Source organism: Xiphias gladius, chromosome 13 (assembly GCF_016859285.1).
Source record: "Xiphias gladius isolate SHS-SW01 ecotype Sanya breed wild chromosome 13, ASM1685928v1, whole genome shotgun sequence".
Taxonomy (NCBI): Eukaryota; Metazoa; Chordata; class Actinopteri; order Istiophoriformes; family Xiphiidae; genus Xiphias; species Xiphias gladius.
The window spans coordinates 3141095-3285273 of record NC_053412.1 but is presented as its reverse complement, the minus strand read 5'-3'; the positions used below and the strand labels follow the sequence as shown (position 1 = coordinate 3285273).

At 41.1% G+C, this 144179-nt stretch overlaps 5 protein-coding genes across 9 annotated transcripts in view; 3 read left to right on the top strand and 2 right to left on the bottom strand.

Moving 5' to 3' along the window:
• Window positions 1–25155: 25155 nt before the first annotated feature.
• Window positions 25156–34375, bottom strand: LOC120797971 (sodium/hydrogen exchanger 2-like). Its single transcript, XM_040141826.1, has 13 exons — window positions 34087–34375; window positions 33567–33892; window positions 32690–32827; window positions 31194–31444; window positions 28908–29125; window positions 28575–28774; window positions 28333–28422; window positions 28155–28225; window positions 27760–27927; window positions 26938–27043; window positions 25943–26059; window positions 25762–25855; window positions 25156–25613 (listed from the first exon to the last, which is right to left on the bottom strand). Exons 1-13 carry the CDS (start codon window positions 34373–34375, stop codon window positions 25156–25158), a joined length of 2526 nt encoding a protein of 841 aa, XP_039997760.1.
• Window positions 34376–35935: 1560 nt separating this feature from the next.
• On the top strand, window positions 35936–92675 carry LOC120797970 (inositol polyphosphate-4-phosphatase type I A-like). 5 transcript variants are annotated; one of them, XM_040141821.1, is made up of 27 exons: window positions 35936–36084; window positions 48718–48808; window positions 60844–61081; window positions 62427–62471; window positions 63048–63166; window positions 64513–64629; window positions 65032–65111; window positions 65294–65405; window positions 66116–66206; window positions 67597–67744; window positions 68089–68219; window positions 68367–68471; window positions 68629–68737; window positions 69070–69087; window positions 69879–70065; window positions 70368–70583; window positions 71275–71416; window positions 72063–72236; window positions 73531–73563; window positions 74480–74652; window positions 76681–76804; window positions 77310–77377; window positions 77993–78192; window positions 78321–78418; window positions 79067–79179; window positions 79843–79997; window positions 91559–92675. In XM_040141821.1, the coding sequence occupies exons 3-27, from the start codon at window positions 60976–60978 to the stop codon at window positions 91689–91691; spliced, it is 2997 nt and encodes a 998-aa protein (XP_039997755.1). In that variant the 5' UTR covers window positions 35936–36084; window positions 48718–48808; window positions 60844–60975; the 3' UTR covers window positions 91692–92675. The 5 variants fall into 5 exon arrangements, with proteins under 5 accessions (XP_039997755.1, XP_039997758.1, XP_039997759.1 ...); XM_040141823.1 differs by lacking the exon at window positions 35936–36084 and adding an exon at window positions 36207–36518; XM_040141822.1 differs by lacking the exon at window positions 35936–36084 and adding an exon at window positions 37104–37214.
• Window positions 92676–98428: 5753 nt separating this feature from the next.
• On the bottom strand, window positions 98429–103195 carry LOC120798366 (neuronal acetylcholine receptor subunit alpha-2-like). The gene is made up of 6 exons (XM_040142616.1): window positions 103151–103195; window positions 102757–102866; window positions 101227–101446; window positions 99550–100052; window positions 98639–99101; window positions 98429–98554 (listed from the first exon to the last, which is right to left on the bottom strand). The coding sequence occupies exons 1-6, from the start codon at window positions 103178–103180 to the stop codon at window positions 98429–98431; spliced, it is 1452 nt and encodes a 483-aa protein (XP_039998550.1). The 5' UTR covers window positions 103181–103195.
• A 7022-nt stretch (window positions 103196–110217) lies between these two features.
• Window positions 110218–139141, top strand: als2b (alsin Rho guanine nucleotide exchange factor ALS2 b). Its single transcript, XM_040141827.1, has 35 exons — window positions 110218–110335; window positions 110758–110852; window positions 111796–111941; window positions 112144–112669; window positions 112722–113181; window positions 114244–114577; window positions 118141–118315; window positions 118864–118960; window positions 119865–119942; window positions 120049–120285; window positions 120486–120657; window positions 120809–120998; window positions 121141–121206; window positions 121405–121567; window positions 122639–122770; window positions 122872–123000; window positions 126188–126258; window positions 127027–127093; window positions 127217–127419; window positions 127514–127579; window positions 127758–127856; window positions 128456–128620; window positions 128852–128963; window positions 129534–129611; window positions 129943–130076; window positions 130164–130328; window positions 131489–131606; window positions 131678–131835; window positions 132799–132915; window positions 133008–133184; window positions 133274–133331; window positions 134070–134131; window positions 134528–134677; window positions 135584–135680; window positions 136124–139141. The coding sequence occupies exons 2-35, from the start codon at window positions 110833–110835 to the stop codon at window positions 136160–136162; spliced, it is 5061 nt and encodes a 1686-aa protein (XP_039997761.1). The 5' UTR covers window positions 110218–110335; window positions 110758–110832; the 3' UTR covers window positions 136163–139141.
• A 3382-nt stretch (window positions 139142–142523) lies between these two features.
• mpp4b (membrane palmitoylated protein 4b) overlaps window positions 142524–144179 on the top strand; it is a 15038-nt gene continuing 13382 nt past the window's right edge. The window contains exons 1-4 of the mRNA XM_040141828.1: window positions 142524–142710; window positions 142809–142930; window positions 143952–144029; window positions 144142–144179. The exon at window positions 144142–144179 is cut by the window's right edge and continues 46 nt beyond it. Coding sequence (XP_039997762.1) covers window positions 142653–142710; window positions 142809–142930; window positions 143952–144029; window positions 144142–144179 — 296 coding nt within the window. The 5' untranslated portion in view covers window positions 142524–142652. The remainder of the gene's footprint in view (window positions 142711–142808; window positions 142931–143951; window positions 144030–144141) is intronic.

Sequence of the window (144179 nt, the reverse complement as noted above, 5' to 3'; positions counted from 1 at the left end):
AGTTACGCTGTGACCGCGTGGGGCACTTTGGGGCACTCTCAGCTCCGATGATGTGACTCTACCATTCCTGCAGTATCACTTCAGGGACTAAGAGCCCTCCTGCGATATCTAGTATTAGAATATCCCTCCCAAATAAATTATAGGATTATAGCTCCGCCTGTCATCGGACCGAGGCTTCATCTGAAATCCCCTCAGAGGAGAATGAAGCCAGACAATCAGGCAGATCAGCAGCCGCCCCGGCCTTTCATGCTGCCAAGTGGCTGAGTGCAAACTGATAGGTGTCACAGAGAGGGCCCCGAAGACACAAAACCCCCACCCGCACGGAAAACACACGCAGACACGCACAGGCACACAAACACTGTGCATCCGCCATCCCGTCTAAAAAATAATGACCATAACAGGAGGGAGGGAAATGAAAGCTGAGGAAGAAGAGGAATAAAAAGCAAATGAAGACGGAGGAGTAGACGCTTAAAGACGAACCGGCCTGCGGATATGTGTGTGGGTGTTGTGTTTATGTCTACACTCATGAGGACCAAATGCTCTCTCAAGGACTGGAAAGCGACAAAACCCTGTTTCTCGCTTCCGTATCTGGCTCATGACAACGACCCACCCTAAGCCCCTCCCCTTAGCTACCGTCGCCAGGCCTGTCAGTCCTCCGCCTTCTGGACCGACTGCATTGATGCAGTCTATGACGATGACGGTGGCAAATTCACCTGCTTGAAATCCGCAGGAATTTTTTTATGTCGGAGAATGGCGGTTCCCCGATTTTAAACAGCGGCAGACAAAGGCCGACTTTTCACTTTGACGGTTGACGCCACATAGGTGACATCGTGCTGAGGCAAAACTACATGTCCCGGGCAAACAAACAGAAAAAAACAAAAGTTAGCATCCTCACATTGTTGATTCGTGTAGAGGAGGTGGACATAAAGGACAGCGTTGCTTTCGTGGGCCGTTGCGGGGCAGAGCATTACAAAGCAGTAGCAGAAGGAAGAAATGCATTATTTTACGTAACCTAAAACCCCTGAAATGGTCCTTGGCCTTGGGAGGCTCAGTGCTTGGGTGAGGTTACTACCGTAGCTCTTATATGCCTTTGGAAAGGCTGAAGAAAAAAAGAAAAAAAAGAAAAATACAGCATCCTCCAAACTCTGGGGAATCTCTCGTACTACAGACCCGTGCACGGCACTTCAACACGTGGAGAAACCCAAAGCTCGACAGGCCCGCTGTGCCGAGTTACAGATGCCAACCAATGATTGTACAACCACTGTAAGGGTCAAGATAAGGGCCGGGGTCGGGTTTACCTTTATGTTAGCTTAACACAAGCGGCACGGAGACTGAAAGCTTTGTTCTACAGCCAAAAAGCCAGTTGTGACAAAGCAATTTTATCCCCCCAGCGCGCCGCCCGATGATTGATTAGGTTGTCGGCTGATATTTATGTCGCATCTCCGCTCTGATTCACTAGCTCCCCCCTCTTCCCTGAAAGTGTGCGACATTATTACATGTGTCAGCTGCATACAGCAGGCAGGCTGTGCCAGAGACCTGTGTTGTGACCGGATAGGCTCTGGTCGGTAACAGAGGTTGGCGTGAGCCCGAGATTAATTCATGCTTCTTTAATGTTAGAATTAAGAGTATTAGGAGTAGTATTGCATTATGGGAAATGTATCCAGTGTTTTTGTAGCTTGATCCATTTTAGGGATTAAGAGTTTTGATATCAAGCTCTCTCCGGCACCAATTTTGAGCATCCTTCTATTTTAAAATCTGTCTCTGGAAAGTCACCAAACTTTATGGAAGTGCAGTTCTAAGATGCTATGATTCACCCTTACGAGGTGTATGTTACTGTTACAATGGTAACAAAGATCTTTCTCTGCTATTCCAGAAACTAATCCGGACTCACAGTTGTACCTAATTTCTTGAGATATGAAATACTTAAAATTTCTGTCAAGACTTTGAGGTGCACAAATTAAAACGTGCTGCCTCTTCTCCGCCCAAAAAGAGGTGAGAAATCAAAATGAAGCTGCACCTAAAGAAAACTGGTCTCGCACGCATCTCTTGTCTGCTGCGTCTCGTTCATTCATTCATTATTTGGCATGAAGCATCAAGATTGTACGACCGTGCAAACATGAGCGCGCCGTGTTCGGTTAATGACTTCATCTTCACCCTCGTCGCCTCACTTCATCTTTTCCAAACCATTATCTCTAATTGCCTTTCCAGAGTCTGATTCATCTTTAAATTCAGAATTAAGATCTTCAGAGTTCAGCTTCGAGGGGTTAAGGGATGATAGCGGCGAGTGGGCAATCATGAGACGTGCGGCAACACAGGTGGGCCTGCGCTTGATGGACACTGAAGGAGCAGCGTTAGTGCTCAGATGAAGGCGGGGGGAAAGGCACGAGGTCAACGAGCGCTGAGCGAGGGAAGAAAATGGCCGCAGATTGAAAATTCAGAGGAGAGCGGAGGAGAGGCAATGGAGAGGGAGGCCGACGTTGCGGAGGAGGGGAAGATAAGAGGGGTTGAAGTGAGAGAGAAAAGGGGCAGGAACAGAGGAAGAGGGAGGAAAAGATCCTCAAAGCTTGGGGCTGGACTGTCTTCCCTTCTCCATTAAATATTTAACAGGTGAAATCAGAGACCACATGGAAATGATCTCTTTCTCTCTGACCTCTGCTGGCGTTTGGGAAGTTCACTAATGTCCCCCTGGGCAGAAATCTCCTCCACAGTCTTTTCAGACCACGAGCTAGTTTGTGCATCTGTGTTTGAGCGTGCACATGAATTATTAGTTCTAGCATTTGTGCATGTTTGCATTCTCTTTCCATGCATATATTTGTGCACCGGCCTTGGTGCCTTTTTCTGTCCACAGTTGTGCCCACAGCGCTCCTGTTTTTTGCTGTGTGTTGTGCTGGAATTAACCACCATTGTTAATATGGGGACTGCTGAACCAAATTATTGTTTTATTGTCCTTGTGAGTTGACTAATTGTTTAGGAAAATAATGTATTGAGCAAATGTTTTCTGTCTTGTGCTGTTATTCTTCTCTTTTTGTCTCTTTTTGTGTGTGTCTGTGTGTGTTTTCTTGTAAGACATTCAGTAGTTTCGAGTCTTTTGGCCTCCTCCAAAGAATTGAACACTTTCAGCTGGAAGAGTTCTTCTCTTCTTGGCTGTGTCAAAATCTTCCAACAACAGTTTTACTTACGTATTCGAACCTTTTAACCATTGGGATCAACACCAAACTGTATGCAAAACAATCTCAACCGGCAGCAACCAGCACCGTGCAGCTTGGTCCGAGAGGCAGTAAGCAGGCAACACTTTGTTTTAATGGGTCACGAGGCAAAACAGTTGAGATTCCTCCTCCTCTCCGATCTCCGAGCCCCTTCTAGGTGTCACTCCTGCTGTCTAATCAGGGACTGATTTACACCTGGGATGCCAGGTGAATGTAATTAACCTGCTGCCAGGATGGAAACCCGCAGGGCTCCGGGTTTGGTACCACTGAGGTTTGCTGGAAAAGTGTTGTTGTTTTTTTTTTTTTTTTTTTGATAAGGAAACCTCCTCGGTGGGTCAATTGACCCAGAAGGTTCTAAGGCAAGGTCCTGATAACAGCAGGGTAAAGTCACAAAATATTGAGGAAAAGTGCTTCACTCTTTCTCCTCCTCTCTGGGATTCACAAAACAATCCAAGGACATAGTTAGTGTTCTTTTCCTACACTAACTTCTATCCTTCCTTGACTCCGGATTTCAGGTCAAGCTGGAGGGAGGTGTATTTCAGATTATTTCTAATTATTTTTAAGTAATGGGGTCCTTCACTTAGCCACTTGGAGACAGAAAATGTTCCTCCAGTTTCTCAAAAAGACAACGAAATACATGACCTATTGCATGTCCTCTTTTGTCTGTCTTCCATCATTTGTATTCAAAACTGGTCATAAAGGAGGGAGATTTACTCAAGGAGCACCCTGTAAATAATCATAATAAAAGAAAACAAAATGCTATACTCAGTCTTTAAAGTCTCCTCCTTGAATAATAATTTATATTTCAGTGTGTGTTGCAGCAGTAGGGGCCCTAAACTCTGAACTGTGGTAATGCTTTAAATCTCCTCAGGGCCTAAATATCCATTAATAGATATGCAAAACTGCTAGCAGCACAGGCACAAAGACAGTAAGCTGTGAGTGGGAGTGTGGTGCTGTTGGTAGATGAAAGCCATGCACCTGCAAAAATATTAGTCATCTCCATGATGATACACAGGGATATTTTAATCTACGCACAGGGATTTCGTAAGGTTCCCGGGACTCAGCGGTGCATAAATGAAAGCGTAAGCTTTTTTCATCAAGAGTAAATAACCAAAATTGTGCTGTTTTTACACAACGGCGATGAAAAGCTTACATGACTACAAGTTGGAAAAGCTTGGCTGTCTGATGAATCAAGGCCATAAACAACTATGCAGCTTTTAGACACGCATAGGATAATTTAGTTGAAACATACAGCAACATTTTTTATACTCAATTTGCATAATTTTACCTTCCTCTTTGTGGCAGTTTGCCTTGTATTTGTCTCAAAGCACATTGGTGCATTGCATTGAACATAAAACTGGTGAAGAAATAAAGCCTATAATTTGTATTTCATCATCTTTATCATCGTTTGTAACATTAGTAATATTAATTTCTCAAATACTCACAAAAAGAAATACAATTAACAAAAACTCATTGAAAACAGTCAAACAAACTAATGGAAACTGGTGAAATCCAACACCCCATGAGCCAAGATTTAAAAAAAACAAAACAAAAAAAAAAACAGCGGGGGATGTGAAAGAAAAAAACGAATCCACAACCCTGACCTAGAAAAAAGTAGGTCAAGGTTTACCGACTGACCAAGTGTGCAGCGCTCATTAACCAGCCTGAGGCACTGGCTGAGCTTCAGTTGTCCCAGCATCCAAAGAAAGATGGTATACTGTCAAAAAAAAAAAAAAAAAATGTAGCCAGTAATGTTTGATCGTGTGTTGCCTCGGCCTAGAGAGACTCTTGAATCGTTTTAGTTCAAGTGTTCAAATGCAGATGTCTTTATGAGACCTCCAAGATCCACCTCAGTCCGACATGGGTCTCTAGTCAATGCTGGCTGGAGTTTGGGTCCGAGCTAATTTGGCAACTGGGTCCTTTGATTGGACCCAGTTTAACCAAGTGGACCTTAAATGGCTCTATGAGTTTTGAATTCAGAGGTAAAAAGCAAATTCAAGGTTCCCCCCGCTAATGCGGAACTGATAAACTAGAGAGGTAAGCGCCTGTAGCTCGAAACGAATTGAGGCAGTGCATTAGCAAACTAGAACGACACTCAGGAGAGCGCAGACCTCCGGCAAGGCCAATGTCAAAAAAAATACAGCAGACTTCAGAGGAAAAAAGCGAATTCATAGTTGATGATCCGGAAATGTAATGGATTCTTCCCTGGCCCATGCGCCACCCCCCCACCAAGTTCGGTGCAAATCGGTTGAGTACTTTTCGCACGATCCTGCTTACAAATAAACCGACAAACACACACGGGTGAAAACATAACCTCCTCGCTGGAGGTAAATAAGAGAATAGGAACAACTTTTTCTGAACGTGGGTTGAAAGCTCACCCTCACTTCTGAACAAGACCACGGCTTGTACGGAAGTCTACTTTTGCACGGGGGGCAGAAACCCATTCCGAACCCAAACAGGGGTTCCTAGTACCACGGCCTGAGACAGGGAGGTATCTTTGGGTCTTCATCACTAGGGATGATAAGGCGGAGCATGAGATCGATGGGTAGAAAGGTTTGGGGTTGGCGGTAATGCAGGCATTGCACCAGACTGTGGCGATGAAGTTACAGGTCTCAGTTTACAGGTCAATGTGGGTTTCAACCCTCACCTACGCTTATGAGCTCTGGCTAATGACCAAAACAATGAGACAGAGGAACCAAGCAACCGAAATGAGGCTCCTTCTCATGGTTTCGGGGAACCTTGCTATGCTCCAGTTGGGGCTGGAGGAAGTAGCATAGGAGAATTCTCTTTGGGCTACTGTATTTTGCCTGCTACTTCCACAACCGAATCGCGCCTAAGTGTCAAGTTGATGAATGGATAAAACAATTGGAAATTATTAATCGTCATCACTAAAATATCTGGCAACTACTTTGATAATTGTTAATAGTATTTTTTCAAGCAAAAATACTCGCATTGCATATTTCCGTCTTGTCTATCGCGAAAATTTGCTTCTTTTGTTTTTCTTACATGATAATAACCTGAGTTCTTAAGGTCTTGGACTCTTGGTCAGACAAAAACAAGCAATTTAAAGTAGAGCTGAAACGAGTAGTTGATGAATCAAGTAGTTGACAGACAAATAATCTGCAACTATTTTGACAATCGATGAATCATTTCACTCCAATTTTTCCAAGCAAAAATTTCACAGCGTAACACTGTTTGATGCTAGTATGAAACATCATGTAGCTCTTGTTTTGTTTAGGTCTGCTTAGTTTACTTTACCTCAGTACTTATGGGATGTGAACTGTATTACGTCTTTGTCTCTTCAGCTGAAAACACAAGCTGGTTTGGAAGAGTGTTTTCTGGTTTTCCATCAGCTAAAGTCTGCACCATATAAACCCAACATCACTGTGTTCAAATCTCACAGAAACACACGATTCATCACTCATGCATACCACAATAATCTGAGTTCTGACGCACTCGGAGTCCCAGAGGGGCTGTTTCTCAGAGCCTCGACTCTCCCCGGAGACAGCAGACACTCCTGGGACTTTATGATAAAACACACACATCACTCTTTTTGACGGAGGCCTACCACCTCATCACGAGCAACCTTGTGTCAAACTATACATATCAGAAACATCCGATTATATATTCACGCTTTATGAACTACTGATCACCAAAATACTGATCCTCCACTATGAAGGAAAATTTAGGATCTTTTTGTTTAAAATATTCAGCCAATGCTGAAGGTCCACATGTCATAACACTCACTCAGCACCTTCCCCAAGACCGTAGTGTTGTGGTTTCTATAAATAAGAGCATACTGACACCTCACCTCCAGGAACCTGAGCTCCGGGTCCATCATGTTGATGTCTCTCCAGTCAAAACACCGACTTGTGAAGCATCAAACTCAGGCAACGAGACGATCCCTCCTCCAAAGTCCAACTGTTTCACAAACTCAAAAGCGGGCAATGTCCGAAAAAACAATCCAAGAAATGCAGTCGTTCTGCAATGCACTGGAGTAAAAAATAACAATAGGCAAGTAAAAGATAGACAGCTCTCCTTCTCTTGCCACCAGCGTGTCTGTCTGGCTTTTCTCTTCAGAGTAAACAGATGTCTGGCACACACTCATGCACACACACACAAACCCCCTCTGTTCTGATTTTACTACATTAAAAATGGTGTCATTCATAAGTGAAATCAGTCAACCCAGTTTCACTTGGCATCGTTAGACTGATAATCTAATTCTGTGTCAGGGGGAATTTGTCTGGTGGTGACACTGAGGCCCAATGAGCTGAATTGATTGGCTTTCTGTGCTAAAACGACGATCGGGCTAAAGTGGGTTCCAGAGAAGCCTCGAGGAAAAAGTAAAAAAATATCGATTTCACAAAGTCTTTTCTTACCTCTCTTAGCCGGAACAAACAAACCTATAAACACTTCTTTATTGTTTGAGATAGGTAACATTAGGTCTCAAGATTCAATCAGAGTCACACTTCATCACATAGGTACGTAAACTGTAACTGATAGATACTTTTTAGGTAGATTTACAGCACATTAAAAGTGTCACATTAAAAACAAGTGTGGTTTTAGTGGTTTAGGTTTTTTAATTTTTGCATTCATTACACTAACATAACACTAACAAAGCTGTTACCAGTCAAATTTGTTATTCTAATGCATGATAAAGTGGATAATTCTGGTTCATTGCAACTTGTTTCTTATTTTAATGGCCATTCAGCCATCATTTGTATTCATTATAAAAACATTCAACTCCCCAGAACAACTGCTGGTACCTAGGAATGCAGCAACATCACGATCACACAAGTTAACGCCAGCCAAATAATCTACGCCACTTTATTCGGGGGTAAACCCGCAGGTGAGCTCGGTAGCAGTTCTTCATTTCACAAAAACTGTCTGCAAAATAACGACAAGTGCAGTACGTAAGAGGTGGACCAGGAGGTCAGTCTGTAAACTGTGACAGCTGTTTGCAATGGATTAGTGTTGCGTAACAATTTTATTGTTGACCTAATAAGTGGGGCTAACCTGGGGGTTTGGTTCAAAGAGTACAGCGCTGATTGGACTCCACCTATAATACCTTCAGACTCACGATGGACACTTTAAAAATGTACTAAAATCGATGCAGCAGAACCAGAGATGCTGTCCTTTTTATTCCTTTTTTTTCTTCTTTTTTTTTTTCCTGTCGAAACCCGGCGCCTACATTACCCACACTGCAACTCCCACCGCCAGCTGTTCAGCCATAGATTCAGGTGTGTTATGCCTGTAGCGGCTGATGTAGCCTCGAGTAGACCTCCCCAAGGCCTGAAAACAGACTTTTATGTGTTGAATTGGTGGAGTTCCTCTTTAAAACCTGTCTGACTGTTTGCGTTTTTTTTCCCATCTGACATCTTTATAGCTACCTTGTTGTGTCGCTAGATCTCCACAATTAACTCGTGAGTAAATTTTTATTATATAATTGGGCAAAGCTGAGCTACGAAAATATAATAATCCTTTAATTTAAAAAAAATTGTGCTCCAACTTTCCCTCTGGCTGCCTGCTGTCAGTCTACTTCGGTTAGTGATTTTGTGCACTTACGACTTCCCCCAAGGGGCGTCCGTCTGTGCTGAATAGGTGCAGGTAACGCATGCTAAATAAAGACCGAAACCTGTGTGCCGTGAAGGCAATGCATTCTGGTCTGCTGAGTAGAAAATGTAGCTGTAGAAAATTCAGTCCCCGGAGCATCACAGAGGATCTATAGGGAAGCCTTCTGTCACCAGAACCTGCCGTTTCCTGTCGGTACTTTCAGTCCCTGAAATTTCTGATAAGAAACTCAATTGTAGCGGCTGGATATATCCGGGCATGATGTCCAGCCATCTGTGTTTGTCCATTTATCCATTACAATAGTCAAAACACACCTAATGACATAACAGAAGGGATTTTAAGGCGAAAATTTTCCTTTGAGAGACTTAACCTTACCCCTGACACTGCATGAGCTCGCTGTTCAGAGACCTTAAATTTGCCAGTAAGAAGATTAAAAGCCGCCAATTTCTGACATCTATGAATCAAGGCATCGGCGAGCAGCGGGAAAGGTGACGGAGGGCGAGGACAAGCCTCGAGGGGGTTTCAGTCCGCAGGGGGAGATTTAAATCGCGACTTCGACTCTGCCGCACAGCAGCAGTTCAAAGTCAACTCAACCTGCTTAAACAGATTATAGAAGTTATTGTAAGAGGCGCTGCTGCGCCGGAGGAGACAGAGTGACTGATGCCGACAATCAAAGAGTGAAGCGCTGTCTGATTTCAAGCCCATGAGCGAAGATGCGGTGCACTCAGAAAGTATTCAGACCCCTTTCACGTTTTGTTATGTTGTAGCCTTATGCTATATTTATTTAAATTCATCTTTCCCTCGTCACTCTACACTCAGTACCACATAATGATAAAGCGGAAACAGAATTTCGGAAAGGTTTGCTAATTTATTAAAAAGGAGAAACTGAAATATCACATGGACATAAGTATTCAGGCCCTTTGCTCGGTACTTAGTTGAGCCGCCTTTGACAGCGATTACAGCCCCGAGTCTTCTTGGGTATGAAGCGACAAGCTTTGCAGACATGGATTTGAGGATTTTCTGCCATTTGCCATTGGGGATTTTCCGTCTGTGGACAGCCATTTTCAGGTCTCTCCAGAGATGTTCAATTGGTTTCAAGTCAGGGCTCCGCCTGGGCCACTCAAGGACACTGACAGAGTTGTCCCTAAGCCCATCCTGCGTTGTCTTGGCTGTGTGCGTAAGGGTCATTGTCCTGCTGGAAGGTGTATCTTCGGCCCAGCCTGAGGTCCTGAGCACTCAGGTTTTCTAAAACAAAAACAACCCCACAGCGTGAAGCTGCCAACGCCACTATGCTTCACCGTTGGGATGGTACTGGGCAGGTGATGAGCGGTGCCTGGATTCCTCCAGACATGACGCTTAGAGCTGCACTTGATTGTTTAATCTGTAAAAGAATTCAAGGTTAAAAACAAGAACTGTGGTTTTTGTAGGGGGCAATGTGTTCAACTTTCTTGACATGTGGCAGCAACCTCTTGTTGATTGTGTTACTGTTGGACCGATCCAGGCTAGCTGCTCCCCCTTCTCCAGTCTTTCCAGCAGCCGATTAAGCTAAGCTAATGAATTTTGCAAAGCCAACCAGCTGCTGCATCTTCGTTTTTGTCGTTCAGGCAGAGCCGGGCTAGCTGTTTCCCCCCGTTTCCAGTGTTTAAGCTAACGTTAAGCTACGTTAGCCGGAGCTCTACTAACATAAATATAAATAATTAATAATAAATTTATCGGACAAGGCATGAGAGTTATACCAATGTTCAACCGGTTCTGTAAAACAACTTGGTCCAGGTGAGTTCAGACAATCAGGCATAATTGAAGCTAAAATATATCTTTTAAAAAAAGGACTTTTTTCCACAACAAGAGCTCATTACACTTTTTAAATCTCCACACACACTCATTTTTCTCCTTCTGACCTCCCAAATTACCACCTGGAGAGAAGCCGTGGATGTTCATTACTGATTAAGAGAAAAGGTTTTATTAGTCGGAGACGTCACAGAGCCTCTCTGGCCTTCCTTATCTCTGTCTCTCTCTCGCAGTGTTTCTTATTCAGTTCCACACTGGACCAGCTTTGACTGGCGGTCAGTAGCAATTAACCGAACATTTGCTTGTTCTTTTTCCAATTTTCTCTGTATTCGTCTTCATACCTCACTGACGGAAGCACTAGTCACAAGAGTGGCAAAGACTTTCAGAGCGATTTGTGTTTAAAAGGCGCGTTTGTAAATCGGATTATCTTATCGTTGATATTTAAACTTAATTCATCAATTCTGGATTTAATGTCCTGTGACTATGCCAGGCCTGCAACTGGGGGAAATGAGTGAAACTTTTTCCAAAATAATGATCCCTTCAGATGACACCCAGTAATGTGGGGGAGTTGTCATTACCGAACAGTATGTGGCTGGTGGTAGTGGCATCACCGGGAGGTGAAGGCATCACATCATGTTTGTTTTGCGGTTATTACAGCAGGATGCATGTGGCGTACAAACTGGAGGAACCTGCTGTTTTCAGTGATTAATGCTAAAAGTGAGAAAGATTATTAGCTGTTTGTTAAGAGCTGTTGTTGATTGCAGAAAGAAAAAAAATGTATTCATTGTGTTTTCCCCTCCAACATTAGGACGTCTGCACATAATGGCAGTAGACTTGGTTGCTAGATTTTATCCTTGAACTTTCTGTGCAGACATCGCCCAGTCTCCAGACCCGGTGTTTTGTTACATGCTTGAGTTCAGCTCTTGCATCTAAGCGAAGAGAAACACGGTGGTTTCTCCCTGCGCGAGGATGTGAGCAACGTGTAGCCCGTGTGCCGCTGCCGTCTTAGCAGTGACCTTGGTTTGGGCAATTATGTTTCAGAGCGGTCTAACCTGAGATTACTCCTCGTGGTACTTGGTGCCATATGAGCCACAGTGTGACTCACTGACGTAAAAATAAAACACTTCAAAGTGATGTGCAACGAGGACAAGGGCATTTCAGATGAAGCAGCTCTTCCACATACAGGGCATCTGGAAAGTATTCAGACCCCTTCGCTTTTTTCACATCTTGTCACGTCTTGTGCTAAACATTGTTAAAAAAAAAAGAATAAAATTAAATAATTTTTTTCCCCCTCATCAATCTACACCCAGTACCCCATACTGGCAAAGTGAAAACAGAATTTTAGAAATTTTGCAAATGTATAAAAAAAAGGAAAAACTGAAATATCGCGTCAACATAAGTATTCGGAGCCTTTGCTATGACACTTGAAATTTAGCTCAGGCGCCTCCCACTTCTCATGATCGTCTGCGGGATGTTTCTACACCCGGTTGGAGTCCACCTGCGGTAAATGCAACTGATTGGACATGGTTTGGAAAGGCACACACTTGTCTATGGAAGGTCTCACAGCTGACAATGCATGTCAGAGCAGAAACCAAGCCATGAGGTCGAGGGAACTGCCCGCAGAGCTCGGAGACAGGACTGCCTCGAGGCGCAGGTCTGGGGAAGGCTACGAAAACTTTGTGTGAATGTCCTTGAGCGGCCCAGCCGGAGCCCTGACTTGAACCCAATCGGACACCTCTGCAGAGACCTGAAAACGGCTGTCCACGGACCGTCCCCATCCAACCTGACGGGGCTTAAGAGGATCTGCAGATAAGAATGACAGAAAAATCCCCAAATCCATGTCTTCAAAGCCTGTCGCTTCATACCCGAGACGACTCTGGGCTGTAATCGCTGCCAGAGGTGGCTCGACTAAGTGCCGAGCAAAGGGTCTGAATACTTATGTCCATGTGATATTTCAGCACCTTAACTCATACAAGCCTGCTTATCTGCAGGTGTCTGTGGCATAAATATAATGTGAATGACATGAAAAAACATTGCGATGAAAACACAATAGTGTATGGTATAAAAGCATTTGGGGGTTTTTAAGAGGGAAACCTCTAGTTTCTTGCTTCTCTGTGTCTTGTGCAAGGCTGTCCTCTAGTGACAAAAGATAGACTTGCACTCATTCATATACTCCTGTATGCAGCGACTCCAAATAAATGCAGTCACTTAGTGTCGCCTGCCTGTTACTGGATGACAGACCAGAGACTGAGGGGGCCCAAAAGCTGCAGATTCATCGCGGGTTAATTTGTTTTTCGGCAATTTAATTGACTGAAAAAATGTGTTGGGGAATATGTACCACCGAAGCCCAATGTCATCTCAAGTGGTGGGGGCCTTAATGCGGGTCCTGCGTTGCTCGTCTTACAGAGGGGGCCCTGTGCAAATTCCTCTATCAACTTTGTTTATAACCAAACTTTCACAAATGGGGGCTTTTTCTGTCGCTATAGGTGCCCTCGCAGGTTGACCTGTCTATCGTTAGGCTGCCATGCAGCATTTAGCTCGAAGCAGTGCTCACAGTAGTGGGCGGTGCCACTGTATATAGCAGTAGTAGTGGAAGTGTCAGTTGCTGTTTGTTGTGGTTATAGCTACAACAAAACAGCTGCTGGAGAAGCAGTAGTAGCCTATGTGGATTCTGAGTGTACAGATCATGGGTTGAGTGTTGTAAAACTGATTAAAATGTGATTTAATAATTTAGTTGTCGTGCAAAACACATTGAATTGCCTCGAAGAAATAATATGTTGTCATTGCTGTAAAAAGCGCCGTGGATCAGTGTCCCGCTGAACCTTAAAAAGCCGACTGACCGCAAACGTTCGAACACAAATCGGCTCTTTTCAAAACTTCACCGGAGCAATGTCAAGAGAGGCTGTACTGAGTATTGTGTTTGAATATCTGGGTTAGTAGTGGGGCCAAAGAGACGTTGAGGCGGGCGGGAAACAATCAAAAGGCCAAATTGTACACGATAGCTAAAATTGACTAAATCAAAGGGAAAATAGAAAAGAAGAATAAACTGACAATGGCGACGTGGCGCAATAAAGCGCTCGATACATAGATAATCGTCTTGTTTAGGTGGAGCAGCTTTATTGAGTGGGTGGGAGATGTTAAAATTAGCTACTGACGCTTATCAGTGCTCAAAAGTCATCATGCTAATGACAGGTTTATTATAAAGACTGTGATGCTGAGGACAGGACAGGATCCGTCACCTCCCTCCACCTCCCTCCGCTGCTTATGAGCTTCTTTTCTCCGTGTCCATCTCCACGGTAACACGGCAACCGCGGAGGCTGTCTAAACTCTGTTGCCATGGCCATCCATCCATCATTCTCCCGGGTTTCAGGGTCGGGAGTCCGGCCCACTGCAGGTGCTGGGTTAAAGAATTGAACCGTGTCGACTGAGACCCAGCCCCTTGGGTGGTGCGCGCGGGGAAGTTGGGGTTTTCAATCTTCCGCGCTTTACGTTTATAACTGAAAGGAAAGGTTCAACATCCTGGAAGGTGCAGTTAACAGCCAGCCAGGACCCGTCCAGCTCTCTTCTCATTTAGCATCTAAGCAAAGAAACGTATTTCCCCAAATGTCAAACTGTTCCCGAGAAGGAACCTAAAGCAAACCATAAGAAAATTACAAGCACATTAAGAGGTTTAAATATCTCAGATAAATCGTTTATAACGATGGTATCCAACCTTTTTGGTTTGTGACCCCTTAAGATGGAGCAGTAAGTAGGTTTTCTTTATGCGCATTTTCAATTTGTGCATAGAAAGAAAAAAGGAGGCAAATGCCACAAATTTCAAAAACGATTGCGAAAATATTGGAAAAAACAGTTGTTACACTTGGCTGAGCTGCAGAAGTTGGTGTATGGATGAAAGTGAAAAGTGCGACAAAGCGAAGCAGAAAAAGACTTAGTGACTAAACCGTGACGTACGCGAAGCGTGGAAACGTCAGATCTGCGTGGGGGGGGGGCGGATAGGAGACCGTAACCTTCCTCAAACGAATACGTGATGCAAAAAACAGAAACATCATCTCTTCATCTTTTCAGGTCCGACTGGCGCTTTTACGTGACTTCGTTCCGCCCCGTCCCTCAGTTGTAGTTTAATGGCAACCGACTGGTCAGTCGGCACCACCGGCTGTTCATCCGTAAGCCCCAAACTCCTAACAACCACATAGCATTCATTAAAAATGCGGATTTTCTGGAAATTTTGATCAAATTTGTGCTACATTTTGATGGAAACTTGGTGCCTAATGGCAGCCCCCCCGTCACAAAAATCCCTCTGTTTTTTTTTCTTCTTTGAGACCCACTTACGGGGTCCTGACCCTCAGGTCGGGAACCACTGCTTCGTGCAGATGAACTTTGTCAACAACTGCTTTGAATGTGCTGCTGATGTGGTCAGTCAGGAAACACTCAAACGGCTTCGACGAGGCTTTAGAGCTCGGCTATTTGTGAGGAGAAATTAGAGGCATGGAGTTTATTAGCACCAAATTGATGTGTCTTAGTCACTTACAAAATCCCTGTAATTGGATTGGAAACATAATTAAAAGCGTTAATGTCTTTAATTTCCCCATAATGTAGCCTAACAGTGAATATAAGTCAAGAATCACTTGGACTTTAATGTTGTTGAATTTTGACAGATGATTGTGTCATTTGATGCAAAGCCGCTTCCGCTGAAATTCTCACTCTGAGGTCAAATGAACATCGAGTATTTAAAGGAAGCAAATTGTGTTTCTTGCTGAAGGGCACTTCAGCAGGCGGCCAGTGCAAATCTGTAAATTCACACACACACACACACACACACACACACACACACACACACACACACACAAATCTATCTGCTGTGTTGTGAGTCAGTCTAGGAATGTGTTGTCGTTTTCGAGCGACGCTCGGCGCTCCTACACCCGGCGACTGCAAGCTCCACCGTGTGAACACACTCCCACTCTCCTGACCCTGTGCATATGGGATTTAACTACATATATATATATGTGTATATATATCATCACGATCACAGCAGCAACTGAAAATGAGGAGGACTGTTTCTAGTTTCTTCGACCACAACGTGATAAATTGGCGCAGATTTTAAGCAGTGACTCTTATATCTGCCACGGGTTGTAAGGCACAGAATTGAAAGGAAAACCTGAGCACCTCAGATGTATAACACACGAATAAAGTCAAACTTATCAACACTCCCCAGCTCTGAAGATAAAATTTATATCCCACCAACCATTTGGACATAAGAGTTAATCAGGCCCACAGTTCAACCACATTCACGGTCTCATATTTCATATAAAAGCCTCATATTAATACACAGAAAACCCTCCAAGTTTCAGATTCACATTTGTCCGGCCTCCGTCTGCACACTCTCCATCAGAGGAAAGTGGTTCAAATATGATTATTTTCATTCAAAAGCCACAGAAGAATCTACTGCCACTGCCGGGGAAGGTCTCTAAAGGGCTCTTATGTGGTCAGTGTATCGGAAGACCAGAGACTAGGGCTGAACCATAAACAGAAAATAAACTGTCGACAAATTTAGTCATATTTACCGGTTCCATCTTCTCCGCTGGACAATTTGTCATTCTTCTTTTCTTTTTTACGTTTTATATCATCGTAAATGGAATATTTTTGGGGGTTTTTGGACTTTTGGTTGGAAAAATACAAGACATTTGAAGACATCACCTTGAGCTCCGGAAAAAGAAAAAAACATTTTTCACAATTTTCTGACCATCGATTGACTAAAAGATTAAACCTGACTGTTCAATCCAATAACCTGTAACAGACCAACAGGCGTTTTAACAAAGACAGAGCCTGCAGATCACACAATCGTAGAAAAGTCTCAAGAGGAAATCACCTTTATGTCTTACGTTTTGAGGGCTCTGAATATGAAAAAATTGACACGGTGAAACTCATTCAGTTACAGGGACACTGCTGGAATACAGGGAGAAAACAATAAAAACAACCCTATCATGGATGATGATGAGAATTAACCAGGCCAGAGGACGTTTTCTCTCCAGTTAGACAAAAAAAAAAACCAAACAAACAGCTGGAAGCACGATCAGATCAGACCACAGACAACGCAGCGCTATTACTGAGCTGCCGACACATGTTGAATGACGAAGACAGAAAGCGTTGTTCTGCTTACGAACAGAAATCTCTTTCTCTAAACAGATCCAACAGCCAGACACCTTCAGAAATACTGAGCAGTCCACACACAAAAAAAGCTCGTTACCAGGGGGACACAGAGGAATCAGAAGACCTGGGAAAAACCTGGAAAAGACGCAGACCCCCCAGAAAGCGTGGCCACATATTAGTGGCGGTCCAACTGGTCCCGCCAAAGTCGTGCTGCTGTAACTGCTGAGGGGACTCAGCATTAAAATGCCGCTGTTTTCAATAAAAAGAGTCTTGACAGTGAGAAAAGATGTCTGCAATGCATCTATGCATATTCAGTGTCCCTAGTTATGTCGGAAACAGTTTTTATATCTATGATTTCTGCTTTGGCGGTGACTATGTTTAGATTTCACGCCTCCGAGGCACCTTTGATTTGAGACAGCGCGCAGAGTGAGCTGACTGACGTGCTGTCGAGCTGTCCGGCAGCTGGTTTGTTACGGATTATGAATCCGGGGTCACCACAGCTGCTCCGTCAGGCCTCGGTTTCCCAGGCAGTCGCTTTTCAACCCGGCAGGTCCCCAGGTGTGGGCGGACAGCTCATCACATCCTGTCTGGAAACTGTCAAACCCCTTTCAAATTCCATTCCAACCCTTTTTCTCTCTCGTTCTTTGTGTTTATTTTACGAAGTCTTCATTTCATAGACGGTGACATTTCCCAGATAGCTTCTGGGATTCGTGGAGATGGAGATGGAGCGGGAGACACCTCGCGTCCAGGAGTCACACTCTGGAAACGATTTGCATATTCACTGATTCTGGATTGAATGAAAACTCCTTTCACTGATCGGGACTGTTACTCAACCACATCCCATGTTTTGGCACATGCCATTATCCTGTGATTGTCCCTTCTGGCAATGCCGTTCAACAGCAGTTGCATAGTTTTGCTTTAGATAAAGATCATTTTGTCAAACAAGATGAATCAGTTTGAGATTTGAGAAGATTTGTTTAAAAGAAAATTGTTCTGTCTGCGCGGAGGGGGTTTGCTGTCCTCGTATGTGACGGTTTGTTGCATTTGTCTGCACAAATATCACCAGATTCGTCTCAATTAAACACTCACAGAAAATGCTGCTAATTTGCTATTAAAAAAAAACAAAACAAGTTTGCCTCCATCCACATTTAAAGCAATTATCAGCAATGTAGAGCATCGGTGTCAGGGCCAAGGCTCAAATTTACACTAATGAATCCACCAAAAAAAGAAAAGAAAAAAAGGAAAATTAAAATCTGATTTCTCCAGAAGCATCGGCAGAATGTTCACATGCAGCTACTGCAGCAGTTTATTTGGCAAGCGGCTAAAACCAGGTGGCACATGAGGCCGGATTACCGAGCTTTGATTTATGACACAATTCAAACCGCTCGAACTAAATAATGCAAATGAAAAGCAGCTGCGCATCCAGTGCCGTTTTTTGACTGTTGCCGTGACTTTTTGGTGATTTGTAACGGTTGTAAAGTCCATTTTGGACTGAAGAGTGACTGGATAAAAGGAAAAAGTGAAGCTAGAAAAGTGGCTGCTGGCGAAACAACATGAGCAACACGAGTTCCCGTGCGTCTCCGGAAACGCTTGCTCTTCCCCCTGCATAAGTTGCGGTTCCTATCCAAGCTACCTCCTGCCAGATTACTCCCATCCTGCTTCTCCAGCAGCACAGGACCGGGCGGGATTATACTTTGGCTGCTTCCCCCTCGCCGTCTGAGGGATCCGCTCGCAGCTAAGAACCACTTTGCATAAACCGCGAGCAGCAATGAGGCGCTTTTAATGCCGGAGCCTTTATTCCACTCGCTGCTGTCACTGCGTCCCTGCCTTGTATCGTCGGCTGCAAAACACGAAGAGGTCACAAAAAAAAACACACCGTCACTTTGATCATTCAGGATCACCGACATATGAAGTATTGGGCCGGAAAAAGTGACTTGAATTACTTCAATTTTTTTTGTTGTTGTAGTTTTTTGTGCTATGTTAGGTTTTAAATTGTCCTATATGGGATGAATAAGATTCCCAGTTTAAGAAAAACCTGTATACATATTATCGTGCATTTTAACACTTGAATAAGAGCTACGGGAGCCATCAAACCCAGGCTTTATACGCACATATGTAGAAGACGACGCCGTATTTTACTCAAACGACACAGAAGATGCAGTTTAACATGCAGACATCTGCTAAACTTTTACTTTAAAACCTTATGGAGCTTCATTTTTAGCCTATAGCGGCACTGAATCATTAAGAATCTGTTGACCAGCTTTAAAATTTTCTCTGTAGGTTCAGTGGATAAAATTATTTACAAAAAAAAAAAATTAAACTAAACTGTCTGTCTCTCAAAAGAAAAAAGAAATACAAGATGACAACCAGTATTTTACATTATTAACGCTACTGTAATGTTGACATTAATGAGTCCAAAGTCAACAAATTTCTTTCCTTCAAATGTGTGTTTTATTTTCTATTGACCTCATTACAGGCTTCCTGCATGAAGGAAAGTGTTGAACTGGTAACCATTTACTCTGCCACTAACTGGGCTTGTAAACACTGCTATTCACGCCGAGTGAGGAAATATTTCACCATTTATTGGCTGCGTGGGCTGTCGGCAGACATAGGACGGACGGAGATCCCGAACGGAAGATGGCTGAATCCGCTCTTTGAGGTTAGAGGAGGAAGCGATCAGCGGTGAGTTTCTAAAACCGTTTCTGTCTCTCAAAAAAAAAGAAATGCAAGAAGAAACCGGCCAAACGTACCGGTTATCCGACCATAGTGACACCCAGAGCCTTCATTCACACACACACTCAAAGAAAGTCACGCACAGATGCTTGTCGGGGCACATTTAAGTTCAGTTTTTTGTTTTGTTTTTTTTGTTTTGTTTGTTTCAGACATTCAGCCAACGCTCTTGTCCGGTCACACGCCTCCACCGCCAACACATCGAGAAAACGGCAGTAATTCGCCATAGACTCGGAGCCTGGGGCGCGACTCCAGGTCACATCTCCTCTGTCGGGGTCGCCCAGTTCGATGCCGTCTGAGCAAGCGCGCTCGTCGCCATCCTCCGATTCTGCCCCCGAATGATCCGATCGATCGCTCGATCGACTGCCGAGTGATCACGTCGCCGGCCGCTGCGTTTTCGTTTCCAGAGACCGAGCCTGACACCGACGCGCCGTCATGTACCCGTGACAGATCGAAAACCGCCTCATCCTGACCGTTACACGAGCCGCTGTGACCGGCCACCGTGAAAAAAAACAAGAGGCACTCGGGTTTCCGACAACTTTTTCACCGTAGTAGGACAGTTCCCATCAGTGAAATTCACCTGAAAGGTTTCGGACACATGAATCGTCCGTGATTTAAAGCTTTTTTGTCGCCGGGAGACTGTGAAAGCTTAACCGAAGTACTTCCTGCTCAACCCTGTCGGTGGACTTGAAGAAGAGAGGGCGCAGGGGTGATGAAGAACAAACCACGTCGCGAGCAAATCGGTCCTACCTTGGCGTCGTCGGCCGGCTGACACTCAAGCTGGTGAGAGACGGACGCGGTTTGGTTCATGTCTGCTCCTCACTTTTCGCCGAATGCTCCTTCATCTGCCACTTCTGCGGCTAAACACCCCCCACACACACACACACACACACACACACCGGGCTGCCGCGCGGCTCCGAGCGTCACCGGCGCTGGAACCCAAGCCGCTGCGCACTGAGGGGCCGAGGGACGCGCTCGCCCTCGCCGTCGTCGTCGCTGAAGCCTGACCCGGGGCGACACGTTTAAATCCACGGCCCGTTTCCCTCCCTTGGTTTCCCCCCCCCTGTCAGAAAGGCGTCTGAGCGCCACGTCCGGCGCCTCGGTTCATAAACCATGACGTCACTCCAGCAGCTCGCGTGAGCGTTGCACAGGATGAATAACAAACACGACGTTTGACGAGGAAACCGGGTCGTTATCATTGTCATCCCTCTGGTTACACAGTGAGGACGAGGTGTGTTAACGCCACTCTCTCCCCGAAACGTCAGTCCTGTTTCCCACTACTTTGCCCTTCAACATTTACAGTAATACTTACGGCAGCATTTGTTTTTCCCTTCCCCTGAAGTTGGCCTATAGAAGCGGGATTTCGGGGAGGCCAGGCTTCAGGTTTTTACTTCGCCGGGACCCGGTTGGCGATACAGTGAAATTAAGAGTCTTTAAGTTGCAGGCCGCTCTTGTTTAAGCCTCAACCCCCCCGCGACGGTTCATCTGTGTTCGACCAAGCGGAGCCTGAAGGTTTCACTGGGCCGGGGGGGCACTCCGGCAGCCTGGGCGTCTGCCCGGGGTTCTGGAGCGGAGGGGGCGCAGTCGTTTCGGTGGCGCCTGTTGAGTCCTGCCAGTCTCCTCACTGCGGTGCCATCGGTCGATGTTTGTAAGAACTAATGAGATTGATCTAAGTTATTAGACATCTGTTGGCGTAACGCCACTCCGCATGTGCTGACCATAAATCAGCCCCCCCCCCCCACCTCTGACGGGATGTGGAGGATTTATGGACGCTGTCGTCTCCAGGCCACAGTCTTCATCCCTCTTCCCAGATTTGTTGTTACGCGTTACAGTAAACTGTTGTCCCCATTAAAAATGTGTGTCCATCGGTCGTGTTCGACGAGCTTGCTATTTTCCGGGCCAATAATCGTTTTTTTCTCTTTTGTCAAGTACGATGACTGATTTGATTGACGCACAGCTTAGTTCTCTACTAGATTTCCCTTCACTCCGCGCAAACTGTCGGCGTGCGGGCGTGGGCGGTTTCCAGCTCACGCTCTTTGTTGATCGATACCAACATTTCTCTTTGGACCAGCCTGTGTTGCACTTTAATGCTTGGAAATCCCAAAAAAATCCCGCTGTGCGTAAAAGCACAGGGCTCGAGATGTGAGAAAAAGCCAGTAATTGGTCGAGGACAAAAAGGCTGAATTGCTGCAAAACCCACGATGCTCTTTCTCTGACCAAAGAAAAACTGACAGATAAGGTTCATGCGTAGGCATTTACTGAAATTCCACTAGACCTTTCACACGTCCCCCCCCCCATATCTCCTCAAACAGGAGAAAATAAAGACAAGCACTGTGACATTTCCAGCGTGGAACTTTGAACCAAGAGGCCACCGTGCCGCCCTCTTCCCATTCAAAGAAAAGACAAGTGGTGTAAATTGGTGGATATGTAGTTCAAATGCTAACTTGCTAAGGGCAGTAACCCTGAAAAAAAACAACATTATAGATATAGAGAAACCCAAGCACAGAGACCACAAATTATGGTCTAACAAGGCCCTGTGTGGGATGACAGGTGGTTTGTGTTTGACATAACTGTAATGGCTCTCCCCTCTAGTTTAACTGGCATATTTATCTTCATATTTTCAGTTCTTATTTATAATTCCCACTGATCGCAGCGTTTCCAGTTCGTGCATTCATCACGAGTTTGTTAGTTTTTTCGTTACAAAGATTGTTAATTTCATACTGCGGTGATTTTTGATGTAAATAATGAAACGTTACTAATCGCAGGGGAGCATCTGTAATTAGAGCAGCTGTGCAGGAAGTGAAAAGCCCACAGTGATCAGGACAAACACTCTCCCAAACACAGGGCGGTGTGTAATGAGGCTCCTGCCCAGTGGGGAGGATTTAAGGTTAGTGATGACATGAAAAATGACTCCGGCAGTCCGTGTAGACAACTTCACAACAAATGCCAACACATTTATAACAGTTGTGTAAAGTCAACCCCCAGCGTAGCGACCACCTTATTTCTTCTTGTTTTAAGATCAGGACACGTTTTTAGAAAATTCTCGAAAATGAGCTGATGTCTAATGAACATGTGCCAATGGGCATGAAGACGTTAAAGACCCCCAACCCCTCCTACGCAGGACGCTCAGACACAAAACATATGACGAGCTGTATCGTTGGTAGTCATTTTTAATCTATCTGCTGACCTTTTTGTGTTTCTTTGTGGTTGTTCTGTGTCTCTTCGTAGTCTTTTGATTGACTTTCCGACAACACATGTCGACAGTCGCTCCAGACGGAGATTCGAAATACCGTTTCTACCAAAGGCAGAATGAATGAAATACTGTTTTTTTTAACTACACACCTAAAGCTCTTCACTTCTTTTAAGAAAATAGAGTTTTCTGACTCAAATAAAGATAAAAATTACTAGGAAAGATGTTGGTTTTTTTTGTTTTTGCAGTTTTAAACAAAATCATCAACTCATATTTGAACATTTCCAGCCCTCCAGCTCCCGTGATCATGTAGAATTTGATTTTTTTTGCCTCGCCCGTGTGTCAACGGATAAAAAAGCAGCAAGTTGTGTCCAAAATGCAACTTTAGTGGGACTTGGAACACCTTCCCGTGCCCGTTCTGTCCATCTTTTATACGGTTTGCTCTCTGTGCCTGGCATATATAAAGATGTAAACTTTGAAAGATGATACTGGGTGTGGAAGGCCCGTCAGAGAGCCAGAAGGTCTAACAAAAGTGGATACTAAAGCACACGAGGGAGAGTGTTTAGTGCTCTAGCTCCTCTCTCCTGAGTTTAATAGTACATGTGGGTCCTCTGCCAGGTTTCAAATGCATTGGTTAAATGGCATAATCCGGTAGTGTAATATTACTCCATGTCCATATGCATCTGGTCATATAAATGGATCTGTATCCATCCTGAGGGCAACCACTATTTCCGGTCTTTTAGTTGCAGGACCCGAGGTTAAACAAATCGGAATTTAGACCTACAAGGATGAGATGATGGCTTTTCATGTAACGTGCAGAGAGGAAAGAAAATATATTCTGATACTGTAATAAAAAAACGACATGTTGCCGGCGTCTGTGACAGACTGGCGCCCTGTCCAGAGTGCACCCGGCTTCTTGCACAGTGTCAGCTGCGATCGGCTAGCGCTAGTCATTTTAAAATGACTTGTAACCCTGTAAAACAACGTAGTTAATTAACTGTGCTTGTTGGGTTTTATTAGTAAAGCTAGGTCGCAACTGTAGGTAGTAGGCTTGTCATGGGGGGCATGCTAGTTGCTATCTGCAGTTAAGCAGATAAACGCGCTGGTAAATCCACCCCCTTACACTTTTTCTTTTGTGTTTTTTGGATTTACGGTACCGTGCTCCCCCAAACTCCTCAGAAATAGCACAGCATACCACTGCCCCACTCACACTGCCTCAACGTGGAGAAATCCAAAGCTCGACTGACACTCCATCGCCTTTTCACAGCTGCGAAAAGCCATGCGTGGACGGTTGCCATTCCGATTCAAGTTTTTTTTCATTTTACCGTCCCCTTTCAAAAGAAGCTTGTATGAGCGACTTCGCTGAGCTATGGGCTCAAACTTCAAGCTTAACTTGCTGCTAATTTTAGCCGACACCGTAGAGGCAATGTTGCTGCCATCTGTTTAATTAGAGAGGGGAATGGTGGCGGAATATAAATAACCAACGATAACCTTAATGATACATTTTTTTTAAGCAGGATTGGAAATTTTGCTAGAAATTGTGTGGTTATCTCTCTCTAACAACACTCTCTCTCACATACTTACACATACTGTATGGAAGTGAGCATAAAGCCTCCATAGCTGTGTGTGGGCTTGATTGGCAGCTCAGTTAATCACTCGTTAATCCCTTTGTGTTATTGGCTGAAAATTCTGCTATTTTTACCAGAGGAAAACGAGGATCATGTGGAGCTAACGTCGAACTAGCGTGTAATGCACAGACGGGAAGGCGACATTAAGGCTGAGAACAGAACTCGGGGTTTTGTTGCATTTATTTTCGTACAGTACTTTGGCGACATTTTGTCATTAAAATCACAAAACAGTTTTTAAAAAAATAAAACTAAATACCAGTAAACAACACACTGTCTGCTCATTTTACATATTGCAAAGTAATTTAAACTACTGACCTTCCTGACTTCCAATCTGCGCCCTCTACTGGCAAACGCCACTGAAACGCACACAAACATACCCATGCACACATATAAAAACTGAAAAATAAAAAATGTGTGTGTGTGTGTGCAAATGCTTTTAGTTTTCAGGAGGCAGCGATAAGGCCGGGTTCGTGTCCACAGGCTGGACTACAGCCCCTAAAAAGTTTTTTTAGACAGAAAAAGACAACGTTTCAATACTAGGTAATTTTTCAAACTTTTTGGGAGTTATAATCCAAGAGCAAAATAGCCAAATTTTATATAGGAAAGAGCAGTAAAAAAAAAACCCAACACAATTAAGACAACAGGCGTGTAATATCGAGACTCTTTGTGGCAAGCTAGCAGATATTTTTTCCACTTAACTCTAAATCACAGTCTCAGTTCTGAAGTTCAAGCCTGTAAGTTAGTTTTATTTAGCCTCTGTGTTTTCGACTTTCTTCTCAACCAAGAAGACTCATTCAACCTCCAGAGCAGCTCCACCTCATAGAGCGAGGTTTACAGCGAATACCTCATCCACCCGACCTGATTCAAAATACGTCCCCCCGTCCTCCTCTGTTCGTCACGATCTCCCTGAGCCTCGAGACGCCTGTGACGAGTGTCTAAGTAAGGGATTTCCTGTCCCGTTTTCTCTGGGATCCCGGTTCTCGGGCACCCAGCCACGAGGTGGTGGTAGCTGGGCAGGACGCACTGGTTCCGCCCCTCCTCCTGGAAGTGCAGGGTCAGCGGGGTCTTCATCTCCCTCCGCCCGTTCTGAACTACGTCTCCTGGGTGCGGGAACTGGTGCTCTCCTGGCTCTGAAGCTGGAACCCGCAGGACTTGCAGGACCCCTCTCGTCCGAAATGTGTACTCCAGCAGATGGAGAGCTTGGATGGGCGGAAGCGGCTGGCTGCTGCCCTGCACTTCCGGACTCCTTAATGGTGTTCAGCCTCCTCATGGGGACGAGAGAGCGGGACGAGGAGCGGGGCGACACCCCAGAGGACTGAAGACGAGCTGAGAGATGGTCCACCTCACAACCACCTATTATAACATCAGTATTTGAATATAATTCATATAAAAGTTAAAACAATGTTTGGTTTAGTCACATTTTAGTCACCGAATTCAACCAAAACAAATCTCTCTGTGATGCGTTCATCAAGGGAAACAAGCACATTTTCTATAAACTCACCGTGACTTCGTCTTCTGAGGGAAAAGGCAGACTCCAGCTCTCCACCAGGCTGGAGGGAGTAGTACCTCTGAGACCTGGGGATGTCTTGTGCTGGCTGGAAGAGGAGGAGGGATGAAGGTCAGGCAGGCTGGGAAAATAAGGTGGCAACATATTTTTAACGTCCGCCAAAATGAAGACCCACCATCTCACGGAAACTCGCAACACGCAGGCTGCGCCTGATGCTCGCGTGGCGGCGAATCAGAATCTCCCTGGTTCGGCTGTCGTCGGGTAGATTATATTTGTTGGTGTATGCCATCGTCTGGAATATACATTGAGAGATATTTAATACAGTTTTTAATGCAAAACGTTGAAATTAATGTTAGGATGTGCATTAAAATTTACACAGACAATCACACATGCATACATCCTGCCGCCCGAAATACTCACCACAGCGCCAAATGTGTATCAATCCGCAGATGAAAATAGCATTGTTTCCTCCTGTTCTAGTAACATTTGCTAGAAACTACAGTGCCCAGCTGTTTTAGTAAATTAAAAGGCATTTTTCAAAGATGAAACTATACATTTGTGACCCATATTTAGAAGTGTCTGTCTCTACTTGCAACAAATAGCCTATGAGACTGAGTGCCGCAGACAGGGTAGGGAAGTCAGGAAGCATTGAGAGACAGATTAACACTTTGTTGATTTTCGTGGGATTTGTCGACAGTAAGAAAAATAGAGCAGAATGCCAGTCTTATCCTATAAGTTTTGGAAAAATTCTGAAACCACAAAAGAATTCTAGCCAAACAAAAAAAAACAAAAAGCTTTTTATAATTGTGCTTTTTTTTATAAAAAGTGCTGTATAATTACCTCAGGTTTTTTTCTATAGAAACCACAGTAAAATGGCTCCATAATTACCTCAGGTCAGACCACAGGCGGAAAGCAATACACACACATGCAGTTTCAGGTAAAACGTACCTGAAGGGGATCATTTCCAAAAGGAAAAAAAAGTGTAGAACCTGTAGTCACGAATGGGAAGTGGCTGTTGAAATGGTATTAGACCATAGTTCATTTTAGTTTTAGACCGTTTAAAAGCAACTTGCCCATTTTCGGACAGAGGCGAATAATCCAGCACTGACAAAACCCAGCTGATAAAAACAGTTAAAGAAGGTTTCCCTGCAGTTGTGGCATTGACGGTACCTTCTGTCGGATCTTGTACATGTTCTTTGACAGGATGTCGTGCATTTTCATCACGTCAGCAGCAAGGAACTTCTTCTTCGGTCGAGATGCCTCCTTCTTCTCATCACTGATTGGAGTTGAGAGCAATGAACAGTGAATGAGAGACATTAATGAAATATAATGCTTTACTTTTACTTCCGACGATAAGATGGACTGCAGTTATCAGCATCATCAGCTGGAGCCAAATTAGATTTTGGATAAAGGTTTCATGCATTTAGCTGATGCACTCATCCTGACTGTTGGTGAGCAGATACAATTTCTATGATCTTACTTAAAGACTCAACGCATAAGCTGATTTCAATGCAAAAATTACTGTAACTTTTGGGTGGCGAGGTTGTGAAGCTATTAGGTTGCGGAGTATCTGAGTCAAAGACATTTTTTCACGACTTACTAAAATTTAAAACGACAGACTCTGTTGAAAGTTTTGGGGAATTTTCGTTGTAGTATTGAGAAGAACCGTGACCAGTTTTTATGTCCGGTCACAATATAGCTAGAATAGAATACACAATGCAGCTCTAAGTTTTGTTTAACAGTACTGCACCCCGTACATTCCCAGCATTTACAAAAATGCCCAACTGTTACTCCCTTGTTCCCCACAGTCTTGTTTTCTTCCACTGTGATACACGTAAGTTCCGGTAGGATCCGTCAAGTATCTTATTGGTACCTGACTCAAATTAACAAAATTACACTCTTAACCATGTTTTACCTTGTTTTCCCACTTGCAAGTAAGAAATAGTCTTTTTCAATAAATAAGGCTAAAACCGGTCTGCTTGTCGAACTTACTGCAGAGAAACAATAGATGGCGCTGCACTGAGGTCTCCCACAGGGGATTCCAGTAGATCAATGGCATTCTGCAGCTCCAGTTTCTTATACAGAGACACAATACTGGACTCAGCCCTGTTGTCTCGAAGCAGGATACGCCTCAAAACACGATCGTTGAACTTCTTAAACCTGACACACAGTTAAACGAATAAAGATTATTAGCATATCAAGCTACGCGTTCTCTTTCTTGACCTAAATTAATGAGCAAATTGGTCTGAATCTGCGGGAAGAGACCCACTGGTTCACATTAGATGAGGAGAGATGGTAAGAAACAACTCGATAAATGAGAATTTATCCTACTTTCAATCCAGTCACATTAAGAGACATAGTCAGTCAGACAATGACATGGCTCCTACTTGTCTTTCCAGTAATAGTGACTCCACTGTCCACACAGGTCCTCAATACCACAAACAACATGCTCCATCACCTGGACAAAATACAGTCAAAAACGGAGATGTAACAATGTAAAAATAAGACTTAAAATCAGTGAAGGAGAGAAAACTAAATCTGTTACGGTAACAGTTGATATCTTACCCTGGTGTGAATCTCTACGTTGATGGTGTTCAGGTTTTTGTTGGTCCTCCTGATGTTTAAATACTCTAGTATGGGACGGATGCTGATGCCCTGTAAAGAAGATTTAGAAAAAAAAAAGAAAAAAAAAGCGCACACAAAATTTTATTCTTTGTAAAAGGGGTCAGAGTGGTCGTCCATTTAAATACAAAGCAATGCGATACGAAGCACGCGGTGAATATCGAAGGTCCGGAAAAATGGGCCACCTGTATGAAAACAGTGAATATAATGATGGCGATTGAAGCCGTGACAAACAGGTTCCTTCTGTTGATGTTTTCGGGCAAGGTGAAGACCAGGGCGAAGCAGATTGCCCCTCGCAGGCCTCCGTAGGCGAGTCCAAACTGGTCCTTGAAAGTGAACTGGATGGTACGGAACGGGTTGATGATCTGGGTCAACACCAGGATGCCTGCAGGAAAGACAAAGACGTTAGCTTGACGAGCCTGTCTGGTTGATGAAAGTCTTGAAGCTCAAAAGTCCCTAGTGAAAACAGGATAGGAGAGAACTTTGTTACGATCTCGCCCATAAATCGAGGCTCTCACCAAGTCCTCTCCAGATGAAGGCAAAGAGCAGCGTAAACAGGATGTAGGCCCAATTCCACTCATGTTCGGTTGTTATTGTGACAACACCCAGGAAGAAGAAGATGAGGGTTTCGGAGATGGTGGCCATCATCTTCACAACATGGCGAATGGTTGTGCAGGATCTCTGAGATACATTCTCTTCTACGTAGTACTTCATGGTTAACGCACATGTTATAATGCTGCAGGGAGGAAAAAAACAAAAAGTTTGTGAGTGACCTTTGGCGATGGAGAAATTTGTTTATAGCCCTACGGATAAACCCCAAATACTAACCCCACAGATCCCTGTGGCGGTTTGGGAGGTACAGCAGGGAGGTGAGGTTATCTTTTTTTTTTTTTTTGTCCATCTGTCCATGCGGCACAATATCTCAAATGCTAATTATCACATTTTGACTAAATTATCCACAAATTTCAAAATAGAGAGAAATTATAGGGCAAAATATGGAAAAAGCAGAACATATAAAGTAGGAGGCAAACTTTTTTTGTATAAAAAAGTCAAAGGAATGGCCAACTTATGTTAAAACAGTGTGAACGATGAACTCAGCCACACTAAATTAGACAACTGTCCAATCAAAATTAAGTATTTTGAATCTATAGGTTTAAAAAAAATTCCCCTACCTCTTAAGCTAAATCAGCCATTTAAAAAATTACTGTATTATTTATAAGAATGAATTTTTACAAAGCTAAAAACTTTTCTTAGCTCATGAAAATCACATGACATTTTGGAGCTACATGGTTTCTCCCCTAGGACAGCTACAATATGTATTTATTCATTCTTATTTATTTCCTTTTTCTTTTTTCTTCCGTCGCATTTCTCAAATTGCACCTTTTGGCCACAGGGGGCGCTAAAGCATTTGTTTGTCAAATCCATGAGTGAAACATATTTTGATACTGTGACTCTCCATACTTAGCACTTGCTTCTAAGTAATACAATACATTTAATGAATTGGACGCAGGTTGTTGTCAAAATCCCCAAAAGTAAACAACCGCTTCAGTGCCCCCTGTGGCCCAACAGTGTAATTTTAACATTTTATTTTACACCTCTGAAAATTCTGATTACTTTCCAAATGAGCTTTACCCATGTATCTCTAAGTTAAGCAATTTAGATCTTTTTAAAAATGTTTATTCATGAGTTGAGTTGGCTCTTTCACTTCTTACAACAGATAAACACATTTTGAAAAACCCATGGTTATCTGAAAAATGTATCGTGAAAAATGCTGAAATCCGGGTGTTTTTCTAAGCTCCGGAAAAGATTTGAAGACATGGTGTTCACAAGGTAGCGTCTATTTGTTAGGTGATCCTATCATTTGAGTGTTTGGCAGATGTGTTCACGCCTTTCCCTTACATGCCTGTAAAGGGAGACGATTGTTATCAGTTTTGTGGTCTCGCCTTGACAGTTGTCAGTGGACAGTTGTCTGCTGTCGTGTCAAACATAACTCTCTGCTATCAAGCCAAAGTACAACTCCTTTTGTCTCATTTCCCCCTTACTCCACTCACACTCTGCGCACTCAGTCCCAGGAATGTTGAGGGAGCGCTTTTTTCGCCAACACCGTGTCACACTTTCATGTAAGTGAATGACATTTTTGTCACGTGATGCCGCAAACGTCATTTTGGAAAAGTATGTGGAGGAGCAAGTTTGTACGAGTTGCACAAACACCAGGCAAGAGACAAACTCGTTTAAAGAGTCTGGAGGGTACAGATTCATATCCTAGTGCAACTGTTGGCCACATTTTCTGGTGTAGCTCCTGGGAAAAGCCAAGGAATCATGCTTGTATAGTCTGTGTATGTGTGCTTAGCTATACTGTAGTTAACTTGATTATCGCAGGTGGAGTAGGATTATCTAATTTTCTTTGGTAAAGAACATAGTTCCTTATCTAATGGAGAAAGGAAAGGAAGCAATAAAGCTAATTTCCTTGGTATTTAGAGATTTTTGACCAGCTATTCTCATGGCTGCAACTTCTGGAACCTTCTCGATCAGTTACGTAATGTTGGAATATTTCAAATATTTAAAAGAAATGGAGCAACTGTAATACGATTTTTCCTTCACTATTCTGAATTTTCGTAGATACCTGAATTTCATATTTGAAAACAGCAACCCTCTGCTCATGTTATGGAGTATTTTTATGGTATTGATATTTTTACTTAGGTAAAAGATTTGAATACTTCTTCCATCGTTGTCGCATAGATGCAGGTTAGTAACTATTTTCTCCCTCAGCTGTGTAGACTGATCGGTGTCTGGCCTACACTTACGCCAAGACGCTGGAGATGGCAAACAGCTCAGCCACCAGGTACGCCAGGTAGCTGTACATGAAGACGAAGAGGGGCTCGATCTGACGGACGTTGTGGGTGAAACGTGTGGTGAACGCAGCCACGAATCCAAACAGAAGGCCAAAGAGGACGCCACCGACGCCCACCACGAAGAACCTGGCCACTCCCAGAAACACATCGCTGGAATTAACAATGGGCAGGTCTGCCAAAAAGGCAAACATGCTGTAAAGTACCTGAGGAGGGGAGGAGAAAAAGACAGAGTACGGAAGATAAGACACAAAAAGTCTACATGCAGAACAAGGTTGGATATACAGTAGAGTTTCAGTTAAGGTACACTTTACTTACTGCATTTTCTTACACTAAATGACACATAAAGACACCAACACAGAGAGTCAACTGGAGATCACAGGTAGCCGTTGTCCTGCAAACTCTCAAGAATCTCTGCCAGTTCAAGGTCTGTTAAAACTGTTCGACTGTTTTTTTTTCGGGTCAGGCTGAAGATCACGCGCCATCCTGACTTGGGTCACTCAACTGGCAAAACCTACACGTTTCACGCACACTTGTCCTTTGGAGAAAGGATGCAACTGAGGACAATGGGTGCCAGGAAGTGCCGAGTGAAACTCTCAGGTGAAACCCAGTCTAAGCAAATGTGGGCTTATAAGGGTTGACGTTTCCATTCGACAATGAGGAACTGGCCAAACTAGACTGATGGGAAAACTGCTGGGGCACACAGATCCAGTCTGTGTCAGGCTTTTTCACAAATGCAAAAGTGCAGGACAACAGCTCATTTTTGCTGAGGCTGTGGTGAGAAATGAGTAATTTCCTGATCTAATGTTGCATTCTTGGCACCAGCAAGCCCCAGACTTCAGAGAGCCTCTTGCTGCTGCCGCCACTCACGCAGCCCTAACGATCTTATCACAAAAAGTCTTCGCCCTTTTCCTCCACACTTCAGCAGGGGGCGGATTCGCAGAAGGATCCTGTGGTTCAGAGGTTTTTCAACCCACCAAGTGTGCGTGAAGTGAAAGGGAGATCATAATTTGCAGTCTTTCTCAGAGTCCTAATTCATATACATGATACACATATTTTTAGATTCTGTGTGACTTACACTTCTAGAGGATATCATTATCGCTGATGTCCACCGTGGATAAAAAATACAGTACATAAATCCACTTAAAAAATCATAGACAAAAAATGCACCTGGGAACTCCCAGAAGTTGCCTTAGAATCATCACTTTCTTAGGTTTTCTTCAGTCTCAAAGTAATCCAGTGATAGTTGCCTGTGCATCCATGAGTACAATGCAGACAGGAACTTTTAATGGTTTCAAATTGCCAAAATGTAAACGAACATTGGCAAAAAATGGGCTCAAACTGCAGCCCAATGAAACAAATCTCTGAACAATAAGCCGTGTGTATTATAAGGTAGTTTTGATAGACTAACACACAAACAAAAAAGAAAAACACACATCCCCTGTACTCACCACAGTGACAGCATCGTTGAACAGTCCCTCTCCAAATATGACTATATATATCTGCTCATTGACTCCGATGTCGTCAAACACATTCAGAGCAGCCACTGGGTCCACGGCCGAGATGATGGAGGCAAACAGCAAGTTCTCCTGCGGTGAAGCGAGTGAAAAACAAACAAAGTTCATTCCTTCTGTTTGGTTTGGGTACCAAAGTGATTTAGACTCAATCCATCAGTTGACATCAAACTGCTTTTACATGATGTCAAAGGCAGATAGTCAAGTTTCTTTAAGATATTTTCTTACACATTGTGATAACGAAAGTTCTCCATTACGTAAGAAAACAATCCCACCATAAGGGACATTTACTGCAGTAGCTGCTCTGGAGCTTTCGATCGTATCACTTGATCTTCATCAGCTGATGGAGTACGCCCAGTTGTCATTAAATTGTAGATGTTAACATTTCCATTTTTCTTTTCTGCACTTTTAGGACTTTTTTTCCATGTTGGCTTAAGAGCTGGGGTGCAGCGTTCATGTTTGATCTTCGACGCAGCAGTTTTCAATCACATGACATGATATGACATATATGATATGATCAAAAGCTCCAGAACAGCTACTGAATAGCTCTTAGGGTGAGTTTGTGGTTTCTTAACCACCGTTCCTCCATTATTGTCGTTTTATCATGGCATAAGACCAAAGTCAAAGTTCAACTTTACAGTAAAAATATCAAAATCACATGAGTCAATATCACATGCAGTGCATTAAGAGACATACACATAGATGTCACCTTTGACCTTTCAATCAGAAGAAACCACTTTCCTACTCCTTCACCGATTCAACCTACGATTGGCCTGATACACACCACCCTGTCCCTCCTGTGACTTTAGCTGACCTGCAGGTTGATATCTTGAACTCCAAACACCTCAAACTGGCAGATGGCGAACAGAGAAAGCCCAATGCCGATGCTGTTCCACAGAGTTCCCACCACGGCGTACCACAGCACCGTGCCAACGTTTTCGAAGAATGGCCTTGTGGGCATGAAGTAGCCGCTCTCGAGGACGATGGGTGGGAGCATGTAGAGGAAGAAGACATTGGAGCTGAGCACAGCGGGGGGCTCCTCTTTGACTGAGTGCATGATGGCGCCGACGATGAGGCCGATGGCAATCAGGAGGCAGGACTCCGGGATCCAGATGGTGATTTTGTGATAAATGTGGAAACCTGGAGAGAAGACAATGAAAAGTTTGGACTCATAGCCTCCTGTGCTGACCTCCAACCCCAAATTTAAGGCTTTTGTCATCCAAAGTAATGTTGCAGCAATTATTCTGGTTCCAAATCCTGATAAAAAATTTAAAAAAACCCTATTACTTCATGCACAAACATGAAGCTAAACATGGTGGTTCGTCCAACCATACCAATTTTGGCAAAGGAGGCCAGCAGTACCCATAGAGTAAACTCAAAGGGGACCTGAATCCGAGGGTAGTCCATAGAAAACACAGGAAGGCTGGCCCTCTCCTCTTCGGGGAAGGCCTGAGGTTCATTGATTTGATTGTGGAGAGGTTTGACAGTTGGAAAGTTGGTCAGCGTTGAAGGTTTTGATTCCTGAGGCTCACATTTCCCACCAAAGCAGCAGAGCAAGAGGAGCAGAAGCATGCAAAAAACTCCTCTTTGAGTCCTGATTTGAAATAAAATAGAGGTCCCCATATCCACTGGTCAATGCAGATCTCAAGTATTTCCAATGTGAGTTTTGAAACACTCAAAACATGAGCACCAAAACATTGAAAAAATGTTTATTTTTCACCTTCAGTAGGCTGTAGCAAATAAAACACTACATAATTTAAAAAACAAAACTATCATTTAGCCCTATAAATCTTAACTCCCTTACTCCAGTCCATGTCCAGATCAATTAAATATCAAAGTTTCAATTGAAAAAAAAAAGTTCCGAATAGCTTATGCTTGTTAAAATCAAAGAAACAAGGTCTTCCTTCTAAACAGTCCTAACAGGATTTGGTCAGAGGTGCAACACAATTCTGGTTTCAAGTGTTGCTGAACCTGCTTGTCACATGTGCCTTGCCTACTGGGTGGAGCCGCTTCAGACTACATGTCCTAAGTGACATGACAAGAAAACAGCTAGACAACGTCGCTGCCATTTCGCCATTGGTTAAATTCACCCGCTGCTCTGGTTTCGGTATAAATCCGTCTTCAAATTAACCATAACAAACACAGACACGGGTTTTAAGGATGTGACTTGGGTAGGGGGCACATAGCTGGAGCTGCCAGTTTTGATAGTTGTGTTGAAACCTGCAATACCAAATACTTTCCACATGATGGCGATAGAAGGCAGTTCTACATTGGTACAGTGGCTTTACCTGAGGAAAGGCTAGTATGAACAAGTTTTAGGGGGAACTCACATCTCCAAGTATTATTATAATCAATACTATTATAATTTTTGTTCTCAGTAGATGCAGTAATTATTGGATGTGTTAATTTAATTAATGCTTTTATTCAAATATCATACACCAAAGGGGTACCCAAGATCCTACTGACACTGTGTACAGGAAGAAGATTAAAAAAAAAAAGGAAAGCAGGAACACACAGTATATCGGGAATAAGCTTAACAGAATAACCATACAACATTTTCATATGTTGATGGTAACAAAAACGAAGCAACAGCACAGTTGCTCAAATGCCTTATATGTAAACAGATAATGTTATATACAGTCAAACAGCTTGGGATGTGTGGATGATAGAATGATCAGCCTCACTAAAATGACACAGGTGATCCTATCTGTCCTCCTCTGGGTCTGAGTCGATGCGAAGCTGGTCGTTATGCCAGAAAAACCCAATCATTTTATTAGATTGTCATTGGTGCATTGGTGTATGAAAAGCTTTTTCATGCTGATGATATTGGTGGTGGAGCCCATTTTAACTACTTCATATTGTTGGGTAATCTATATTAAATTTAGTGAATTGATAGTATGTTTTGTGTGTAAAATCTTAATCAATTAAGTATTTATACCGGTCAAATAAAAGTAAATACTTTGGTAAAAGTAAAAATACCTTAAATTATACTTAAGTACAGAGTAAATGCAGTTAGTTTTATATTCATTGAGAAAAAAAGTGGGTGCGTTAATTGTTTTTATTTCCTGTGATTACATAAGATTTATTTTCATTTTTCATTGTTTGGAAAAAAAAAATAAAAATCTACGTCGTGCGTAAAAGCCTGCGTGATGACGCAGGCGGCGTGCTACGCGGGGGCGGGGCGCGTGGCCAGCGGCTGTCGCTGCAGCGACTACGGGCAGAAGGAGACACACTCAGAAACAGTGTGGCAGTTTGAGGACACGGCGCCCACAACAGTTGTTTGTGGTACAAAATAAACGGATATTTTATCGCGACACGCAACTGCTAAATTGGTAAGTAATGACTATGTACGGGGAATTTTAATTCAATTGACGCGAAATGATGACGGGTTACACCGGCTCAGGAGAGCTAACGGCTGCGGCTTTGTCAGTGTTGATACTGTCTGCTGTAAGTTCGGAAACGGAAGCTAGTTGAGTATTTTTGAGTTAACAGGACAGAGGTGACTCATATTTTTGTCACATAAACTTAACAACGGGAGAGGACAGAGAGCATCTGAGTACATAAGACCAGCGCCAAGGCATAAAAGGATGTTGGTGGTCAAGGAGAAGGACAGAGAAAAAAGCACGTAAACGGGTAGAATACTGGTCGTAATTCGGGTAAAGTATCATACAATATGAATAATCCCCCATATTAAAACGCGTACGTGGTTCCTTGAGTGTGACAGCCGGGTCACAGCCTGAGGTAACACCGCTGCCGCTAGTATTACGTAAGTTAGTTAGGAAACGGTGCATTTTCCTCCCAGGGTGTGTGTGTGTGTGTGTGTGTGTGTGTGTGTGTGTGTGTGTGTGTGTGTGTTTGTGTGTGTGTGTGTGTGTGTGCGTGCGTGTGATAGACAGTGTGTGAATTCAAACATGCACTATTTATTGCCATGTCACGGTTGGACATGCTTGTTGATGTTGTGCCTACAAATCATCCTGTTAACCACACACACACAAAGACACACTCTGTACCTTCGGTCATGGAGCATTACTGATTTTGCTGAGTCTATAGAGATACTTGTGTGCGTGTGCGTGCGTGTGCGCGCGCAGCATGCCCCGTCTGGACGCTGACCGTGGACGTACGCACGTGCTGAGTCTGTGTGCGAGTTTTTTGCACGTCGTCCACGCAGTTCACCTGCGGTCCTCCTCCTTTCCGCGGCTGGTTTTCGAGTTTCGCCGCGCGGCCGTCCAAGGTCAGCTGGACCCTGATTTTTATTTATTTATTTATTTTTTTTCTGGAGGAGCTGGTGATGCTCTTTATAAGGAGGAGAGTGACCTGTTTGAAAATGAGGCCTCCGCCGTTGTGCTATAACGAAGTGTTAAATTATGACTCTGAAGAAGGCCTCAGTTGAGAGTGATGTAGAGCTTCGCCTGTGTCCTGGTGCCGGGAAACCAACTTTATGAGGCTCGCCGCGTCTTTTATGGTATGAGATTTAAATGTTTACAAGTTATGACACGCATTCAGATAGGCATTTAGCAGATATAAGCAGGAAGCCATCCTCATACTTTAAGCAAAGTGAAAATTTGTCTCGAAAGCAATAAGATATTGTTAAGACAATTTTGGATATTGGCAGAGCTAGGCATCGAACCTCAGTGATTTTTGGGTACCCAGCAAAATGCGTTCATAGCGCCAAGTATCAGGCTGTCAAATAATCAAAGCTTCAATGTCCGGTCAAATTTCTAGTCTTTATAATGATCTGATCAGGAAGTTCCTGATTCAAATCAAATATGAAAATATTCGAAGATTTTCATTCCTCTGCATCTTTGTTTTGCACCATCCTGAGCCACTTTTTCTGTGCTGGTTTTTACCCAGTGTAGTCTTGGAAAGCACCACTATTTCCATTTCCTCCTGCATTTCCACATAAGTCATTGCTTGTCACTCTGCGTCTCCCCGCCCCAAACATCAATCTTTCTTCGGCTCAGACCCTTAAGTTTATAAAATGACACGGTATGATTTTAGCAGCCAGTTTTTCAGCTGCGAGAACTCTCGAAACAGATTTGATGCGGGAACTGGCACTTTGAGAGATGAGGTGAATATTTTAAAGGCTTTTTCTACTCTGACAACAATAATATTATCATAGTGTCAGGATGTTCTTGTCGCCTATGGTGTATAGTGGTTTGAATCCGGTTAATGACCTTTTCAGTACAATAACTCACTTTCTACAGGTATTGTTAATTTTTTTTTCTCTGTCTATCCATTTACTGGCAGCATGACGGAAATTGAAATCAGTTACTCATTTATGTCACCTATCAAGCGAAAATGCAAAACGTTAGCTGGTTACAGCTTCTCAGATGTAAGAATTTGCCACTTTTCTCTAGTTTGTTTATATCTAAATTGAATATTTTGGGGTTTTGGACTGTTGATTGGATAGAACGCACAACATAAACGTGTGAACTTGAGCTCTGCGAAACCTTGATGAGCATTTTTTACTTATTTCTGACATTTTAATCGATTGATTTAAAAAAACAAAAAAAACAAAAAAAAACAATAGATCAATCAGTAATTACAAAATAGTTGATAGGTGCAACTCAAAGGTGTTGGTATCAACAACCAGACATCTGTTGGACATTAACTGCAAGTTGAACATCAGTGCAAGTCAGACAGTAGTGGTGACTTTTAGGGCTGCAACAAACAGTTATTTTCATTCTCGATCTATCATTTAATTGGCTCGTTTATGCCCACTGTGATCTCTCACAACCCAACATATTCGAGTTGCTTTTTCCAACCAAGAGTCTAAAACCCAAATACATTCAGTTCACCAACATTTATGACAAAGAAAAGAAGCAAATGTTCGTATTTGAGAAGCTGGAACCAGAGAATATTTGGCATTTTTGCTTGGAAAACAACTGAAACGACTAATCGTTTATTTAGTATTTAGTTACTGATTAATTTTTCTGTCAGTTGTCTGATTGATTAATCAGCTAATCGTTTAACAAAAGTGACTTTTGTAGCTGTTTGCTTTGATTGAACAGGTTTCAGATGGAACGTGAACCGTATGTGGTGTCAGAATTTGGTAAAACAGGCCACTGACACTGTAGGAGCTGTATTGATGGGTTGTGATTTGATTTGAAATCACATTTTATGTTTGTGTGTGTGTGTGTGTGTGTGTGTGTGTGTGTGTGTGTGTGTGTGTGTGTGTGTGTGTGTGTGTGTGTGTGTGTGTGTGTGTGTGTGGCGCGCGTGCGTGCGTGTGGTGACTCATCAGACTCTTCCACTCAGCTCCTTAGGGTAGAGCAGAAGCCTGTTGATTCATCCTCATTTGTATCTTCCTCTGTTTCTGCCTTTCTTGCTCACGTCAAGCGACATATACGCAGCGAGCAGATGTGTGACGTTAAGGACAGATGTTACCACTTGCTGTGTCTTATTGCTGGTTTTTAGTAGATGGAGGAGGAGAAGCGTATAGTTTACATAATGTGGAGATTCAAGCAGATAGACATTCAGTGAGCTGTATCATCCTCTTCACAAAAAATGGATCGCTCAACAACAGTTGGGTCTCATCAGGTCACATTTAATAGAAATCTATTAAATGTGACCTGATGATTACACAATAATTACGCAATAAGGAGACCAGATAGTTCCATAACTATACATATAAAACAATTATTGATAATCGAATGATCATAAATAAATACATTAAATTATAAGAGAAAATTGAGAATTAAATGTTAAAAATTAAAATTAAAAATAAACTGAAACATAACTTGAATTTTTTTTCCCTGCATGTTGACATGTTTTTGAAAAATGGCAAAAACTGAACTCGAACGGGAACTTCCACTTAATGAATTTCATTCCTCCTTTATTTCAGCATTAATTTCACTATTATTGTTACAGCAAAAAATTTTAATTGGCTTTTCATTATCACGTGGAGTGATAAAACGTGGAGTAAGAGAAACACTTTTTTTAAAAATCATTTATTTGTTGAAAAAACTAGAAGGAATAAAGATTCAATACACAAATTAGGAATAATGGTGTGCGAAATTATCTTTCATAGGGTTTTTTTTTTTTTAATGTTATGTTGTTTTTATTTCTCTGCACCCAATTTGGCAACTTTATGCTCAGTTATTATCAGGAGACCCTTTCTCAGTATCTGTTGAGTCGCTAAACATGTTTAGACATTAAAATTGTAAGCCCATTTGTTAACACACACACTCAAAAGGATGTTATGTGTGTTTGATGCCTTTTCAGGCACAACTCCATTTTCTTCAGTTTCCCACACAGATACACACGTCTCTGTTTAAGCGCACATGTATTCAGCTGAGGTGCTCTGACTACCACTACATGGACACACTGGTCTGCTGATGCTGGCAGCTCTCATGTAACTGTCCATTTAATTATTGATGAGGACAGGGGAAAATGGAGAAGCATCAAAAGGGAAAGTGAAACCTGTGTGTGTGCGTGCGTGTGTGCGTGTGTGTGCGCGCGTGCATGCACGTGTGTGCGTGCACTGCCAAAGATGGGACCACCACATGGAGCATGGCAAAAGGTGATTTGAAAAAAAATATTTAAAAAAATATCTGTTGCATCACACATTTTAGTCCTGCAAAAATATGATTGATGTCGCTTCAATGGAGTTTTAAAGCTGATATTTGTTAAGTCTTTTTGGTTAATATACAACCATACATACATATGTAAAACAAAAAAAAGAATCAATATTACTTGTTCATTCTTTTCTACTCTGAGCTGTTGATCCGATCAATCTGACCGATGAAACGTAGAGATATTTAATTTAGCATAAAACCGAGAAAAGCAGCAAATCCTAATATTGGAGAAGCTGGAACCAGCATATACACTCAGTTGTTAGTTCATTAGAAACACTTAGCTAACACTAATGAAGTGTAGTATAACAGTCCTGCCCTAAATCCTCCCTCCATGAAGGTTATTCACTGAAACTATTTGAGAGAAGTGTTGACTGAGCCTCATTTTAGAGGATTCAGTTTGTGGAGCTGTTGGAATTGTAGTGCGTTATACTGACTGAGGTGTTTCTATTATTTTGTCCACCCAATGAGGGGAGGCTAAATAACAGACAAGTCCCTAGTGGAAGACCTGTTTTTGCTGCAGACCAGGGAGAGAAAGAGTTAATTTGCCCAATTGTTTGGAGAGCTGCAAGCTGTCGGCGAGAGAGAAAGAAAGGGAGAGAGAGAGAGAGAAAGGAGAGAGAGAGAGATGGAAAGAAGGAGCAAGAAGAGAGGGCGAGGGCTGGCTGCAGTCTCTTTGCCTCGTGACGCCATCTGCAGCGTGAGTTTGTTTACATCCGTCGGCAGCAGACAGAGCGGAGCAGACGTCCTCGGGTATGTGTGTAGAGTCCGGCTGCCATCATCATCACCCTGCACCTCACGCATTTGGATTGTGATGCCTCTTTTATGCTGTGACAGTGACATCTGATCTGTTTTGGGGCATTCGAGAGAAAATGCACCATCATGCTGTATGCTAATGGGTTATCTTTAAACCAATCGTGGTATTACTTGTTGGACTTCTGCAGTAAAAAATTTCAAAGGATGTACTGAGACATGAAAGATACAGGTTTGTTTCGCTACCACGGCAGCTGCTCTAGTACAGTTTTGGTTCTAGGGAAAGGGACTTGGGCATCATGGTTTACAGCAGTTGACAGTGTCAATGCAGTGTAGAGGCAGGTGAATGACTTCCACAGTGGCTTTTATTTTTGAGAAATGTTGCCTCCTTTTTGGATTAAAGCAGTCATTTTACCGGCAGGCAGTTACAGACAGAGAACTTATAGGTCAGGTAAATGTGAGATGAATGAAGATACATGTTAAAGTACAAGCTATTATACTGACAGACTGGCTTAAAATAAGGTTGCAATTAACAGTTAAATTATTATCACTTCATCTGATGATTATTTTCTCAGTTAATCAATTAATGGTTTGGTTTATAGAAACGTCAGAAAATAGTGAGAAATGCCCAACAAAGTTTCCAAGGATCCAATGCGATGTCTTAAAATGCCTTTTTTTTGTTAGAACAACAGTCTAAAACCCAAAATACATTCAATTTATAATGATATAAAACAGATGGAGCCTGTAAATTTTTGACTTAAAACTGACTTAAAAAACGAATCAATTTTGACAATCGTTGCTGATTAAGTTATTCATTAACGGTCTCCAAAACCCAAAGATATTTAGTTTTAGGGCTTCAACTAATGACTATTTTCATTAATCTGCTAATTATTTTCTCAGTTAATCAATTAATGCCCGTCACAATATCCTGGAGCACAAACTGGAGGCATCAAATATTTTGCGTGTTAGCTTGAAAAATTACCTAAATGATTAATCAATCATCAAGTAGTTGCCAGTTAATTTCCTTTCAACCAACTAAACAAGTAATCGACTAATCTTTAGAGCTCCATTTATCAGATAAGACTAAAACAAAAATCACTTAATTCCTCACAAATGAGAAGCCTGAAATGGGCGATTTTTCCTTGAAAAATGCCTTAAATGTTTAACTGATTAGAAAAGAAGTCTAACAACTAATTGATTAACTGACTAATTATTTCAGCTCTAATCATGAGATATTTTATACCCAAAAATTGTTTAGCAGAGGTGGTAGGACGCCCAGATCGCGACACATCTCATCATGTGAATTTAACTCATAGGTGCTGATATAAAAAAGCCACAATTGTATAAGATTTTGCATTTGTTGTGTGAAATACTATTGCTCTTTTTTTTCATTTTTTGTCATTATAGTATTAATTGTTTGTTATGTTTGCAGAGGTGGTCCTTGTTTCAGGCGTGGTTGTCTGCCTCCGCTGCTTTTCTCTCATACATGATCTTTATAGGAATAAATGTTTATATGTTGCATCTACGATTGAGCTGCTATCACCCCCAAACCCTTAACCTTGTTAATATTTTTTGCTGGTCATACGGGAACTATAACATATTTTGGAGCTGCTCTCTCCACATAACGTTCGATCAGAGAAATGTTTACAGTGTGAAATGAAGTTGTAAACGAAAGACCAGGAAATTCAGCCAGACTGCAAGTGCCCAAAAAGGCTGTGTCACACCGACTTCAGCTTGCCAAGGCAGATATGTGAGTACAGGCCTCATTCAGACAACAGCACAGATATAGTTGGATAACACATATTATAAAAGAGTTTTGGAAACAAATGATATATATAATGATGTGTGTTTTCTCTCATTGATGTTGAGAGGCAACAGTAAGTATAGGACGAAATAAGAGCAGTAACATCTTTCATTATTAAATCAGCATGGGCACATTTGTGTGAGTGCTTGTGACACATGCAGGTTTTTTTTTTAGCTTAGCTCCTTTTTGTGAGAGCACCCTGCAGCCCTGTGTTGTTAAACACGATGCCTCATACAAATGAGGCAGACAAATGTCCATCCGGGCGAACAGCATCGCTGTGGCACAGGTGGCTGAAACTCAGTCACTTGCCTCTCATGCAAATAGGAAGAGGTGTGAAACAGACCTGTTAAACTGCATGTTTTTCTTTCATTCTTAAGAGCTTATATATATATATATATAATATATAATAGTGCTTCTCAGTAGACCAAAAATACTTTTTTTGAGGTTTTACAAGTATCAGTTCAAGCATGTTGCACTGAAATTTTGTAATTGTCCTTTCACAAGAAACTTTTGCTCTTGTCGTAAAGCAAAACAACAGATTCTTGCAGTAATAAATATCTATTTTAAGCAACTGGAGAGAAACCTGTCTTGCACCTACTGTCTTTTCTAATGAGACTAGCTGACTTCATCGAGGTGACTACCTGGTCACTTGCACATTTAGTTTTTTCGTCTCCTGATTCTGATGATTCAGACCAGATGAGGTCATGATGAAATGGATCTTTTGTGTTGATGTTTTCTCCCTGAGCATGAACAAACAAATTTCACTTTGACAACTCCTGGGGCCATAAAATAATCTTATACGAAAGGAGAATACATGTGAAAGTGGAGTTTATCAATTTCACTTCTCACTTGCCTTAAAAACTTTTTTTTTTTTTTTACTTGTTTTGAAAATTGTTTTGAATCAAGCAACTAAACCTTGAAGTAAAGCAAACAATGTGAGAATTGGTCTACGTAATCAAAGGCCTGGAAGTTTTTAAACAATCTGATTTGCATCAGAACACAGTGGAACAACTTTACCACTTTTTTAAGACTAGTTACTAGATTATGGTTGCCTTCACACCTGTAGTTCAGTTCATTCGGTCCAGACTCGGGACAGAAATTATAAACTGTTTCCTTTTAGTTCTGGTCCATTTCATGCATCATTATCATTACATGGACCAGTGGCGAAAAATGAAATTCTTGGTGGCTAACAGCATGTCATGCTAAACTGTGACTTGTGTGTTTATTTATGTTCTCTATTTTCACAAAGAGCCCACGAGGAAACTGACTGATCGTGGCCACCAAATGTTAGCAGTATGTTGCTTGTACAGCACTACATCACTTCCTCGACAGTTCGCATCGAGAAGTTGGTTTTGACAACAGTTAAGCTTTCGAAGTCATGCTACAATTTAAGTCACCAACTAACAATTATTTTCATTGTTGATGTGATGTTAAAATGTCCTGTTTTGTCAGACCAACAGACAAAAAATAAAAACTAAAGAAACTGACAAATACACGCATTTGAAAAAAATGACTCAAAACAATTACTCATCCGAATAGTTAACTTTCTGTCAACCTATTAATCGAGTAATTGACTAATTGTTCCAGCTCTACTACAATTACACATCTACCGTCATAAAGTCCTGTGGTTGGTCTGCTTTGCTTCTCACCACCAGAGCTCACTTGAAAGTGGACCAAGACCCACCTTTTCAGGTTGTCTTGGTCCAGTTGTTCAGCACCAGAGTTCTTTAACGCCATCTTAAATGAACCGAACCAAATGAACCTCCTCTGAAAGGATAACAGAGGGTAATGTTCTTTCAGAATTGATATACATGTAATAAAAAATAATTTACGATAAGTTTTTATTAACTCCATCAGAGTAGAGGAAATGGAGGAGACTAGCAATTACCCAGCAACCTAACCATCCTCATAGTATAAAGAGACAGAGCGAGTATCTTTGCAGAAACGGGGCTTGGAAGTTAGAAGACGAAAGGACGAGGATGAAAGCAGAGTTATCTTTGATTTAATCAAAAGGGATCCTTGAAGATATTATGTTTCCATACATCCAAAATGAAACGAGAGAGTACAGCATTTGGGACTCATGTTCTTTTAATCAGCTTGGTTAACCAGTGGCTTAAACCCTCTCTTTTTCATCAGCAAGTATTCATTGATTACTTACTTCGTATGGTGGGAACTGATGCTTTAAATCTTTCCTCAGAGCCAGTCAAAGAGAGATTTGAAACATGACCCTGCCAGCTCACTTCTGCTTTCAGCGTGCTTCTGCAAACACTTCAAACCGTTGGGGTTGTTTTTTTTTTTCTTTGTTTTGTTTTTTTTGTCTCCTGCCTCATGTTTGATTGCAAAATAGGTCCGTCTTTTGTTAAACCCACACTCCTGTTGCTCCTACAGCTGTACTAGAAATGGTTGAAGTGTGTGAAAATCCACCCATCTTCAGTGACACCTTGCACATTGGCTTCTACCGTACTTGCAATGTTCATTTTCAGTGTCAGGTATGGCAGGAAATCCCCCAACAGTAATGAGTGAGTTCAAGTCACGTTTTTTTATGTTATCTATCCATTAAATATCTAATTATGTTGTTAGTATCAAGATAATGTCTCATTACATTAGATGATCTTCTATACAAGATGATTTTTACAGTAATCATGTAAAATTATTTGTTGTTTCTTACTTCAACCAAGAGTGAAAGTGTTTTCGACTTTTGTAATGTGGCTGCAGATTTTATCTTCATTGGGGAACTGATTGGTGTGTGTGAGTCTGCTCTAGTACTTCTATCCTTGTGAGGACCTATTTGGGTTTTAGCCCTTGAGAATGAGGATATTTGAGTGGCTTTTTGAGGGCTAAGACTTGGTTTTCAGTTTTAGGTTGATAAGGTTTAGGTTAATGGTTTGGATTAGGGAAGCTGTTTTTTTTTTTTTTAAACTATATTTAATGCTTATGTATGTACTTGCTGTAAAGAGACATAAAATATCTGTGGCTCAAAGTAGACATGGGGTATTTATTTAAAAGTGTTATTTCCCGTGAAGCAGCTAGACTAGTGCTAGTGCAGCCAGCAGACAAAAGCAGACTGAGGGATACCATTGTCAGCCAGGCAGACTCTTTTAAGACACTTCCTGAAAGAACAGACGGAAGTGATGCTTACTTGAGCAAGAAGCAGTTTCACACCCACACGTACACACACACACAAACACTCACACATACCGAGAGAGGTTTGTCCTCTCCTTTTGTACCATTTATCTTTTGTAGTTAGCAGATGATAAAGTATTATGCTGTACAGTATTTCACTTTGTATTGCATTATACTGGAACATTACACTATGTTTGTCTTTTTAGTTTGATTAAACTTACTACACCTTAAGACTTTGGTCCTGGTTAATGTGGGAACACATGGTAACAGCAAGTGAAGTTTAATGCTACAGGAGCCGGTTAAAGCAGTTGTTCATAAGATCAAACTTAGCCTAGTTTTAAACGTGTTTGCTAAGTCATTATCGATTAATCTTTCTTGATAATCAGTTAGTTGTTTGGTCTATAAAATGTCAGAAAATATATAATTTTCTGCACCCCAAAGTGAAGTCTTAAAATATCTTATGTCCAACCAGGAGTCCAAAACCCGTAGATATTCATTTTACTGTCATAGAGACTAAAGAAACAGTCAAATATACACATTTGAGGGGACTCAAAACAGATAATTTATTATCAAAATAGTTGCAGATTGACCATTAATTGCAGCTCTGTATGTGAATAAAACAAAGTCATGTTTACATTTCATCTGCTATCTATTCTTTCCCTCCTTCAAAACTGTCATTTTAGGAAGTTATGTTGTAGTATAGGATCCTGAAGCGCTTTCTGTCCACATAGTTGATTTCTTTTGATTTTGACAGCTCTAAAAATGTTTTCAGATGTTCTGCGCATTATTAAAATATTTAATAACTTACACATTTCATAAGTTTTAGCTGCTCCTTCTTGTTGAGATACTCCCTGCAATATTTAAAACCTGTTGAGTGACAAAAAATAAAAATCACAGTTGTCTTGTTTTGTAGAGGAATTTTTGATGAGTGATCATGGTTAGAAGAAAGCTGCGTTGAGTTTCCTTTGGCTTCTTCACAATAAAAGCCACCCTATGTTTCACCAGTCAAACACTTTTACTGGGTGTGATTTATTTATTTATTTTATTTATTTATTTATTTTTCCTGGAATATTCAACAATTTTTGAGGTGTGATTGAGAGAACAATACATATGGTGAATCATGTTAGGAGGTATAAGTTAGTACACTGTCCCTTTTTAACGTAATAACGTCATGACAACATTGGGTTTTTATGATTTTATGTCAATATGCTGAAGTAGCTTGATTGGTCAGGTATTTAATTTTTCTGGATTATTCAAAAACAGACAATCTTGTCATGTTATTTTATGCAATAACAGTATCTGAATTGGTTTATGTCTCAATATATGTCAAAATTATGATCTAAAATCTAAACTGTAACCAAAGTTTTTATTTCTAATCGGCTGGCATAAAATCTTCCATCACAGTATGTGCACAGTTGTGCTATTTTTCTTATATTTTATGCCTAATTGATCGAGAAACACAAACCATTATATAATGAGATCATTATATAATGGTGTAATATGGGGATCACATTATATTGGTACTTTAGATAACACTTTCAAAATAATGGATGTGAAAGAGATGGCCAGACAGGTAGAATAGTTCACTTTTCATTGTATTGAGCTACAACACACATATAAGATTAAAATATTTATAACATTTTAATGGAAGAAAGACAAGAAAAACATAGTTAAGATATATATCTCGATAATTCCAATAACTCAACTAAATTACAGTATTGATATTCTACTGCTTTATTGCCCACCTCTACAATATATCCGGAAAGGGAGAGTCCGAGAAGTTGCTTAGGTTACAATAAATATCAGGAAACAAATTATTTCTGATTTGATTTCTCAACTAGTTTCACGTGAGGCTTTCAGCCTAGCTCGACTGGAGATATTTGTGCGATGAATATTGTCTGATTCAGTGATGCAAGGTCATGGAAAGCTCATGGTATTTACAGGTGGAGACTGTTGTCAGTAATTTTTGAAGATTATTAGTCATTTTTTCAGACTTGAACTCGAAAAAATTGAGAAATAGCTGGTTGTGTGGCAAGACTGACATGGCTGAGAGTGAGGGGGAGAAACTCAATATAGCTCTGTGTGTGTGTGTGTGTGTGTGTGTGTGTGTGTGTGTGTGTGTGTGTGTGTGTGTGTGTGTGTGTGTGTGTGTGTGTGTGTGTATATGTATGTGTGTTTGTGTGTTTGTGTGTGGTTGTTTTAGGGTGTGGGCGATGCTCATTTTCATGTGAAAGGGCTACAGCTGCTCTGTCCCTCTAAAGAAATTATTCATGCTTTATTCTAATGCTGATCCTAGAGAGTCCACACACATACAGGGAAAGTATGTGAGTGTTATTGGCTCAATAAAGCAACAAGGGGGCAACTTTGTGTTTGACAGAATTGTTGTATCTTTTCTAATTTTTGTCTGATTAGAAAGTGAGCAATAAGCCATTATTATTGCTCACTGAACAAATGCAGACTGGACTCATGATGTTGATATAATTGTCAAAAAATTGTCCAGAATTTGAAAAGATACATCTCATGCTCCATTTTAGCCATACAACTATAAAATGATGGGAAGAAACTAAAATACAACAAGCTTGTAATGACCATAGAAGACTTCTGGTGGAAATCTAAAATCTGGAACTGACAAATCTTGACCTTTTTATATCAAAAGCAGACATATGAGCCGTAATTTCAAATGTAAAACCTGCCATTTCATGTCTTTTCAGGTTGTGAACTTCTGCTTTCCTGTCTGGAAGATCATCCTCACTGAACCTGGATCAGCTTACTTCCTCTTTTCCTTCATCCCATCCATAAACTGTGAGTACACATAAAATGACTCTAGATCCCAGAGGCCTACAGCCTCAAAATATCATATTACTAGGGCTTCAGCTAATTATTGTTTTCATTATCGGCTAATCTGCTGATGATAGAAAACAATAGCAAATCCTCACATTGGAAAAAGCTCTTTGGTCTTTATTTGATACTGTAAATGACATACTGATTAATTGATTAATAATTTTTCTACGTGTTACATCTGTCAAAGGTAAATGAATCCCAATACTTCACTTGAAGCACTCTTAAATGCAGTTATCTCATGATAAATTGGAAATTGACAGATCTGTTTTTAACTTTTCAGAAGAAATACACAATTTACAGTTAATAAAATATGTTAGCATTAGTCCCAAATTCCTATTTTGTCAAATATAGGTGTAAATTATAGGTGTATCAATATAAATAATCCTGTCCATCTGGTTTCCTCCTCATTACTTGATCCATTTTTCTAGAAAACCTCTTCTATAGTTGATAGCACTGGAAGGACAATCTGTTGCTGACATTTTATGAAAAATTTTTACAAGACTAATTGATTAATCTAAGAAATGATCAGTGAATTTATCAGCAATGAAAATAAGCAGTAGTTGCAAACTCAATCAAAATACAATGATGAACAATCCGAGAAACCATGTGCCAGATTTGTTCCAATCATTTAGATGCAGTAGTTCATGAGAAAATAGTGAAAATGTTCAAAAATGTTAAGAAATTATTCTAAAAATTACAGAATATACAACCAAAATGAATCAGTTCTTCCTTGATCCATAGCCTAAATTTGCACCAAATTTTATTGAAATCTTTCAGCTAGTTTTAGAAATATCCTGCTAACTAACAAACAGATGTGATTCCAAACATAAGCATCCCGAAGCAAGGAAGGATGAAGTATTTTCACTGAAATGAGGATGTTTTAAGACTATGACAGTATTTTCTTGATGAACTTACACTGCTTTTTGAAAAATGATTTTGATGTTATCCATTACCTCCAGCTGGTTTAGCACATAAATGAAACCTGGAGACATCTGACAGAGATGTCTGTAATCGAACACTGTTTTGATGAATAATTTCTCCATATCATAACAGAATGCACTGCAAACCAGTCGAGCAAGAATAAAGATAATATTCTGACAGTCGTGTCATTGAAGGTTTCTCTAAACTGGCAGTGAATCCCAAGATAAAGGCCGGAGAGGAGACAGCTGCTGTACAGTCTTATCACGTTTTGCGTGTCAGTCTGAGCACGGTGGACGCGGTGATTTGTTGTTTGCATGAACAGAAAAGGTCCTTGTATCAAAACCGACTTTTGTGCTGAATGTGGAACTTATAGAAGGGATGAGGCTGAATACCTTGATGAATAGATTCCTAGTCTGAACTTGACCACATTAAGCGATAGACCATTACCCTGAGGATCCTGGATGGAATGTAACTTGCTTGTGCATTGTACTCGGACTTTTACAACAGGGTGCTCTTTTCAAAACTGATCACATATACAGTTTTTCAGTTTGTTAGTTATGTAAGCTTTCACATTCCAAGCAGTTCTTGAAAGTTCTACATAGTGTTAGCGTCCTACGGGCACAACAGTGTTTGGGAAAAAGATTTTTTTTAAAAAGGGAAAATATCAGGTTGGTTTGCTTTGTGTTGTGTTTCAACATACAACAGGTTCCTGTTCAACTTTTAGTATAAAGCATAATCCCCTGTAAACAGGTTTTAGTGTGGTCTTGGCCTGATACCTGCCGATAGAGAGCTGAAGTGAAATCGTAACTACCGGGCTCTGTTCTACAAATAAGAAAGCCTCATCCAAATCCCACTGACATTTGTAATAACGCTAATAATTAAAAATAGTATTTTGTGTGGCGTGCTTTATATGTTTAGATAAGGGCAAATATTCAATAGTTATGTTTTATACATTCATATTTTATTTTACAACTAGAAAGCTGAAAATAAGATATTAGAAGAGAGTGTTGGTGAGTTTCACAGGACAAGTTATGATGATGCAAGTACCGGTGCTGCCATGTTAGTGTTTGGGAGCTATAGTTTTTTCTCATCTCACAAAGTAATCATTGTTTAACTTTGTTAAAATAACAAATGTTTTAACTTTTATTGCAGCTTCTGTAGCAGAGCCGATTTGTCTTAGAATATAAAAAAATTAATGCAATCTATTCAATCAGTTACCACGCTTAACCTGTAACTACATCAGAAAATGTTCTTAAGAATCACTTTAGTAGCAGTCATATGCCTTATGAAAGACACTGACGAACAATGTTGTCTAGATCAAAAATGATTATACAGAACAAAAACGGTTGTTCATTATTGCCTTGTAAAAGCAATAATGAACAACCTGTGCTGTGAGCTGTAGTAAAATACAGTTTTGAACTATCCAAAGGAATTAAGATTACTGAATTTCAGCCATAATCCCTTTAAGCACTGCTTAGATCCCAAAGTAACCTTGTAGTACTGCCAGATCTCAGTCTCAGTAATGCAGTGCAGAGTTATCATGACCAAGCTGTGCAATGGAAACTTGCTTCAAAGTTTACTTGAACTCTAATCTAACCTGCCAAGTCGAACACCACCATACCACTTATAGCCAATGAAAGCCTTATATTTTAGAAATGAGAAGATTCTTAGAATTTTTTTCATTCTTGAAAAAAAAAAAATATTTTAAAAATCCATACATGGCTTTGAACTAATTTGCTCGGCCCTGGGGTCACAAGAGTTTTTTTTTTTTTTTTTTTTTTTTTTAACTTTAAAGGAACATGCTAACTCTTTATGAAGCTGAAAAAGATGAAAGCCCTGCATATTAGCCACAAATCCAGTTCTCAACACCCAAATAATTTTTATACCTCTGCTCCTGAAAAGCTGCTTGCTCCCTCTTGATGTTGAGTCAGGATCAAATATTATACCAATGATTAATATACTGCAAGAAAGTAGAATATACTGATAGTAGAGTTAACAAACAAGTTTAGTTTGTGCTTTTATAACGTACATTTAAAAAAAAACAAAAAAAAAACAAACTAAACTTAAATTGTTTTTTCCCAGTGTAACGTGCCACTAGGAGTTTGCCCTATTTTTACTACCCTAAGTCTTGCCTGCAGGTCTTCCTGTAAGGCTGCAGCTACAACCTGCAATTAAAGGGTAGAGCCTCTATGTACCTTGAGAGACGAAACCCGGGGCAAAATATTCAACTAGCCACTCACTGCTGTTTGTAAAACCTAATTACTGTGAGCTCATGGTAATATTTGAAAGCGACTTACGTGAACATAACATTTTTATCAACATTTCTCTTACCTTCTCTGGATTTGGAACTGATTTAATTGATTTGAAGATCAACAGAAAACTAATCCACAACTATTTTTATTGCATGATTATTTCAGTCACTTCCAAACAGAAGTATCAAACATTCACTGCTGCTGGCTGCTCCAATGTGAGGATTCGCTGCTTCCAATTTCTCTCTTATATTATCGTAAACTGGGTTTTGGACTGTTGGTTCAGCAAAACATGACATTTGAAGAAGTCACCTTAGACTCTGGGAAACTGGAATGGACGCTTTTTTTAAAAAAAAATTTTTTTTTACCGTTTTATGATGTTTAACGAACAATTAAGCTGATCAAGACAATAAGTTAGTTAGTTGCAGCCGTAAGCCAAAACCTATAGCTGTTCAGTTATTGCAACACTAGCTGTCACTCACCATCTGCTACGGTTTATCCTCAGTTGATAAGTACATTTCTGGGATGTTATGTTTATTTAATTTTGGAGATCATCTGCTGTTGGATATTGTGTGAAAAGAGTCAAGGAAGAACCATATCTGAAAACAGATGTAACCGGACGCACTCACACACTTAAACACAAAAAAAGGTGGTGATGCCTTGTCTTCAGTGTGTGAGAGGTCTCTTGGCAGAGAGGAAGCATGAAAATGGGGTTTCACCATGTATGGTCAACTGGACTCTCACTCTCTTGTACTCTGTCTTTCTTTCTCCCAATCTGTCTTTTCTTGCCTGAGGATGAAACTAAGACAGAAGCTCCGAACACATGGACATACAGTACATGCATTCAGTCTCCTCTCTCAGCAGTTTAGAGGCAAACACAAACAGGTTCAGACATTTTAACCATTTTGTAACTGTCCCCTATCTCCTTCACAAATCAAATTCACTGTTGTGGTGACAAGTTGACTAAAAAGAGTTTTTTTCCATTGCAATAAAACTTGCTGTAAGATCTTCATACTATATTAAATGACCTTTCATGAGGGATCTTGTTTTTCCAGTTTTCCCCTTTGCGCTTTAATGACTGCCGTTCTTAAAGCGTGTCTCTAAATAACTGATTTCACAACATACTGCAGATTTGCGCTGCCAAAATAAATGTTCTTTGAAAATTTCTAGACTGGTGGACTGAACATCTCCAACAATCCCCCTACGTAAACAAGTCATTCATCATGGCCTTCCAAAACAGCTAATTTGAACTGAGATAAAAAATTTATTCTTGACCTTGCGAACAAGTTTCCATTCAATAGCTGTTTTGCAGCTTTCAGTTGTATTGCATGATCTTCCTCAGCCCATGGAAATGCAGTCAGAATTGTAGATGTTCAAATATCCATTTTTCTGGGCACTTTATGGACTTCCTGTTCACCTTGGGTTAAAAGTTGAAATTGGTTTGATCGATTGATTCCAATGAGGATGATTGTGTGATACAGTCGAAAGCTTCAGAACAGCCACAAAATGGAAATTAGAGCTCCAACTCAGTACAAGATTTTTCGATTTATTGATTGATTTTTGTAGTCTATGAAACGTCAAAAAAGTGTTGCTATCACAACTCTTCCAATATCTTGTTTCGTTCAGTCATAATTCCAAAAATATTAGATCTCTGTATGACAAAGAAAAGCAGGAAATCGTCTTACTTCTCTCAAGTGAAATCAGATAATATTTGGCATTTTTTCGCAGTAATTGCTTGAAAAATGACTGAAAGAATTAATCAATTATATAAACAAATTGTTTTTCTGTTAATTGTCTTATCGATTAATCAACTAATCATTTCAGATGTGATTTGAGATGAGACTGTTTTACCAAGTCAAAAAACTGTCTCTGGAAGTTCAGTCTGATTTAAAAACCTTGTTGTATTTGGCCAGATTTTACAAAAAGCCATCAGGTTAGCTGAATGCATAAAACAAAAGGAAAAGAAACCCTTATGCCTCTTATGCTTATTGAGAATCCATTTTAAGGTAGCAAGTGATTCAGTTCTTTTGGTGACAGCAGAGCACAGATTCAGATACAATGACAGCTGAAACTTTTTGTTTTTACAACAAAACTTGTCAAATGTACTTAAGGGCTCCCAGAACTGCTACTGTTAATGGACTTTTAGGTCTGTTTATACCGCTAATAAACCAAAATCCACTTTGTCAGTCCTGGAGCTCTGGCCTGGATTTACTGTGACCTATACAGCGTTTGTGTGTGTGTGTGTGTGTGTGTGTGTGTGTGTGTGTGTGTGTGTGTGTGTGTGTGTGTGTGTGTGTGTGTGTGTGTGTGTGTGTGTGTGTGTGTGTGTGTTCGCCCCAGCTCATGTGACTTGCAAACATACACACGCCATGCAGGCTAAATTTAGAGCTCCCTTATATGGCAGCTTTTAGCGCTCAGTGAAGTTTCTGTTCAGTTGTTGATTTGGAGAGGAGTTTGACTGTCTCATTTCTGCTGCTCCTGATATTTTTTTCGGCATCCTTGTATTGTTTTGGCAAGAAAGTGGATTCAGGCTTGCCAATTACTTAATTGATTTGAGGTGTTAAATCTGTCATCTGTTGCAGGTCATGCGCAAAGGGATTTGCAATGAATGTGAGGTGGAGTTCTCTTTTTGCAGGATGCATGGTGAAGTGAACCTGTTTATTTATTTATATATATTTCAACTCTTTGGGGTCCACAGTTCTTTCTTTATTGTATCCAAAATAAAATGCTGAAAATATATTTCTCGATACTGAGAAGTATGACGGACAAAACTCACACCAGTAACTTCAGACAAATATCAGGAAGCTAATATCCATAAAAAGCATGGGGCTTGGAAATGGATGATGTGTAGGAACCCATTTTTGATAAGGAAAGTTGGAAGCAAGTGCATGTCTTAAGCCCTCTGAAACATTGGTGTTTTTTGGCTTGGGGAATGGAAAATGTGACTCAAGTTGGCTGAGAGGCTGGAACTTTCCTCATAGGTTTGGGAACAAAGACCAGAGATGTATTGAGTCTGCTAATTTTCTTATGAGCATCACTTTGGCTTATGTGTAAGTTGAAAAGCCAACAGTGGCAGCACGTTTACTATTTTCATTGTTAGCAACTGTAATAATATCCTGGTGAGGAACTTCCTTTTACATACACTTTTTTATTCCTTTATTCTTAACGATAATCATAGTCTCATTAGTAAATGCAGTCCTTTAACCTATCCTGAACCAAGTGGTGATTTGTGTTACAAGTCTGGGTCCATTTCATAGTTGAGGATATTGTTCTTTTTCACGCATATAACCATTTATATTTAGCAGGGAAATATTTCTGTCACTCAGTATAAAATCAAAGAACAAGAGTTTCTTTCTAATGCTGCCGTTTTACATCATTGTTACCCAATCTTGCAGCGAGAAATTCAGGCATAGAGGGCACCTAGAGAATAGTTTTGAATGCCATCCATGCCTTGGACTGTATCTGTATCTCATGACATTTGTCAGTTCAGTGCAAAATATTTGAGCTTGTGAGCTACAAAGAGATCAGAATTACACAAGGCAGGTTAAGGGAAAGCTTCAAGATTTCTGTGTAACAGCATTGAATAAATACTCTGCTTCTCTTCCTCATTGTAATCCCCTGCCTACCTTATATACACACACACACACACACACACACACACACACACACACACACAGTGACCTATGATTTTACATACACAACTCTTTTCTGTTTACTTGCTAGTGTCTCTGCTCATCAGCACAACACTCAGCAGCTCAGCTAAAAGGCCCTACAGGTTGATGGCTGAGTGTGTGTGAGTGGGGGAGAGTAGTATGACAGCTAGCTTTATGAGATCCCTGCGTTCGCCCCAGCACGCGTGTGTTTGACTTTGCCTCCAACCCCGCTGTCAAACTCATGTTGCTACATCAGTGTTGAAAAACTGCAGAAACAACTCAATGCTCCCTCCACAGATATGGCTAGTATGTCTCCTGCTCGAGACACATTAAGCTGTGTTGCTCATCTTCTCTTGCAATCTTAACATTTGTCTGTCTTACTTATTCATCCTCCTATTCCTCTGATGCTGGATTCTCTGCTTTTCCTTCTGCTGTACATTTACAGCTTAGTCGTTACTTCTGCCAAATGAGGTTCTGCACCTCTACTATGAATGTGGTTTTTTGTTTTGTTTTTGATATTACCAAAAAAAATTTTGAGTCTAAATCTTGCCTCTGCTTGCAGGTTTGATAGGAATGAAATCTTTGGGTGCAACAGAAAGCTGAGTGTTTGGAGAAGTTTGAGCTTCACTAAGCCCCTTGCTTTACAACCTCACAGGGGGCTTTGTTGTAAAACTCACAGATGGGAATTTTCAATCTTGGGAAAGTTACTACGACAGGAGTTATTTTATCTTTCATCATGACGATCTCGTTGGAAGATTCTTTGTCAAGGACTCAAGGCTGATCATGGACACATTTAGTTCTCGCAGTGGAAACACTTTAAATGGTATATTTTTCATAAATAGCGATAGTCTATGAGCTTCTTGTGTTCTTTTTTTTTTATCACTAAAACTACTTTAACTCATTGGACCAGGTGTTTAAGACACAGACCATGTAATGGCAGTGTTCCCAGTTCAAATCCAGTTGTGAACACATTATCCCCTCTGTCCCCCTGTTTAATGTCAGTTCTCTGCTTTGCACTAACAAATATCCAAAGGCAAGTAAAGCCCCCAATATACTCGGAATAAAAAAGAACTCCAAGATTAAACATATGGAAAGATTTTACTACTTAAAATGAATGTCAAGAATTGAACATAAAGGCAAGAGGAAAACTCAGACCTGCAGGAACAAGCACTTCCCGACTTTGAAACACCAGCACCAAGTAGATGTACAGATTTTGCCCACAGAGAAATGCAAAGTTCAAGTGCGCATAGATTGACGTAGTGTTCCAGATGTTTGCTCTGACAGATGTAGGGCACATGTATCTGAGCTGACCAAAGTGGGGCATATTCGGCACTGCCAGGAGATCAGAGATGGACCATATATGAGGAAGTAGGCCACCAACTATTAACCCAGAACCACAGTTAAAATAAGATCACTCTTTGTTCCTATTTGTAAAAGATGAAGAGTCCGTTTCGACAGACCCTCAGAAAAAACTAATTTTACTTTGAACTGACAGTTTGTAAGGTCAGTTCTTAGATGACTAGTTTAAATATTCTATATATTAACAAAAAAGTGTGGTTTTATCACCTTCAGTAGGTTGAGCATGCCTCTTAGTGAGCAGATTAAAGAGACTCTAAAGATAAATTAAATTCATATGAATTGTGTTTACTGTAACTTCGACCTATACCTGAATCACTGAAACACAATTTTCTGCAAATAGAGCACAATTCTACTAAAATAGACCATAGAGATCTCCATCTGTGTATTGTCTAACTAGACCACGGTGCTTCTCCATTTGAGCCTGTTACTGTCCCTTGCGTCTGCTGTCTTCCTACAAATAGGCTAATTGCTCTTTAACAAAATGGGACAAAGGGAACGAAAGCAGGAGAGACTGTAAGATTGGGACTGTTGCTCTTCATCCACAAGCTGAAACCTTCAGGGAAACAGATCCCAAAAGATTTCGATGGACAGAGGAAATAGAGCAAAAAAATAATAGATTTGGGGAGCCCAACAGTAGGCGTGCCAGATGATAGGCCTCAGACAAAAAACTCCCAAATTTAAGGAAAGGGGAAGGATGTAGAAGAGCCATTGAAGGGGAGACAGATGGACGTTAAGAAAAGAAGAACAAAAGAAATTAGGAGGAAGAATCCTACAGTCTCTTAGCAATATCAACATATGATCATATTTGCTCTTCTAGCGAACATGAAAAGGCACATAAAATGCAAATTTGTGGGATAACACACAAGGATGTATATAAACACCTTCCTGAAGCAAGCAACAGTACCAACAGACAAACATATACACCTGCCAGTTTATTAGGTCCACCTAGCTAAAAATAATGTTGTCTAATACAACAGTCCTGCAATATATTCTACCTTCATGAAGGTGCAACTGTTTTAGAGAGATGTCAGTTCAACTGGATGATAATTTTGGAGTGTGCAGTTCCTGGTGCTGTTGAACTGTACTGCATTATTAAGCGAGATGTATCTCTGTAATTAAGCCTACTCTCACTGGTATAAATAGGGTGAACAAAATAATATAAACGCCTGTCAGTTTAATGCAATAAGGTTCAACAGCACCACAAACTGCAGCCGCTGAAATGACCGAAACGTTATAACCTTCATGAAGGTGGGATTTATTGCAGGACTGCTGTATTAGACTGGATTAGTTTTAGCTAGGTGTTGAGTGTATATGTACAAATAGCTTCGCAAAAATGTGCACGCACTAACACGCACATGCACGCGCTCTTACACTAAAACACAGGAGCCGATGCTGAGAGCACTCAAGGACTCAGGAGGCTGACAGATGATGCTCAGTCACATGCTAAGACACGTGCCTCTCCATTTCTTTCTCTCTCTTCCAATCTATGAATATAAATATACAGTATATAGAGATATTTATACACATATATAAGCCATTTTCTGAGCTCTCACATGCTGCATCATATGACGGATTTGAGAAAATTTTTCCATTGAAGCCTTGGTCCATGACTATTCATCACCCACTCTCCTGTGAATACTCTCAAACGTTTTCCTCACATGTAATGTTATTAGAGAATGAATAGTGCTGCCTGTTCTGTAAAGTCTGACAGTGCACAGACATTGAATCACACTCATTTGATTCGTATTTGCTCACAAAAAAGTGTTTTGCTGGATATTCCTTTATTTGTCCAAGCAGTTTGCATGACACAGGGGGAGACGCCTATTCAGATTATTTGTGTTTGTATCTGAGTTTTTTTCAACCTCTTTTGTCCCGGTTGCACAACAAGGGTAAAAACGGACTCTTTTACAGTCTTTCATATCACTTTAAACTGAGTTTATTTTCTTTGTTCATAAGATATGATGATGGAGATATGAAATTGATTGCAGTGATCTTAGAAGGTTGAACAAGAGAAGCATTTTTCTCTGTCTCTGTTTAATTCTGTGCTGCCGCAGTCTTTACTTTAATCTGACGGCATTCAGTTGAGTACGAAGTGTTGCAGAAATGTTTCTAGGTCTGACCTGGCAAGATTGCTGCTGTGGCTTTCATGTCAAAGTGCTCTACACTGTCTGTATCCTTTCTCTTTCATTTAAGATGCTAAAATGATACTTTATAAATCGCTATTTATTAAATTAGATAGTGCTGGCAAACAAAAGCCGCAGGGTTACAGAGAGATTTAGGTGGAATATGAGCACAGAAAGAGAATATAAAGTAAGATATAAAATCTGGAAAAAGTAGGAATATGTGTTTAACAATTACAGGCGAAATGTGTGCAATGTCATTGCATTGTGTTTATATAGAAGTCTTTTTTTATATATATTATATAATATATTATATATATATATATTATATATATATATATATATATATGTGTATATATATATATATATATGTATATATATATGTGTATATATGTATATATATGTGTGTGTGTGTATATATATATATATATATATATATATATATATATATATATATATATATATATATATATATATATATATATATATATATATATATGTATATATATAAAGTATGTATGTATATGTGTGTATGTATATGTGTGTGTTCTTTATTTTTGTTCTCCTCCTCGCTGCTGTTGTAGGCGTTCACATGACTCATTAGCGTCATCAACTGAAATTGAAAACCACACTGGGTTAAGCTTATCTAATTTCTTTTCTTGACCAAGTTTCCTTTTGAGCAGGGAGATTTCCTCTTTTTTTTTCTTTAACAACAACACATAGCACACATGTAATAGTGTGACTTTGTAATAGTGTAACATACATTGATTCATTGCAGAACTGTACTTGATATAGATATAGATAGGCCTCCCACTTCTTTGTCTGCTCTAACTAGCTTGTGAATACATAATTAAAATGGGATTGGATGTTAGATGCTTCTCACAAACTAAACAGTACAGAGTAAACATATGAACTAGAGCCCAATCGGGAGTAGATTTGTGATGCTAATATTGATACTTGAGCATGAAAAAAATCAATATTAAATCTAAAAAACAGGTATTTTTTTTCAAAATGTTCTGACATTTAAAAATTTTTTTGTAAATAAAGATTCTGTTGTGAAGGTACAGCTGAAGAATTAACTTTATTTTCAAAGAAGAATGTAGATATATAATACCTGTAAAATTTAAACAGTAAATGTCATTAAAATCAGAATTACTTGGGAGAACTACAAATAAAACAAATATAGAAAATGCAATATCAAATATAATCAAATATTTTCCAATTTTTTTTTATTGCTGCCGTTTACTACTCAGCAGTTTCTTTTCATGTATCTGCAAAATGTGCAAAATATGTACATCCCAATACATTTATTTAATAACCTGATGCTGGCTGATAATATTGGCCCGCCAGCGTATTGATCGGGGTCTTGTATGAACATAGAACAGGAAGGTGTGAAGATCTGGACAAAGTAGGATTGTGTTTTGGTTAGTTTTATGGTTTTACTTCAGTTGATGAATGGCACAATACTGAGGGGGTTGAGTAGATGTTGAAAACCTGCCTGTTGAACTTAAAATGTATAATCATCAAGCTAACAAGCAGGTAGGATTGCTTCTTGAGAACTTGTAATGAACTCGAACTTTCGAGGTACAACACCCGACCATAAAGTTATTCTTAGCAAGAAAAATGCATTCATTAATTTAACCCCCCTCCCTCTCTTCTTCTTCTCTCTGCTCTCCCGTTTTATACCCATTTAGAGAGGTGAACTGCTTTCTGCAGCAGCTGTGGATCTACGCAGAGAGAGGTGCACATCACATGGGAGTGTGTGACTGTGTGTGTGAGGGTGTGTGTTCAGGCCTCCTGCCGTCGCCCGCTCTTCCCGGACAGGCATGGCGGGGGGCAGAGAGCGCAGCTCCCGCATACAGAGGCCGTGGTCAGTGTACCGGGCCAACACATTCGAGCTGTCCAGCGAGATGATCGGCCTGGCCCTCGCAGGTGAGTGAGGCTTAATGAAAAGTGAAACAGAACCTAACAAAAAGCATGTAGCATGTAGATAAAGTCTGGTGCCACTTAATCAAAAACAACTTAATCTAAGGCAAAATCTAGGTATTCAGCTTGATCATGAAACTGAGAGGAGGCTAAAGCCAGAGGCAAACTAAATGCTATAAAACATAAATAAGAGAAACAATACTTGCTGTAAAAAAACAAAACAAAACAAAAAACTACCTTTACTACATATATTAACATAGATTTTGTCCATTTATGGGCAAAAGTAAATTAAAAAATGTAATTTAGATTTAATTTAGATTTAAAATGTCAAGGTTAATATTTTGAAATTTATCCAAGTTGAGTTTTAAGTATATTCAGTTTACAATGATATAAAACAGAGAAAAGCAGCAAATCCTCATATTTGAGAAACTTAAACCAGAGAATTTTGGGCATATTTTGCTTAAAAAAGTAACTGTTAATCAAATATAAGAATAGTTGCAGATGAATTTTTGGTCGATCTATTAATCAATTAATCTCGACTATAACCATGATTTTTTTCTATTTCTTTCCTTGCTTTTTTAAGTCGAATATTATGCATATGATTTTCTAATTGTATATGAATATTATGTTTTGTTTCTAGGTACTAGATACTAGTTAATACATTATATTTTAGTTTTTGATCAGTTTTGTGTGTTTGTATCCAAGAAGTGCTGTATGACCTAAACAATTCTATTAATTGTGTCACTGTGACACTTTGTTGACTTCATTATGTGGAGATCTTGTGATGGGTATGGAGAGGGTTTGTTCACCTTCGTGGTTGGGGTGGCGGCAGGGGGCACAGTTTGTTATAAAACCAACTAAACAAAAGAAACTGAAAAAAATATACTTTAAATTCTGATATAAAAGCTGGTGCTCAAATAGCGGTCAAGTCTCAAATAATAGCCGTGGTCATGGCCGGCACAAACAGATAAAGGCCACTATTTGAGAATTCACCGTAAATATGTGAAAGAAGAAATGTATAAAATTAAAAACCAACTTCTTTTTAATTTAGTAATTTGCGGCATACAGAAACTGTCCAGTATAAACACAGACTGCCATTAATGTTGGCCACTTTCAGCACCACTTAAACTAAAATTGCACACTTAGCGATTACCACCCTCACACACACACACTTTCTTTTGGCAGAGTTTTAAACTTGTGTGGGAGCCAATAGCCTCTTCAGCCATAGTTGCCCTGAAGCCGGCCATAATGAGGCCCATCTGTCAACATGTCACAATGGGAACCAGCTGATATTACAGTTACTTGAAGCTCCAAATGCTAATGTTTAGGTGACTTGATGATTGTTTTCCAGGAAATAGCCAGGACCCAGATGAACCTGTGCTGGAGTTCAGCGTGGGTGAGTTACACAAGCATTCACAACAGTTCAGGCTTTTAGCTGATTTAGCTGCACTGTGAAGTTCAATTGAGGTTTATGGCCGTCTGATTCAGACAAAACAAGTGGATGATCATCCAAAGTTAGTGGTTTAGTACAAAAATCCATTTGTTTCCCTGGACCGTGTTTTCTTGCTGCTTGAATTTCAATTACAGTGACCGAGACCTATTTCAGTACGAATTTTAATAGACTTGTGGGTACTGCTGTAGATAGATAGACAGATACTTTATTAAGCCCCGAGGGGAAATCGCATTGTTACTGCAGCCCACACACGAGTCCAAACAGTGAGAAAACTCTGTATGTGCACACGGACAACACAATAATATCAGTAAGGCGGAAAGATAGCAGTGAGAATAAAACAAGATAACATGGAGATATAAAGATAAAAAGTTTGTGAAACCAAGAGTTCTTCCAAAACTGCTAGATGGGTTTCAGAGAACGTATTTGCATGCATGTGGGCTCTTTTAGTTTTGACTTTAAATCTCTGTGTGTGTGCGTGCATGCGTGCGTGTGTGCGCGTGTGTGTGTTTTCTCGTCCAGCCTGCACAGACCTGGTGACTCCTGCTTTGGATCGAAAACCCAACAGCTTTGTAGCAGTGAGCTGCACGACACCACCACAGGCCTTCTGGACCAAGCACGCCCAGACTGAAGTCATAGAGGTCAGACTCCTTCTATTCGCAGTTGATCCCCTGTCTTAAGGTCGCAGTGAAATGGCAGTTAGAGCATCTTTAGCTTCCATAATCTGACGTCTTTCCTAGTGAAGGAGAGGGATCTGATCAAATTGTTCAGGTGTTTGATTGTGATGCTCAAAAGTAAGTGACTTAGCCACCACAGAGTATCTGGTGGACCTGCAGAGGTTCACTGGTCGCCTCCACACACACCTCTCTCACCCACGTTGTTAGACCATGAGGTGGAGGATGAGGGAGACGTGAATAAATTGAACTGCAAGCACACACTTTTGGAAGAGTTTTGCCAACTGATGTACAAACACACACCTATGACCCCTGATATTCCATTAGCTTATACAATCCATAAGCTAATAATCAAGTGCAGTTTGGGTTCATCTGGTATTTTTAAATCAGATTTCATTGAATAAATTTACAGTGTGCATACGCCTACGAGTGTAGAATGAGTCATCAAATATAATTTAACACTTTAAAGCAAAAGCAAAGAGATGATTTTGATGTATAAATACTCAAAAATGCTTTTTCTGACCTGTAAAGAGATAAAAACAAATAACAAATAACTGAGACACACTTACTGGTTTTAATGTTTATTGTTATACATTACAATGAGTTTCCCTCCAAAAGTATCATAATAACTTTCATAATAACAACAATATAATATATAGGAGAAAAAAAAATCAATAAAAAAGTTGCAGCCCTATAATGGCAATAATGGCAAGGGTTTTATAATACAAAAAAACCCCTTGCCATTATTGCCATTATAGGGCTGCAACTTTTTTATTGATTTTTTTTTTCTCAATTTACTGATGAATCGTTTGTTTTATGAAATGTCAGAAAATAGTGAAAAATGTCCCTCACAATATCATAAAGCCTAAGGTAACGTTTTCAGACTGCGTGTTTAGTCCGAAATGCATCTCAAAACCAAAAAATATGCAGTTAACTATCACGTAAGACAAAGAAAAGCAGGAAATCCTTGCAGCTGGAAAAAGGGGTTGTTTGGCACTTTTGCTTGAAAAAAGGATGTTGATTGTCTGATAGAGTAGTGAATGAATCGTTTCAGCTCTAAATCTAAAGCCCATCATTCAAAATGTAGAAAGGATGAAATGCTTTCTTTTTAGATTTTCTTTTTAGATTGGATGTAATAATACTTTTCTGTCACGCAGTTCAAGAGACAGATATTACCTACTGTCACAAAAGGTTTTGTTTGACAGAAATGTTGCATAAGTTGATCGTAAACTGAAAATGAACTCGTATATAAACAGGTCATGTCACAGAGTGGTACCTATTCACTGTGTAACATTCACTGACTCTGTCCACAGGGCACCAGTAACCCCATCTTCCTCAGCAGCATCGCCTTCTTCCAGGAGTCCAACATCAACCAGCAGACGCAGGTCAAACTGGCCGTCTATGATGTCAAGGACCGCTCGCAGGGCACGGTACGATGTGGAGCACTGACACCACAGCAGCTTTTTATTCATCTTTAGCATTTACAATGGAAAGGATATATAGTCCTATGTTCTGCCGAGCTTTTACTGCTCTGTTAGACCACTAAGCGTCTTTGTCCTTCTGACCTGAGGCGGAAAAGTTTGCTTTAGTGTTTTCTGGTGCATTTTTGGTAAGTTCGCACTGTCACCGCAAGAGAGACAGGGCTTGGAAACAGAAGTCACATGACTCACAAGTTGATTGTTAATTAAACAGAGGTTGATTAACTTCAACAAAGACAAGCATGGGCTCGTTTGGCTTTTGTTCACTTTAGTTCATACCAGGTAAGAGCAGATGAAGTAGTAGTTGTATGTGAACACCAGTGTAAACAGTTGTTTGTCTCCATGTCTGTCTAGATGTATATGTTGGGCTCAGCACTTTTTCCTGTAAAGGAGCTGTTGCAGGAGAAGAGCCACAGATTACAGCTGGAACTGAGGTAACACACACACACACACACACACACACACACACACACACACACACACACACACACACACACACACACACACACACACACACCCCAAAAAAAAACAGAATAACTGATACTAACATAATTGTTGAGTGCAGCCCTGATGCATTCACATTAAAATATCCCATCAAATTTGTTTCAATGGACAGATCGGCGGAGAACGAGAGAGTAGGGAACATCACCATAGCAGCGTGGCAGATGGAGGACAGAGCAGATCAGAGGATGTCGGTCAGCCGCCTGCCAGACAGCGTCAACGGCCGGGTTAGAGGCTTGGGGGGGGCACGGTGCTCTTGAGCATTTTGTGAAGTTGCAGGGGGTTGAAGTTTTAATGTTTGTATTTTGGGAAAGAACGTCTAGATATCTATATTGGTTTCTTTTACTCATGAGCCAGTGCTCATATCTGCAGTAAACTGATATCAGCCAGTAAATTGACCTTTTCCATATTGATTGTTCATAAAGGAATCAAGTACTGTAAGTTACAGTTGTAGGTAATTTAAAATTAATTATGCCCCAGTTCATCCATAATAAGTCCCAAAAATAGATTTGAATTAGATATTTACGATAAAAGATTAGGATTACAGGGACAGTCAGTCAAGATGATGCTTATTTCATTATTTCATATTTTTCTAGCAGTGAGTCAGATTTCTGGCATCTGACATAGATGAAAAATGTGTTTCATGTGTGTCTCTGTGGCTTCCTGTTTGTCTGTGTCGATGTATAATGCTGTATAATTTCAACCAAACTCATTTTATCTGCTTTATGTCATAAAAAACATGTCGTGCAGCCTTACACATGGAAGTAAAATGGTTTATCTCAGTGGATTTTGGTTTGTGTAGGAGCTCTGTCAGTGTGGTCAGAGCATGTTGTAGCTGAGTGTAGGTTTGAGAGTGGACGGATAGGTGGAGGTGGTTGTTGCCCACCAGAGTTGACTTTTTGTGTAACATCAGTTCATGTGTGTGTGTGTCCTGCAGACAATGCTGCCTGTTGACGAGAGCCTCACGGAGTCGATGGGAGTCCGAATCAAGTACGCTTCACTATGCAAAGACACCCTGCTGCGCTCAGGTATCCCCGCACTTTATTATCAGGCACATCCGCATTTACACTTATACACATATATTGTGTTTTTTGTGGTTACTTAAATATTGACTGAGTTTATGGTTCCTTTTGTTACCTAGATTTGGATGCAGTTTGGTGGAGAGAACTGATTAGGTTTTGGTGAACATTTGGACGCAGCGGCTGTGATGCTGCGTTCACATGCATGTAGAAATGTCTGACTTTTGGAACAGCAGATCTAGTGTCATTATTCTGGAAGTCCAACACCAAAAACTACCAATAAATAAAACTACTCCATTAAGGAGCCTCCATTGAGTGCCGAAGCTTTGAGTCTTGTGTAGTTCTTTGTTGTTCTTGAATCAGACTGAAAACATTCTTGCACACTGTCTTGTTTACAGCAGGTGTGTTACATTTTCATTTAATACAATATTTGGATCTAAACGACCTTCATCAGGTATATGAATAAGCATCACAACTGTTCCATTTATAGTCATTGATGCTAAATAGATCATCCAACCTTTAGGAAACCAGGTAAATAAGTCAAAAGGGATCTTTTATATATAGATATATTTAAAAGGTCACACTGTCAAAAGCTTAGCAAGATGCAAAATTTAAATAAGGAAAAAAATGTTAATCTTAAATAGAAACCTAAATTCCACATTCATCAAAAGAGATCATTTCAAAAACATCCATGTAATAACTCTACATTGTCCAAAAATCAAAGATTAGAAGAATAAGATAACTTGGATGAAGTAGGGAATAAAATGTAGTTTGGGCACAATATTAAAATAACATCCCATTACGCAAAAGCATATCATTCAGTATCTTGGAAACAAGAACTGTAAAGTAAATATCCACAGGGCTTCTCTTCTTTGTGGCCGCCTGCACTGAATAGACAAATCTGGAAATCTCTTAACTTGTAAAACTTGCTATGCTTCAGATTGGTTAAAAGATGTTTTGCCAAACCGCACTTGACCTTTCTCACTTCAGCCTGTTCTTGTCCTCTTCCCTATTCGTTTTCTCCCCTCTCGCCATCTGTTCTCCTCCATCTCTCGTGCCCACATGGCTCCATGTTTACTGATACATCAGACCGTGAATCTTATTATCAAGTAGAAATATATTGATTGTCAACACGGAGTGGGAGGTATCTGTTTACCTCAGGGATAGATTGCAGTACCAGAAATAACACCAGTAACGTATGAGAGGGTACAGTAACATTTGTATGATTAGAGAATAGAGAAAACTATACCACAACCTGTCTTTACTTACAAAAACTCAGATCCATGTAATTCAAAACTACACCCAGATTACACCACACCCAGGACACAGAACAAACTCAGATAAACAATCTAATCTATAATAATCTAATTCAGACTAATTTAATTTTCTGTGGCTTCAGTGTTTGGAGGCACAATGTCCAGGATGTACCGTTTCCCCACGACTGACGGGAACCACCTACGTGTGCTGGAGCAGATGGCTGAGAGCGTCCTGTCGCTAAACATTCCCAGACAGTTTGTCAAACTGCTGCTGGAGGAGGACGCGGCCAGGTGCAAACACAAATTTACATTGCTAATATTTAGCTTAGGTTCTTGTTGCAGCAAAACTAGAGTGGAAGTGCCACTGTGGTCGCCAGTTTTTATGACATTTCAAAAGTTATTATTTTTCTCAAAATATTAATAGTATTTCCACAACATCATAGGCTGATAGGATTTGAATCTTCACAGTTGAGAATCGGTTTTAAAAAAAATGTAATTTTTGTTTGAAAAATTACTTAAAAAGTCAAATGATTTGAGATGCATCTACAGACAAGTGTAGTACTTCCTGTACACGTCTTCTCCTCATTAATGCCCAACTCCCAGATGTTCCTTAACAACTCTTTCTCCATCTCCAGGGTCTGCGAGCTGGAGGAGTTGGGAGAGTTATCCCCCTGCTGGGAGAATCTGCGGCGACAGATCGTCTCTCAGTACCAGACAATAATACTCACATACCAGGAAACACTCTCTGACCTCACTGACTACAGAGGTTAGTGCAGGTTTGCACTTTCTAAGTGGCCTCTTGTCGATTGAGTTTTAAAATAAGCTACAGCTAAGCTTCCCGTTGTGTTTGTGACACACAATTATTCCCTTTTCCCCCGTTCTCTTCTCTCTCTCTCTGCCTACTCCACGTCAGGTCCATCATTCAAAGCCAGTAACCTGAAGGCAGAGAGAAAGCTGGAGTTCATGCCAACCAACCTACACGTTCAGAGGATGAGGGTGCAGGATGAGCTAGGTTTCGGTGAGACACACAGACACGAACATACTTAAACACTCTCACTTTTCAGGTCACGGCTCTGGTCATTTCTGTACATATTTTTAGAAAAAATTTTTTTTTTTTTTTTTAAAACTGTCTTATTCTAAACACTTCTGGTTCCATGTGGACATTTCTTCTCCAGAACACACGTATGATGTGATAACAATTGGAGCTCCAGCTGCTCACTGCCAGGGTTTTAAAAACAGCGGTCTGAGGAAACTCATCCAGAAGTTTGAGGAGGCAAAGAAACAGTAAGTTCAGAGTGGACTGGCTTGGGAAAAAAAATAGGAAAATAAAAGCAGGGGAAAAAAAGCATTTGCATGTTTTTTCTTCTCTCAGTCGCAGTGATATCTGTTCTTGTCTTCAATTTTATTCTTTCCTTCATTCATCATTTGACTTATATTTTTACAGATAGTTCAAACAGGTGATTCATTTTATCCAAATGAAGTTATTTTGCTTGGAAAGTTGGCGTACTTTGATTTCTACATAAAATGAATGCATTGTTTTTTAAACTTTTGCATTTTTTCTGCAGTTCAGTTTCATTGCTCCCTCTTAATTTTGTTTTTGTTACTTTTTTGATCAGCTTATATGAGGAGGGATGGTGAGTTGTTGCACTGCTTTGCTTGTTTTAAATCGTTTGTACACTGTTTGCCCTTCACTGCTTTGTACCACCTCAAAAAATTACACGTATAACTCAAAGTTTTATGACTTAAGTGCATCGCAGACAAACAGGTGAGTAGGCTTAGCGTGAAGGAATGTGATTTGCAAACACCTCAGACACGACACATAATGACACATGATGCATTGGTATCAACAGTGCTGTGTTTGAAAATCACTAAAATGTATGTTGTATTAAACCAGGCGCACTTATGTGTCAAATTTTGATATTTTATAACACAGTACACCAGGTTTGTAAAAATACCACTCATTTGGTAAATTCAGGCATTGTTTAAGATCACATATCGACACATGAAAAACTGTAAAGCTGACATTAAAGCATTGATGAGAATTTCTTAAATTTCATAAAGCTGTATCTGAATTTCTAAAGTGAGTGGTATCACCCCCAGTGCTTTTTATTGAAGTAAGTTTCATGTTGTCTTGTTTTTGTTTACTAGTCACACTTTTCTTAAGAGCAGTTAAGACAATTGTTAAGAAAAGGCATGTGCATGCAAATGTTATGTTTGTCTGTAAGATTAACAAAATAGTATTTGAATTACATAAAAAGGCCAAGTAACAATTATTCCTCTCAGGGGACATGAATAATTTAGAAATAGACCTTAGATGGAAGCTTCAAGATATAACGTTTTACATTTTGAGGATATAGAAGAGTGTCATCAGCAAACACTCACGTGCAGGCAAGCTGCTAAGACCTTATTTCTTTGCTTTCTGCAGCAGTGCCCTCTCCAGCTCGCAGTCCATCGTCTACATACCCCAGGATATCGTTCGAGCCAAAGAGATCATCGCCCACATCAACACGCTGAAGACTCAGGTCAGCTACTACGCCGAGAGGCTTTCCCGAGCCGCCAAGGACCGTTCAGCCAGCGGACTGGAGAGGACGCTCGCTATTCTGGCTGATAAGGTGAGGGACTGAAACAGAACAGAATAGGCAAAAGGTAGGCAGAAGCAGAAAGTTTTGGTAACAGGTAAGGGTGAAGTGTGAGTTATAGTCACTTTTTATCTCAGTGCAATAACCACAATGTAAAAAAAAAGACAACATTTTGGAAAAGCTTCAATAATAGCATATAATTACTGATCTAACTCAAATCTCTGAGGTATTCAACTTTGATGCCATGTAGTTTTTTTTGTTGTTTTTTTTTGGAAAATTATTTATATGCTTTTGAACACAATAAATAAACTCATACCCACCCATATCCCTCTCAGACCCGTCAGTTGGTGACGGTGTGCGACTGTAAGCTGCTCGCTTCAGCTATTCAGGCCCTGAACGCGGCACGGCCCGAGTACATCGCCTCCAAAGCGTCTCCTACTGCTGAATCAGAACAAGTAGTCCTCCGGAACGACCAGGACACGCTGCTAGCCAAGTGGAGCGGTCGCAACAGCCGATCCTCACTGCATGTAGACTGGCATGAGGAAGAGTGGGTAAGTTAATTAGATGGTCCTGAAGAAGACGGAGGTGTGGTTAAAAGCTCTGAAAAACTTTGAGCTTTGACCTTTTGAGCTTAGATTATTTTGTTACACATACTGATCCAAAAAGCTTTATACGCTTAAATCATGGTATTTGAGGTTACCAATTTGCCCAGTACTAATTTCCATCTGGTTATTTTATTTTTGTTTCCTCAATTGAATTTTTAAAAAAAAATTGACTATAACATGATATATTATATATTACTATAATGATACTAAATATAAATATTTATTTATTTTATATTTAAATGTCTATAAAAATTATAAATACTGTCATAGGACTTATCTACTTGTATACTTCTTCCTTAAGTTTGACTCAAGTTCAAAATAGTCAGATGTAGGATTACATCTGTTTAAGTGCTTCTACCACTTTTTAGTCATCCGGTCATTTAGTGAGTCACTTAAATTGTCAGAACACAATATGATATACATTTTTTGTTGTTGTTTTCATTTAAAAAGATAAAATGTTAAACTACTTATTTAGAATCATCTCATCTTTTGTGCATCTTTTCTCACCTCCAATTAATATCTATTCCCCTGCTCATATTTCTTTTCTTTTTTGCTTGTGTGGATTTGAAACAAAGATGTGAAACAGAACACAAACTACAAAGTTCGTTAGGTTGACCTCTCACTCTTCCTCTTCCAGGAGAAGGTTTGGTTAAATGTGGATAAGTCTCTGGAGTGCATCATCCAGCGTGTTGACAAGCTGCTTCAGAAAGAGAGGAGACCCAGCAACGCCAGTCAGGATAGCGTCCAGAGTGACCTGCAGGGCGGCGGCAGTAAGAAAGGTAACAAACAAACACAGCACACACAAACTACAATTTTTATGTGTTCGTTTTGTTTGATTTTACCATTTTACAGCAGTAATATGACTTTTTTTTAAATATTTATTTTAAAGGGATGGATGGTAATGTATTGTTTTTCTGCAATTTTCCTGTAGACATGATTTCATTGTTCAGTGCTAGACCTTGAACAACTTCCCTTTAATACGGAGAAATTTTGTAATTTGTTGCACTGTTGAACACGGTGACTGAAGACGTTTAAGGTAACAACTGTACAACGTTTACTGTCACTCAGCCAGAAGTTAAAGTCTTTTGAATTAACTTCCTGCTGGTTTAATTTGTTTCAATTTTTTATTTTATTTCTGTTGAACCCCTTATCATTGAAAACAGAAATAATTTAGTGACTACAAAGTGCAACAAATATTCTGTCTTATAATATCTGAACAAAATGTAATTTTCACAGGCCTGTATTATGATATAAATGAAAAAAATATACTAATGGAAAGCAAAAACTGTAATATATATATATATATAAATAATTAAACTTTATTACAGCAAAATCTGATAACTTTGTTGATGCAACATGAATTGACATTTAGACATGACATGTTTAAATGTGTAGACTAACACTGATGTGTATGGCTATGAAAAGGTGACGGAAAAAGACGAGCTTTCTGGATCAACCCAGGAACTATTTCACAGGAATCTTCATCATTACCATTATCATCATCCCCACCTCCACCATCACCACCACCACCACCACCATCCTCTTCCTCTCCGCCTGCCCTCTCCTCTGCACGTCCTCCCAGCCCTGAACAAGAATCCTGTACGTTTGTTTTATAGTTCTGTTTCTTCTTCTGTTACCCCTCCCATGTCTATTTTCAAGTCAGTTTTCTTTTTATTTCATCATTTTCTTCTTTTGGGGAAACTGGAGATATCGCTTTGACTATTGTGTGACCAGTGGAGATGTAATGTTTGTCTTGCTCGTCATATGGGTCCCTAGAGAGTTTTCCATTGAATTCGTACGATAAACTGATTTTTCCTTCACCTACTCATCTGAGAGAATTCTTTACCAAAATCGAGGCAGGTGCTGATCATTACCTGTTGCGAGAAAAACCAATGTTAAGCATTTTGTTTTGTGTGCATCTTTGTTGTTGTCTGTTTTGTCTCTCTGAAGTCCACAATGTTTGCAGCATTACTTTAGCGATAAGCAGAAAATTAGAAACAACCTTTTTTTCTCTGCAGCTTTGCCGGTGTAAGTGCTGCTGTTACTGCTTTATGGCTAATGCAGCCAGCCTGTCAACCAGCGGCTGTATCTTAGACTTTGTGCTTACTGTATATGTTGTACTGGACCAGAGTCAAATATCTATTCCAACTATTCCTTTTTTAAAATGTTGCACGAAGCTGGCATTTCAGAAAGGTTGCAGTGAGGTGAGGAATAAGAAGGAAAGAAGGACCAACGAAGATGTTTTTGGTGCCTGGTGGCCAGTCAGACTATTTATCCTGTCAGTGCGGTTCTTTACTTTAATTATCTTTACTTCCTGCATTTTGGGTATCTGCTTTGGGGCTCTCCACACCCAACGTGCCTCAGCTTCACCCTGCAATCAGTAACCATCACAGCTGACTGACTGTGTTCCAAGAAAAAACAGAGGTGTGTAGGCCATGAGATGACAAAAACAGTGGTGCAACGTGTTCCTAGGCAGGAAACGTTGAACCCACATCCTGCATTTCAGGGTGGGTTTGTGGTCATCTACAAGAGCAAGAATTAGCTAGTCAAACTTAGATAGCTCTGTTTCAGAGCAATGAAATGACATTATTAAACAGGCTCTTTGACCTTATGTTCTCTTTGTTAGTAGCAAAGACTCACATCTGTGTTTTGCATTGAACAAGACAAAAAAACATCCCTTACCTGCCTAAGAAAACAAAATAAAAAAAGGCTGCCTCTGTACACCTTTATTTTGATCAATAAAGCCAAACAAGCTTTAAGTTTTAATATGAATGGTTTTTGAATAGATGTTTGACCCTGGTCTGCAGTGTTTTCTGTGTGTGTGTCTCTGCTGCCCATTGTGGCTTGCAGCGCCCGCTAATCATGCATGTTGCACCTCCATCCCCTCTTCCAGATGGAAGCCCCAGTGCTGTGGAGGCATACCCAGGTAAGAGCTGCCTCCTACACCCATGCTTCTCTCCCTCTTCCCCCAACTGTTCAGGACTCTGGTTCTTCAGTAACATATGGGATTAAGCCTGTATACCAAATAATAATGTAGATAGTTGAGCATTTTAGATTTGAGTCAGTTTTCTTTAACTTGACCATTTCATTTAGACTAGTACATTTTTAGATATCAGACATTTTCAAAAACCGTATCTGCTTCACCTAACTTATTTGATTGCCGTATACTGTAGGCCACCCTTTATTTTTATGCCACTTCTCTTTTTTAAAGAGCATCTTAAACACCCCCTTTCACATATTCAAATAATGCGTTTAAACCCAGAGCACCCACGGGATTTACATATGTAACTACAGGTCTTTAAGTTCTGGATGGCCGCCACAGAAAGTATCTAATACCTGCATTTCCACCATATATTACGCAGCAAACTCTCCAAAAGGCTTAGAGTTCATTTCTGTTTTTCATGTCTGAATAAAGATAATGTTGCCTTATACTTAGGGTCTGTAAAGTACAAGACAACACAACTTTTGGGGTCAAGAGGACGAATTTACATGATTTTCTTTGGGAAAACGCACAGAACTACAGTTGCAGAGAACACTGTAGCTTGTGGCCTGCGACTTATAAATCTTTGTTACATGTGTTAGCTTGTTATATTCAAGGAAAAAAGTCAAGTTCGGAAATTTAGAGCATCTCAAGAATAAAATCAAGTTTTTTGTTTTGTTTTGTTTTGCAGCAACTTGCTTGTATAGAAACTCTGGTTTTTCTTTGCACTTCTGCTTTCCCTGTTGCTTCTCTGTTCCATCTGTTTTCTGTGTGTGTGTTGGTGTTTGGTCTGACCTCTCTAAAGTCTATATCTGTCTATACCTGCACTTTATATGTCTGTGTGTGTGTGTGTGTTTCCCAGGCGAGTGGAGCGAGGCGTTGTACCCTCTCCTCACCACGCTCACAGAGTGTGTCGCCATGATGAGCGACAAGGCCAAAAAGTCCATGGTCTTCCTGCTGATGCAGGACAGCGCTCCGACGATAGCCATGGACCTGTCGCTGCAGTACCGCCGCGACGTCGTCTTCTGCCAGACGGTCAGCACTCACACACAAACACACAAACTTAAACGACATTTACTTACACACGCTCGCTCACTCTCACACTCACCCACACACATTTACATCCACGTCTACATAAATGTATATATATGGCTTTTAGCTAATGCGCTCATCCTAGAATGATTCACAGCGAGGGAGCCAATAAAAAGTCAACAAATCTGTAAATATCGCAAACTTGGGGAGCACAAAAAGGTCCAAGGTCAGTGGCTTTGCCATATTTTTATGGCTATTAAACACTTGTGTCAAAAGTGAGGGCAAGGAAAGAAAAAAATAGAAGACCGTGAGACAGAAAGAGAAATGATTTCCTCACCTTCTGACAGATACCTACTCTCCTGAGCTGCCGGCACAAACCTCAGAGACATTTCCGTTCTTTGGGCCAAAGTTAAAGAGGTGTGTGCCCAGAGGTAGTCCAGGTTGTGGATTATTTTTTTCTTACAAGCTGTTGTTTTTACACCCTCTTATTTTTGTAGTTTTGGAAAACATTCTGATCAGTTACAATAAAACTTTAATATTTACTCAGCAGGTTCATTGTAGATATTTTGGACGTGGGGTCTCCACCAATCTCTCCGGGGCTCAGTTTTACAAAAGCGGCCATAGAGCACGAGTGTCGGACACATTTAATCGAATCAACTTAAACTTATCTATGTTAAACTTATCTAAACTAATCCATATATTTAGAAGTGTAAATACACTTCTAAATATTAGTGGAATGTTAGTAACTGAAGTCAAGTCCAGGTAGAACAGAAAAAAGTTTCCAGTGCAGCTCTGCTGCACAGGATTTTCTTTACACATGGGTGCACAGAATCCAACAACATGCATCCACTTATATAATCTCATAAGCAGTCAAGCTTTACTTTGTCTAAATATAAAACCATATGTTGATTCGAATTATAATACATTATGCAGAAAAAAAAATGAACGCTTGCGTAAGCACATGCCATCATATGTAACGAACAAGCTTTCGTTGTATCAGTGGATGAAATTTAGACCACAACAAATGGCAAAGTTGATGAGACTGTTTTAGTCAAAGTGTCTTACCCCACTGACAGATAATTTTATGGTAAAGAAGGAAAAGAAGGGTGAATTATAACAGTAGCTGTCCAATCAGAAGGCAGCAAAATTTAAAAATGTTGAAATAAGTTGAATGACGAACTGAAAAGTAAATTATTGACTGGTGCTGTGAAATATAAAAAATGTTCCTTTAACAGTTATATTTAGTGTTTGAAACAAGATTAAAATTGCTTCATCATTTTGTCACATTTATGGATCAGTTTTTTGTTATTTCAGGGCATCTGCCAATACTGAAAACTCTTAAAGCATTGAAGCATTCAGTTTCCTTACAAAAAAGGCCTTAGCAGGCATTAAAAAGTCTTTAATTTACAGAGGTCTTAAATATTTTTCTCTTGTCTGTCACAGGAAGTAATAATGTTGCATTAATGTAGTTAATTATATCAGTATGAATTATTATCATATAATGTACAGCTGCAACGATTACTTGGTTACTTGATTAGTCGACCGTCAGAAAGATAAATGAGAACTATTTTGATCATCAATTAATAAATTCAATCATTTTCAAGCAAAAATGCAAAAAAAAAAAAAAAAAAAAAGGTGCTGTTTTTCAGCGCTCAAATACTAAGAGTTTCTGCTTTTCCCTGTTTTATATATTTGTAACGGAAAAAATGTATGTTTCGGACTGTTGGTCAGACAAAACTAGACATTTGAAGATGCCACCTTGGACTCGGTCACCATTTCCTGACTTTTTGTAGATTAAAGTGATTTATGGAGAAAATAATGCTGACAAATCAATCATGAAAATAACTGCCAGTTGCAGCCCTAAAATAATGCCAGGAAGTACTGAAAAATTGTGATACAATAATAAATAATTCTACACTATATATAATTTATGGTTTGTGGTATTAAAAAGGTCTCGGAGAACCCAGGCTGTAAACACCTGCAGCGAATAAAGTGTGTGTGTGTGTGTGTCTGTCTGTGTGTGTGTTGCAGCTCACCGCTCTAATCTGTGGCTTCATTATCAAACTGAGGAACTGTCTCCGTGACAACGGATTCCTCCGACAGCTCTACACCATCGGCCTGCTGGCTCAGTTTGAGTCCCTGCTCAGCACCTACGGTACAAACACACACTCAAAGCACAGGTTTCCTTTTTTTCAAACACAGTCAGTAATGTCTCATGTTTTCACTATTAGATCCTTATCAGTTGTCAGGGAATGCCTTAGAAGGTCTTACTTAAAAAGTCTTGAATTTATTTCACTCAGTCTGAAATATTTTCTCTTTACAGTCGTAGGCAGAAATATTAGTTATGAAATGTTTTTGAATCTGATTGCGAGCTGTCAGGAGTCGTTACACATCTCTTAACCAAAAGCGGGATTGTTGTGACAGGGGCATTGTGCTGCAGGAGGCTGTTCAGTCTTTTTTTGTGGAGTTTCAATCAGCACCATCAGAAAAAATGTGATATGATAAGAATAATTGTAGGCCATAACATCCCAAACTTTTTTTTTGGCCTGGTTGAGAAACAGATATTACAGGGTTCACATTTAATTTGGTAAACCCTGCAGAAACCCTGATGACGAGTGATGGATTATTCTTCTTGACCAGTATAAATGTGTTTGTTTTAGGAGAGGAGCTGGCCATGTTGGAGGACATGAGTGTCGGTATCATGGATCTGCGTAATGTCACCTTTAAGGTAAAAAGACGTGATGTGCATTAATTCAGAAAAACTTTATACAACCCATGAGGGCGCTGCAGCCTCAACCTTTTTGTATAATTGTTTTTTCATCGTCCTCTTAATTTCATCGTCCTCCACCATTGCTTACAATCTCTTACAGACTAAAGGAAGCAAATTCACAAAGCCCTGATGTATAAGATAGTATTAACATATCATTGTTTTAGAAAATTATTTTTGCCACTGTGTTGATAACTGATAAATTCTTTTAGTCATTTTTCAAGTAATAATGTCAAACATTCTCTGGTTCCAGCTTCTCATATGTAAATATTTGAAGGTCTTCTTTGCCATATATGATAGTAAACTTTGGGTTTTGGACTGTTGGTTTAAAAAAAACAAGCAACAGATTTCACTATTTTTGGCATTTTATAGACAAAACACATACTTGAAAAAGTTACCAGCATGAATCATGAATGAAAATATCACGATATCGTGTCCATTGAAAACAGACAATAGCTACAGCCCCTGGTATTAACTTGAAATTCAAAAACTGAAGCTTTTCTATGTGTAGCAGCAGAACCGGCTCAGGAATTAATAAAACATTCTACATGTGCATATACTTTAACTCCCTTCAAGGTGACCCAGGCCACCGGTAGCTCAGCACCCGACATGTTGCCCATCATCACTGGGAACCGGGACGGCTTTAACGTCCGCATCCCGCTGCCAGGAACCATGTTTGACGCTTTGCCACGGGAGATCCAGAGCGGCATGCTGCTGAGGGTTCAGCCGGTGCACTTCAACGTCGGCATCAACGAACAGCAGACACTGGCTGAGAAGTGAGTGAGTAGGAGGAGAAAAGCTGGATCATCTGAAGTTTTTTGATGTCTGAGAGACAGTCACACCGACGTTTTAGCGCAGGCTGGTGTGCAGTTTTCTGTAAGAAGAACTTGTGTTTCTCTCTCAGGTTTGGAGACACATCCCTGCAGGAGATCATAAACTTGGAGAGTCTGTCCAGGCTAAATTCATACTACAAACAGTTCAAAGAAGTCCTGCCTGAGGACTGTAAGTACTAAAGTGTACTAGAGGTCAACAGTAATAACAACAGAGCAAGTAACTACATTTCTCTTCCTGTTAGTGCAAAATTAAAAAAGAAAAATTAATTAATTAAATTAAAATAAATTAGATATTTTAAACGGTGGAAATTAACTAGGTACATCTACTGAGGCACTCTATGTGAGTATAATATTGAGTATTTGCATTTTATCATCCCTTATACTTTCCTCTCCCATTAGTCATTTCATGACCTCTCAGATTTATTTTCTGACCTTACTGTATATGTACAGTATATCAAGCACAGGGGGGCAGTTTTAGGCAGAATAGCTACTTTTACTTGAGTAGAATTTTGAATGTAATAGTAATAGACCTGTACTTAAAATTCAATATTTTTACCGTGTCCTACTTGTACTTTTACTTAAATAATATATCTAGTACTTCTTCCACAATCTTTCTATCAGAACAAACAACCATCTGGTGTTGTGTATCAACAAGTCTTGTTGTTTCTGTATTTTTATTTTTGTCGATACATTTAAGCTGTTTTGATTCCTGTATTCCTCCCTCCTTGTTCCCCCTGTTCTTTCCTCCACCATCCATCCATTTCCCCTCTTCCCCTCTTTTTTTTTTTTTTTCAACCATCCGCCCCTAACCCCTAAGGCCTCCCGAGGTCTCGTTCTCAGACTTGTCTTCCTGAGCTGCTGAGGTTTCTGGGGCAGAACGTCCACGCCAGGAAAAACAAGAACGTGGACATCCTCTGGCAGGCTGCCGAGGTGACGTTTCTGGCAAATACCACACACATTTTCATCCAGCGTTGAATCTAAAAATCTTATTTTTCTTTTGCTAATGAAAACATAGGTTATCTTGGAACTTAAAGCCAATTAAGAGTTGTTGGAATAGAATCTACAGAAACTTGCTATATCCTGACATTAACGGTATTGTGACGGGTTGATGTATATATGTAACGACTACATACAGAAGTAACACACAGTTTAAATTGTGAGAAGTCTAGCTGCTGACTTCTGTAGTATGGAATTAATAAGGCTCATCTTCAGATAAAAAGAGCGGCGGCACCAAATCAAACAACAATAACCACATACGCCATCATATAGTAGCTAAACTGACCATGAGAAGAGACAAAAGGATCTGGTTCAGCTCAGAAAACAGTGAGTGATCCATTCACATCACATTCACTTTGCTGTAATTCACCAGAGCAGGAGGGAAAAAAGAGTTTTTGAGTTTTTGAAAAACTCACTGCCCACTGGATTTGTATTTTAATGTCAGTAAGTCTGTGTTGATTGCATCAGTATAAAAATCAGATGTTAATCATATTATACAAATTTAAAAATACACACAATAGTATGATATTCTTTTAAGGCAAGACTGCTTGTCCCTATTCACGCATAATTCAAACACTTCTTCCCTCCTGATCTCAGATTTGTCGCCGGCTGAACGGGGTCCGTTTCACCAGCTGCAAAAGCGCCAAAGACCGCACGGCCATGTCGGTGACCCTGGAGCAGTGCCTGATCCTGCAGCACGAACACGGCATGGCGCCGCAGGTCTTCACGCAGGCCCTCGACTGTATGCGCAGGTAGGAAGCCCTCGCAGTGAGTGATAAAACCGCATCGCTACAAATCATACCTGGGCAATAAAATAAAGGAGCCAACTTTGTTTTACCAGAGCGGGAACTTCGAGATCCAGATTCCTTTCACTTACTACCTACCAGGGTTCCAATAAGTGTCTAAAAAAATATGGAAATACTGATAATATTTTTCAAATAAAGTCGCATTCAGATGGGGTTAACATTACAGGGGGAGATGGGGAATAAAATATTCACTGTGCTCCTCGGTAATTTAACTCATCGCTCTGGGTGGCATTTTAGCCATTTGGAAATTAGGATATGGTCTGTGACAGACATGGACATTCAGCAGGACAAAGACAAGAATGAAAGAGGTAGAGCGGAAGATGGCAGGTAAAATTGAGTTAAAAAAAATAGCACTCCCTCTTATAGTCCTAACTCAGTCAAATCTTAACACACAGTCATGAAACACATATTTCTAGGTTCCGTACGGCCTACGCCGCCAGACAATATAGTTATGTCTGATTTACAATGCAAATAAACTTCCAGAAATCTGCTTAGAAGTCATAGAAAAAGCTGCTTCTGGACTTCAGGCCTGAAAATCATCACATTTTTAAATTTTCTTCAATATCAAATTAATCCAGTTATAGTTGTGTGTACATCCCTGTGTACACTGCTAACAGGAGCTGCTAACAGATAATTCAGCATACTTTTAATGGTGCTGAAGTTTTTGCCAAAACTTAAACAAATAAAAGATAAAAAAAACAGGGGTCAGATGGAATTACTGACATTACAACACGTCTTGTTCTCCTGAAGGCTTCAGTTTTTTTCCATCATCAAATTGGTTCCCAAATAGGCCTATGTGTTGGTGTCAGCATGTTTTATCCTGTCAATAAAGAGACATAAATCCAGTCTGAATGGGACCTTAGGCTACTATATCAACCCAATGATTCTCTGCATTGGTTTTTACATCATCTATCATCTATCACAGGTTTATTAATCATCTGTTTGCCGCATGCATCAGCTATTTACATACCAGAATCTTTAAAACCAATAAATAAACTAAGGTTAGGGGGGGAAAAATGTACAGAATATGTGTAGGATGTTTTGCCCATGTGCGATTTAAAAAGTCATGCCATTGCCTGCTTCCTCTGTTAAACAAACGGAGTCGCAGTTGCTGGTTCATCTCAAAGGGAGATACTTGAATATATTGAAATTCAGTTGGTTACTTACTTCTGAGGAGGAGTTACCTAACTGATATTCAAGTCAGCGGATCTTCCTTTGATTGTGTATATTGAGTGCTTGTTGGCCTGCCTGTCTGAGTCTTTGTTGTCTGTACGTCCATCTGCACAACATTGTCTTCTCTGTCTGTATGTCCAAAGCTAACCTACGCCGTATCAGAGACTGAGTTGCTAACAGGCTGGCAGAGTATCTCTCCTTTATTTGTATTATAGAAGCACTTGACCAACCACCGTCATTATCTTTTCTTTTCTTTCATCCCTCCTCCAGTTTTCCCTTCTTTCATTCATTTCCAAATTATATCGGACCCCCGCCTGTTGAAAGGGGGATAAAGAAAGATTTAGTTTGTCTTTACACCACAGTCAAGCCAGAGAGTTTTATTAAACTGCTGCCCTTTTTGAAGCAAACCCACACCATTTGTAACCATTCTAGGCTGTGTATTTTAAAAGGTTGGTTCACCAAAATCACAAAACATATTCTCTCACTTTCTCACCTCTTTTGGTATCTAGCCATTTTCTGAGTTCAGTTGAGTCTGTATTGTTTCATGGGAAGTTTGGTTGCCAGCATGGCAAAAGCAGACCTACAAGAGCAGACTCATCCATCAAGAAAACAGAAATATTACACATTACGAAGAAGTAACTTAGACAAAGTAACACAAAGTAACAGTAAAAACAGTAAGAAACAGTCAGTAAAAACAAATCAGTAAGAATGAACAGTAAAAAACTGTAAATTTCAACGAGATAAAAAGCAAGAAAATAAGACAGAGACTGTCAAGTTTTCAAATATATGAAAACGCAATTGAAGAATAAGACATCTTCTCACAGAAACAAGATAACAAACATGATATAAGATGGAGAATGGTCACAGGAAACATAGTGGCAGATGAGTTTAGGTGTGTGGGGAATTCATATTTCCAAACAGAGCATTATTGATAAGGATCCAAAATTTTACAGCCTCCTGAAAATGCGATTTCCTGTTAGGGGACTGTTACAGCATTTATTGCCTCTTTAAAAGTCCCGGCAACTCGCAGTAATAATATGAGTTTACGTTCAAGTGTTTGTAACTTTCTGTGTCATAAAAGTTGTGTGTTCAAAGTGGAGTTTTATGTGACTTTATGTTGTAAATATTTTGCTGTTGAGCCCATGTAAAAGATGTAAACACAACTGTCTCGCTGTGCTCAATAAAAGTTGCACTCCCACATACACGCGCATGATACAATGTCTCTTCACCTTTTCCTCCCCCTTTTTCTGCTCCTCACATCTCTCCCTTTTTCCTCCCCTCTGTCTCATCAGCCGACGAGCATGAAAACAGTTTTTTGATCATTCTTATCGTTTGCTTTATTTCCTTTTGGAATGGTTTTAAGCTGTGATGCATGTTGGAAAAAGCTTGGAGATCTTATTGAAAATGAATAAAGTAACCGGACATACACCCTTAAAAACATTTTGAAGTTAACTTTTCTGCAGTTACTTACTGCTTAATGGCTTTGTAAACATTTTTTACTGAAAAGGGCAAGTACTTCTATCAGCATGCTAGCTTTCTATACAAACTGTTTAAAGTGTCAAGTTCCTGATCCAGAGTCCAAATAACCGCACAACTTCACTCTATCCCTTCAGTGTAAAGGGTCTTTTTCCAGTGCACACTTGGTTTTCATTTGTCACGAGTGAAACCAAGATGTTTTTCCTGCCATTTTTCCCTCCGTTCCTTCCTCCTTCTTCACCCCATGTCTTAGAGTAAGTAAACATGGAGAGCCATTGCTGTATTTTCTTATCTTCCTTCCTTTTCTGATAGAAACAGCTTTCTTAATTTTCTCTTTTTTCTCTCTTTTTCCTGTTCCTCTGTTTCCCGTGACATGATTTCTGTTTGATATCTGTTTGGATTGTTTTCTTCTGGTTGGTTTGTGATTCATTTCCATTTGTTGTGACCTCTATGATTTTATTTCTTTGGAATATTGTTATTATTTTTCTGTCACACCATGGAAACCGCTGTCACTCATCATGGTTTTGATTTGCTGGCCATGTCATCTGTTATATTGCCATTTCACCTCTGTGCATGCCATTTGTTTCTTTTGGCTTTGGTTCAACACATGCTGCTCCTTCCCCTTGAATCTTCCTCCCTTCCTCTTCTTCTTCTTCCTTCCTGTCTTTTCTTTTCTTTCTTATTTCCTCCTAACATTCTCCTTCCTCCTCCATCCCCTTTCCCCCAACTTTCCCTCTCATTGCCCTTTTACTTTTTCATCTGTTTCCATCTCAATCTCCTCTCCCTTGTCCCATTTTCTCCTTCAAACCTCCGTCCCTCCTCTCTGCCTTTCTTAACCTCTCCCTCACCACCTCCTTTCCCTTCCTCATACCTTTTTTGCTGTTCCACACCTCCTATTCCCTCTTCCTCACCCCCGTGACTCGGCAGCATTGGGACGAGGGAGGGGGTGATCCAGAAGAACCTCAGTGGCTTGCTGCCGGTGCGTGACTTCCGGCTGGACCCCAGCCTCCTGTACTCGCTGCCCCTGCTGGCCCTCAGCCCCAACCTCCTGGTGGTGTGGATCTTCCTCAGCGTGGCCTATTTCCTGGCCAAACTCCGCTGCAGCTGAGCGGCCACGAGCAGCTCCCTGTCGGGAGTGACTGAGTGAATGCAAAACGTAACGCGCGTCCAACGTTAATGAGGAGTGGTGGGAGTACTCCACACCGACTCCCGAGGGTGTTTCTGAAACTGTGCCACTGTCCTGTGAGTGTGTATGTAATTTATGCACACTAATACTTTACAGTATGTACACACTGTCCTACCCTGACTAAGGGCTTTACACGACTAATGCCCCATCGATCAAGGGCCACGCCTTGACCTCTTTTTTTCTTTGATTTGATTATAGACACTTTCTGTTTTGTTTTTTGTTTTTTGTTTTTCTCTTTCCAACTTGGAAAAACTTAACATGGTTGTAAGGCCTGGAAAAGTATTGTAAACAGTTCTTGTTTCTCAGTATAGTTATGATGACTTACTTTATGAGGATCCAAACTTTCCGTAGATTTGAAAATGAGACTACATCCACACTAAGCTGAATTAATAGGAAAACTGTAAAAATCTCTTATTTTTCCTCGTATTTCAGGCTGCAAACAACAAAACTCTGCATCAAAACCAACCTCTATTCAGTCTGAGTCTCAGCTGGATAAACCTCCATACTGTCACTAAGTACAGTACATTTAACTCAAGTACTCTACTTAAGTACAATTTTGAGGTACCTTACTTTAGTATTTCCATTGTATGCAACTTTATACTTCTACTGCACTACATTTCAGGGGCAAATATTGTACATTTTAGTGGACTCTTTTAATCTGAAAGCTAAAGTTACTAGTTACTTTTCAAATTATGATTTTACACACAAAGATCAGCTAACATTATGTGATGCATCGTTATAGATTAAACTTCCCCACAGTGTCTGAAGTAGTTAAAATTTGCTCCACCCAACCAGCTGTGATATTAAAAAGCTGCTTACCTGTTAAAGCATCAGTAATAATATTACAATAATATGATATATATAATAAAATAGCATCCTGAAAGGGGTCATTCTCCCCAACGAGTACTTTTACTTTAGGTACTTTAGGTACATTTTGCTGATAATACTTTTCTCCTCTTACTTAAGTAAGGTTTTGATTGCAGGACTTTAACTTGTAACATTTTTACAGAGTGATATTGCTACTTTTATTTAAGTAAAATATATGAGAAGCTCTTCAACCACTTAATCGCAGGTCAATCAAATCATGAGGTTGTGATGGCAAAGCAGAGTGACAAAATAAAACGACGCTGAGGTTAAAATTTCAGTCCTGGCGGAACGAACGCGGACCTCTCTGACAAATTTCCTGTGACTGCTTCACAATAAAGGTCACCCTGTGTTTCAGCAGATGAACACTTTTAATGTGAAGCAGCAGCAGATGAAAAAGATTTGAATGAACTGAATGAGCTTCGGATATAAAACATTGTGGCCTAGCCAACAGCTGTGTTGCACACCCGCTATCAGCATGAATCTGTTGTACACAGACCAAAATGTTCGAACCCTGTCGGGACACTGAAGAAAGTCTGGATGATTGTAACAGACAGTGTTCGGGATCCTTGCCCCCGCACATGTGGTTTATGATGATGAACAAGAATAACAATTGTCAGGCTTTGAGGAAACTTTACATCTGCACTTTACTGATGTAAGAGGATCTTAACATTTTTAGTGGATAGCGCCCTCTAATGGACTGATGGTTTCACCCTTTCTGATCTGTGGGACTGTCAGCGGGTGCTCTGCCTTATTCTTCACTGTTATAATAAGAAGTGCTCACTGATAACAAAAGAGAAAAACAAAGTGAAAATTTGTATATTTCTGAAACTTAGGCCAGAAATTACCCGGAATTAAATGAGTTGTGGATATGTATAAAAATAAGCAGATTATACGTAAATGTTGCTTTCAGGAAAGAGTTATTGTTGATAGTCGCTATCATACTGTTTTAATTGAAGCTTTGCACAAACAGCTGGCTTGTTTATTTGTGCAAAACGTTTAGCTTGTTTGATTTATCATTGTCTTCCGTGTGCTTTTGCACGACCTTGCAAGCTAAAATGGAGGAAACAGAAGCTTTTATTTAGTGCCAAAATTAAGAAAGTATACTTTGGCTTATATATATATATTTTTTTTTCCAGGCCGTATTTTCTCATTTTATTTCTGTAGGTCTTCCTGCTTTTGTAGATAGTAGAAGGAGGTTCTTTGCTTCTACTTCAGCCTGTGCACTTTCTAGCAGATCTGGGTCACTTACTACTTCTCACTGACTGATATCCATTTTGACTGAAATTATCCAGATTTTAGTCTTTATTTGGGAATTTTAACAGACAGCATTAGTATAAGGAATGACTGAATGATTTAAGAAAAGAATTTATCAGTCTAGTCAATTATCTGTCTTCCCCTTTATAACAATAGTGGATAAATTGGGGAGAAAAGTATCTGAGGACATTGTATTAATAGCCGTTTGCTCAGAGGTAAATGAAGTGAACTCATATAAAAACATCAGCCAGACTAAGGTGATTATACCAGGTCCAATTCAATGAAAACTTAGATGCATAATCATTATTTCCTTTCCTTTGCTGCATACAAGAGGCCTCTGCACCCCCCTTTTTATTTGGCCCAGACTGTTTTAAATACCTTGCATATCTTGCATAAGCAAATGAACAGGCCAGAAAGCCCAGGGATCATGCCCCATGACAATATGTGTGACCCATTTCCTAAAGATAAAGTTGGATGTAAGAGTAGTATGTGCATTTTCCTGTGAGGCAATTTGTAGCCGGAACAGGCAGAATCCCCCCTTCAGCTTTATATTTGCATACTGTGTCTGGTAATCTTGTATGCACTGTAATAATTTAGACTGTTAGTGTGTCAGGAACAAACATCATTTGTGTGACCCAGCATGCAGAGCAATATTTCTTTAAAAAAAAAAGTAGTATTTGACGTCCGCATGGAAAGTAGAAAATGAAGAAAAATTCCCTTACAGCAGGGAGTCCCACAAAAAAAGAAGGTTCCCATAATGGAAGAAAAAAGCTCTTTTCCGGCGTGTGGATGTTAAAATTGCTGCAAAATCAAAGGAACAATAAAAGCATACAAAACAAATATTTAGCTCTGGTGAACAGAAAATTAAACTGAAACCTGCAGTGGACCATCGGAATAAACATAGGTATTTATGTTTACAGTTCATTCTAATCAGTAACAAATGTATACATTTGAAAAGATTTTATAGATTTACGTAGAGTCAAGTTATCGAATGGTCGATCGAGAGAAAGTTGAGCGGCAACTGTTTTGTTAATAGAATCATCATAATCATTTAGAGAATAAAAGATTAATTGATTAATCAAGGAAAAAATCTGCAGATTTATCATTAATAAAACTAATCGGTTGTTGCAGGCCTTGATGTACTCATTAAATTTGCATTTAAACAATGCATTGCTCAAGTCAAAAGGAAAAAAGAGTAAGTAGAAGATAATTCAGTTTGCCAATTTTAATTTCTCATCCCGTCTTTAACATGGAATTACGAAATTAATTTAGAGCAGCACTGATCAGTAATCTTATATTAACATTAATGGATCAAATGACTTCCCGTACATGAAAGGGGACGCTCGTAGTGACAAACCCACTAGGGCTACAACTAACAATTATTTGCATTAATGATTAGTTTGCCGTTTACTTTCCCAATTAATAGCTGATTTAATTGTTTTCCCACTTCATGGTTGTTTTATTTAAGGTGACTCACTCTGTAGGCAGTGTGTCAGCTCAAAATCTAATGTTGTCCAACCCACAAAGCAACAGTAGTACAATGGTATTCTACTTTGATTTATTTCGATGGCATACTCCAGGCTCCATACCATCCACACAGTCTTGTTAAGGCCTGCTGAGCAATATTAAGGATCTTTTCACTGCAACATCTGCAGCAAAATGACATCAAAAAACAAATGAGAAATCAAATGAAAGTCTGCGATTACTGTTAATTTATATATTTCCATTGCCATTCCTGTGTTAGAAGAGCCTGAATTTGCTTATCATGGTCCACCTGTCCCTTAAGTTTAAAGGCTGTTTCCACATTATTCATATTTTTTAACTCACGGTGCCTGTGGGCTGCTCTAGCCTGACTGAGGTGTTATTTATGGGTTCAGTTCATTTCCAAAGGCAATGACATGTTTGATTTAGTTGCCTCTTTTATATTTATATTCTTCGCTGCCTCAAGGCAGGTGAAAGTTATCATGGTGCACTTTATTTGGTCACAGTGCGCCTCATCAGATACAGTAAGTCAGTCATTCAACCCACGTCTGCTCTTCAGCTTTCATGCCAATGCAGTGAAGATTAGCTCTGTCTTGCCAATTGACAAAGTTAAATCTTTTTTAGGATGCAGTTTCTAATTGGCTAATGTTGGAATGTATGACTGTAGGATATTCAGGGGAAATGTGTGTGATTATGCAGTGTAGTACTGATGTTTTTAAACCCTTTAGAGCATTTATCTGTGCCTGGTTACATTTATCCAGATGTTGACTTCGTTTTTGTAACTACATATACAAAGACAAACTGGTACAGATCGCTTTGTTTGTATTTAAACTGTAGATGAAAGAATGAGGAATGTATCCATGTTCATGCCAAATGCTTCGGTCAGGTTTTTATCAGGTGAATTCAGGTTTGTAGGATCTGTGTTCGCAAAGAGATCAGGTCAAAAGTGACCATAATGTAAAGCCATAACAGAATTGGTTGGGTTTCATTCTATGAAAATTTACATGTTGGCCTGGCATTTTGCAAAATTAAAAAAAAAAAAAAAAATTCCCTGGACAAAGTAGGTACAACCCAAAAAGCACTGGTCAACACACCTTTAAGATAAGACACCCAGAGCCTTCAGGTTGCTTTACACACTGGAAAACCTGCATTGTAAAAATCAATATCCTAGTCTGTATAGCTAAAGGAAAGCACCAAGTCACCTTCCCGGGATTTTGAGGCTCCATCTCATTAAGATCGACCCAGTAAGGAAATGGATCAGACCAAAATATCCTCCTTTGGGAGTTTACCATGCTCTGATGACCCCTAAAACCTCAAACACACACATGCACTATGGTATAATGATCCAGGTGGTTCCACCTAAAAGTAATGTCTTTTTCTAAACTGGTATTAAGGAGTGAGGGATTGAAGGGACTCGATGGTCAGAAGAAACACGTATTTTTGTTGTAAATAATGGCATTTACATCTCTGTTAGGAGTATCGTGCAGCTTAAGTGCTTACACCTGAAAGTAGGCGTATCGTACCACGTAAGACTCTCCAATAAACAGAAGGAAAATATAAGTATAATCATTCCAGTAGAAATCCATCTAACTGTGCTGTGTTTTCTCTTTAAAGGAATAGTTTGACATTTTTGTAATTATTTGCTTTCTTGCTGAGAGTTAGACAAGATATTGATACCGCTCTTGTGTCCGTACAGTAAATACGAAGCTACCGCCAGCAGCCCCTTTGCTTATTTTTGCTAATCTCGTGAAACCTCAAAAAAGTTGTTTTTAGACTTTGGTTTTTGTATAGATTAAAAAAGCAAGATATGATGTGTTAATTAGTGAGTTTTAGAGTAGTTGTTGTTAGGTTTTGTTCGGATTTTAGCAAAAAAGCTATCTGTTGCCCCGTTTTCAGTCATTGTACTAAGTTAAGCTAATCGGCTGCTAGCTGTAAGTTAGCTTTGTATTTTTCTATAAAAGCAGGGAAACTTTTAGCCTGGCTCTGTCTTAAGTTAACAAAATGGAACTAACAACAGCTCTAAACCTCAGTAATGAAATGTTTAATCTGTACAAAAACCAAAGTGTGAAAACAACAATTTATGAATTTACAAACAAGGCTGAAGTGAGCTAGCTGGCTACTGGGCGTAGCTTAGCATGCACACATGAAAATGATATCGATCTTGTCTCAGCAAGAAAACAAAGAAGAGAGTGTTAAAAAATAAGTCCCAGTGAGAAAATATTTTTAACTTCCGATACACTTCTGATTAATTCCCCATATTTATATGTGTAATTACACTAAAGTGCTTCCTAACAGATTTATTTGAAAAAGTTATGTCACTGACCATAAAGAGAAACATCTCAATTTTGCCAGTGTTTTCCTTAATTTATTTATTTTATTCTTAGGAATCCAGATGTCTCAGAGAAATATATTTGTACTGCTGTACATAGATTGTATTTGAATGCTTGTATTGCCGATGTTTGCTATATATATATTGTCTTAAGTTATTTCAGAGCAGACTATAGATAAATATATATAAATAATCTATACAATGTGGTTACTATGCTTGTGCCATAATGGTCATGCTGTCGTCACTTTATATCACAGCTAACTATGTCTGTGTGATCACTGTAATATGCATATGTATAAGTTTTTGTTTTTTTTTATCATGGCGATCAACTATAATTTTAATTACTTCTCATACTAAAATGTTGACATACTAACAGTTTGCATCCACTGCTGAAATGTAAATGATGGGATAAATATAATGTAAACAAATTATTTGTAATATGTCAATTAAAATGGATTAATAGGATGATCAATAGGATCATAAATGCTTAGTGCAAACTGTTATTATGTTGAAAGGAAGTTATTGCATTAACAGTTGTAACATGACATGATAAGTTTCCTCTTAGTGCCGACCAAACTGGTGGATTTCGGGGGCCAAAATATAACATTTTTGTTATAAAATTTAGATTAACGTTGAAATGTTTCTTTAAGTGTTTCTTTTCCACATTTATTTACAATCGGTCCTTTTCTTCCAAGACTCGGCGGCAGTCGAAGTCTTTAGCTTCGCTGTGTCTCATGCTACATGTTGCACTAAATGTACCCTTGTACCACGGACCCACGAAAACCTCCAGTCAGTGTGTCCTGAAAGCCAATGTCCACCTGTAATAAATGTTTTCTGACTCCACCTGCAGAATATAAACGGACTCCGATGATATTTTGTGGTCTTCAGAGTTAAATCGATGTGTCGTTATCCATTCCTTGCATCTCTGCCAGTCTGCTGCTGAAGTGCTGGAGGCACAAAATCATTCTTCTTCTCATTTTTTGTTTCTTAATTTCTGCTAGAAAAAGAACAAAATCTTCTCCCAAGTCAGTTTTGCTTAACTTACGTCAACTGGTTAAGATTCTCACTCGTCAGATTTCAACACTACATGCTTCAAATCTCCGTTTGTGTGTGTGTGTGTGTGTGTGTGTGTGTGTGTGTGTGTGTGTGTGTGTGTGTGTGTGTGTGTGTGTGTGTGATGTTGCATGTTGGAATTACTTTTTGTTCTGTCTGCTAGTAAGTTATATTTAAACAACATATGTTTAATTAATTTTTTTAGGGCCATTTAGTTTTTTACTTTAATACATTTTATTGTTGATACTTAAGTACTTTTACTCAGGTACAGTTTTGAATGCAGGACTTATTTGTGATGGTGTATTTCTATACTGTGGTATTACTACCTTTACTTAAGTAAATGACCCGAGTACTTGTTCCCCCACTGCTGATATATTTCAGCGCCCTCCTCTGAGCATTTTGCACATAGTCAGATTTTCCTCCTGGATAATTGTGTAACAAGATTCAACTGAAATAGTAGATTTTATATAACTTTCTTTCTTTATGGATGAGTTAGTATTTGTTTTTCATCAACAGTCTTATCAGCCACTTTTCTGTTATGGAGCAATCAGAAGCACAATTTAATGTCATTCACACCAACCATCATCTCTTTTTTTTTTTTTTTCTTTTTTTTCTTTTTTCTTTTTTGTCTCTCATTCTGTCTGTGAACGCCCTCCCCTCTGTCTCCTCCTCCTCCTTTCTCCTCAGCGAGGGCTGCAGACGAGAAAACACGGTGAAGAACGTCGGGTGCCGAAAGTACGCGTTCAACTCGCTGCAGCTCAAAGCCTTCCCCAAACACTACCGACCACCTGACGGCACCTACGGCAAAGTCGAATCCTGATCGGACCGAAGAGAGTTTGTACGCTCGGAGGTTTCGATATTATCGGACTACTGTGTTTTGGGAAGGCCAAGGTCAGACTGGGCACAATCAAGATACACAGAGGCTGTTTAACTTGACCATCATGTCACCTGGTCACCGTTCGAGAGGTTTTAGATTTCATTTGTTGTGTAGGTATATCCAGTGATTCAGAGTCACACTAAGCCCCACAGATTTCTACCACCTTAGTATAATAACTGATTTTAGTTATTGTATTAGTTGCTTATGTTATATTACGCGTAACGTGCTGAATATAAGAATGTTTCCCCTGGTAGGAGAAGTGTCAAGCTCTTGGGTTTTTACTTTTTTTTTTATTACAACAATGTACATGACCAGCACTGCCTCACTCCTGATTAAGCACTGATATAATCAATATTAACCACACATATATTTATATTCATGTTCTACAATTGAAATCTGAGAAAAACGGAAAAAGTCGGTGAGATTAGTCATTAAAACCACGTTTAAAATTAGTAAGAAAACTGAAATAGGTAAAAAGAGACAATTATCCACAGTATGCCTTGAGTCTGTGCAGTTAGGATGTCGTCTGTAGAAGCTTTACATGAAATATTTAGGCTATGATATTAATGATGTGGGGAAAAACTAAAAAAAAAACCCTCATTGCATCCAAAGGATAAGGTTTATGTTATTATATATTTTTATTATTGTCAACAACTCACGTGGAAAGACCAAAAACAACAACGTGTTAACCATCTCTCAAGACACTCTGACTTCCCTACTCTGTCTGTGGCTCTGAGCCCGAAGCCCATTTGTTGCTGCTGAATACCTGGGAACTGTAGATTTAGGCCAACGTTACCTAAACAAGAGAAAATAGTGCATTTGTTGGGGACTATTTTCAGCTGTGGATTAATTGAAGATTGGTGCTCTAGTGACTATTTGGGGCAGCCGGGCTCTGTGTGTGTGTGTGTGTGTGTGTGTGTGTGTGTGTGTGTGTGTGTGTGTGTGTGTGTGTGTGTGTGTGTGTGTGTGTCTGTGTGTGTGTGTGTGTGTCTGTGTGTCTGTGTGTGTGTCTGTGTGTCTGTGTGTGTGTGTGTTCATCGTCATCCAATGCAACAGGTTGGTTCAGTGATATGTTTTTGATAGTTTCTGGATGAAAATGGAGCTCTGCGGCACAGAAGAATAAGTTACTTCATGGGATTTGTTTACCGGGGGAAAAAAAATAGAGAAAATCACCAGACTTCTATGTCAAAGAGTCGTCACTTTACAGACTGAAATCTCTGGGTTTTTTATGTCGATACTGTACAAAGGTTTCTGCTCTTGGCTTATCCTTACATTTCCTTTCACAACCATTCAAAGCACACCGACCCGACACAAAGTAGAGTGTTTATACCTGTTTAGAAAGGCAACATTCGAAGGTGGGCCGGAAAGCCTGTTGTCACCGCCTCAAGAACTCTGTACCTTCTGCGTGTCTTTGTCGTTTCACCACAGTAAATCGTAGAAATGGTGGATGACCTCTCACGCTATCGGACAGTCTGTCCTCGAAGGCATTCCTGGTGCTGCACTTGTCTGTAACGCTATCACCCCCCCCCCGTTACAGCCAGTTCTCAGCCCGCCCTTTCGTGTGGCCGTGCAGAACAACTTTAGACGCTCTTGATTTCCGATTAGATCGAACAACGCGTCGAACAAACCACTTCTTTTTAGAGCTGCTGAGCCTGACTATTGATCTCCTCGTAGTGAGCGGAGAGGGAAATGAATTTGTCGATAAATAAAACAGTGCAGCTCATTTGAGGTCAAGAAAACCGAACCAAAATTTAGAATAATGTCTAAATATTCCTCAAAAGGATGCAAGGGGCCAATCTTCAGGTTGCATGTTGCACTTCTTTATTCCACTCTTTGTTCCTATGCAATTTGGTTTCACACTTATTTTTAAATTTAAAGAAGTTCGTGGCCTCTTGTACACAGGTTTTAAGAAAGCAGTTCCAGGGCTTGTTTTAAACCTGAAGCAGCTAAAGCGAAATTTGAAATAACCACTTTCTACTTGAAAAAGTCCAGTTGAGACAAGCGTCTTCGCTGGGGGCAAAAAAGAACATTCTGCATATTTTATCACCTATTTTTTTGCTGTTGTTGTTTTTCTCACCCTCTATCCATGTATAAAACTGCCACATTAATCCGCAATGATCTGTCTGTACCACCAGGGGGAGTCATTGCTCTTCACTCACCTCCCTCCACTGTAAAGCCGCACCGCAGCTTTTTCGTGTGCGCATCTCTGCAGCTCAGCACCATCATCTTATGTTTTTTTTTGGGGGGGGGGGGTAAAATTCATCTTGCTGTGACATGAACCACATTGTCAGACTCACTGCTGATGGCAGTCCCACTGCAGATACATGTTTTACTTCGCAGAAGAAGAAGCATATCGTGTAGTACTTTGTCGATCTGCTCTCAGACACTTGGGAAGAGAACATCCGTCAAGGTTTTCATGTTGCTGCAATATCACAAATTGTCAATATCTGATACTGAAAAATAAATATAAAATGGGTTCGTGTTTCTTTTTTTTTCTTCATTTCAAACACTGAACAAACAGACATGAACTGCTGCTGCTGAATCACTAACAACTGGGAAGCTGAGTCCTTCATTAGTGCATAAAATTTCATTCGTGCAAGACAACATCTGAAAGACAGTAAAAGAGCTGAAGAGCCTAAATGGCCAAAAGTATATGGACAAACTCACGTTACATTCAAATGGGCGCTGCCCAAGTATTTTATGTTCGGTACGATTCGTGTGGATGAATGTTTTTTTTTGGGGGGCGGCTATTTCACAGAAGCCATGTTTTATTTATAATGGTCAGAAGATGCCTGAGTGTTACTAATGGGTTCAAGTGTCCCATGGAGCCGGTGACACTGTGTGACAGTGATCATCCTCCTCAACACCACCAGAAACCCTGAAGCTGAAGCAGCTAAATGGAACTCAGCCCCCACCCATCTTTATCAGTCGCACCGGCGCTTTTAATACCCTGGCAAGTCCAAAATGCCCTCCCTTTAAAAGCCGTTGTACTCCAGCGGAGGTGAGCCCTTTGGGGTTCGGCTCCTGATGCGTCCAACGGTGCCCTTTGATCGCCTGTACTCCTCAGATGGATGCGTGCCGCTTTTGTCCGCCTGGTTTGGGGGCTGTAAACCGGGACGACCGGCACTGGAAAATCTAGGCACCGTGCAAAAAGACCAAAAGACTCAAAGCAAGAGTCAAACCGTGTGTGTGTGTGTGTGTGTGTGTGTGTGTGTGTGTGTGTGTGTGTGTGTGTGTGTGTGTGTGTGCTCTCTGTAAGCTAAGAAATTACATCAAATGTCACGCTTTTGTAAATGCAAATATGTAGATCAGGGAAATCAAAATCAAGCCCACTTTTTGGACCCCGGTATCTCTAAAACCTTCTGTACGGCCATGCACAGACTTGTGCCTCGTCAACGTGTCCTTGAGCAAGACACTGAACCCCAGATTGCGCCCGACAAGCCAGCAACTCGCATGGTATCTTTGCAGCCAGGAAGGCGTGAATGGATCGGTGAGAGGGGCCTTGAAGCCCTTGTCCTTTGTTAGGTAGAAAAAATCTAACATCTAAGTACAGCCCATTTACAACCTAGGGGATACACTGTATGTAAGGACATATATATTTTCAATGCATTTCGAAACTTCAGGCCTGTTTTCGTTTGTAGTTCAAAGATTTTAAATATGTTTAAATAGGTCCATCTGCGGTCCTCCGGGGACCACCAAAGTGCAGACTGCCGCTAACAAGGCAAAAAATCAATAAAATGAAAACAGTGAGAGATAAAGTTAAATAAATCCAACTATAATTGGATGGAAATGGACTTTCCCTGCCTCATATCCTCGGGCACAGGGTCCTACAGCTTGGGGCAGAAAAGACATGGTCACCATTAGTGACAAAACAAGCTTTTATAAACATGGGGGGCCGCTTCTTGATGCTCTCAAATGCAATCAGGTTTGTAGGGGAACTAACAGGATCTCGTGATGGCCATTTATGGGAGAGAAAAAAAGCAGGGATGAACATCACCAATGCCCTTTTCACATGAGATAAATGAACTCATGTAGTGCTCCATTCTTTAGCTGAATAAAACCAGACTGTTCTACTTTAGTCATCTGAGCATGAAATGGCAACTCAAAGTCAAAGAGGATTTTCCATTTTCGTCATCGTCATGTCCCTGGTCTGGGAGAAACCTGGACGTAAAATGCTGCGTGACGACTTTTCCCCGTTATATAAACGTGGATTGAAAACCTGCATGCCTGATTACCTCCTCTCTATGACATCCTCCTTTAAACTGTTTAAGACTGTATATTATAATAATGTCTCCTTTCATTGTCTGTATCCCATATATGTATGTATATATATATATAAATATGTATATATATGTATGTATATAAAAAGTGGGGAGTAAAGGCAACAGTGGTGCCAGTGGTAGTTGCAGCACTGGGGGCTGTGACCCACAAACTGGGAGAATGGCTCCAGCAGGTTCCGGGTACAACATCTGAGGTCTCTGTCCAGAAGGGCGCAGTCCTAGGAACAGCTAAGATACTGCGCAGAACCCCTCAAACTCCCAGGTCTCTGGTAGAGGACCCGAGCTTGAGGAAGACACACCACCACCCCCCATGGGAGGCGGGTGAGGGGGAGATTTTTTTTAATGTGTATATATATGTATGTGTGTGTGTGTGTGTGTGTATATATATATATATATATGTATATATATATTCCCACATGCCCATCATCCACATTCTTTGAACCATCTGTATATATCATCACACATTCAACACACTGAATTGTCTTTAAACATGATCTTGAACAACATGATGACCATTATCTGTTACTGACCGATTCTTCTTTTCCTCTGGGAGCCGTCGATTGACATATGGCTCTTACCTCAGTAGCGGGGTGCTCCTTTCCTCAACGTTTTGGCCGAACCCGATACTCTCTCGTCCAACATGTAAGGATGACAACTCGCAAGCTTCTACTAACAGAGCATTTATTTCAGTTAAGTTAAAGTTCTGCTCTGAGCTCTGTCTGTTCTTTGTAAACATACAGTATAACACGATTTAGCGACTGAAAGCATGAAACCCCCCGACGACATGGGCAACTCTACACAATCTTTCAAGCGTTCTGAAGATTTTCAATCACGTGATCAACATTTCTCCCTCTTCTCCAGATTGCCTCCACATCAAGTCATTTGCCTTTTTCAGTATCTATGTGTACAACTGCCCTTACTTCTTCCATATGTCGAGTTTTTTTCAGCGCGTGAACCCAAGGACTGAACCTGGGAGCACACCACAATACAGAGTTCCAGATGAGGAGGTAAGGAAGGTCTACTGAAGGTCTGACTCTACGGATTCCACTCTGACATTGGCTCCTTTATGCTCTAAGAAGTAACCTACTCTTTTAACATACACCTTTTCCATGAATGTACATGAATGTGATGTTAAATGCTGTAGGTCTCCAGTTTACCTACATTAGCTGGATCCCTACCCCCTCACCTGGAACTCTGCATTGTGGTGTGCCCCCAGGTTCGGTCCTTGGGTTCAGACGCTGAAAAAAACTTGACATATGGCGTTGGGCCTCTAAGAGCATGGAAGAACCACCTCACTACAACTTCTTTCGCCTCCATTAATGGATGGTACTAGAGGTTGAACAAAATTCCAGAGATTGCAGTGGTGGGGTTAAGTCACTGCTTTTGAGAGAAGCGTATTTTTGACCTGAATATATCATGTTGAAATGAATGGAGAAGACATGATAGTGAGGACCGGAGAGAAACTATAAAATCTTATGACTGACAGCTACTTTAATTCAGCCTAATTAGCCAATCAGGGCCATAATAATTACACAGTAAGGGACTATTACGTCTCCCTCATCCTTCCACATCTTCTTTCATCTCAATTTCTCTCATCTTCTCTGCTTCCTTCATATTTAGATAGGATGGAATATGTTCAAGTGTCACTCTGCGGCTGAAAAAGTCACAGTTCGACTCCTTTACTTGACATAAATTTTTTTTCTATACAGCTTGAAAATCCTCTTACCCTGCTTTAGTAACACAAGTCTTCTTTATGCCTTTTGTCAGCTTTTCCTCTTCTTTTCTCCTCAGTGAACATTACCTGTTAGCAAGCCAGTGTCATCAGAGGCAAAGCAAATTGAGACTCATCTCAAAGAAAACTACGTCTTCTGCAGAAATCAAGAGACATACACAGTGTAAGAAAGAGTAAGGGAGATTTCGAAATGACTGAAAGGATGTTTCAATCCACCTGTTTGAAAAGGATTTAATTCTAAATCAGCTGAAAGACTATATTCAATCAATCATTTGAAAATTTATTAAGCATAATACCAAACATTTCGTGATTCCAGCTTCTTGATTCTGAGTAGTTTCTGTTTTTTCTATCTTTCCTGTCATAGTAAATTGAATATTTGGGTTTGGGACTGTTGGTTGGACAAAAACAAACATCACTGAAACTTTGCTGTAAATCGCTAGTTTTACACGCTGCGTGAGTTGTATCACATTTGCGAGATTTCGAAAAAAAAAAAAGAAAAAGAAAATCAGGTCAAAAATGTTCTCCTCCTTCCTAGGAAACTTAAGAGACATGAGTTTCGTGACTGAAATCTCTTTTTCCATACCTACAGAACATACCAGCCCACCTTCTCTGAATAATTTATTTATTTTGTAATACTTTTATTCATTATTTTGATCGTAAGTGTGGATCTAAATCATCCCAGAGAGCCACGGAGGCAAGAAGAGTCCGACTGTCCCCAGCAGACACACGATAATGAACATCCACAGGAAGATCCGGTCTACAACCATGGCTACATACTTCCAGTCCTCCTTCACCTGGGGAGACAAGAAGATAGATACTGATTTCTAAAAACAGCCCAAGCTTAATCGTCCTCGTCAACAAAAAGGGGCGCCACTTGCCGAGAAGTCTGCATCCTCTGCTCTCAGTTGCTCTGCGATGTAGGTGACCCCCTCCAGGGCTGAAACCGCCGCAGGAGACAGCATGGAGGCCGACGGGCTCCGGATCGAACCATGCTCCACGGAAGGGTCGTCACGGTCCAAGCTGAGCGTGGAGTATCTCTGCGGGAGGAGGGTGTAACCAAGAGATGGAGGGGAAGGAGGAGAGAGGGAAGACATCCTCGGCCGACCGGCTACCTTCATCCCAAACCGCGCCAAGTTATCCGTGTTTGGGTAACCGTGAAGATCGCAGTGGTGAATTTCATCTCCGGTATCCAAGGAGTCCAGCTGGTGGCCGCCATGGCAACCGATGTCGTCCTGGTAACCACGGAGATCGATGTCCGACTCCTCGGTGATCCAAGTGGATGTGACGTGGGAGGGGCCAGGAGTCCGGAGAGGGAGGAGTTTATCAGTCAGGTGGCGCCGCCTGAGAAAACAAAGGGCGTTTGGCAACAATAACGTAATAGTGAGCAGAATATTTTTCAATGCGAGGTGTTCGATGTGTGCTATGTCCAACCTCACTTCCTATGTTTTATACGATATCTAATTTACATTTTTTTTTTTTTTTTTTTTTTAAGTGTCCAAATTCTGAGTGTGAAATATCTGGACTATATAGTTTCCTCAAAAACGGTCTCAATTGAACAAGAATGGTAGCATCCATGGCACCTACGCTACATTTTGCCAGCGAATCCCACGGAACAGTCGAGCACCTGTCAGTGATTATGTAAAATGATGATACTTGAACAGCATCTGAAATCTCAATACAGAAACTACTGTACGTACTGAGTGTCTGTTATAGGGGGGTTTGTCAGTGACAGAACGGGGGGGGGGGGGTTTACATTCACTGAACATGAAGACCTTCATTGTTTTCTCACCTGACAGGCCCGAGACCATGATGTGGGCGCTTCATGCACAGCCAGCGTGGCACCGCGGTGAGGAAAAGCCCCCGAACCCATCGAGGCATGGTGTGAGTCGCTGACGACCGGTGGTGCACGTTCAGCACGAACACGGTGATGACGATTGACAGCGTGACAAAAATCATGGTGAAGAGCAGGTACTCCCCGATCAGCGGTATGACCAGCGAAGTGGACGGGATGATCTCTGTGATCAGCAGCAGGAAGACGGTGAGCGACAGCAGCACGGAGATGCACAGCGTGATTTTCTCGCCGCAGTCCGACGGCAGGTAGAAAACCAGGACGGTCAGGCAGGAGATGAGGAGGCAGGGGATGATGAGGTTGATGGTGTAGAACAACGGGAGGCGGCGGATGACGAAGCAGTAGGTGATGTCAGGGTAGATCTCATGGCAGCAGTCGTATTTCTTGGTGTTGTAGGTGCCCACGGCGTTGACAATCGCCCACTCTCCGCTCTCCCAGTAATCCTAGAAATTAGATTTTTTTTTTTTTTTAGCCATTATTAGGCCAATTCTGTCAGTCCACCACTCTGGTCCAGACTAAAATACCTCAACAACTGTTTGATGGATTGCCATGAAAGTCTGCACAGACATTCGCGGTCCCCAGAAGATGAGTCCTACTAACTTTGGTGATCCCATCGCTTTTTCTTTTAGTGTCACCATGAGGTAGACATTTTTGGCTTTTAGTAAAATCCCCGAAAAATTTCGGATGCATTGGCATGATATTGGTACTCAGGTTCACGACCCCCTCTAGATGAACATTAATCACTTTGGTGATTCTTAAACTTTTACTCTGGCGTCATCATCAGGTTACAATTTAAATTTTCCCAATACTTCAGTTTATGGCCAAAGACCTGCAGAACCAATGGCATTTCCATCCCCCTTAGCTGTACTTCATGTTTGGTGCGAATTAGCAAATGTTAGCAATCTAAGGCGCGATGCTAAGATGTCAGTTTTTCTGAAGTCTGCTAAATATCAGCGTGTTAACGTTGCCATTGTGAGCATGTTAGCATGTTGACATTAGCATATCGTTTAGCTCAAAGGACGGCTGTGCCTAAGTAGACTCTTAGCCTGAACTGAGACAAACGGGACAAAACAAGACTAGTGCTGGGATAAGAAAAAGAGAATATTTTTGCCTCTAGACACAGCAGGCTGGATTTTTAACCCAGAAAAATCCTAGCTTGCCATCTTTCACGACTTGAGTGATGCACATACATGTCGGTGACCAGAAAGGAGGTGCCAGGGATCAAAACAATTCAGTCCAATGGTCGTCCAGACATTTTACTCAAAACCCAAATGTCAACCTCATTGTGGCGCTAGAGAAAAGGTCAGTTGATCAACAAAACATTACATCACTGCATTAGGATTCATCCTATGAGCACAATGGATATCCCAACCCAATTTGGTGCCAACCCAACCAGAGTGTGTAGTTGGCATCCTGCCGCAAAACAATACATTGGAATAGAACATGTGTGAACCGTAGATAAGAGGAGGTGAAGAGGCAGAGCTGGCATTAAGTGGCGGATCACAAGAGAACAGAGACGCCAATTGGGACGAAATGGCACAAAATGGAAAGCAAAACGGAGAAAGAAAGGACGAGGGGGAGAACAAACAGTCCAATCCCACACCCATCCGTTCGCACCTTCAGGTCCACAGTGTTCTCAAAGGGCTCCAGGTCGATCTTGGCTCGGTCGTACGTCCAGGAGCCAAACTTCATCTTGCAGCTCTGCTGGTCAAAGGGAAAGAAGGTGACGTCGATGGAGCAGGACGACTTGTAGATGGCCGGGGGCACCCAACGGACGCGACCGGTGTGAAAGAGCTGGGCCTTGGTCATGTGGGCGACGGCGAACGCTCCGTCTGCACTGGGGAAATAAGAAGATGAGGGGCAGAAAAGACAAGAAGAAAGGCAAGAAAGTTAAGTAAAGGTGGGAAGAGACGAGGGAATACTGACAAGAAAAAAGGAGAGGAAACCAACCAAAAAAGGAAAGAGGAAGGATTTTTCAGCATGTGAAATGTATTTTTTTCATTCAGCAAGGCTCCCAAATTTCCGTCTCATTATGTTTCAAAATCAAAAGGTGAATCAATAAACCTGGAGCTACGCCCGTTTACAGAGGCAGTGTTAAATAATTGATCACCGAATGTTAACGCCACGGTATTCATGATGCAAGCTCGTTCAAACAAAATGCTGAAGGAGGAGAAAGTTTCATCTCCTTCAAACTAAATTTCAGAATTAGTGCTTCCTCGCGCCCTGAAGGGAAGAAACCAGACTTTGACTAAAACTGTGTGATGCAAGATCGCTGTGCAGCCGCAGTAGAATCGGGGTCATTTATTCAACAGGGTAATTTGCATGCATCACCAAAGGGTATGCAGGAATATGGAGAAATGCTCTCATCAGGATGCTCTGGCTCCATATCAGTGACCTTCCCTCCTCATACGCTCTTCAGCCGATGAGGCCGTTTTTAAGGCTCAAGCAGGTAATTGATCACTACAGGTCATTTCCGGCTCCGCGTACAGAAATTCAAAATCACCTATGTTTAGGTACAGTATGTGTGTCCCTGGGTGTCTGTGCGTGTTCCGGGATTTGTGTGCACACCGAAAAATATCTTGTATATCCCGAAGAATGACCAAAATCCGCATTTTTCAGCAGGTTGTAATGGGGTTTTACGCAGTCTTTCAGGGAAAATTAAATACTTTAATTCCAATCCTTGAGATCAGCTAACTTTTTTTTTTTTTTTTCCCCCCATCTTTCTTCTAGTCCAGGTTGACACTAGTATGTGTTGTGTGTCGGCCCAATCAGCGTCAAGCAATTTGTTTCACGCGCACAAAAACTCCTCAGATCTGTCCATGTCATGATTTTTATGTAATGTCTATGCAACACAATTGAAGGAGGCAAGCATCACGTAGTGGCTCTGTATTTTTTCGAAGAAGGCGAAGACTTTGACATGATTCTGTAAATTTCGATTCAGAAAACTACCCTGACAGTAAGTGTAAAAAATGAGGAGGGTTATGCAACTGAAGCAAACTGCAGTGGTTCGGTGTTTGGTGTGTGTGTGTGTGTGTGTGTGTGTGTGTGTGTGTGTGTGTGTGTGTGTGTGTGTGTGTGTGTGTGTGTGTTTGGTGTGTGTGTGTGTGTGTGGCTGGGGTTTTTTTTTTTTTTTTGGTTTTCCTTTACTTGTTGTACAGCACGATGTCGGGCACCCAGATCAGCTCAGAAGGAACTCTGATGGACGTCACGTTGTCAAAGTCGGAGGGGCTCCACTGCAGTTTATAATCCGTCCATTCCTGTCAAGACACAATTCCTGTTTCAAACACTTTTGATTTTGGATTTTTTTTCTTTGTTTTTTTGTTTTTTTCCTCACACAAGAAAGGCCAAATTGAAAGATGATGAATATCGGTACACATCGGGTTGGCAAGAAGCAGCAGCTTTGACTCAACATCGGCTTTCGAGAACTCATATTTGTCCGATTTAAAAAAATTTTTTTTTTTTTTTTTTGTGCAAACTGACTGAGCTTTGCTGACAAACGCAAACACACACACACACGGCAAAACTAACAAACCTTCCCTACCTGTTTCAACCACACGTTGGTCGTCATCATCTGATTTTTCTCATCCTAAGAGCCAAGAATTGACAAAAACAGTGGATAAGCGGTTTGTGGGCATCCGGTGTTAAATATAATACAATATAATAATACAAATGTGTCTTTGTACAGAAGATATGGGGAAAAAGAGGGAAGTACAACCGGGCATCGGCTCTTATTGGTTCACGTATCGGATTAGAAGAACGTTTCTAGTTTATGAACTTCCAAACATTTTTAGAAGGTGTCTGCACCCAAGACAGAGGGTGAAAAGGGGAGGCGCTCTGACTTTTGACAAAACAGTTCATGTGTGCTCCTACCACGTCTATCAGCTGCGCGATAGAGAGGCCAAACTTGACGATGACCACGTCCGTGATGTTCCGCGCCGGGCGCGTCCACTTGCTGTAGCCGCCAAACAAGCTCCTGAAGAGCTGGTCCTCGGTGTGGACGCGAGTCCAGTCTTCAGCCAGCACTGACAAAGAGAGACGGGGCAGGAGGAGGAGGAGGAGAGATCATAAGGGAGGGGCGGGCAGAATCCCCCAAGAGTTCACAAGATGATTAACAACATGTCAGCGTTGTTTATTTTAATCGATTTTTTTTAAACATTTTTTATATAAATTAAAACTATCTGAGATGGAAACATCGCTCCTATGTTATAAATTATTATAAGAACCTGTTACATTCGATCATGTGACATCGGTCACAGGTCTATTTTATGTTTTACTGCTCATTATATGGTGATTTAAGGATTTTATTTTGTAGTAAAATGTCCATCCTGGATGACCTCTTCTGGTTCGATGATTATAAAAGATTTGAGGCGAATCTTTTATGTGCATTGAAAACAATAAGCAGAAGTTCCCGCTACTGTTACTATTACAGATTACATACTGTTACTGTACTTTCTTGTCAGAAAGTGAGGCGTCCGTGAGGATTTATTAAAGGCGCAGTCTCACATTTTGGGAAACACGTTTATCTTCTTTCTTCCCGAGAGTTAGATGAGAGGAAGAGATGGAGCCGGCAGCAGGTTAGCGTAGCTTAGCATAAGGCATGGAAACAGGTGGAAACTGCTAGCCTGGCTGCGGCTGAAAGTAACAAAATCCCAGTACCAGCCCCTTTTAAACTCACATATTAAGACATCCTATCTTTTTTTGTTGCACCGTATCCTCCATAAAACTTACAGCTGCCGTTCCGTGGCTTCATGTGTGATCTACAAAAGTGGGAAAATTATTTGTTAACCATTAACAAAGTCTTTAGTTGCAACTTCTAAATGCTTTATAAAAAAGTGGTACCAAGTTTGCCTCCGCCGTAAGTTTTTCTCCTCATTTTTAATATCGGAGAAAACTTTATTTGCATCTTTATTTTGTTTATTTTGTTACGTCACTTTTTATTTTTTGAATGTCGATGTCCAGAAACTGGATCAAATCTTTCGAATATCTTAATCTTATCCCAAGTGCTCTCACTTCTCTTTTCTGCCCCCCCCCCCACTGCTTTTCTTTGTTGTTGTTTTTTTTACCTTTAACTTTCTCTCCTGCCAAGGTTTTAAAGGGCTATCCTCCAATTTTTTTTATTTTTTTTAACCTTTTTCTTTTCTGCTAGAACCAAAGCCGTTACAGTTGAGGGGGACGCTGTGTCCACTCTCTGGAGAGACCTTGATTATTCATAAAATCTTCCAGATTCAGACTGTACACGGAGCATGTCATCTACTGCACTTTGATTTAATTTTATGCTGCACGGTTGGAGACAATGGAACTTTGTAAATCAACATTAAATACAGGTTTTTCCAGCAGTCCCCGCTCCCTGGAGAGATTTCCATGATTGGAATAAACCGCTTTAATTCCCATGGGGTTCGACCTGTCTCCCTCTGTCTCTCTCTGTCTCCCTCTCTCTCTGTCTCCCTCTGTCTCTCTCTGTCTCTCTCTGTCTCCCTCTGTCTCTCTCTGTCTCCCTCTGTCTCCCTCTGTCTCCCTCTCTCTCTGTCTCCCTCTGTCTCTCTCTGTCTCCCTGTCTCCCTCTCGTCTCCCTCTGTCTCCCTCTGTCTCCCTCTCTCTCTTTCTCCCTCTGTCTCTCTCTGTCTCTCTCTCTCTCCCTCTGTCTCTCTCTGTCTCTCTCTGTCTCCCTCTGTCTCTCTCTGTCTCCCTCTGTCTCCCTCTGTCTCCTCTGTCTCTCTCTGTCTCCCTCTGTCTCTCTCTGTCTCCCTCTCTCCGTCTGTCTCCCTCTGTCTCCCTCTCTCTCTTTCTCCCTCTGTCTTTCTCTGTCTCTCTCTCTCTCCCTCTGTCTCCCTCTGTCTCCCTCTCTCTCTTTCTCCCTCTGTCTTTCTCTGTCTCTCTCTCTCTCCCTCTGTCTCCCTCTGTCTCTCTCTGTCTCTCTCTGTCTCTCTGTCTCCCTCTGTCTCTCTCTGTCTCCCTCTGTCCCCCTGGGCTCGAAGCTTTGAAATCGGGTGAGCAATCTGGCATCGCCGGCAAGCAATTTAGGATTACCCCCCCCCCCACCACCACCTGCAAGGAACGGCGAGCCAAGAGACACAAACTGCGCGAATGAGCGTGTAATGCCGGTTTTCGCGATTATATCGGCTCTTCGTGACCAACAAAGCGATGTTCGACGCGAGGCTCCGCCTGTGGCGGGGGAGCAGATAACATGCGGTGGGGTTACACTGCAGCTTATGTCCCAGGACTCAGCGGGGAGACCCTCGATGTCTGCGGACAAGCTCCGGATTCTATGGTCTCTACCCTGCTATGTCGCGTTTAGGACCAGTTATTTCTGTGAAACCCTGATACGGGTGATGGGTCACTCCCGACTATTTTGTCTGTACGAGTCGTTTCCCCTCATAATCAATGTAATAGAAACGCACTTTTTTTAAAACTAAAAGTGGCAGGTTTTGTTTTAATGGAGCTGGATTTTGTCTGGATCGCAGAATCGTATAAATCATCTTTTTTTCTAAACTGACTCAGATATCCTCTAGAATGATAACACGGTAAGTGATGCTCACGCCAATGTGTTATAAATACACGTATTTCCCCGGTTTTCCAACGACGCGGACTTTATTCAAGATGCTGCGAAGTCGTTCATCCTCATTACGGAGTTTAGCGTTTTGGGGAATTTGTCAGCGGTTGTCTTTACCCCCACCCTACGACAGATCAACGTGACCCGTGGTGCTCAGTGAGTAAAGTAATAAAAAAAAGCATTTTAACTAAAAAAAAAAAAAAGGTTAGGTTTATTTATCAACTTTAAATCAGCCACTGTGTCAAACGTGACATGAACTGAATTTGCTCTCCTCTTGGGACCGAGTGGGATCGGTCCAGTCCCCGGCTCTGCTCACATCTCAGCCGCGTCCAAGAGGCGCGTAAAGGTGGACTTACAGCGAACACGTCCCCACAGTGGCGGGGGGGAAAAAAAAAGAGCTTCATAAATCATCCCCGAGTTGCTATGTGATACCACGGGAGGTAGAAAAACACCCACAATCGTGTCATACAGCCACTGCGGCATCAACGTCAAGCAGCAGCGTCTCTCTGTGAAGTCCTCGGAGATATTAGAAGATCATCACTTCAGTGGCGGACTCAACATTTTTGCTTTAGTGGCTCTATATTTTAAAAACAACTTGTCTTGTAGGTTTTAAAATTGTTTTTCAAGAAGGTGACTATTGTGTTGTTACGGGAAACCAAAAAAAATAAAACAAATAAAACAAATAAATCCTCCCTGAGTACAACACAGACCTTTCTATGTGAAACCACAGGAGGTCACAGCACCACTAGGATTCATGAAGTCGTTATAAACTCAGCGTTGAACGTTAAACTTGCCGGATGAATCCTATTATAGCAACACGGGGATTAAAAACAGCTTCGGATATGATCACATCACTAATAGATGGCAGGAAGCCTCTGGCGACAGGTTTTAAACGACTGTCATGGGATTGTGACCGATACTTTTCTGTGTGTTTAAAGCGTTTTGCGCAATAAAATCAGCTCCGCATCTCACCGGAGTTGACGAGGACCCAGCAGCAGCAGCAGCAGCAGCAGTACAGCGGCGTCGGATCCCTCCTCCGCTCCATCGGAGACACAGCGAGGCAGAGTCCGGCGGCGGTGAAGACGAAGACCAGGTTCTGCTCAGGTTCTGCTCAGGTTCTCAGGTCCTCAGGTTGTGTGTGGCACGAGCGTTACGCCCCCACCCCCGACGACGGCCTCCACGCGGTGCGCCCCCCCCCCGCCGGTCGTCTCCAAACAGCCCCCCCCCTCTCGGCGCCTCGGACTGATGACGACCCGCTTCAACTTTTCTCATAATGTCGGGTCTCGCCACTATGAGACCTGGACTCTCCGGCGTGGCTGGGATCAGGTTGAAGTTCAGGTTCGAGGGAGATCTTGATCGTGGTTTCGGTTTCCTTTTATTATAAAACCAACAACAACAACAACATCCACATCTTTTTTTCCTTTTTCATCACTTTTCTTATCCAAATGCGTTATTTCTCCCCAGCGACTCTCCATGGTGCTGAAATCTCTTTCTGCAACCGACAATAATAATGATCTCTGGAGATCCACCAAACATGCAGCTTCCCCCTTTAACCTCTATGAAGCAACTTTAAAAAAATAAATAAAAACCCATCTTGTTATTGTCACATCTACTGTATCCGTTTGCTCCAGTTCTTTTCCGACCCTGTGTGATTTTTACACCCGGTTCTTTTTATGGCCGCGCCGGCCCATAAAGTGGAAAAACCCCGGTTGGCTTCCGCATCGTTCTATCGTTTCATCCGGCCTCAAAGCCGGTGTCTTTGGAAACTTGGGGATCTCCTCTAAAATTGAAGACACGGCCGCGAGTGCGTGTGAACGACGTTTGGCCGAACAGCACGAGTTTGTAATGATTTATCCATCAGAGAGAAGGCGGGCGGGAGGGTGGGGACGCTTCAGATCTTGCCTGAGAATCACCGGGTTTTAACGGTTTCTCCGGTGTCGAGGTAATTCAGTGACCGGTGTCAGTTCATGCAGTGGCACCCAGCAGAAGGGAACTGTCACCAGTGAATTCGGCGGACTTGCATTTCCGAAATGTAAACAAACAGAGGCTACGAACGGGGCTCGAGATTCAGCCCTCCGCGGAACCCATTTGTTCACGTTTTGGAAAATGAAGTTGAACGAATTAACTATGGACAACTCTTATTTGCTACTGACCATCGCATGTACTGACAACTACCACTGAATTACTCTGACACTGAAGAAAACTAAAACAAATCTGATAATTCTCAGGCAAGTTCTGAAGCCCCTCCCCCTGCAGGAAGAGCTGCAGGAGGGGGGGGGGCACCGAGGACCTGGGGTCGGTGCGTTTTCCTCGGGGATTTTCGGGGGTTTTGGAAAGTTTACGTTCTGCATCCGAAGAAGAGAAACTAACAACTGGTGGATTTTTATAGGCCGAGCCCAGCTTATATATTTAAATTGGCCTCATTATTGGCCAGCAAAAAGTAAATAAAGCATCAATCTCACTTTACCAAAACTTTATTTCTAGCACTGGACTTGTCACCACAGTATTTCTAAAATCCTGGTTATAGTTCTGGTTTTTGTGGGGGGGGCATCTAATTTTCCAGCAGTGTCTCCTTGCACTGCATTCAGGGCTTTAGTTCAGAACCCTTTGTTTTTCCATGTCCACTGCATCAGGCGCATTTGTGAACACGAGGCTGCCGGTTCCCTCAGAGTCTTCGTTGATGGTTTGGCGAAAGTCGGTCAACTTTTTAACCGCAAGGTCCGCCCCCGTCCGACCACGTGTGGCGCGGGAAACAAGCGTCCTGATTCCCGAGGCTCGTTCAACTTCAAGCCCCGGTTTAAACCTTTGGCTGCAGCTTTTCTTACACACGACTGTTGCAGAAAACACTGTTGTTCCCCCCCCCGATACTTCTCATATCTCTTATGCTGTACATACAGTACTGTACACACATACTGTATCTCTTAAAATATAATCGATCGATTAAATATAATCAGAAAATAAAAGCAAACATAACAACACATACAGAAAAAAACATTGCGCTTCTCAAGACGGAGCATTTAATACATATTGTAGGACTTTATATGCAATGTTCCTAACAATAAAATTGAAAATTAATGAATAAAAATGGCAATGAGATGTATCTGGTTGATTTTACATGACAAGTTAAACCTTTTCAGGCTTCAGATCCAGTTGTCCACAGACCTACAGTTTTACACGGTTCTAGCACTGATTTAAAAAAACAAACAAATCTGTGCCAATATAGTTGTTCCCCACATTGGCACAGATTTGTGTTTATCAGGCTCATATACATGACAATGTTGTGAAACAGTGCAAGCGGCTCCATGACACCAAAAGCTGCACAATACTATTTAATAACCGCTATGCGCCTGCGCGCTCCGTCTATTCTGAGTCTTCTCGGATTCCGTCGATTCGGAAGGATTAGGAGAGCAAGGGGGGAAAAAATCCGGAAGAGGTCCCACTCCGCTGCTGTTTCGGTTCACCGTATCGGGAAGTAGGCTGCTACAATCAGTCGGTCTCTTAATGTTAAATTTGGCTTAAACGAGAAACAAAAAACAGTTAATTATCCACGTTGTGGAGAAGATGAGTGTTTGAAACCAAGCGAGTTCCCCCAAAACACAGTCTCCCGTCCAAACAGCTACGAAAAAATATGAATGAAAGTATATAGGCCCACCCGTTCTTTATTTCTTTTTTTTTAATTTTTCACATTTTGTTCATTCAGTTAAGATCTCAGAAGTATGATACAAACTAAGGCGAGTCTTGCATGTTTAGCTCATTTTGTGGGCACGTCTGGTAGCGACTCCCTGCGTGAAAGGCTGGTGTTAGAGAGTTTTATTATTCTTAGTTTGTAGTGTGTGCAATTGGTGCGCAATACCTAAATAAGGTGTGTTTAATCATGCCTAAAAAAAACAGGCATCAGCATGTGTACGCACATTTCGAGCCCTCAGTGTGAGATACATTTTAAAGCATGCGTACTGTCGCTTTAAGGCGCGTCCGTCGTCGTTCGTGCCCGGTGTCGCCGCCGAGTCAGACCTCCGTCGCCCCGCAGACGATCTTCGTCGCTAGCAGCGCCTCTCCGTGTCAACATCAGGGGATGAGCAGCAACAGACCAGCCGCATTTAAGCTGCCAGACGAGCCCACGGACGTCCGTGTCGATCGCCCGTGCGAGCGAGCGAAGCGGGTGACAGGAACCGGCCGGTAAGGAAGGAGGAGGTTTACGTTTCCCCGCAAGGAGAGGCGGACACCTGTGGTTCGAGCTAGCTTAGTTAGCCGGATTGATTAGCCTACGTCAGCTAGCGGGATTAACGTTAAATATCTGCCACTTGCCAAAGGTCGCATGGAGTAAATGGCTGATTTTCGAGAGCGGGTTTTGGGGTAGAAGGAGTCTGAACGTGGAGTAAAAGCGCTTAAACACACGGAAACGAAACCGTAACTGCTTTCATTTTGACATTTCACCTGGCTGCCGGTTAGTTGCGGGAGGGAGGGAGGGAGGGGTGCCCCCCCTCCCCCTCCGGACGTACCCCTGTAACTCGGGCAAACTCGCTTTATTTGCACTGACAGCAAGATGTGAGCCAGCGGGACTGTTTGCCAGGTCTCAGTGTGCGTTGTTTGTGTTGCAGGTCTGCATTCGGGAGGCGACGGCAGCACACATCAGCCCCGGGTCTGACACGCAGATGGAGTAACAGACCCCACTCATGGAAAGCCGGAGGAAGAGGTGGGTCTCTCCAAAGTCCTCCCCGGAGAGGGTTGTTTTCTTCTGCTCAACTGTTGCTTCCACCCCGGCCGGCCGGCTGGATGTGATCACCATGTGACATCGCCCACGGATGGACTTGTGCTCACTTCTGCTTTCGCCCACAAAACCTCTGTTGTTCGGATGAAATGCTGCTCCAGACTGGGGGGGTTCAGGCTTTGAGTCAGCCACCCACACCTCCCTGTCTCTAATCTCCTTCTCTTTCAGATCCAGTCGTCTTATAATTGGGTGTTTTTCTGCAACTATTTTAGTAATCAGTCCATCGTTTTAGTCTTTTTTAAAGAAAAATGTCAAAAATTCACTGGTTACAGCTTCTCAAATGTGAATATTGCTATTTTACCTGATGTTCATTGCATGATAAATTGAATATATTTGGGCTTTGGACTGTGGGGTAAATTTTGATTTTCCCAAAAAAATAAATTTTTTTTAATTTTTTAAATTTTTTTTAGAATCTTTTGTCAATAAATAGACATAACGTGAAAATAATTGTATGTTGCAGCCTTACTCATCTGCTGTATTGTTGGATGAAGAACATCATGTCCCCTGGAAAACACTATTGATATTTTTATTACTTATGTAATTTGTGTTGGCAACCCTTGGGTAGACAGTACATCTCTGCCTTTTAAATTTCCAATCAGCTTACAAATGATAATGCTGAGCAAATAGTTTGGGTAGATCCTCAGTCATTTGGCATTTGATAGCTCATCAAAGGACAAGTGTTGCACTGTTCTAATGTTTTCTCCTTGACAACAAAACCGACTATGGATTGATACTAAAAACAAGTACCGTTTGTCCTGCATATCCAAATCCTGATAATCCTATTCCTATGTGCCGGTGAGCTCCATTGTTGTCTGAGTCACTCCGACACTGCTGTACTCATTATGTGTCCGAATGATTAATCTCCCAGCTCTGGGGATGACGGCGGTGGAGAGCGAGGCCTGCTCCACACCTGGAAGGGCTACTCCTGCAGTGTCACCCCAGAGAGGCTGCTCCTACCCCAGCCGGTCCTTCAGATTGCCCTGGGAACGCGACACGGAGTTCTGCTGGTGGAAGGTAAAACTTTATTTATTTATTTATTTATTTATTTTTTAATTTTGGGCTCAATTTGTATGACTTTATTACAAACAGACAGTAGAGGGATGAGAGATAAAGTCGGCCGGACTCAAACTCGGGATGTTGGGTCTCGGCCCCAAAGATGAAAAGAAAACTGCCTCGTTCCACTTTGATTTTCGTGCGGCTGTTACTTCCAATTCAGGAGGACAGGTGTACAGTTTTGGGGAGTTGCCCTGGAAGCAGAGTCAAGTCCCTGAGCCTGCGAAACCCACCCTGGAGAGTGCTCTCAGTGGGCAGCGTGTGCTCGCCGTTGCAGCTGGAAGTTTCCACAGCGGGGCAGTGACAGAGGATGGTGGCGTCCACATGTGGGGGGACAATGGTGCGGGACAATGTGGCCTGTCGGGCCTCAGCAGCGTCCCCAACCCGACTCCAGTGGCTCTGTTGGACTCTGACACCAGCCCCCCGCAGACGGTGCCGGTGCTGGAGCTGGCCTGCGGGGAGCAGCACACCCTGGCGCTGTCTGTCCAGCGGGAGGTGTGGGCGTGGGGCAGCGGTTGCCAGCTGGGCCTCAACGCCACCAGCTTTCCTGTGTGGAAACCACAAAAGGTTGAACACTTAGCAGGAAGGTATGTACTTCAGGTGGCCTGCGGGGCTTCACACAGCCTGGCTCTGGTGCGCTGCCTGGGCCCCCAGGATGTCCACCGGCCCCCTGTGGACAAATGCAGACAGTGTAACCAGCTGCTGTACACCATGACGGACAAAGAGGACCGACAAATGCAGACAGTGTAACCAGCTGCTGTACACCATGACGGACAAAGAGGACCACGTCATCATCTCTGACAGTCACTACTGCCCCCTCGGTGTGGAGCTGACCGAGGATGAGGGGATGCTGGAGGCTCCTGCCCCCGCCCAAGGACTCAAAACATCCCCATCTGAGCCAGTTCTCCCCTCCCAAACTTCCACCTCAAACTCTGATCCTCCAGCGCCTCCGAAAAGTGCTGACCCCTCCTCTGACCCCACCCCCATCCCGGACTCTGAGAGAGGCCAGTCGGCCTTGGCTAACGGAGTGCCGCCGGTCTCGGACTCTGACCCCACAGCTCAGTCCAAAAGCGGTAGTGTTGCTGTGTCGGTGGTCAAGACTTCGCTCTATCCAGACGCGCAGGCTGTCAAAGACTACCTGAAGAAACTGTCAGACAACGCTGAAGCAAAGACGACCGCTGGAGGACTGCACTCGCTGCTGGTGAGTTTCTAAGAGTTTTCCAAGTTTTCACTGCATAATAATGGAGAAAAATATCTTCTCGGTACCTTTTTTTTTTTTTTTTTATTCTCTAATATCTTGATCTCTGTCAAGATACAGAAAAAAAACAGAATCTTTCACATCAGCTCAGGTAGTGAATGTGGAGATTTTTAGATATTTGTTTACCCTGCTTTAAGATTTTTAATGTGATTTTTAAAAAAATAAATTTTACCCAGAGCAGATGACTGTGTTGCGAGTCCTTTGGGAGATCCAGGTTTTTGAACTACAAAAAATAGATGTGCATGTATTTTCACATTGATTATTAACATTGTTTTGACCAAATCTTTTAAGAATTCACTGATTAACTCCGAATTTTATTCTTCTATTGATCATTACTGGAATCTTAAACTTTAGGCTTTGACCTTGTAAATTATGCCCAAAAAACCATATTTAGACATTTAATGTAAGAAAAACAGCTGATTTCAAAGTGTTTTTCTTTTGCAGCAGTCAAAGAGGAACTTTCATAATATAATAATATTATATTTTATAATGGATGACATGATTTATTAATTTATTAGTATCTTATGTATAATAGAAGTAGAGCTGAAACGATTAGCTGATTGATCAGTTAGTTGATTGACAGAAAGTAAATCTTCAACTACTTTGATGATCGATTAACAGTGTGAGTAAATTCACTGATTCCTGTTTTTTTACATGTGAATATTTTCTGGTTTTCTTGCTCTTCTATGATACTAAACCAAACATCTTTGGCTTTTGGACTGATTTGGATAAAAGAAACTAATTGCATAAGTCAACTTGGAGTTTGAGAAATTGTGTTGGGTGTTTTCTTGTGTTTTTTTTTTTTTTTATGGACCAACTGATTAATTGATCTATTTAGAGAATAATTGACCAATTAATTGATAATGAAAATAACTGTAAGTGGCAGCCCTAAGTAGAAGCCTACTAAACTTCAGCTCTTATCTAACAATACCCAAACTCCTCTGTCGCTATCACTTTGACGTTGGACCTTTGAGTTTAAACCTGATTCTTTTGTTTCTCTTGCAGCCTGCGGCTGGAGGGCTCGCCTCCACCCCGAGCTCCGCGCTCAACAACCTGGTGGCCACCTGCGCCTCTGCAGTGGGCGAGCGGGTTGCCTCCACCTACGAGGCCTTGTCCCTCAAAAAGATGATGAACTTCTACCTGCCCTCAGGCGTGTCGAGGTCAGGCGGGCCGGGGGGGCTTACCGGCACCGTCCCTGGAGTGGGCGATAACACCACAGAGCGTGTCCGCCAGGAGGAATCCATGCAGGGCAAGAAGAGCTCCAGCACGGGGGACATCCGTGAGGAGGAGGCCGAGGGTGTGCGGCGCCGCCTGTCACTCCCAGGACTCCTCTCACAGGGTAGATACGCTGTTCACCTCTTATCCTCCTCCTATACTCTGCTGCGTAAGTACGCCTTGCGCATTTGCAGGTGTGTGTGTGTGTGTGTGTGTGCGCGCTTCAGGCTTCAGGCTTCATCATGCTTTTTGCATGCTTTTTGTGCACAGTTGTGTCTTTCACATCCTGTGTACTTCATATCCAGGGCAATGTCACCTCCAGCCAGTTTGAGAAAGCAGCGTGATCAAGGGGGAACATGCCAGAAAGGCTCTGATTAGTTTTGATAGTTGCTTCAAGGATTTTTTAAAATGGATCACATACATGTAGAACTTAGGTTTGCCTAGAAAAGTAAATCTACAAAACCCTTTTTTTTTTTTTTTTTTTTTAATCCTGCAGGGGTCAAACAGCTCATTACATAACAGTAGTCCAACTAAGCAGTGAAATCTGTGAAGTTTTTGGTCTATTTCACAGCAATTAGAAGCTCCTGACAGCCCAACAACCGATAAATAACTGAGGTCACAATTGACAGAGTGCAACAAGGCTTTCAGAGTGAGTTGTACTCAGGTTATTAGTTCAGTCAAGCCGTGACACAAGCCTTCCTCACTTCATAGGAGTCGAGGGTCAACACTTGGATGTCAGTTACTTACAACCGCATCGTAAACAAATGAATAACACAGAACACAACCATCATTGGGTTGGGTTAAAGCTGGACAGCTGCAGAATATAACGCCTTGCGATAACTCAGATGAGGCCAAACTTGGGAATTTACTACTTTTGTTAGGTCAGTTTGAGAAAGACATGATCATATTGTTGTAAATATTGAATTACTTAGATTTACACTTACTTACAAGTGTGTGACATTCTTACAATATTCATATATTTCACAAAAACAGAGGGATGGCTTGATTTCAAGTGATTTATTTTTGTATATATATTTTTTTCTGCTTTTTATTTCATTCTTTTTCTCTCTGTCATTATTTATTTTTTAAATATTTCTCAGCAGAATAAACCAGAATTTTACAAGTCACACAGCATAGCACACGCACATTTTTTGCTTTCCATGAGAGTGTGGCTTTGTTGATGGACAGCAAGTTGCACCAATCGTTTCTCTCATGAGCCTCATCCAAGGAGTGGGCAGAATGCCGGCGGTCAGTTAGGACTGATTAGGGATAAGTATTTTTTAGTGTGTGCAGCTGAGCTCTCTCTGCTATTTTAGTAAAAGTAAATAAACGTGATAAAAAATAGCTCTTTAATCGACTCAAGAATGCAACTCTGCGCACAGTTACTCGTGTCAAGGCAGACTGGAAAGTCAGAGTTGTCCTAAAGGAACCATTTTGACATGTCATGTCTTCATTTTCATTCTCTCAAAACCGATCGAGCTCTGGCGCGCAACGACTTGGCGAAACAGCGAATTTGTGACGCAGGGCTCAAGCGTGGTGAGTGCCACTCATTGGTAGGACCAGTTTGAGCCACATTAGTCTGTCTGAATGGTTTCCTTTGTGTGATCTTAAAAAAACACCTAGGAATGCAGTTTATTTCTTTTTTTTTTTGTTTGTTTTAGTCAATCTGCCTCCAGCGGAGCAGTCAGCTGATGGAAAAAAGATTGCTACATTACGTTTCATGTGTCGCTGAAGTTATCACCCTTTCTCAAGCTGACGGGGCTTTTCAGTTTTTCAGCGATGAAGAAAACACTTGAGGGCACAGAAGGATTTAGCAGATCTAACAGAGCAGATTAAAGGTTTTGGGCATTAATAAAGACAGAGAGAGGGGTGCTCGGTGCATTACGGGATAGGCCTTGGCTTCTGTGTGACCCCGAGCACAAATGAGCAGGTGGAGAAAATGGATAGATGGAGTGTCTAACATCACATCTGTCATTCCTCACAGGCGGCCTGAGATCACTTTACTCTGGATTTCATCATCTGCTTTTGAACTGACCTCTTGGAAGTTTTATGAACGTCAGGTTTCAATGATGAAAGATCAGGTTTGATGAGGAAAATAGGGAGACCCGTCGTGAAAACTCTCTCACATTATTAAAAAAAACCAAACAAAAACACCCATTGTGTTCACATGGCTGCTGTTGTTATTAAAGGCTGGATATATTTTCTCGACCAGTGTCCCCCAGACTTTCCTTTCTCTGTCTTGGTCCTTCAGATCACCAGATGGCTCTCTGCTGGAGGGTGTGTGTGTGTGTGTGTGTGTGTGTGTGTGTGTGTGTGTGTGTGTGTGAGAGTGTGAGAGTGTGAGTGAGTGCTTTCATGCTTGCTGGAGACAGTAAATGAGCCGCTGTGTCTATCAGTCCTGTTGTTTTTTTTTTTTTGTGTGGACAAGCCGGAAGACAACACACCCAAAGTCGTGTCCACAGTCGTTGATCCTGGACTCTTCTAAAAGGGAGCTTTTTGGAGTTCATGATCAAAACGTCAGAAGTCGGTGGTTCTCAAAGTTTTTTAGTCGTGCCCCCCAGTATGTTTTAATCATCCTTTAACAATGTATGATGAAATTACTAACAAAACAAGTCAAGTTTCATATTATTTAATTGAAATAACACCATTTTCAACGAAAAAGACACAAGGCTTTCCCACTACTTTGATTGTGAAATGAAGAGGTCATTGCTTCGTTATATTTTGGAATTGATTGACACATTTGCTTGATTAGCATTAAATGTTTTTTATTTCCTCCTTGTCAAAAATGCACTAAATTATGTTAACCTGAATCTCGCTAGCTTGAAATCGCTCTTGTTTTGTTTATCGCTCCCACATTGATCAGATTCATTCAACTCAAGCTCTGCTCCATATTTGTCCCCCAGTTTGAGAACCACTGGTCTAAGGGAGACTGACCCAAATTTTGTGAAAATGGTTACACAAATATAAAACATTTGGTTTTAAACATTTAAAACATTTTTTTTAAAAAGTGCCAATTTTATGATGCAATAACGTTACCTGCAACATAATGCTCTGATAAAGGTCTCTTTGACCAAAAAGTCAGTGTTTGCAATGGAGATAAGTGTCTGGTTGCTGTGACTCCCTTTCATTTGCAATAACATCAACTTAGAGTTTATCAATAGGATGCTAAGGAGCAAAGAGTTCTCCTTGTAGAAGAAATCAAGTTGTTTTCTCAGCCGTGTTCCCAGCCGCTCTCTCCTTGCTGCCCGCAGGCTTCTTCTCGTTGTTTGCCTGATGTAATGACGGCATGTGTTTGACATGACCTGGCTGATGTGATCTGATCTGTCAGTGTCAGTTTTGGTAAGATTCACTGACTTGCGCTGGACTTTGCACCAGAAATTCATTCAGGGGGTTTTAGGTACTTTCCGTCGCTTTGGTTTAGGCTCGTCTTGAAAACATGTCCACACTTCATGAACGTGTTAAGGAATAACGAACCCTATCTCACCTTACACATTATCTATAGTGTTCTGTGTGTAGTATCAGCTAATGTAAGAGGCAAGAACGGATGAAATGTATTGAGTGGCTCAATTGGGTTATTTGTTCATGAGGTGACTCAGTCTCAGGCCAGTTAAGTATCTTTGCAGTGCAGAGGAAACAAAACGAAAAGACGCTAACGAAATTCGGTTTTCTTTTTTTCTGCATCCACAGTGTCCCCGCGGCTGCTGAGGAAAGCCGTGCGTCCCAGGATGCGTGCCGTCGCCCTCACCCCGCTGGGAGGGGCGGTCCCCGAGGCGCAGGAGGTGCTGCCCACCTTGCAGACGGAGGTGTGGAGCTGGGGACAAGGCGAGCAAGGCCAGCTAGGACACGGAGACAACCTGGCCAGGTAGGACGGGCAGCTGAAATAATGTGATTATAAAGAAAAAAAGCGCAAGAACGTGAAACCAGAAGAAGGGGGAAAGTTACCAAACTGGGCAGGTGAGATTAAAACAAGAGACTCAAGAAGACCCCATACATCTTGACAGACAACAGAAATTATGAAGAAAAATTTCAGGTCACGCGATCACTGAAGGTCATTAAACACTGCAGTCATTCAAAGCAACAAAAACATGTTCATAATGAATGTGAACATGTTATTTTTTATTTTTAGACTGTAAATGATAAATCTGATTACTGTGATCAGCTATGAACTATAAATATGTAATATAAAATATATTATGAATGTCTTGATCCACTGCTGTCTGATATTTACAAAATAATCGGAAAAATTGTCTTGAGATTAAAAGTTTATTCTTGACCTTGGAAACTGAATTTTGACATGACATGACAATGACATTTTGGTGAGAATATTTGTTTTTGCATCTTTTGTGCGTCATTTGTACCAAAGCTGTCTCGGGCCTTATCTAACAGCAGCGCGATGTTGTCTGTTGGCAGGTTGCAGCCACTGTGCATCAAGAGTCTGAACAATAAGGAGGTGGTGCGGGTGGCGGCCGGCGCTCATCACTCCCTCGCGCTGACCGCTCAGTCTCAGGTCAGTCGGCGGCTTCAGTCACAGCTCCATGACCAGACCTTCAAACACGTTAATTTGTATACAAACAAATTTTCTTTTTTGCTTATTTAACTGCAAACAATGAAAAAGAAACCTAGAACTAACTTTAAATAGCAGATTTTGGTGTCATTCCCTCAAACTATGAGCAAAGGTTTCTTCCCACTTTTCTTCCCATTCTCATGTTTAGCTCAATTTCCGTACCCACACACACACACAAATAGACCAGAAAGCAGGTGCAGGAGCAAGATGGGTTGAGTTTGAAGCACATTGCACAGCTTTATGTGTTTCAGCTGCATTTCAAAGTTTGGGTAGCACTTTACTTTTAAGTCATTTAGTGTGTCCTGTATAAGCAGAGCATAATCATTTTAAAAAAATGGTTTCTAACACATTATAATACCATTTTAAACAGCTATAATAACAAGTGTTTATTCATGTACAGTGTTGGTCAGCAATGATAACTTCTCCTATAAAGAAATATTTTATATTACTACGCGTGTTTTTCCACTGTATTGTCAATATCTAAATTATCTTTTGATACAGCAGTGTCCTCCCATGGGTGTCCACAGGAGGCATTATAGTTGTTGACAAATGCATTAATAAAGTCTTATATCTACTTACAACTACATTACAGTGTGTTATAAATCACGTATGTCAAAAGTTTGTATACTGCTTATACCAAAGTCTTAGATAGTCTGAGATTCAAGTACGAGCACAGGACACAAGTTGAAGAAAAGTGTGTTCGCTACAAAAAGAAAAGTAAAATTAGCCCGAAGACAGTAAAATCACAGATTACGGTGCGTAACCGCATAAGAGAATCACTGATATTTCCATTAACCATTGAGAGCCATTGTATATGCATGCATTAGTGTGTCTCTCTGTCTTCCAGGTGTTTTCATGGGGCAGTAACAGCTCCGGTCAGCTCGGGCACATGGAGACACCCAGCACAGTCCCCCGCCTTGCAAAGGTGAGGACACCACCTTCCGCAAGGCATTATACACGCTCACACACACCAAGCCTCGAGGTTCGTGATTTTTCACATTTGAACTTTTTGCCCCCCCCCCCCCATCCAGATGTCAGAGGGCATCCGGGTGTGGGACATGAGTGCCGGAGAGAGACACACCCTCCTGCTCGCGGACGGAGACTGCATCCAGCCCATCATTTATTACAGCGGACAGCAGGTGAAAGAGGGGGAGGAGGAGAGTCAGGCCAAGGAGCTGGGTCAGCAGCAAGAAGGAGCGGAGGAGGAGGAGGAGGAGCGGGCAGGGGGCTACACCCCGCAGCCTGTACTACTACCCTTCTGCATGAACGTAAGCAGAAAGTAACTGGTGTTTTTGTTGCGGATTCCTAGTAATACCTACTGCTGAAGGTCAAATTTGATTACTAACCCAAATTATTCCATCGTTGCCGACCAGTGCCTGAGTAGACAGGATCTTTCCAAACCCTGCCTCAGTTAGATCATTCAGGGTGTGTATGTATTGCCTTTTGTGTTGTTTCATGCCTTTTCCAGCTGGGTTATGTCAGCGGCGTGTTTGCGGGTGGCTGGCGATGCGTGGCACTCTCGGACAGGAACGTGATGGGCTTCATCGCCGGCCTCCACGAGCTGGCCGCAGCCGAGAGGAAGTTCTACTGCAAGCTGTGCAACATCAAGACACAGATAATACGCCCCCTGCTGGAGCTGGGTAAGAGTGGCGCATAAGGAAAAATCACTGAGGATAAGGGAGAGTATCCCAAGAGTTCAATTTCAGGATCAACTCAGAAGTCATTTTTATCGCTTCTGTCATTTTTTAGCTTTGGCTGAATTTGTTCTGTTTGGGTTCCGTCCTTTTCCAGAGTCTCTGAGCTCGGCCCTAGGCCAGGTGACCCTCGGGCTCCTGCAGACGCTTGCAGGGCGTTTCAGCCTCCTGTGTCACCTGACCGGGCAGCACGCCGCCAGCCTCACCGCCAACCTGCGCCGTGGGCGTGATGTCAAAAGTCTGCTCATCCTGGACCACACCGGCATCTTCCTCGACTCCTATAATGAGTATGTCTCCACTACTGCGATCCACACAAATAGTTCATAGATTTGTTTATTTGCAGGACTTTAAACAATAGATTAATATACAAAATACTAATTACTGCCTGGTTGGCTGTATAATAACACCTCTCTCTTTATCCCCGTCAAGATACTGCAACTATCTGGGCAACTTCCAGGTGATGGGAGGTTTCCAGGCCCTGACCAAGCCCTCGCTGTGAGTCCGCACAAATCCACAAAAACATCATTTAATGCATGGAGGTGATGTCTAAAAACCCAGACGTGATAAGGTCCTGCAACATCTAGAAATGCAGAAGTTTGATGGGAAACAAAACAATGCGAGAGGAGTATTCTAAATGTGCGAAAACAATTGTTAGTTTGAATTTCTAATAACTAGTGGTAATTTTCCTTGAAGAGATTTGTTTGGGAAGAGTCCTGAGCTGCTCCAGAGGCTGTCAGAGTGCAGCGAGGAGAACCCCGCCATGGCCGACCTCCTGGTGGCGCTCCTGTACCTCCCAACTCGCCACCTTCACGAATACGGCCGGCTGCTGCTCAAACTGGCCACCTGCTTTGAAGTGGTAGGGGAAACAGACAAGCGACAGTCGCACATTACGTCTCAGTGTTACACTGATTATGAAGAGTGGTTATTTTATTTACCCTGACATCTGATTTAAAAAAAAAAAAAAAAAAAAAAGTTTCTGATTTGTCATGGCAGTCAAATATTTACCACTTTATATGTATTTTTTTTAATTTTTAAGATTCAGTATTCACTAGAGGAAAATACTTTGGTTGATTCTCCCCTTATTTCCCTTTTGTTACATTTTCCTTCATATCTGTTATTTCTCGTCACGTTCTTACTCATATTACAAAGCAACGTAACCCTTTTTGTTTTTAGTGTAACACTGATTTTTACAGGAATATTTATGGAATATTTCGTTTACAGGTCCAATCATTTCTTAATAATTTAAAAAAAAAAAAAAATCATTTGGAATAAATATAATTGTAAGTATACTCACAGAACGCTGTCTCAATTATGCCTATAGTTGGTACCAGATAGTGCTTTTCATTAACTGTTGACCTGTTGATTTTCCTTACTGATCAAATTGTCTATAAAATACCAGAAAACAATTTAAAAATGCCGGTCACAATCTCAGAGAGCCCAAGGCGACATTATCAAGGGTCTTGTTTTGTCTGACAAACAGTTCCAAACCCCAAGATATTTCAATTACAAAACATAGAACAGTGGAACCGAAGAATATCTGGCACATTTGCCTAGACTCGAACAATTAATTGGTTATGGAAATAGTTGCGTAATTATTTTCTGCTAATCGATTCACCGACTAATTGTTTCAGCTGCAATACCAAATTAAAGCTCAGGAACTTTTCTAAGAATTTACAATAACATCCCATTGTCTTTTTAGGAAATCATTAGGAAACTTGGGACCTGTAAAACAAACCTGATGCCCAATATCTGAATAGCAATATTGGTTTTCAAGCATTAAAAGTTAGTTAGAAACCTTAAAAATGTTCGGACTGGGAGCTTAAATTTTCCTCAGTGTATGAAGATTTTTTTGGTAAAATCAACAGTCTGACCCTATTTGAAAAAGCACATTACATCTGGCACGCTAAATATTTTTGTGTGTTGTCAGTGCTCCACTGACTACCAGAAGCTGCAGGACAGCTGCTCCAAGTTCGAGGCTTCGGGCCTCCAGCTGAAGAGGAAAAGAAAGGAGGCCGAGTACACATTTCACTTCTGGAAGAGCTTCCCTGGCAAAATGACGGTAAACTCGCGGAGTGTATGTGTTTCCTCGTTATGACCACGGGTCCTCGGTGTGTCACGCGATGTCGCATGTTGCTGAATGGTGTCATTGTTTGTCGTCAGGACTCCCTGAGGAAGCCTCACCGCCGGCTGATCTGCGAGAGCAGCAACAAGGCTCTGACCCTGCAGAACGCCGGGAGGTTCTCCGTCAACTGGTTCATCCTTTTCAACGACGCACTGGTCCACGCACAGGTCAGCTCCACGCGTGCTTCTTCACTTCTTTTGGCTCTTTCGCCTTTTTTAAAAGCAGCCATATTTGAGACACTGTAACCTGGTGTGTTTCAAGCGTTTGTGTGTGCTTGCCTTCGTGCTGTCAGGGCGTGGCGCCTTGTAAAAATCTTGTAAGTATGCAGTCAGAAGCAAATGCCAGCACAGTGACCCCTGACTCTCCCCCATCCCACTCTTCTTCTTCTTCTTCTCCTTCTTCCCCTTCTTCTCCTTCTTCTTCTTCTTCTTTGTTTTTGTGTGTGTGTGTAAGTGTGTGTGTGTGTGTGTGTGTGTGTGTGTGTGTGTGTGTGTGTGTGTGTGTGTGTGTGTGTGGAGGGTTTAGGGCTCTGTGTCATAAGAGTCAGACATGTTGGAGCGTTTACTTTTAAAACACATTACAAACACACTTCAAGATATACACACACACACACACACACACACACACACACACACACACACACACACACACACACACACACACCTGTAAATCAGGTGAAGTCATAATTGGGCTTTAGTCTGAGACAAGCATGAATGAAGCTGAGCTAATGATGGCTGTAGTAACAGCAGATATTTAGCACTTTGGTTTTAATTCCTAGGCAGGATGAACAATTAAACTCCATAGCAGTGTAGTATTTTAATTATTATTAATGCTTCATTTAGGATCCTAAACAAATCAAACTCTGCTTTAAGAAGTTTAAGCAACAACAGCAGATCAGTCAGAACAAAGTCATGCTGTGAAGCAAAACATTATTAAAACCCATATCATTTTATTTTCAATTCTTGTAGAGAACCCAAAGTTTCCAAGCTGAATTTTGTATAAAAGTGTGTAAAGAGATGCACAGGACACCCGGAATATCTCCATTTGATGGAGTGGTGCAGCCGTAAGAAACACGGAGGCTTGGGTTTGAATATTTCAGTCAGTGTAAACATCATATGGCGTCAGTGACACAGAATATATATGATACTGACAGACAGTGAAGAATTAGATGATTTTATTGACATTGAAGCTTCTAAAGCGGAAACAAGTATATGTATTTATCATTTGAATGATTATTGGACAGAGTCGTGTCAGTTTGTCTTAGAGGGCTTTACAGTCTGTACAACATACGAGGGTAAACTTATTAAAAAAAAAAAAAAAAAAAAAAGAGAGAGGCAAAATTGCAGCTTCAAGCTTCCGGTTTTACTTTTGTTTGCTCTGCTCTTCCTGCTCTTGATGGTAATAAAACCCAAAGCTTGAAACTACAACCAACATACAGCATCTACTCAGATTTTCCCAGTGATACCCAGCCCTATCCCTGCCTTCACTCTCTGCCTGCTCTTTACCTGTGGGAGACTGCATGGGAGGATGAACTGGCTCTAACCAAGGCTCAGTAGATTCCTTTTTTTTTTTCTTGGCCATTGAAACTGGCATTTTGAAATCCAAAACAAGCAGAAAACCTTTGATAAACGTTTCCATGCATCATTTCCTTGGAGTATTTGTTCCCTGTTAAAGCCTTGGTTCACATGTAAACAGAGACCTGACCGTAGGGTTTGAAAGGATGGAATAAACAATCCCCTGTAGTTTAAACATCCATTCTATCCTTTCAAATTCTATAGGTACCGACAGTTTCTGGTTCACTTCTCCAAAGCAGTTTCCTTACCTCTCTCCCTGCTTGTCTCCCTTGTCTGTCAGTTTTTCTCTTTCTGTTTTCATTCCTGCCCGTTCCTCTCCCCCTCTTCTAGTGTGCACCCGTCCCGTGGTTGTCCCGCACATTTCGGTCCCCCTACCCCCCGACTCCTGCCTTGACTCGCTCTCCTTCTGTCTGTGTTTTTTTTAAAAAGCAAAAATATCCAACATTCAGGGCTCTTCGAATGTGTAATACTCTGTGGCTAAAAATCAGGTTTGTCCATTGAAATTTCTGCAGGAGCTGGTAAAACCTCAGCTGAGAAAGTAGTAACTGACTCCTCTTTGTCTTGTGATGTGAACCTGTACGACTGTATGAAAGAGAAGCAGGGTGTTGGCGAACAAGTGCATGCATGCTTAGCTTTCAACCTCCTCTTTAAAAACATGGGAAACACACAGAGTCTTGCATGACCCTGGTTTATCTTGAACAAGACGCATCATTCAAGTTTCTTCAAAGTCTCCTTGAATGTGCTTCAAATTTAACCTTTTTTTTTAAAGGTAATAACACTATATAACAATATTTTTAAATCTGTGTATTTGGTTTTTTTTGTTTTTTGTTTTTTTTACATTTTATTTATTTGAAATCTGAGATATATATTGTACAAACAAACACTATAAAACAAGCAGCCTGTAACCATGTATAAATAAGGGTGAAATATATAATAAAATTGGCTAAAACTGAAACAATAAAAAAAACTAGACTGGAGCGAGGAGGAAAGACTGAGGCTGTTAAGGAGGAACATAATTATATTTTTAACAAAGGGAGACAAAAGTGATAACGACAGTTAATAAGTTCAGGCAAAAAAGATGCATTGAAAGTGCTTGCAACCACAATCAATACCAGCTCTCATCTTGCCCTTTGCACCAATGAATGTGGGTAAAAAGCGGTTTTAACATCCAGATGAGAACTTCCAAAAAAAAGCAGCAGCTGCAGCCGGTGAGCTAAAATCAGCCTGTTCTGAATGATACATAGAGTAATGCTTCAGATCAGTTTGTCAACAATTGTTGCTTTTAACTCAAAATTTCTCTTTTAGCTGTTTAATAAATACAGTCCCAGAGAGGCAGATGTATAGATGGAGATTTCTTTCTGCCAAATACACCATGACTGCCTTGTCGAGTCACTAAAAAAGAGCAAGCGAAGAAGACGATTTATACTCGGTGATGCATAAAAATTAAAGATGTAGACTCATTCCTCTGCTGAGCCTTTATGACTGTGTTTTCCCTCTCAAGAGGAACAGATTGGTTGTTTGCCCACTCAGTGTTGGAAATTATAGACTTGTGTTCTGTTTAGTAGCTGAGTACAATAGATTAGTTGTAGAATTGTTGCAGTTGAATCTTTGTTGAATGTTCCCTTCTCTTTCCAAACAATCCACTCTTCCCTTCTTGTTTCTCTCCTCTCTGGTATTCTCTCTGTCTTCCTCCCTCAATCTCTTCCCCTTTCCATGCTTGTCCCTTTTTCTTTTTTTTTTTCTTTTGCCTTTCCTTCCTCTCCTCTTTCCTCTCTTCCAGTTCTCCACCCATCACGTCTTCCCTTTGGCCACGCTGTGGGTGGAGCCCATCCCAGAGGAGAACGCTGGCGTGTGAGTCTCAGTCGTCACCATCTGTCCAGATCTTTAAAAAGTTTGGGGATTCCAGAAAACCTTTAAATGTCATGTTGAATGATAATACACAATATCAGACCCATACTGGCAATACAATATTTAGATTCAGCCCCAAAATGACACTGATTAACTATTAAATCACTCCTGTGAACTACAGGTGCAACGATGAGTTGATTATTTGAATAGTTGATGGACAGAAAAATTAATCTGCAACTATTTGAATCTGTTAATCATTGAAGTCGATTTTTGAGCAAAAACCCTCAAAATTTGATGATTCCATTTCCGCAATGTGAACATTTTATGCTTTTATCAGTATTACATTATGGTAAGCTTTGAGTTTTTGACTGATTGTCAAACAATAAACTCAAAGCTTACCATAATGTATAATGTAAAACAATAAAAGCTATTTGAAGATGTCACTTCAGGCTTTTTCACTAAACGACTAATCGATTGATCGAGAAAATAATCGGCAGGTTATTGTAATGCATATAATGTAAATAGATTTTGGACGTGATTTCCTTTATTTTCCATTTTGTAATATCTATTAATTTTAAATATTTTTTAAAATCTGTTTCTTACCTTTTTTCTTACGTGAATATCCCCATCTCTGTCTCATCTTATATTTTTGTTATATACTATATATTGTATTTGTTATATACAGTATATCGCTGTGGTTTTCACATTTTGAGCCAGTATTTGTTCCCAGTGTAAAACCGTGTACGTGTGTGTGTTTGCATGTGTGTGTAGAAACAGTTTAAAGGTGATCACACCAGAGGAGACGTTCACCCTGCTGGCCTCCTCTGCCATGGAGAAGGTAGACAATCTTTTAATGCCACCGACCGACAAACCAGACGTTATGCTCACCGTAAAACTACATTTCCATTTGGTCCACCGGCCTGAATTGCATCTTTAAAAGTAACTGCGAATTTGTTCCCAGGCCAAGTGGCTTCGCTCCATCAACCAGGCGGTGGACCAGGCCTTGAGTGGGGCCGGGCAGGACACGACATCAGTCAGCTCGGGTTCAGGGCAAAAGTTGGAGCCTCCTATCTCCAGGACGGCCTCCTACACTTTTTACAAGGACGGACGTCTGAAAGAGGCCACATACGAAGGCCGCTGGCTCGCTGGCAAACCCAACGGCAGGTAGGACGCACACGCTCTCTGTCTGCACTTCAATAGAGCTTTTCAAATATTGATATTGATATAAATTGTGATTGGGATTAATTATGTTTTACAGGGGAGTGTTAAAGTGGCCCGATGGGCGAATATACACGGGGGAGTTCAAAAACGGACTGGAAGATGGGTGAGTGCTGGCCGTCAGAATCACTCCGTAATCTGTCATCGTGTGTATTTAGTGTACATGAGCCTCGTTTCTGACTCTTTCACGAATCAGGATTACCTGACATACTGATTTTTTTTTATTTTATTTTTTTTTAGCTTCTGTTTCTTCATCCCTCTCGTGTATTTATGTGTTTGTGTAGCTTTGGAGAATTTGTCGCTCCCAATAAAACGCTGAACAAGAACGATCACTATCAAGGTCACTGGAAAGATGGCAAGATGCACGGCCTGGGGACATACAGGCGAGTGTGGATGAAAATTGTTTTGTTAGTTGGGAACACCTTGTTTTTGGCGTCACCGCATAGTTTTAAAAACAGAGCAGGACAAAGATGAGGCAGGGACACAGCATCAACAAACAAGGGAACTTAAAATACATAAATACAGTGAAATAAAATAATAGATCAAAGTAGGCTAAGCATTCAGTATCATAGTTTCTTTTGGCAAGACAGACTTGCTCAAAGTGTGAGTTTAAAGGGCTTTACTTTTTTTATTTTCAATTCCTATACATTCAGATTTCCATACTGTGCCACATGACCCCGCTGAAGAATAGAATACTTGACATCAGATTTTTGTACACCATTTCCAGAGTGCGTTTACTAACATTAAAATAAATTTCATAAGAAGTTAAAGCCTCTGTGTGGCTTTCTTAACAACGTAGTTAGTATTCTCCCGTGAAGCCCTTTATTGAAGCCCTCTTTCCTCACACAAGGCATTGTGTTCTGTATTTTTCAGCAGAAATATGGGAAAATATGCATGAAAGAGAGAGCATTTAGTTTAGAAGAAGAGAAGTTAGTTCAGCAGTACTCAAAGCTGAGAATAAACACCCTCCGTCTGTCCGCAGGTATGCAAGCGGGGAAGTTTACGATGGATCCTTCCAGGACGGCATGCGACACGGCCACGGCATGCTGCGCAGCGGCAAGCTCAACACCTCCTCCCCCAGTGTCTTCATTGGCCAGTGGCTGCACGACAAGAAGACCAGCTATGGAGTCTTTGACGATATCACAAAGTACGCTCACTGACAAATGTATACGTTGGTCTAACTTCAGTGCAGTTAAGGACGCCAGGGAAAGAAACTTCATGTGTCTTGTCTTGTATTAAGTTTCTGATTTCATTAGCATTTCTTTCGCACGAGGAAACAGATTTTTTACTTTGGTCCCAGGTCAGCAGGGTATCCCAAGATTTATTGTTTTATATTTGTCTGTTTTAAGTTTGAGCTGTTTGTCTCTTTTCTATTCAGAGGAGAGAAGTACATGGGCATGTGGCAGGACCACCTGCGGCAGGGCATAGGGGTCGTCGTCACCCAGTTTGGCCTTTACTACGAAGGAGCCTTCAAAGATAATAAGATGATGGTGAGTACATCTGTCGTTGTAAACAGTAACATTTTAGGGTTTTGTGTTTTTATAAAAGAAGAGGTTTAAAAGGGAGATACAGGAAAGAAAGCTCTGTTGTGTTTTGATGTAAGGCCAGTGGAGTATTGTTCCTGAGGTACTTCCTACTGCAAAGTTCTTGCGTTGCAGAAAGTCTAGTAAACAAACAGCTGCATTCGATCATAAACTCTTGATTTGTTAAAGAACCGAAACATCATGCACATTTTCAAACACATGTGCTCGATTCTTTTGAAATATTTCAGTCCCCAGACCTTCATCAGGTCAGATTCATGATGATTATGAAGGTCTGAGGAGGATTTAAACCACAAGTGATTGACAATATGCAGGTTTACTGGTTCTACCGAGTCCCCAAATTCACCAGTATTGACTTTTTTATTATGTTCGCAGTTAGTCGGGGTTTTAGAACAGACAAGGCTATATAAGCTTTAGTTCCCAGCTTCCCAAGTATTATTTCAGATAGAAAAGTAGGAGAGAAAATAAGGAGAAATTTGAAGAAGGGACTAAAGTGGCAAACAATTTTGTCCTTTTCAGGGCACTGGGATCCTCCTGTCAGAGGACGACACGACGTATGAGGGGGAATTCTCTGACGACTGGACCCTCAGCGGGAAGGTGACTAATAAACATTAAAACACACACATGTATTCTCGTGGAGAGAGGGGTGATTCGTTTCGGCCAGGTTGTTTAAATGAATGTCGAAATCTTTTCAGCAGCCCGAAAGTTAAAACTGGCTGGAACGGTTTCAAGTTCCACTTCGAAATTACACAAATTGGTGTTTTAAAATTCCTTTAAATGTAAAAATATGTGCCCACAGTGGTTGGAAAAATAGCACTGAAATATATCACATTACCAAATGAGGCAGTAGTGCAGTGGAAAAATACCTTAGTATTGGCAGTAAAATGTACATCAGTGTAGTTTAATGTACTGAATGTCTGTTCCTCAGGGTGTGCTGACCATGGCGAACGGTGACTACCTGGAGGGCTCCTTTGGTGGCGAATGGGGCTCTGGCCTCAAGGTGACGGGGTCCTACTTCAAACCACACCTGTTCGACACCGACAAGGACAAGACCCATGTTGTGTAAGCTCACGGTGCGTCTGAAACTATCGGTGGGGGAAAAAAATCCCATCTTGTTGTACTTTATACACTTTGTGCGCGATGTTGCAGGAAGCTTGGGCGTCTGTGTGTGTGCGCGGAGGATAAGTGGCAGGCGGTGTTTGAGGAGTGCTGGAGTCAGCTGGGCTGCGAGGCGCCGGGCCAAGGAGAAAACTGGAAGGCCTGGGAGAACATCGCCGTGGCCCTCACCACCAGCCGGCGGCAGATCCAGGACAGGTACGCACAGTATGGCCTGTAGTCAGAGATGTGACCGATTGATTTGACCACCAACAGGATTCTCAACAAATGTGCGTCCTTCGTCCTCCATTAAAGTTCATCCGGTTTAATCAAGTTCATCAATTCAAAACTCAAAATTATTTTGGTTAGAAAGACAGTTTCCAGGATGCTATGAATTTTACCCAAAATAAAGCCCCAGAGGGACAATCCAAAATATATGGATAGGATTTGTTCCCACAAGATCTCCAGCAATCGGTCTCACTTCTTTTGAGCAGGACTACGAAAAAACCAAATCCTATTCCTCCAGCTACATTCTCTCCAAGATGGACAGCTTGTTGTTTTCCAGCGTTGTCTAAATATCCCTCCTTCCTATTGTGTGATTATCAAATTGACCTCTGCTTCCCATTTTCTTGTAACGCTGAATGTGTTTTCTTTGTTAAGTTGCTGAGGGCTCCAGTATAATTTTGATATTACCTTACCATGAATTCCATCCTAAGATGCGTTTATGTACTTTTATACTGAGTTTGTCCTTCGGCTCCTGGAAACTCCTTGTTGTAACTTGATTAACATGAGTGCAATCTGCTGTGAGCCCACTGGAGGTCTGATCTTTACGGGTTTTTTTTATCATGCTTGCTAGGTGTAAATCCAGGGTCAGAGGCTGTAACCGTTTTTAAAATTTCAGCTAACCTCCTCGGATGGAACTGTCAGTGTTTCGTTCCACATCTGTAATGAACTAATAACCCATAGATTATTGCCATCTAGGAGCTGGTTGGAAAGCAGGGTATCACCACTCACTGCATTGTATTTCTTTTCCCATTGCTTGCTCAATTTCTTTCCATCTGGCCTTATAGTTGGGTGTACACCAACCTGCTGCTTCATAACGAGAGATCTAACCCCCTTTTATTCTTGGGTAGCTGAAGCGCTTGGTACCTTACCCTAGGTATTTTTTCTGGCACATATGTATATATAATAATTTGTCCAATTCCCAATACTGTTTATCTACTGCTTCTATGGGTGTTGACGGAAAAAAGTTTAAGACAAAGATTGATTCGAGACTTGTTCCAACTTGTTCCAACCTAGCTGGTTTTTCCACAAATTTCTTGAGGTTGGATTGTTTTCAATTTCGTGTGTGTGTCTGTGTGTCTGTGTGTCCGTCCCAGTCCGGAGATGTTGTCTCTGAGTCACAGCAGAACCCTGGAGAGTCTGGAGGTCATCCCGCAGCACGTAGGACCCGTCACGATGGAGAGATATCACGCCATCCGCCTTTACCTCATCAAGGTGACCACCCACCACTCCTCACTGAAAACATAGAAATTATTGAGGATAGTAAAAATATTCCCCTCCCCCAGGCGTGCGACACCCCCCTCCACCCACTGGGCCGGCTGGTGGAGACCCTGGTGGCGGTCTACAGGATGACCTACGTGGGCGTTGGAGCCAACCGACGACTCCTGCCTCAGGCTGTCAATGAGATCAAGTCTTACCTCAACCGCATCTTCCAGATTGTCAGGTACAAAAACCAACTGCCTGTTGTTTACTGCAATTTGAATTACTTTTTAATTTATAACTCTCTTTACTGTATTAACTATAACCACCAAACGTTCGAAAATTTTAGTTTATAACCCCCCCAAAAAAAAAAAAAAAAAAATGTTGGGTGGGGACTGCTCAGTTCATCGACTTAACGTCTCTTGATTCACGCTTGCCCAGCTTTGGGGTCACGACCCCCACAGTGCTTTGTAAGACAAATATAAGGGGATATGAAAGCAGAAAAAACATGTTTCTACTGCATCAAATTTTGTTCATTTTTTCAGTTTCCTCTTATCTGATTTTTATTTTTATTATTATTTTTTTTCCCTTGTGAATTACTGTATAATTTAAACTCTAAAATGATTCAAATAGGACTACAACTGACAATTATTTCCATTTTTGATCAATCTTTTGATTATTTCCTCACTTTATCAATTATTGTTCGGTCTATAAAAAAACCAGACAAAGTGAAAAATGCCCATCACAATTTTTGAAAGCTCACAGTGACGTCTTAAAATGAAATATTTTGTCCGACCAACGGTCCAAAACCCAGACAAGAAAAAGCAGCAAATTCTCAAATTTGAGGAACAGGAACCGTCAAATATTTGACTTATACAATTAATTGTTTCTCAAAATAGTTACTGATTAATTTTCTGTGGATCGGCTAATCGATGAATCGGCTAATTGTTGTAGCTCTAGATTCAAATAGAGTTAATTAAGTAAAGTAATTCCTGGATCTAAATGAGTCAAATGGAAAAAAAGACCACAGAAAAAGATACAGCCATAATTCAGATTTTTAATAAGCCAATCAATAAAATCACCGAAAAAGGAATGTTTCTCACATATTGACACGAGTATGGAAACAACCTCATATTCAGTTACCATCATCATTTCATCTCATATTCTTGTTTATATTTTTGTCTGTGGTTTCTTGAACGTTCTTTAGGTTTCTGTTCCCAGACCTGCCGGAAGAGGGCGGTCTAATTCCAGAGCCGACCACCGACCTCCGGGACAAGAAGGAGCCGGGCTCGACTGATGCCCAGCTGGAGTCACCCAAACCTAGGTAAAGGCTGAGGGATGTCCCTTTGAAGCCTCTAGTGTTCATCACATGTCAGTTTGTCACATTAACCTCGCCTGCGTGTCCTTTCCGCTCAGCCGGGTTGTGAGCAGCTCGGCTCTGCTGCTTCCCGTCTTGCTGCCTCGTCTCTACCCGCCGCTCTTCACCCTCTACGCCCTGGACAAGGAGAGAGAAGACGACCTCTATTGGGAATGTGTCCTCCGCCTCAACAAGCAGCCCGACCTTGCCCTCCTTGCCTTCCTGGGCGTGCAGCAGTAAGTCCCTCACTGGCTGCTGTGATTAATTTCACGTTTTGTGTGTAAATCCAAAATGATTACTTCCTCTGTCTTCTTTCCTCCCTCAGGAAGTTCTGGCCTGTTTCCATTCCCGTCTCCATGGTTGCACTGGGGGAGAAGCAGCAGGTACGGTTGACTCTCACATTTGATTGATTGAGGAAGTGTCTGACAGACGGGAACAATCCAGGGATTCTAGTTTTAGAAGCAGGAATTTATAAAACTGTAAGACAGGATTTTATGTGAGGTAAACAGTAGAAATACAGTGTTCAGGTTTAGAATGAATCCACCATGAATGTGAGCTTGAGTATTTGATTGGCTGCTTCAGCGCTTTGCTGAAAACGTCACTAAAGCTGGATTAATGAGTCAAATTTCTCCCGCATCAGCTCCTCAAATGTGAATATTTGGAGGTTTTCTGACTCTTCAATGAGAGTAAATGGGATTTTTTTTTTTTTTTTTTTTTTTTGATGGATTGTTGGTCAGACAGAAAAAGCAATTTTAAAACTGTCCCCGCATTTTTGAGTGTTTTCCAAATTTTATGGACTAAATGATTAATCGCTCAACACAGAGAATCATCGACAGATTAATTATTAATGACAATAATTGTTACTTGCAGCCCTAAACGTCACGTCGCGTTGCGGCAAAAGTTGAGCCTGGTTAAACCTGCGTTTCTTTTTTCCCCTCTGTGTTGGTACCCCTACTGTCTGAATGCAGCCTAACGCGTATAGTTTGAATTATTAGCCTGTACAGTATTTCTTGGTGAAGTATTTTTAGTGAACCACAAACCTAATATATGACGGTGTGTCCACCACGAGTGCTGCATGGAAATGTAAACAGCCTCTGTTCTGGCCTTTGTGTGTCCTCCAGGTCCTCTCCAGCACCAAGGATGCCTGCTTTGCCTCCGCAGTGGAAACGCTGCAGCAGATCAGGTACAACATCTAACAACTGTAAAAACAAGCTTAACGGTTACGAGAGTCTCAATTGCTAATGTGGTTTTTCATCTTAAATAAACTGCACCATGTTTGATTGTTAAAACAAACTGCAGTTTGCACCAAATATGAACCAATGTTTTACCAATGCATGTTTTGCATGCAGAGTTCAAGGAACAGCTTTACTGTTGTTATTCAAAAAAAAAAAGCACAGTGAAATACAGTTGTAGTTTCCTCCATGTTACAAAAAGAGATATTGTATAAACAAATTAACAATTAAAACAAAGAAGTTAAATTACAATTGAATTTAATAAGTAAAAATAAACAGGGAAGAGGAACTCTCAAGTTATTCTTCCTTATCCGAAATAAAGTTCCTTGTTTCTTTTGTGTTTGCAGCACAACGTTCACCCCGTCCGACAAGCTGCAGGTGATCCAGCTCACCTTTGAGGAGATCACACAGGAGGTCCAGTCACTGCTGAAGCAGGACTTCTTGTGGTCCATGGACGACCTCTTCCCTGTCTTCCTCTACGTTGTGCTGCGAGCTCGGTCAGCCCCGGACCAAACCCAGTCACACGCTAATACACACATTTAATGATGCTGAGGCAACAGAGAGCCTATTCTTTTATTGTAGGTCGGTGTGAATGTTGATAGAAATGAAAATGGGGTAAAAGGGGGGGGATATCAGAAGAAAAAAGGAACATTCTGTAATTTTTTTGACTGAAGCACAGGATAGTGCCACAAAATTGGGTGTCAAATTGGAGGAAACGCACTTGCTGTAATCCCCTAATTCCAGATAACTGAATTAACGTTTGATAAGTGAACTATCCCATGTTACCCAAGCTTTAAGATGAAACTGAGACTTTCTCCTGGGTTTCATTTAAAAAAAAAAAAAAAAAAATTAGATTTGATGGATGCAAATGATCAAGAGTCTTTTATGGTACTGCTGAAAAATTACGACACATCGTAATTATTTGTAGAGCCATTATTAGGGCATCTAATCAGCAACAGCGATACTATGTATATTACATCTAGGGCTGCAACTAACAATCGTTTTCGTTATTTTCTCAGATAATCGTGTTAATATTTTTAGTCTATAAAATATTAAAAAGTAGTGAAAAAAACGCACAGGTTCATACAGGATCTGAATTGGGTTCCTACTTTGATTTGTCAGACCAACAGTCTGAAAAAACCCCCAAATATTTCATTCACTGTCAGATTCGACAAAGAAAAGCTGCAAATCCTCACATTTGAGAAGCTGAAACCAGCTGATGCTTGAAAAATGACCTAGACGATTGATCGGCTATCAAAATAGTTGCAGAGTCATTTTTCTTTCGATCAACTAATCGATCAGTTGACTCATTTTAGCAGCTCCAGTTACGCGTCTACGATCATTTTCAGTATTGTTGAACAGCATCTTATGACACTTACTGGACGTCTGATTCCCCCTTTCAGTATCAGGAACCTGGGGTCAGAGGTCAGCCTGATCGAAGACCTGATGGACCCCTGCGTCCAGCACGGAGAGCATGGAATCATGTTCACCACGCTCAAGGTAACACACACAAACACACACACGCACACAACAAAGCTTTACTTCACAGGTCCCGCGGTTTCCTGTCATTTCATAGACAGGAGCTGAGATGTAAATGCATATTCATATGATTGTGATTGTGTTATTTTGGGGCTAATTATGGGGAAATGGAGAGAGTGTTCAGTTATACTACCAATTAATCACTGCCAGTTCTACCCTAAAGAGTTTTTTAGTTGCTGAACATGCAAAAAATGTGAAATGTGTCTACGGGTGAGTGCACATTAATTTGTTCTGTCATTTAATACAGAACCCAAGTTTAGCCTCATGGGAGTGTAACTGATATTCTTGCAACACACCTCCTAGCTTTAAGTTGAAATCCAAATAAGATAAAACAGTGACTTCCTGTACTAATATTTCTGCACTGGTGTTTAAGTGGTTTGTTCGCACGTCTTTTCCACCTGCAGGCCTGCTACTACCAGATCCAGCATGAGAAGATCACTTAGTGCGGCGCTACTTCCTCAGTGATCCGCATGCTGCTGCCCCTCCTCCACCCCCACAGCCAATCGCGGGGCCAGGACCGGCCAGGCTTCGGGATGACGGATGTGTGCAGCGGCCAGTGGGAAGCGGAGGATCGCACGAGCAGGTTGCCGACAGCTCCATCTGCTGCTGCCACGGAGACGGGATCACCTCCCCCTCCCTGACAAACACACACACACACACACATACAAACACTCTGTGGAGCTTTTTGCCCTTCAGTGACCTTTACAAGCCTTTTATCTATGGATCATGAAGGTACACATGTGAATATTGTTGGTATTTTACTGCCAGAGATAAGCCACTTCCACACGTCCAGTGTGAAACAGATGAAATAGGTCAACAGCAGAAAGACTGACTGACTGACTGACCTCCTGTGGGAAATCCCGATTGGGAGAAAAAAGAATTAATATCGTATTGGGTTTTTTTTTCATTGGTTACCTGGGAAGGAAGAAGAAGTTTATACCAGTTTGTTTTTTAAGTTGGTGTCAATGGGACCGGTTTGATCTCATGTCCCTCTGCTATCAGTCTGCGTACTGTGAGATACCGCACCTCATTATCTTCTTTCAGAAGAACCAATTTTTCAGCGTGAAAACTAACTTTCATCGCTGAAACGTGAAGTTTCTTTGTCTCCATTCTTGTCACTCACCTGACACCTACATGAAGAAACGGACGTAGCAAAGAAGGACACACTATCCTAAAAGCATGTGGCTTGATGAACTTGTCAAAACTGTTTATTTAGCGTCTTTATCATCTGAGACAGCAGTATGTTTACAGCTAGCTCAGTTCAGTGTCTTATCCACCGCGTGGGATCTTGTAGTCCTGAATGGTTACCATAGAAAAGCTCAGGGAAGCGGCTCCCTAGCGTTGGTGAGGAAGATAATTCGCTAAAAAAACAAAACAGTTTTCGTAGTTTTCAGTTTGTTTGTTTTTTTTCTTAAATTAAAAAGCAACACATAGCTGCTTCCTTGGGTTTGTCTATGAAAAGTATCTGGAACTCCCTCCCATAGAAAGTGGATTCGACAGTCCCTAACAGGGCTGATTTACAGCAAGGTTTGATACTGTATTCATACAAATCAAATCATGTACAGCACGCATAGGGTTACATGTAAACTGACCTGACTATAACTCTAAATGACAGTAATATTCTCCTGTTGCACCAGCTTGCAGTTGAATACAGCCGCTCCAACTTTCCATTTCATGCAGTCGTGTTGCTGGGAGAAGAGTAAAATCCAGCGCTGACAGTTTTCTGTTGGACCGATCATCACCATGGCTTGTTGCTGCAGATCCAGCTATAGAAATGTCAAATGTCAGGGCTGTCGGACACAAGCGTCAGCTGGATTATTGACTTAAAAGCACAAACCTTTTCCAGAAAAACCCCCCGGACTTGTACGGTAGGAAGGACCTGTAGCTTCAATGACTTTAAAAGAAAGTACACATCAGACGTAACTCATTGTTCCCTAATGCAAAACCAGGCTCAGAAAATTTTAGAGCTGAATCACAGTGAATAGAAATGTTTTTGTTTTTTTTTCCTAGACAATCTGAATGCCGCTTGTGTGTGTTTCTGAGCCCAGTTTTAAGTATTAATAAGTTTTGACAGGGTGCCTACACTGGCCTGCAAAATCCAAAAAAGTATGGGGTTCAAATTCAGGTCTTGATCGGTTTGGAAAGCGACAAAAAAAAAAAAATCAAAAAATGTATCGAAACGAGTTGCTCTTCGGTCTCATACATGTCGTTACTGTTGTGTAAAAATCACGTATCTCCAAAGTTGGTCATTTTGAATTTTTCTGATGAATCCTAAATGAACCGTTTAAAAACGCGGAAGCTTTTCTGAAAAACGTATTTCCAGAAAGCTGAAAAACCGGTTTGGAGCCCCTGAAAGGTTTTGGAGACGCATGGTGTTTTTTGTTTTTTGTTTTTTTGTTTTGTTTTTTTTTTACAGGACAGCGACGACATATTTATTTCCTGATGTCCTTATGTTGTAGTGTTATGAACGGCAATCATGAGTGAAAATCTCTTTCTTTGACAGTGGTGAAGAAGACAGGAGGTTTGAACTAGCTATAAAGCTCACCTCATTCCCACTAACCTTCAATACTAATTGGGTTTCGGGGGGATCGATAAGCTTCGGGAGAAGATCAACAAGCTAAAAAATTGCCTTAAGAGTTTGGAATACGTGCACTGTTGCGGACAACACAGCACTCTGATGTAGTATAATGTTTAATTTTGCAGCAGGTGAAGTTTCAGCAGAGAGTCAGGCAGTCGGCTTAATGCAAACACTTATTATAGATGTGATGTTCAGAGCAGATCTGTTAATACTCACTGTTCTTTATTTTTTTTTTTAAACCACTACAGCACTAACTGTTAGACATTGTCGCTTGTTTTTGATTTGCGTCACACATGCCAGTTTATAAAAGGGCTTAAGAGAGGATTCAGAGGATATTTTTTCTTTTTTAATGTCACGGCTTTGGTTTTTCTCAGACGGTTTAACAATAGAAAAGCCACCGGATCAGAGGCCCGTTTTTTTTTTTTTTTTTTTTGGGGGGGCCTTTTTTTAAAAGGCCATATGCAGCAGCAAAGCTTTTACAAATGAATGGAAACAAAAATAGCTGAAACAGTGCTTTGAACTGTTAAAAAAGTTGTGAATTTGAAATGCTAATATCCCCAGTTTTGCAGTTAACATCTCAGAGTATAACCTTTTCAAAATCAGGCCTCGTAACGCGCTTCTATCACAGATTATGAGCTCCTGTTTCTGCTGAAACCGTATGTGCCTGACGCTCGAAAAAGTGAAGCAATATTGGCTTTGTAATGGAGAAGATCATTCCCAAAAAACTACGGACGCATTGCAGAAAAACAAAAAACCCATTCCTCAGGTTTGACGTTATTTAGTCAACCAGAGACATTAAGTTATTTTGTTTATTTTGCATCTGTCCTCTTCAGTATGTTGTGTATGCGTGTGTGTGTGTGTGTCATCATGAATCTGAAAGGCTGCGCGCAAAAAAAAAACAAAGGACAAACCAATATTCTCAGTGGACAACACAACTGACTTGCGAACCAAACTCCTAATGCAGACGGGGACATTTATTGTGATGGTTGTACCCAAACCGACGCCCTGGCATGAAGTGCTATTTCAAATCCAAACTGAACGGTTATGTGGTCGATCGTAAACTGAAGATGACGTTCATAAGCTCATGTTGGGTTCCTGATTTAAACCCGGTGACAACTGACCTGTTAATTTACTGACCTCAACAGCTGTTTACCATGAAAATACCTGCATTGTGTGTAAAAACAAAAACAAAAAAAACCAAACAAACAAAAAAAAAAAATATCAATGGAGTTTGGTGTTCCTTCGTTGACATTTTGTGTTTCAGCTGGCTGACATGACATGACATGACCTGTGTGTCTTTTACATGATGTCAAATGTATTGTACCTTTAAATGATAACAAAGGGCAATAAACTCACATGATGGACATTGCTTAACTGACCTGCTCCAACATTTTTGCTGTTATTCAAAAATGGTTAAAAAATGCCAAACATTCCCTGGTCCCAGCTCCTCAGTCTCTGTTTTGCATCGTTGTAAAGTGCATGTGTTTTGGTTTGGGACTGTTGCTTGGACAAAACGAGACATTTGAATTAGCCATTAGCCACGCTAGCAGCAATGTCAGTCACCACTTTGTTCCAGACTGGAAAAAAAAAAATCACATGGATTGTGAATGACATTTTGCACAGATGTTCAGAGGATGAGGATCCTTCCTGACTTCGGCGATTTACTGACTTTTCCTCTGGCGCCATCACCAGGTCAACAGGTAAATGTATCCAATGCTGTTGTTTATGGCCTAATACCTGCAAACTAATGACATTCCCATCAGTCTCAGCTGCGCTTTGTGCAGAATTAGCAAATGCAAGGGGTCTTGCATGAACGCAGGTTTTTCCTTCTTGAGTCGTGGCTGTTTTGAAGGAGATATTTTCTGTGTCTTCTGTTTTTTGTCCTTGCTCTTCTCTCACTGGTTCGAAGTGGGTGTTGGTCAGTTGGAAAAAAAGTGATGTTAAGTGTTGAAATTTCAATCGAAACCTGATCACAGTCCTGGTGAAGCAGATTAGCTGAGGTTTTGAACTCTTGATATATATAATCCCTAAGGGTTCTTTTTTCCAAACTTTATTCATGATTATTTCAGCCTATAGACAAATACGTGAGATTTGAAACCAGCTTTTTAAAAGGCATCTTGTGTATATATTCACCATCTAATTGCAGATGGGGTTTTTTTAATTTTTATTTTTTTCCGGGTCAAAAGGAGCCCTTTCACATGTCAGAGGGGGGGGGGTCTTACTAGGAAGGAGGCACCAATAAATGGTCTTCTTTTTGAGACTTTAGTTAGGTGAGAATTAACCAACAAACACAAACCTTTTGTGCTCAGAGCCTTAAGCCTATTCTCTCAAGTGTAAAAGGATAATCTCAGTGTTTTGGATACAATATGGCTTCACAGGACTTTGTCTTCGGCTGGAGGGAGGGGAGATTTTGTCGAATTTCCTTGGGAATTAGATTACCGATCAGGAGATTAACCCCCCCCCCTGTTCCTGCAAGAGTTTTGGGCTTGAGAAAGGAGACTGAAAGATTGTTTATCTGAGCCTCGTGTCCACACTTCATTAAATCCAGCTGTTGTGGCAGATTAGCGGATCTTTTAATTACTCACTAAAGTCTTGTTCAACTCCTTTTTTTCCTGTCTATTTCATTACACTCTAAATACCCCCCCCCCCCCCGAGAACTGAAACCATAAAACACTTCTCTAAACTGTGAAGACAAAAGGTTGAAGAAGTTGACCTTTCTCTTGTCTTTTCGAAGCAACACCTACGTTTTCTCCCTTTTTCTCAGTCCGTTAACTCCTCTCCCCGCAGCTCCTCCTGCGTGCCACCGAAAGCTGAAAGAGTTAAGACGATTTGGCAGCTCCGCGGCAGCCAGCCAGCCGGCGAGAGAGAGAGGAACTGGCTTCCGGTGGCCAGAGGCAGGCGGCTCACTTGCCCGGGATTAAGTGGGATCGGGAGAGATTACAGCCCTCTCTCTTGTTCCCCGTAGCTCGCTGAAAGCGCAGTGCTCCGTCCGGTCCCCTGGGAATATTTTCCCATCATAGATACGTTTTCCTGCACCCACAACAGTGCTAAAACCTGCAGGAGCTGGAGGATAAAGGCTTGTGGCATCCCTAAGGACTTGGACGTAGAGGTAAAATGGGTTGTTTTTGTTTTTTTTTAAAAGAAAAGGGCTTGGAGGAAGGCCAGAGGGATCATCCTCTTCCTCTCCTTTAAGTAGAAATTTGCCAGAAGGGTCTTTACCTCTCGAGTAGCGCCGTCTGTTTTAATTCTTACTTTTTTTTTAACATTTATTTTCATCCAACATCATCATGTCTGTCATCTTGCACAGCTGGCACCTTTGTGATAGTTTTTACAGTCACGACAAAAGATATAAAGGCAGTAAAACCTGCTTAAACTTAGTTTATTAACCTGTTTATCCCCTTTTTTTGGTCGATCAGTGTCCTCAATGTCAAATTGACCTAATGTAGGTAAAAATAGCATCACAGCTGGATTATTTCCTGAAAATATAACAAACGGTGATGCCTCACCAGCCAGAGATTATGGTTTCCACATCTCTGTATTTACACCTCCTACAAGCTGCCGTAAAGTGTGCCATTAACCCCTGACCCCATTCACACGAAAGGCCGATGGAGTTGTGACTGCATCTCCGTAGCTGATCCCGCCGCACGCTCACGGCTGGATGGATTACCAGCCAGGGGCCCATAGGTAAACGTCTTGGTGCTCCTGCGCATGCTTGCGAAGGACCGAGAGGAGAGTGCAATCATAGTGATTCTGACTTGCCTGAAAGAAATAAAGAAACGAAAAAAACAAAAAAACTTTTCAAAACACTACAAACATCAAAAAAGATACCAGAAATCCATGAAAATTGATCGTACTGCTTTCTAGGTAACTCGCCGCCAAAGATGGAGAAAAAAATCAACAAACTTGAAGGAAGTTTCCAATTAGCCCCTTAAAAAGTGTACCAACAAAACTCCCAACTATTCTGGCGACGTAGACAATAATACAAATTCATTACACTACTACAGCAACGGTCTAAAAAACATACAACAAACAATGGCATGTTCTTTTCTTGTTCTTTTGGTTTAAAGTAAATCAAATTTCACTGCAGCTTTTGGGAATTTTTGCTTGGTATTTAAAAAAAAAAAAAAAAAAAAAAGAATAAACCAGTGGATCTGTTTGCATTTTGTTAGAAACTTATTGTGTTAGAAAAAAAACATCTTTATTAATTCCAAGTACTCTTCAATGGGACGAGTATACAAGTAACAAGGGATTCTTAACCTTGTCAAAAATTCAGTGTTTTAATGGAATTAACCAAACTTTCTTCCATTTTTCCAGGTTATTGCCGGTCCAGGTGAGCGGTCGGGAGTCCAGTGACCATGAGGCAGGCGGTGGAGGCTCAGGTGTTAAACCCCCACTGTGAACTTGGAGAACACGGTCAGCAGGGGACGTTTAGTTTATTATGACATTTTGTGATGTACAAATACTGCTTTAGTTTTCTTCTTACCCGTTGGTGTGTGTTTTGTGTGTCGTAGGCCTGCGTCAGATCCTGACAGATGTGATTGAGGAGGTGAGGCAGTCAGTAAACCAGGACATTGATGGGGCAGAGATTCTCCACAGTTTGTTGAACGCCTCCTGGCTGCAGTCGCTGCTCAAGGTCTGAAAACACTCTGCTCTACAAGGACTGAAAAACTACTTTCGTTCATTAATTTGGCTCCTGGCAAAATATTGACATCAGTCATCATTTCAACGCTGACTCCGCAGCAAAACAGCAAAAATAACATTTTATTTTCTGTTTAATGAATTCTCTTTCTGCTGTTAATAGGTAACCAAACACAGTTGTCACGTCAAATCAAGATATTTTCACCGCAGAGCCTGCGCCTGCATGGGAACAGGACCTAGATTTTAGTTTTTCAGGCGACATTTGGGACTTGCGCACTTGTACGGTCCAAAGCGGCACATTGTTCGCAAATTTCCGAAAACAAAAGAGCCAGAATTAAAGGACAGGTTAACATTTTCTCCAAGTCTGTCTTAATACAATGCTCACATGCCCACGTGTACGTTGAAATTGAAGTTATAAGTCACAGTAATTGTTCCTCCTTGATACATGGATTTGTCTTTTTAGTGCTTATTCTATTGCTTTCTTTCATCTTTTGTTGTATATATTGTGTATTTTTTTCATATTTAACCTTCTAGGCAACTTAACGTGTTTGTGTTTGCCGGGTTAAGTTGTACGCAATGTGTGTGTCTTATGTCAGCTGGATCAGTAAATAAACTCAATAAATGAACCTTGGAAGTGAAAGAAAGATATTTTCGCCGCAGCTAAGTTTGGAAGCAAAAACACTGCATTTTTTGTCATATAAAGGTTTTCGAGAGCTAAAATCCAGCGTACTGGCCTAAGTATAGGATGGGATGTGCACACAACTGCCTCTCTAAATGTAGCAAATCCTTTCAGTCATTAAAGTGGATATAAAGGAGGCAGGTTGAGGAAAACCTGGGCTCACGGAAAAGGAAAAGAAAAGCACTTAATCACAAAATAACATCAAAAATTGATAAGATATAACAGCCTCAGAGGGTGTGGGGATATATTTTTCCTTTAAGGTAATCAACTACTTGCTGGAAATACGATAACTGCTTTTCTGATTGAGTTTTTAATGATTTGATGTCACTGTTTTCAGGTTCATGAGTGTCTGCAGAGGTACCTGAGAGATTCCCCAGCTCCGGCTCTGGACTACGCTTCTGGACTCTCACTTCAGGTTGCACTCAGATTTGTTCCATAACATTAACGTCCTGTTCCTGGTAGTTTTGTAGAGGTCTCTTTTTTTTTTTTTTTTTAAATGGTGGACATGTGGTCTTCCGTCTGTGTAGCTGCTGATCGACATCAGGGCGTTACCAGGCTGCTCTGA

Excerpts from the sequence above, each read along its gene's own strand:
- LOC120797971 (XM_040141826.1), bottom strand. The coding sequence starts at position 34,375 with ATGGGGACCTCTATTTTATTTCAAATCAGGACTCAAAGAGGAGTTTTT. Across the intron at positions 28,226-28,332 it reads ACGTAGAGATTCACACCAGG|GTGATGGAGCATGTTGTTTG; the intron begins GTAAGATATCAA and ends TATTTTGTCCAG. Across the intron at positions 26,060-26,937 it reads TGTACAAGATCCGACAGAAG|ACGATGGCATACACCAACAA; the intron begins GTACCGTCAATG and ends TGTATATTCCAG.
- LOC120797970 (XM_040141821.1), top strand. The coding sequence starts at position 60,976 with ATGGCGGGGGGCAGAGAGCGCAGCTCCCGCATACAGAGGCCGTGGTCA. Across the intron at positions 72,237-73,530 it reads CAGCCCTGAACAAGAATCCT|ATGGAAGCCCCAGTGCTGTG; the intron begins GTACGTTTGTTT and ends CCCCTCTTCCAG. Across the intron at positions 77,378-77,992 it reads TGCGTAATGTCACCTTTAAG|GTGACCCAGGCCACCGGTAG; the intron begins GTAAAAAGACGT and ends ACTCCCTTCAAG.
- LOC120798366 (XM_040142616.1), bottom strand. The coding sequence starts at position 103,180 with ATGATGACGACCAACGTGTGGTTGAAACAG. Across the intron at positions 99,102-99,549 it reads CATGGTCTCGGGCCTGTCAG|GCGGCGCCACCTGACTGATA; the intron begins GTGAGAAAACAA and ends TTGTTTTCTCAG. Across the intron at positions 98,555-98,638 it reads CAGAGGATGCAGACTTCTCG|GTGAAGGAGGACTGGAAGTA; the intron begins GCAAGTGGCGCC and ends TTGTCTCCCCAG.
- als2b (XM_040141827.1), top strand. The coding sequence starts at position 110,833 with ATGGAAAGCCGGAGGAAGAG. Across the intron at positions 112,670-112,721 it reads CCTGTGGACAAATGCAGACA|ACAGTGTAACCAGCTGCTGT; the intron begins GTGTAACCAGCT and ends CGACAAATGCAG. Across the intron at positions 133,332-134,069 it reads CACTGGGGGAGAAGCAGCAG|GTCCTCTCCAGCACCAAGGA; the intron begins GTACGGTTGACT and ends TGTGTCCTCCAG.